The 144,179-nt window shown below is 32.3% G+C and overlaps 1 protein-coding gene across 2 annotated transcripts; it reads right to left on the reverse strand.

Moving 5' to 3' along the window:
- Window positions 1-24,807: 24,807 nt before the first annotated feature.
- Window positions 24,808-62,739, reverse strand: LOC116772342 (zinc finger homeobox protein 3). 2 transcript variants are annotated; one of them, XM_032664496.2, is made up of 4 exons: window positions 62,549-62,739; window positions 36,653-39,407; window positions 30,625-33,329; window positions 24,808-29,733 (listed from the first exon to the last, which is right to left on the reverse strand). In XM_032664496.2, exons 2-4 carry the CDS (start codon window positions 39,369-39,371, stop codon window positions 26,887-26,889), a joined length of 8,271 nt encoding a protein of 2,756 aa, XP_032520387.2. In that variant the 5' UTR covers window positions 39,372-39,407; window positions 62,549-62,739; the 3' UTR covers window positions 24,808-26,886. The 2 variants fall into 2 exon arrangements, with proteins under 2 accessions (XP_032520387.2, XP_032520388.1); XM_032664497.2 differs by having other exon boundaries at window positions 30,613-33,329.
- Between the last annotated feature and the right edge of the window lie 81,440 nt (window positions 62,740-144,179).

The following is a 144,179-nucleotide window of genomic DNA, read 5'->3' on the forward strand; positions in this document are numbered from 1 at the left end:
GTTAATCATAATTTATTTTTAAATTAACGATCACCAACCCTAATTCGACATATCGCCGGCTGCGCAGTTTGCATTCAGCGAAGCTGGGTAGACAATGCGCAACAAAGCATACGCAGGTAGATTCTCCACTACCAATTTATATTCAACACATCATTAATTTGTACAAGTTCAAATATAGTCTCAAAAGCCTCTGGTATTGAGTCCTTTTTATACGTCCTTCTCTACATTTATGTCATTTAAATTTTGCTAAGGTGTACTCGTATTTTTTTCGGTTTTCATTAGCTAAGTTCGCGCTTTATGGATCACGATCGAGGGTTCGGACGTGGCTTATTGTTTCGTCAAATACATGAGAAACTTTGTCAATAAAACTGGGTGGTATTGTTTTTTTTTGCTATATCTTTCTTTATCTAATTTTTGCTTCTAAACTTTTGGGGTTTATATTTCTCTAGCAATTTCATGTTCTTATTTAAAATCATACGAAGTTTTAGTATTTATTTTATTTTAAAATCCATTACACTTAAAGGAATATTTTTGTGAATGTACCTACGGCTCATAATTTTATAAGAAATAAAATATTATAAATAGAAAAGACTGGATTTTCAAATCTCTAATCGGTGATACTGTGAACAAGCAACGATAGAATCCTTTCGTATGCTTGTCCTTTATATATTTTTAGTTTAATTATAACCAGTTATTTTGTGAATAGCCACCTCTTTTGCATTCTTGTATTGACCAGTGTGCAACGAAATGTACGTCCCTAGTCTTTGTCGGCACACAAAAGTCCGCCGACTCGTATGGTTGCTTTAACAAATTATCGCTAATTATTTCTTGGCCTCGGCAAATCCGCCTCTACAGAACTTTACATAAGAATAATTTCCAAAAAATATACCTGAAATTAGAAAGTTAATAGGCTTATAAATATTAAGTTTCATGTACGGTTTAATAATTACGTACCTAATAAGTATATAGATAAGACGAAACTCATTTTCTCAATAATTCTCTCAACAATACCCTACCAATTGTTCTTTACGTTCATTATTTGCGGAGATTAATTACCTAGCCATAAGATATCTTTACGGACGATCGATATAGCATAAATCAATTTAGTCTAATTAAAGGCATTACAAGTCTTTTTTCTGTTCGACAACGAAACAAGACTAACTATTAGAAGATGAATCGATGAGATTATTCCGAGGTACGGGTCACCGATGGTATCTCCACACAACGTCAAACCGTCCATCCAATGTCGAGTTCTACAAATTATTTATACAGTCTAATTTAATTTAAGCCCCCTGACCTTTAGATGTTGCACTTGGCTCTGGAAAAAACCTCTCGAAGCGTTCCACGTGACTCATGCAACATTCATATCCCTTATTGTATTACCAGAACGTTTCGGATCGTACTAAGCGCGACGTTACGTGGATGATTCTAACATTTGGTATACAAATGACTTCTAGAAATGTATTGCAAATGAAATCCAGGCGGTTCCGAATCGAATCGGTAATTTTTATTGTTCCACATTGACTTTTATACTGATAGCACTCTTTATTAATTATGTTTTATATATTTTTCAAACAGTCGGTACTTCTTCATTTAATGCTTCTATGTTATCTAAGTATTATTAAAGTGAATGTTCGGCCTTGCAGCACGTCTCGCCACGCAGTCTACGGCGGAAGTTTATGGCCGCCAGCCACTTTTATTGGCTACCTCATATCGAAGCCTCCGCAGCCTCCCATTGACTAAAGAAATATACTTTTTTATTGCTCTGTCACTTGGGTAATTTATTGATAATGAACGCACGTGCACATTTCTATTAATATTTTAAGTCGCATAAGTTTTTGTTCCCTACTTCGTTGCATTTTTAATCCCAACGGAGGACTGTTTTACATCCATTACACTAGTCAATTTAATCAATTCTAGTCAAATTTATCAAGGATATATACGTTCCTACACAAAACAATAAATATTTATACCTCGCTCTCAACGTAGCAGGGAATATTTGACCCTGAACATAACAAAAACAATTAAATTAACTTGTGTTGTAGGTACTTATTATAGAAAAAGATATAATATATGCCGTTTGATCTACTGTGGCTTTATTTGGTATCAACTAATTATCACTACCGTACTACAAAATGTTTTTGCTCAAAAATGTCCATCTAATTATAGTTTTTAATGTAAATGGAATGATCTTCCGACTGACAGCACCACATAAAACATACTGGTCGCCATAAAAGTCGTGTGCGGTTTTTCATCGTCTGACGTTTGCCTCTCAAATATATATTCCTATAAATGATAATTTCTGCTGTAAAAGCAACTAAATTGAAGTAATTTATTTTAGTGCTGAATTATTAAATCGTAATCGAAACAAAAACAATAAATTGAAATTTTAATATCATCATCCCCATTTACCTACTAGTGTCTCAAATTCAAATAACCAAATTTTTAGTTTTCAGATAATTAAACTTACATCTTATTTGACAATATTTTTTTATAACGCAATAAAGATAGTATTTTATGTGAATAAGTAAAACCATCGGTCAGCCACGCACTCGTAAATAATCCAAGACAGTACTGGAAACACCACAGAGTGTGCTATATAATTAACCTTTATAGCTGTTATGGGCACTAACTCAGGAGCTCTGGAACAATGCGCCTGATGTTTGACACCTAATGGCCGCGTTGATGCGCCCGCGCAATAATGTTGCATGTTGTCGACCACTTCGAAACCAATTTGTATTTATTGCATAATGCGTATTCATTTCGGCGTTTTATGTATACACATATTTTTATCCATTATGTATATATCAAGACAATAAATCAAATTAAAAAATTGTACCTTCTAATAATTTGACATGATGCTATTCCGTTACGACCACTTACCTGAAAAAGAAAACAAGAGTTTAGTGGTTAAATCCAAACACAATAAAACAAATAAATAAAGACGCACTCGTCGAGTGCACCGAACTAGACACATCTAAGAATACCGGTAATAGTAGTTCTAATGGCAACACAGAATACCTTACGTACAATACGTTATAGCTCGGAAATCTCTATTAGACACGATTAGTCCATCGGTATGTAGAACCGACACGCGCGGAAGACATTCCGAGAGTTTTTTAATAAATACCTTAGCTCGGAAAGCAAAAGCTTATTAATGGTCTTGTAACAGCGTATGTTGCAGATGTATTACATGATATGAACGTGTCTTAATATTTTTTGTTACCAAGAGCTTAAGAATTATTATAGAACTGTATACTGTGTCACACAGTTGTGATTGACATTCTTATATTTTGTGAGTATGGCATTGATGATATCGATAAAACTAATTAGGTGTATAATTAAAACGATAGAATTTTTTTAAGCTTTTAAATTCAGGGAGTTAGTGTATTCAAGCATGGGAACGGTTTAACAAGGCAAACCGATTAAGAGCCAACCGTAGAGAAATATCTCACGACTTTGCCTTGTTACAAATTATAGACGCATTCTTGTTTCAGTCTTCCTTAAGCTAAGGCCAGACTATCGGTTACAAATTCCGTTACTGTAATCATTTTAAATTGTAAGTTAATCCAATAAAAATATATACGAAATTAAAATTAATCGTTGCGCTGTATGTTCATATTTCTGTGAAGATAAAACATTAACGGGTTGCAATAAATGACTTTTATTTTAATGTTTTAATTACATATTCCTCTTAGTATATTACTTTTTATTGGATAATGAACATCAGCAATTATAATGTAACATAATGATGTTCCATCAAAAAAATTAAGTCGTATTACACTTAATTTTTGTCATTATTCGTCTGCGCTCGCCCTTAGAGTGACCGCAATTAAAATAAGATAATATAACTTTGCAAAAAATAAAGCGGAATAAATGAGAAATTGTCTTCGACAAAAAACATTGTCGAGAATAAATATTGTTGGGTTCTAGGGGACATGATATTTTATATCTAATTTCAATCTTTAAATGTGATTTTTTTATTCAGTTTGCATTATTAAAATCAGATAAAGAGATCAAATAAATAATTTTGTTATTAACTGAAACAGTTTAAGAGTAAATGGAGGATTTTTAGTTAGCAAGAATATATATAGTTTAGGTTTCAGAATGATTTTCTCAAGTATCCGTTTTAACGAGGCTAAATCTGTTTATCGGTGATATCATTCTAATATAAGAATTAACAATCAATCCACTCGCATCGTCCGCTGAGAGTACGTGGTTGACAAGATGTGGCATCTCAAAACATCTTTTGTACTATGACCACCCGATAAGAATAGAAACAGAAATTCCATGCGCTCGCGCCGATTACATTCGTAGGTGAAAATAAAAGATTGTTTATAAAGCCAAAGAAAACGACATGACAATAGAACAGTGATGGCTTAGACTCTGACATTCACCGTCATTGTAATTCGAACTAAATTCGTATTTACCTCCAATGATTTAGAGTTCATTAATTTAAAGACATTCCGAGACATGTGGCTTTAAGGAGATGATTATGAAAAGTGGGGGCGTGATGTGCGAGTGAGAGGAGATGATGGGATGGAATGAGAGGGAACGCCGCGAGGGTCACAGGCGTGATGTCAGGTCAGCCACTTTTGCACCTCGCCATAACAACGCGTCTCAAATTATTATGGACGTTTGATAAGTGTAGCCCGAATGTTGCATCTTGGTACTTTACATAGGTAATTAAATGCTCAACTCAGCTAATTCTTGTTGACTATAGTTAGAAACGTCAGATTCGTTTGTTTTCTTGATCATCAGTCATGCTCCCTTTTACCCATCGAGTGATAGAAAAACAAAACTACCATTCGATGTCCAAATTATAAATCAATGTCTCTAATTGAAAGCAACACTCGATGCGATGATTACTTCATCTTAACAGCACGAACGTATTATAAGATTTTATTACATATTTTTTTTACGAATTTCTAACATTTATGATAATATAAGCGTAATAATTTACAGTAATAAAAACAGTTATGACGTCAATAATAAAATTTACGTTTTGAAATAACAAGATTAAGAGTGAAAGATCGGTGCTATATGAACGGTGAAGTCGATTCTTAATGCGGCTTAATGTGTATTTTATGATTGTTACACAAGACGCGAACAGTTCAACGTTTGGTCTAAGCGATCTCTATCTAAAGTTATTAAATCCTGTGATGTACCAAACATCAAATTATGAATGTGAAATAAATCAGCGGGGTCGATCGTAAAACGCTTTATGTTATGTTTTGTCTGTTATTAAGATTACTCTTTTAAATTGGCCCGGATCTGGTACCGTGCAAATATACCATGATAATTTTGTTGCCTTCGATTAGTCATAAAAATGTCTATTTTAACAAGTTACTAAGTGTAAGGCGCCTTGAGATCGAGTCTGGAAAAGTTTTATGAGCTCACTCAAACTTTATTAAGGCAGATGTAATTCAAATGTAATAGGTAAATTTAAATAAAACATCTTAAAGTCTGCGATACAAATCTGTTATTCAATAAATATATTTAATGATCTATTAAATTTAAATCAAATAGTCTTTGAAATTATTGAATTGTTGAAAATAAAAATTGAAAAAATGTCGGAAGTATGTACATAATGATATTGTAAAAGGATGTACATATAAAGTCAATTTGATTGAAAGTAAATTTATTTTGCTAATGCACCTTCGCCTTTGCCCTAGATCACGTATCGTCAAAGCTCTACCATTTAATGAATATTATAAAACGTCAGTATTAATGTGGGGTGCAGCCGTCGATATGATAAATGTTTCCACAGTGACTGGCGCGTCCCGGCTTCTATTCCCGTTTATCGTGATATTTAAAATTAGTGTTTTATTTTGATATCTAAAGTAAATTCCGGTGAATTATGTCTTGTTGAATGATCGTCTGAATTTTATGTTTTACATTGATCCTTATATTAAATACATGTAGCTTTTTGATTTATATTAAAATATTTGTTTCGTTTCATCTCTTGTTAAGGTTAAAAAAATGGTTAAGTTTAAAAGTTAAGGTTAAATGTTTAAGTACTTGTTAAGGTTAAAAAAGTGGATAAGCTGGAAATGACTAACTGATTTGGTAATGTAACTCAAGAATAACACAAAAGTAAAAATAAGGTTTAATCGTTGTAGTATGTTCCTAGTAGTAAAGATGTGCAACATTTTACTAGTTTTAGTCGAGTCATCAATCAATCAATTTCTAAAATTGTTTAGGTTCACTCATAAGATAAAATAAATGATCTCGAAAACCTATTTATATTTTTGTTAATCTAAATGTCTTTTACTACTTGAGGATTAAAACGAGTTCGACAGTTTCCTAAAAACATACAAACAATTGGACGCTCTGATAAAAAACGTGATCAAAACCTGAACGTATACAATGACAACTGCATGGTAAATCAATCACAAAAAATGGAATCCGAACAAAAACAACAATTAAAAACTGAACATCGGCTGCCCAAAGAAATATTTAGAATACTCTGCGGCCATCATTTTATTTTTTATTCATAAAAAAACCCTACACGTGTCTAAGGACGTCGTCATTATTGGTTTAGTCCAATTAATGACCTCTAATGTAGTTAATTCTCAGAACGGACCAAACGTCATAAATTATTAGATACTTCGGGCCATTTTTGATATGAGAAATAAAATTAAGTTTTATCCGAAAACAACTTAATATTCAGCACCAAAACAAATTTTGGTGATTCATAAATTCTTATTTGCGAATCCTGATGAAATAAAGCCTGAGTGAGTGAGGCTGGCTGTTTTCTTGTATTGACGATGCATTCTATGTAAAATATGAAAGAGTCGAGTCGCTCCCGGCAAGATGGCCGATAGCTGTTAGATGGATGCGGTACTTGAACCAGTGCATAAACACTTGAAGCTTGTGTCATGTCCAACATAAATTGTTAAAGATATGCTTTTAAGTTTACAATCTCATTAGAATCGATTTATGGTCGTTTCGTTTTACAAAGTTAAGTACATTATAAAACATGAAGCGATTATCATTTAGAATAACCTACAAAATATTTTATAGTGCTCCAATATATATGATGATAATGACAAGTTAGGACTTGTTGAATAAACTCAAACTAAGGCTAGAAGAGTAAAACAAAATGAAAAAACGATTTAGAAGGTTAAGTTTTTTGTATATTTTTATACAGTCATATCCACAGCAGTGGCATCCTCTTTATTCTGACCACTGTATTGATTGAATTATGGTTGTACTATAACTGATTAATGTGACATCGAATGACGGCTATTGTCCGCTGAATCTGCATCTATTAAGAGGAATCGCTAACCGGAATATATCCAGATTTGTACAAAGTTATTATCTTTTTTTGAAATCCTCGTTTGAGTGATATAAAGTAAAACAGGCCGTGTCTTAATATGCGGAATTTAAATTCAACGAATGCACTACTTATTAAAAAATATACAATATTAAAATACTCTTAATGTTGGAAATTTAACCTTTTATGTCTATCGTTCATTTAAATATCTTCTGAATTGTTTTTTTGGCATGTTATTGCGCTTTGTACTTTATTCCTATAGCGAGATATTGTTACTGCCTCTACGAACGCCAAAATAACCATTACATAAAATAGAAATTGTTTTATTTGTAAAATAACTAGTGAGGGTCTGAATAACAATAGTATACATTACAGTTTTATAGTACTTAGTGTGGTCATCTTTTAAGATAATAAGCGATGTATTTTATTATTGTTTGAATACAATGTTGAATTGAATGATTTTGTAGTCAACTGATCTGACTAGAGCTTCTTGTTTACAGAGATAATATTAACGCTATTTTATACTATTACTTTATGTAATTGTTTATTGTTTCGACAAAAAATTATAATTTGGATATTATTGTGTAGGGACATCATAAAAAGTTTTGTTTTCCACTTAAGGCTTAATAAAAATAACTGAATCAATAAAACAGGTTCGTTTACCTAAATTTGAAGCGGTTTTCCTTAAACAAACGAAAATAAATGAATTTTCAAAGGCCAAAAATATAAGAAGATAAGAGGATTAGGTGGAACGGAGATGACATTGGAAATTAAGGCTGTTTTCTTTTGTAATTCTCCTCCTTCACCCTCGGACGGAGGACGTTAAAAATGTATGTTTCTGAGGCGTTTTAGGGGAGGTTTTGCCGGAGTGATCTTTCTCTATGTAGACATTCGCACTTTTCGAGGGTTAAGATTAAGTATCAACAGTCTGGTGTGAAAAGTTATTACGTATCAATTTGTAAACTATTCCTTATTACATTAAACTTTTTGAAAAATTTGTTCCATAAAATTTAAATTCCAAGTTTCGTACAGTCACTAAATATATTACTTTATTCCTTTATCACTGTAATTTTCTCAAAAGATTTAAACCGTAACACAAGAATATCAGGTAATTAAGTTCTTAAACACTAAAACCTTTTTCCTCTAAGTTTTGTGTGAACGGATTCACATACCGAAATAACTTGGCGACGCGTTCCTGAGTCCACGAGGTAATTAAAGCGATACGCAAGCAAAAACTCGCTCGAGGATCGCGGGTTCCTCGCTTAACCATCGGCTTTTTGTGTCAACTCACAATCGAAGAATCAACATAGCGGTTTGGTATCCATAAACGATTATGTTCCTAAAAACAATCCATATTTATTCTAAGCGTTCAATGAATGGCACACATCCCGAAGTTTTATCAGTTGCTGAGCTGTTATCCCGCTGCATGGGGGCGGTCTGGATATGGAAAAAAGCGAGTGGCGATCTCCGCCATAAATTAGGAAGAGCGGCGAAAGCAGACACCACTCAATACTCGAAGTTAAATAAAAACATTAAGAACTGGTTGAAATAATCAGAGGGAAAAAGTGATATTGGTCCGATTTGGTGGCGACAATAGCACGGGGACTTAAAAGTTTTAAATTTTGTACCGCTCGAAGAAGGATAAGGAAATAAATCTGATTCAGTCTTCAGGATTTTATTTTCGTCGAATATTTATGATGTATTAAAAAATAGCACTCCATTCGGTTTGTCAGACTACATCGATCTGAAAGTCTGTCTTATCTTGTTCCCAGGTTTAAGTAGTTGACAGGAATGTTTTTTATAAAATTGATTGTTGTTTATAATACAAAACTGCACTTATTTAAGAGAATTTCATCACGTCGTTACAAGGGACTCGCCATGTGCACCAAAATTCAAAAAATTTTACATATTCGGTATTACGACATTTTGCATCGAAACATACAAATACCGTAAATCATTGACGACAATTTCATTATACTATACACATATTATATGTAGATACTATCAGATCCTCTTATCGCAAAGGTGCTAGATATTTATTGGTTGTATTAGAAAAACAAATTATAAATTGTATTGTATAATTTTGAAACTATTTTCGTTTTGGACTCACTGTATATTAAAACACATTTCATTATACATCAAATGTTGATGTCAACGTTGAATAAAAAGTAAACCCTTTTTAAAATAATCGATTGCTCTTTTGTAAATTGAGTCCACTTCCAAAATGAATTAAAGATGCAACCGCAAAACTGGGGACCAGACACAAAAGGAACGTGACAGACCAAGGATGACATACGTAACAGAATGGTGGAATTAGTATTCGAAAATGCAATTTCAGTGCAGTATTTCAGATGGTACGGGGGCGGTCCGAAAGGGGTGGCTGAGTACATATTCATCTTGTTAGGTATGCGCTTGGATGCGCCGGCTTCGGCAAACACAATAAGAGCCTTCCTTACCCCTCTTACCCCACACTCCCCCACTCCCCCTATGTCCTTCCACCTACAGTCCCCCTACGCTTATGGAAAACTTATTAGAGCACGGCCCGTCGGGGAATCCTTTTTCCTTCGGTAAATATTTGAGAGAGAAATTAAAATTTGACAGCGAACGTTCTTACCGAGGACGGTCTATTCTATATGCTCGTACGTGATACTTGAGGCGTAAAATGAAATTTAGATTGAGTTTGGACAACTAAGCGTCGTAGCTTTTGTTGAAAAAGGAATTCTTATTCGGCGCGAGAATACTTTAGCATGCGCGCACTATATTAGGGCATAGCGAAACATAATGGTCTGTTTTAAATATTAATAGGGTCGTTTAGAGAACTCACATTCTCAATATATGTTTTCATTACCGAGTTACGAAACATCTTGTACATTAAGTTATTTAAAGCGATGTATTTGTAATTGAAAATATTTCTTAAGCCACAATGTATTTTATTTGTATCTACCTATTTACACAACTGTCCACACCTATTTAAGTATATGTAAAAGATAAAAATAGAAATCGTAAGTAATTTAGAAGGTAATACATGTCAATTGCAACATAATATTAACGCATACTGTCGTACGAATTATTTAAGTATTTTTTGTAACAATATATAACCAAAATAAGCTATCTTTAAATAAAGCTATGAACCATTAAGTGTAACATAAAAAGTAAATAATGAAAGAACACCACCCCCAAATATTTAGGAAGGAGAGAGCAACAAACAATAATTCACACATAAGACCAATGTAGTGAAAAATGAGAAAGCTACGAACGTGCTCCGCATAGCTACTCCAGGGTAACAAATGAGTGTGTTCCTACTTGCCTATGACTAACCCTAACCCGTTAGTTTGGAACAAAGTAATAAAAAAATAATACACTGTTTCTAATGTAGCGGAACCAAAATAAGCGAATAAATCGTTTTAGTTTTGATTCGCGAGATTATTCATTACGTGAAAAAAATAATGAATCAACCAAATATGTATATAATTTCTTTTACCTAATACTAACGATGGTTTCATAAGTTTTCAAAATGTTCTATGTAGGTTACATGATCTCCCAGAGTAAAGGCTTTTTATATAAGGTACTAAGGGTAATGTCTTGGCAGTAATTAAATGGCCGGGGGTGCGGAGGCTGTAGGGCGTGGCCGGCGCATGCGTGCTGAGTTTTAATTACACGAAACAAACATCCATCGACGCCTGGCCTTCATTAGAGGATTCTGATAGGTCGTGGAAATTGGGGTGTGATTTTTCCATAGTAGGTATCACTTCGTAATAGATACATAGTTGCAGCTTTAGGTATTTGGAATTACATCTTAATTAATATATATATATATATTAATTAAGACTATTAACTTTATATATATATATAGTTTGTTGTAATAATAATAAAGTTAAATACAATACATTACACCCAAAAACAGTTCTTAACTTTCTGTTTGAAGTAACCTGAATGAGGATAATTTGTGGATGGCTGTAGATGCCAAATGTATAGAACATTCAAATGTAATGGCGTCGAAATAGATAAGAAGCTTATAAGCGAAATACGTTAGCAAGCTTCCGAGCTTTAAGGCCGTACTGTGAGATGAGATGGTAATTTTTAGGTGTTATCGATACCAAAAAGTGTTGGATATTATTTGATTTATATATGTGTATATTTATATATATAAACGTGAGCATATTTTAAACAAGATTTTGGATCCACAACGAGAATAATAGATTGTGTCCAAACCTCTCTAAATAAAGATATAACGTTAGATTTTATAATAGTTATATTAATTGTAACTTAAACAAGATTTTAAATGAATTATTTTCATATCAGATATGAAAGTTTTTTTTGAGAATGTCGTTAAGAGAAATTCCTAGCTACATCTAACAGTGGGATTTAAATAAATCGTAGGCTGTGTTCATGTAAATTGTAACTTCAAAAGCACGTCACGTAACCATAGGGTGCATATATTTTTGATTTGTACGTAGGAACTTTTTGCTGATTCACATTTTTGTTTTAATAAAGCCTTTTGGGGTTTGAATTTGAATGCGTTGACGGAAGCCAATTCCATGATTTTTCATGCGGATTTGAAACACGAGGAAATCGAAACACAGTGTGTGATAATCAAGAAAGAAGGTTGTATTTTTAATAATAATAAGAAACTATCAAAACTCAATAACAAACGCTTCCTATACTTAATAGCTAAACAGTTTCCTTCTCAAGGGGGAGCCGGGGGTGGTGACCGATATAAAGCTCTCATTTATCTACATGTCGCAACCCAAATTATTCTACAGATTTCGATCTAAGAAACGTATTGGTTTTATTTTGTTTTCAAATACCTATTCCAATTTCGACTTCGACGTTTTGATATAAAAGGTCTGTTAATTTTTACAACTTCATTTTATACTAGCTGTGTTTTACTAGATTAAAATTATAAGCACGATTAAATAAAAATCAAAATGAAACTCTTATAAACAAATACAACTCAATGTATTCTTATATAAGAAAAAGGAGTAATAATTTCATCTTCCATATATAAATAAATTCGTAACAAGTCTCTTATAGAACATTGATATTATATCAATGATTAATCTTAATACCCACAGGAATTAGATTTCCCGAAGGTTCAGGTTATACGTTATTTTATAGATGAATTGGCAATTTACTGTAAAATGATATTAGGTTGAGGAATATATGATTTATTGATAGTGATATAATTTTAATTTCTTGTATATACAATGAATATTAATATAGTAAATTAAAACATTTGCAAAATTTATTAAAATGTAAAATGCAAATGTATACTCCCTATACTGGAAGTTCTTTAAAAAACTGTTTAATGGAAGAAAATATATCAGGATTAAAATAAAATAAAGAAACATAATTGGAAAGCATTTTATAATACAACTGTGGATAATACGTCCCGCGATGCGATAACCATTCAACTTAAAAAGCTGCATTGTGCTCTGACGTAGGAAAATAAGTAGGACTCACAATGAAATTAATAACATGTTTCCTTTAGAATTATTTATGAGTTCGAATAAGCAATAAATGTATACCGATAACATGTACTTGCTTACGGTCGTTAAGACCGTGGATTTATCTAAAAAGAACAAAAATATCCCGGGTTAACCCTGCCCGACGTCGTAAAAGACCCAGTCAGTACTACAGGCAGAGCGACAACAAAAATACTTTATTTATATGCTAATGTAATTTATATGACGCTTAATGTCTCGTGGCTGGTAACGCACGATTCCGTTCCATTCTTTAAGACGGGGCTGTGTTTGGATTTTGGGCTGTATGGTGTTAAAATTAAGGTGGTGTTTAGATCGGATGTGTTGTGTGTGTCGATACGATTATGAATGCGCGGTAGGAGGCAGCTCCCTGCCCAGCTTCCTTGGAGGCGGTGGGAGGAAGCCCGTTCTGGGAGAATCAATAAAAATACGCGAGGAAAGCGTTGATTATACAACGGGAATTCGTACGAAACAGCTCTTTCAATAACACTGACTTAAGCATACATAGAAAATAAATTGCTTATTGCGTAACAAGACACCATTGGTGGGAATACCATCTTAGGATGATATTAAAAGTAAACTCATTTATATAGATTTATATATTAATGTACGATACAAGGGAGATTGTGAAATCGTTGCATTAATGTGTTATTGTATTTTACCATTACTATAAGTTCTTAAACAAATTATAAACCGATAAGGAATCGATAGATTAATATAATCCAGTCTTAATGTATACTCTGATATGCTAAGCCAATTGGATCGCTGTTTCTGAATTCATTTCATAAATGTTTTGCAATGATGTAATACTGTCTCATGTGTATTACTTATCATAGCGAAAACTATAATGTGTTTATATTAGAGATTCAAATTAGACGAAAACAATCCTACCAGTGACGGACATTCAATCTTGGATCGTATGAGATTTGCATAAAAATCCGAGGGCCCGAGCGGTCGCAACGCTTTTAATGCAGATCAAGGATATCACCATCACATCTATATAGAATACATCTGGGATTCTTGAATCAGGTTTGATGTTCTCAACTTGCATATGTATTAAAATAAATTACTAAATTTTATTTATCTTATCTATACATGCACAACAGATTTTGATTGTAGTAGTAGGCACTTTGAAATTGTCTATTCAGCATTTTAAGACATAAAAAATATATTAGCTTTTACAGGTATATAAATTTTCTATCCTTAAGGTGACGAACAATGTAGCTGAGATTTTTGTGGGTATATTAAATTCAGATTGCATTTGAATAATTTTATTTCAGAAAGCCTCAGAGATACGTGTACATAGAGCCAAACAGACAAAATTGCATTTTCGAAAATCTAATAAACAGAACCAAAATTCACGATGGAGATGAGGGCGGAAGTTATGTAGAAGTGTAGCATAATGCAATTTATAGCTTATTTTGCTAACTTTCGAAGCCGATCACAAAACATGAAAAAATACTTATGTATGTGTCTTCATGTAATGAATATTATACTGCCCCAATCAATTGCCATTAATAGATGCAATACGATTGGCTCTGAAAAGAAATCCAGCACTGGTAAGGATACCTGATTTTTTATATTCGCAGGTTTAAGTACTAATATATATTTGTCATTAGTATAATAATAAAGGCGAAGTGTCGAGGGGACAGGATGCTACATAGTCTTTTGTTCCAGTGTTCGTAAGTCGCATACCAATGATTATAAACTACCTACTTTTTTTTTAAACCGCAGTATTATCAAGATTTTAACGACACATCTATTTTGTAGCTAGATCTGAATTAAATATTCCGTCTCCCGCATTTATTTATTCGTTAATGTACGAGCGTGGCAGGCTCGAGGAATATTAAGTAATTTCTTATAAAAGTTTTCCTTGGACGTCTGTTATTTTAATGAACCTGATTGATTTGTTGATAGTTTAAAATAAAAACCTTAGTTTTGGCATCGAATTTACATGTTTGAGAGAATCTGATTTGACTAGTGAATAAGGCAATACTGTAAATATATTTATTTTACAGTAACTCTCGAACATTATCACATTAAGCATTTCCAAGCGTCATAAAGAACGTACGGTAATCTAACAGCTGTCATTATACATACTCCTAGATGAAGAACAAAAAGCTCGCAAAATGTCAGAAAATATGCAGCGTTAGGCAGCTTGACGAATCGTAATGACAGCCGGGGAAAGTCTTGCCGCTTCTGATTTATTGATGCGTTTGATCACTTATTTGATTACTTTATGATGGCGAAAAGTGGCAGAAAGCTCATAAGGCACGCTGATGCAAATCGCGAATGAAGGCTCTCATAACGGATGCATGTTACATGTGCGTGACAAAACGATGAGGCTGCTGTGTCTTTATAACGGTAAAGAAATCATCACAATAAGGAACTTTACTAAATTATAGTGTTCAAGTTAAATATTAATTTAAAGAAACTATATATAAATATACATATAAATTTAGAAAATTGTAAGTAATTTTTGCATTATATAATATAAATGGATATGTTTAGTCAAATTATTTGCGTATTAATAGATTTCTATACATTTAAGTTTGGAGCCAATGTCACGTTTATAATAAGAATAAGTTAATTTAAATAAAATAACCGAATTAGTATGCAACTAAGCGCTCAAATCTTTCCATTGTTTTCGCTAAATGACATCAAAGTTGTGGCGGCGATGTGTATTTAGCATGTGAAATAAAAATTGTTTGCAGTTCTTAGAAACAAGGACTCACCAGGTGCGTGGCCACTTCAAATCATCAGTATGCGTTTTATACACTAAATTTTTACAAGATAAACTCATGTTGAATAAAAAAACATCGTGTATTAATTAAAAGTTGTAGAATATTATAAAACACGAAGATTTTTAATAAAACGTAGACCTAAAACTACTTTTGAAACATGCTCTGTCTTAATAATCTATGATCAGATGAAAGTATGATTATGAATATGATCCAAATTTCGAGAATAAAGAAAAATTACTGAAAATATACCAGCAGATCTATTACGGCAAATATATATAGCTACTGAAAATTCAATCGATTGAATAATGATAGATGTTAATTCCATCTAGAACTATACTGAGTTATATTTCCATTCTAGATCATGATGATTTGTTCATTCGTTTCTAGACTACATTTTACACACATCTAGTGTCAAAGATTATTACGATTTTAATTTGGTAATAAGCAATAGAAAATCCCTTAAAAATCATATACTATATTGTAAATTTATATAGTATCTATTATCAAGCAATGGTATATGTTGTTTTATTTTCAGCTTGGTAAATATGCGTATGATGAATATTTATTAATTGCTAATTAGATATGCAACTCACAGCCTTAGTGTTGAGGGATAAGCATCGATCTATTCGAAATAGACCCTTAGCCCAGTTAACATGGAAGGTCGATATTTAAGTGTCGTAAATGAAATGTAAAAAATAAATAAACATGAATACCTCTTTATACTAAATGTTCATCATTGGTAGGGTACATGAAACAAAAAAGAGAAATTTAAATATATTTGATGGTTATTTTAAAAATCTATTTTATATAATGTCTTTATTATTGTAAATATGCAGTGATCGAGCGTGTATAGACTTTTTGTACAAAAATTGTAAAAAAAAATACCATTTTGATATTGAAATTCTTAAATTTTTTTTTTAATACTTAAACTATTTCAAAGTTATTGTATATTAATCAAGATAAAGTTTCGTAACAATGCAATATGTAAAAAACTTATTTATCTGTAACTTTATAAAAAAATTTAACTCATTTAGGATGGATTAAGATTTTTGTATCAGTATTATGAAGGCTTACGCTACAGTGCGTTAGTTGAGCTAATATATACGAATTTAATCTACGTCACCGAAGGTTACATAAAGGTATGGGTGAAGAATAAATAATAATCAAGTGATTACTGTTTATCGAGGTCATGAAATATTACGAGGACGTCACGTCAACAGCAAAAAGAAAAAAAAAATTAAAGATGGAAGAAAAAATTCAGGGTGATGAAAATAACGAGATATACCAACTGGACGCCGTTGGGGCAGGAGTCACGTTTTCTATAATGACGAATCCGCGGCCATTGTTATTGTTGTCTATGGATTTTGTCGTCCAAGGTTCTCGTTTTGATTAACAATGCGGGCGTGTCAATAACACATTTAAGAAGTAATTAGTGAAGAAAAAAATTGGAATTGCAGTGTATTTGTTCCGCTCAAACTTATTTATTGTTACCGCTGTTTGAAGTCAAACTTTATGTATCACGCTGCAGTGATAAGATGAACTTGTCCGAGTTAGTTCATGAACATTTTTTTTTATGTATTTGAAATATATTCTGTAAGGATTTATAAGAAACAGTTCTCTCAAAAACTATGCTCCGATCATAGAACGATTCTTAAATAAAAGGTTAGAAATGAAAATTTGTACTTCATACAATATTAAATTGCACAAGAAATCGCGCTGTTGTATTAATTACAGTAACACAGCGATCCATTATATACCTATTTCATTAAATGATGGCTGTGTTAACAATAAGTGATAGGGGAATCACGCACGTTGACTTGCACTAGACCGTGGTCTTATATTTTGTTTACTATCCATTTGTAAAGTGAAACATACATAAATGTGCAATTAATTGTAATTATACCCACAAGTGCAATTTAATTACAGCTCAAAGGTACGATGATTCAAAATTGTATAATTAAAATGCGTTCACTTTATACCGGCTTCTTATTGTACTGAAAAATGTTGAATAGGTAAAATCAAGCACAAACTGAGACGGTGAGCAGTATTTTTCGGGTTATATAGTAACAATCATGTTTAATTAATATAAAAGTTAAGACTATTCATTGACTGGATTTTAAGAGGTCATGAATAAAGAAGTTCATAGGGGGGAAGTTTTGATTTGATACACTTATTGAATGTGCCGTTGCTTAAGCAAAATAAAAGGAATTAAATAAAGGAACCGGTTCTTAGAAGACAAAGAACCCTTATAATGAGGCCGGAGTATTGTAAAGAGCCATTGAAATTGAGGACGATATTGCGTCGCAAATATGTTTTTTTTTTTTATAATGGGAGACTTTGAGATGTTAACTAGTTTTCGTTTCATTTCATACGAACGTACCCGCATTGTTGTCCATACGAGGGTCCGTTCCAAGCAATCAAGTACGCGAAATGATTATTGAATCTTGTGTTAATGTTCATCGGAATTGAATTCGTCAACTCATATGTTATATTAAAAATTTGTGTTCGAAGCAATTTAAAATTTTATTTTATTCTATTTTATTATAATCGTGTATTACTGTAAGATATAAGGAGTATACAAAAGTAATTTTTATTATACTTTCACATAGAGTGGTTATTATCATTAAAAACTCTATTCTATTTACCTACATTGTAAATGGTAATGTAACTGTAATTTTTACTCTCGTTAGCAAAACTAAGTTACGGGCCTTTATGAAGTAATGCGGCGTAATTTTATAAAAAAAATTTTGGCATATGGTAACCTAGCAACGCTTTACTTCCGTATGCTGTTAGATGAATCAGTCTGAGGCTGTTTTTGTATACAATTATTAAAGATACACATGCCAGTTTCAAAGCCCAGTGATTGTTTATAAATGTCTATTTCTATCAATGTCACTCTATTATTTAAATTAAGAAAATCAAGTGACTACAATACAATAATATTCAATATCCTTTATCAGACAGGACTTCCTTATTGTGTTCGATCTGAAATCGTTCAGATAACGATCCGTCGGGCCTAATCTGGACTATTTAGCGCGTTGGACTCAATTAGGACGGATATGCGGGCCCCTTGCTATAGATGGCGGCTAAAATGTCGCCGCTAATGCCCCTTTTAAACACAAATATAATTTGTAAACGATTTATAAAAGGTTTTTTAAACATTCTCAAAATCCAGATTAAAAATAATAAGTGAAGTAGAATACGTAATAATTTCTTATATTTGGTTTTTAAGAGACATCTTTAAAAAAAGGAATGTTTGAGTTCTTATGTGTTAGTAAAATAATGAAGCGATGCAACATTTTAGTGGCGAACACCGCACTCTGATTCCCGCTCTTATTAGTGAGTGATTTCAACAGTTACATTAAAGAACCGTTAAAACTCTGCTCGTGATTTATTTGTCTGTTAGACGATGGCCATTTTGAAGATCGTAATGTTTTCGACTTTCAACAATTGTTAAGGAATAATATAGTTTGTATTTCTTCTTAACTCGAAACGTACAATTACTTAAAGCTTTAGCGTTTGTTATACATCACACGATGACTTGTAAATGAACGGAACATTTTAGAAATTTTAGTGTTATGATACGAAGATCAACTACTAACGAGAGGAAAATATAAATAATTCATTAAAATAGCTGAATCATGAAGTAATATGAGTTTCAAGAACACGAAGGGAGTCTGAAATCTTCCACTATGAATTAACCAATAATAACATTTTGCTCGCGCCGACCCGTCATAAATATATTTCACAGTCAAATCTTAAGGTAATTTGTGATGATTTTGTAGCTCATTTAATATCCGAGGAATATAAAGTACAGGCCGAATCTATTATAATGCAGCTGCAAATCAAGACAATCTGACTATCAAAGCGACGGCCATATTTGTGTAAGTCAATTGTTATTCCCTATTATATTAGTGTATGATATGTATTTGATAAATGACTAGTAATTGATAGTCCCTCGTTGTCTGGCTCCTGGGTTTAAGTAGATTCATGTTTTGTTAGTTTCTAGCAAAATTTACGCTACGGAAATTTCGTTATAAACTTTTTTGATGATGATTAGTTAGTTTTAATTAGAATTTTTTAATTGTGAAACAATTTTAATATATGCACTAACTGTTTTTTAATAAAAAAATATTTATAATTAAAAAAAATATAAAGTAAACATTCTTTTGTCATTTATTTAGTAAATGTTATTTATATCAAATAATTTAGTTATATACTTTTCCATAACTTGAAGAACGGATACGAACATGTAAACGGGTAAATTTTTGGGTTTAATTCAAAAGATTTATTCAAATAATAATATTATTAAAGTTGGAGTTGGTTATAGTTATTATAAAAAAAAAAATTGAATAATACTTTCATTTTTCGTAACAAACCATGTCTTTCCAATGTTAAATTCATAAGAATTGTTTCGCATTTTTTTTCTATCCTAAATCGGTTCAAAGAATTTGAGGTGAATAGCAATAAAATCTTCAACCAGATTCGCGAAATGTTATGTGTAAAGGGAAAATATTTGTGAGGGAACAATGCACACTTAAAGAGTTAACGTCACTTTGCCGGATACCATGAAACGTAATTAAGTTGCAACCTCAATGGGTAGTCAATGTGAAGATTTCTTCATCCCCGGTATTTATGGTGGTAATGTAAATATCGAGACGCGGTTTACAAAGATTTTGACACTTTGTAACGATTTTCTAATTCATTACAGATTCGTTATTTTTTACTCTCGCTTCGCTTATAGCCACCATTGTTATTTAATACTAAGTAATATCAAACATTTAATGAGAACCGGTTGTAAATGTTCGTTTGTTGTAAAAAGTTTTAATTGGGTGATGAATGTATCCAAATATTGTTCCAAATATTAAATAAAATAATTTCGCAACACAAAATCGTTACACACAGTCTCTGGGTCATATTAATTATTACTGACTTCGAACTCGCGATGCTATTTTCCAGTTTCTAGCAGAAATCCCATGTCACGACGTGATACAACGAGCGAACTAGTAACAAATTCGTGTTCTTTATGTACTAAGGGTTAGGGAATTTCGAGTAAATAATTTGTGAGAGAGTGTACAGTTAGGATAATTACCGCTAATCTCAACAGCTATTTCTCTTTGTTAGTGAAACGATTAAAATAATAATCACGACTTTAATACCCTGTAATGAGACGTTCTCTGTTTATAAGCCTAATAGGGCGAATACAGACATCAGACATTCAATTAAGACGCCGCCTTATTTTATTACCTGCCTTACGTATATTCCTGTTATTTATTTGATGAAAGTCATTTTGAAATTTTAAATTGGATCAACAATTTACAGTTCTATATATAAAAGTTTTTCTGTATTAAATGTTAATGGTTTTAATAAGATACGAAGTATATGTATTTTTAATGAATGAACATAAAATAAAACATTAGAATATTGCTATTTACTTGTATATATTTTCTATATATACGTATGGTTTTGGTGTATTATAGATTTCTTGCATCCGCATGTCGCATTACTAATATCGATAAAAAATAATACCGAACAGAAGTGAACTTTAGTAGCGGATGACTGGATACAGCTCAAATGATCGTTAGTAAATTGAAAGTGTGTATTAATGACGATACAATATGGTAGTCGCGTGCGATTCGCGTGTAATCACCCTTAGTAATAACTAGGTGTCTAGCCCAGCTTGTTGCTTTGTCAACCTGTTATTTAGTAAATAAATGAGTCTTCATGCGGAAGTACCGGTAATGAATGTTCTATAAACTTTGAAGTCCAATGCAATTACTTCGTGTAATAAAATAATTCAAGCAGTAAGAGTTAGAAGGTTGTACCTGATGTTACTTAAAGTACTCATGGTCGTATCTACAAAACTTTCTTCTTAATCTCTCATAAGTACGTTGTAGGTTCTTTGACATTTTCAAATATATAGAAATTAACGAGTCGAGTCAGCCAATAAACGTTTGAACGCTGAGAGCTCAAGACGTTCACACCACAAATCAATTTTACAAATTGAAACATGAGCATCAAGCAGTTTTTATTCTGACCCTACGGTGATTGAACTGAGAATTGCCAGTGCTCATTACGCTAAACAGTTGACTGTGAATCTGTGTTATTTACTGTTGAGAATACTTTACTTTCTTCACTTCGTTGTTTCGCTAACAGACATGTTGTGGAGTAAAATTATTATATTTGAATGCCGTTGGGGGTAATTTTAATTTTATAAACGTTTCTGTTGGTTAATTTTAAATTTTGATTTTACGGTTTTAAAGATTCTGTACGTTGATTTCTTACGATTTTGTGTAATTGTGACCATAATTTTATGAACTTTTAAAATACGTCACTGCTGTTAGCGTGTCAGCTATAATTTAAGAAGAACGTGTTGATTTCTACAATGCGTGAGCGCAGTTTATCACCTAATGTTTAAAAAACCGCTTCAAATTACCATCTTTTAAGTAAAATTGACACTTGGCCATTACCGTCTAGTGGATGAGCGTGGAGTCAACGCCCTCGAACCATCCGGATCTAATTACATTGTGTCATTAACATAGCGAGGACGGCACGTCCGCCTAGGAAATGGAATCGAATCATTAGTAGTTTGATTACAAAAAAAGGCTTAATAGAAATATAATAACGGAGAAGAAATTGTAAAAAGATTGTGGAGCAATTCAATAATTGGCGTTATTTGTCGATACGGTTTGGAGCGAGTAATGGTTGAGACCCGACGTGACCAGCTCGCCTCGCCCTCGCATTATTACACTTTAGGTAAATTCGCCTTGACGTACTAAAATTTAAATAGTGTGCGAACTTAGTGTGGAATGTTTAATGTTTGTATCAATGAAACGTCGGACGACTATGACTTTCTAATAGTATAAAGAGCGCGTTTGAATAATATTTATTAGACGATACCGCAACTAACACAAATATTCCATTGATAAAGATTTTTGATTATAACTTACTCACAAGTCTAAATAATTAAACTCTCATACCCGCTAGATTGTATGTGATTCTCATCAATAAGAAATTCTATCCCAGTATAAATAATATGGAATTACACTATAAATTGTACCAGCATTAAAAATTTAAAGGTAACTTACTGCGGGATGGAGCTTTGGATGTGGGGCAGTGAATTATTGTTTTGTTGTTGATCTATTAGACTTAATGTTTTATTTACTGTTTTCAGAACCAATACATGGGACTATACTGTTAACACGTAATTTTTTTGATATTCAATACAGTTAGTATGCGAACTATGTCACTGTTTAAAAATAACCATATTATAATATATTCACTGCTGTTGTAATTAATTACATGTAATTTGTGCATATATTTGAAATTAAAATAGATTTTATCTATAACATAGTTCTTTTTACGTTTTTCTGCAAAACGTGTTGTTTCTGTTAAATGGTCCTACTTTTTATCTAAATTTTTATATTCTCTGATTTATTCAATGAGAAAGATTGTGTTTATACTCAATTAAATAAAAAACTACCAAACTAACTTAGATGAGATTTTGTATTTTTTATATTGAGGAACTATCAGTGGTTAAAAAGTCAATTTTATAAAAAAAATGTTTAAAAATATCTGGAGTATATCAATGTGTGGTTTTAAATGGAAGATATAGAATATTGGAATTTTATCACCCCATCTTTATTTTATGGACTTTACTTGTTTGTGCGTAAACTAAAGGCATTGAGGACATGATACACTAGTAGAAAGTTTAATTAACAAAATAACTAGGTAGTAGTAGGAAGTTAGGTATTAGGTACAAGGTAGGTAGTCAGTAAGTTTGTGTACCTAACAAACTTACTGACGACGTAGCAGTTACCATACTAGGGTGAACTAAGGGATAGGTTCGATCCCCTGTTGAGTTTTGTTAATTACATAAATATACTTTAGTTTAGATATGAGGAAAAATCATTACATTTAAGGTTATATTATAAAGTATATAACTAACTTTTCTCATTATGCTGCACAGCAAAAATAACCTGGTGGATTAATTTCCAAGCCTTTCGCATTCCTGAACCTCTGAGAAGAGCTTTTTTATAATAGGACAACTTTCTTTAATGGTTTCTATCATAAAAATTTTACATTTATTCCGCACATATCTCGGTTTTCATACTGAAGCAGCGTTTGGATTTATCATTTTCAGGATAAAGTATGACTTGGAATAAAATAAATATTTCTTGAATAACTATTAGCGAAGAGAAATTGTACGGTAGTGATAAATGATTTGAAGAGCTATATTATTCTGAAACTAATACTCTAAAAATGATCGCTCAATTGATATACGTTAATGTCATGATACCAGTACGGATCGTAGTAAAAAAACCTTTTGTTGTTTCACAAAAAGAGTTGTTTTCAAGCACGTCTCACATTATCGTGTTCAATGAAATAATTAGGTGGTTCGGTAACGGGACTTATTCTTAAATTCGCTTTATTTCTTTGTTGGTTGTGTAATTTAATATTTTTTTTTGTAATAAATTTTGTGTGGGTGGTTAAAAAAATATGGCTTTTTGTTGAAATTTCAATGATAGAACGCATTAACATCGCTTAAACCTTTTGTTGCCCGACAGAAAAGTAAATCTATGAGGTTCAATTTTACGACTGATTGAGTTGTGTATATAATATCTTATAGAATATTTGAATAATATTTTGTGTGACTAAACTAAACTTGTCGATAATTAGCCAGTTCAAACAATGTCTAGAAATTGCGACGTGGGTTATAATATTCTTTTTCGTAAATACTGAGTCAGTGGAAGTAACTACGTATATTATACAAACATTACATTAGAGTTTATGCTTTACATTATGGGTACCGCTTATTTGTTCATATAATATTTATATTATCTCCTATATTTCATAAAATATAAATTGGTTACCTCTGAGGGCACTATTATTATTTTTCAATACCTACCTACCAACACTAGCCTCAATACATTAAAAATAATACAAGTTTAAGTTACTTTTATAGAATAGAAATCTATTTTGAAAATGATTTTAAAGTATTAAAACAATAACAGCCACCCATGGGGGCTTAGAGTAAACAACTTTTTCGTATAGAATTTGTATAATTACGTTTAAGGAACAACTTTGTCTTTGTTTTAAAGTGTCAGGTATTTCTTAAATATAAAGAACTGCACTCGTCACATCTACCTTTTCTGGTTTTACCTTTCTAATGCTTAGCTGGATATCGCCTTAAATGAAACCTAAAAAACAAGACTCTGTCGAGCCTTTGTGTAAATAATAATATAAATAAAAACTCAGGATAAAGGAACCAAGGAAACAAAAAAGAAAAAAAAAACATAAATCAATAATATAAATATTGCATTTATTTCAACGAATTCGGCAAAATATAATAACTGTAGATAATTATAATAATACTATTCAGTTTACAAGATTTTTTCCATCTCTATAGTAAACAACGATAATTTTTATCGTTTACTAAAGATATTTTTCACTGGCTGGCACAAGACTTCACTTTTAAAACTATTCGAAAAATATCATCTGAATAACAGTAAATGCAGATTGCATATAATTAGGTAAACTTAAATAATACAAATTAATATAAAGTTATTGGAAGTCGCATTGGAGGCAATTTCAATGTCAGGGCAGTCTACTCACTGACATACCTTGTACATATAAACTAAACGAAACAAATAAAAATAAAAAATAAAAAACTAAAGAACAAAAATAAATACAAACATAACAAAAAGGATAAATAAAAAAATAATACAGCGATATGCAAATAAATCAGTACCTGTAAATAGTGCGTGGATCAAATGTTAAATATATTGTTATCAAAGTGCAATATGTATTTGCATTTGAAAGCGTAATACGAAAGTATCTTGGCACGTAAGACGGGAGGTAGGTTTTCACATAATAAATAGAAATAGAACGGCGTCACCCGCAGCGCGTGCGCGGTTGTTTGATACCGGAGGCGGCGCACGAGCTCTATGTGCGGAACATTTAAATTTCAAGAAAATATTTGCATATCGCCCAAGTCCCCAATTTTCAACCACTCTTATGTAAATGTTGTAGATTATCAAAAAATGCAGCTTGCGACCCCACAGACGAATTCATTATTATGTAAAACGCGACAGGGTCTCTATGTTATGTCTGTATTCATTTTGTTCCCTTTCCAGAAAATTTGTGTAGTAAACTAATTAGATACAGTTATATCACAAGTTTTAAGATGCCTCTATCAAACGAACAATATATTTATTAAATCTATCTATCTATAGTGCATACTACTCATCGTAGAACGCAGAGCGAACAGGCCACGGTTCGAGATAAATTTTACACCGAAGTAACATTAAACGCTAATAGTATACTTTTACATGATGAAGTATTTATTTACAGTGGAGTTGTGGGAAATAATTTACAAAACACTTGGATCCTACAAGGCACCTTATTTAAATAGTAATAAAGACTTCAGGCTTCGCTTTGACTTTACATAATAACTAAATGTTTTAAATTCTCTACAATATATAATTTGGTTTTCATTACAATCCTACAACAAACGACAAGTCTCTAAAACCTAATAGGAGTTTTAAATATGAACAACTAGGAAGAATAATATTATGCAACAGATTACTAGATCGTCAGTCGTATTACTATGTGATGTTTAATTTCAATACGTCGAATTAATGAATTTATTAGAAGTAATGAGAATAAAGAAACAATTGTCATCAAGAATTTCCAAGAAAGTCTTTTGATTGGCGTCATTTAAATAATTGATTATTCATGTGGAGAGAATGCATGTGCGCCAGATCGGTCTCATTAGATATACGACGTCCTTCACGCGTCCTAACTCCTACCATTGTTGTGTTCGTTTGCATTTAAATAGCGGCAACTAAGAGAGGGACGTCCACCGGCCCACCGCCGACCGACACGCCTCCCGCGCTCCTCACCAACACTCGCGATCACTCCAACAGTAAAAACAAAGACCGAATACATATTAACTACTAAGATGACAAGACAGTATTATTTAAACGTATGTTACAAATAATAACCTCCGTTATTATGCTTTGTCACTCGAATAGTGAAATATTATTTCGTTAAACATTCATAACAAACGCGACATTACTTCAACAAATTCACATAGCAAAGCCACAAATATTGAAAATTAACATCACATAATAATTACGTAGCGATATCGTAACACCTAAAATTATTTACAAAAAGGACTCACTAGTAGGAAAATAGATCAACGACTGTAACGACACTATACGAACTTTACACCGTGGTTGGTTTGGTTCTACAAGTGAAGAACTATAAACATTAAACAGGTATTCTAAAGTACGCGAGGCTCGCTGTTGCGATGCTCTAACATAGGGATGTCCGATGTCGTGTAGTGTTGTTACACACTAGACGACGTCGACCACGGTCAAGTTGTACACTCACCGTTGCCGGCGAGTTGTGGCCGCAGAAATGCGTTATGCAGCTCGCCCCCAAGGCCGCTCTCCAGTCGCGCCGCCATCTGCATTAACGCAAGCGTGCTGTCCTCTCCGCTGCCTGCGCTGCTCTCTAATCGAGCGCGCACCGCAGCGATGTGCCCTCGTGTGAACACGTGGTCCTGTACCGAATACTTATGACTGTATTTAAAGTCACATACTCGACATTCTTCTGGTGGTTGCGCATCAGATACTTCAGCTAATCCTGCTGCAAGACGCGCTTTCTTCTCCTTGGCTCTAGCATTTTGGAACCATACTTGAACTACTCGCTTTGGTAAGCCGATTTCTCGACCAAGTGCTTCGCACTCGGCCATTGTAGGAGTTTTATAGTCGCTAAATAATGATTTCATTATTTTGACTTGAACTGAAGACATTTGAGTACGAAATCGTTTACCAGGAGGTCTCGGCGTATGCTGTTGACCGGCTATAGGTGACGTAGGTTCATCTTCCTCATAAAACTCCATAGTTTCGGATGCGGTATCAGATCGTTCATCAGCATCTGATCCTGGACGTGATAAGTCGACGGGTTTACTTAGATCTAGTGGTATTTCCGATTTTCCATGTTCACGTTGCTCAGAGATTTCATTACTATTACCATTCTGTTGAGCTGCTGCGTGTGCTTGAAGCTCACTGACATATCGTTTCATTGATTCTTCACTGTACTGTTTGATAAACTTCTCCATGTCTGAGTGAAAAGGTGGAAAAATAGGGGGCAACATGGGAGCCCCCGCTTGGGAAAAATTTTGCTGTCTATCACTTTGTTGCGAACCAAAACTTGGTGTTGACTCTGTACTAAGTTCTTCGTCCGGTAGAGCGTCAACGTTGATTTCCCCTCGTGCGCACTGGTCGGCGTGTTTAGTGCTTAAATGGCTTTCTAAAGCACTCTTAACTTTGAATAGAGCCGGACAAAATGGACAACGCTTATTTATTACTTGTGCATGAGCCCGAAATTGCCCTTTTCTTTCTCTTGCTCGCGTATTTTGGAACCAAACTTGTACCACTCTTTTTTTTAATCCAACTTCACGAGCAATATTTTCTAACATTTTTCGTGATGGATTGGATTCTATTTGGTACTTCTGATAGAGATAATCCAATTGTTCAGGTAGTATGGTGGTCCTAAGTCGCTTATCTTTTGGTTGTTCACCAGTTTCAGATTCTTCAAATTCATCAAATTTTCTCTTCGCTACTTGTTGGTTGAGTGCTGCTACCAGAGGATGGCGTGATTCATCATTCGTGAGTGAAGCATTGAGTTGTTGTAGCTGAGCATGTTGTTGTAAGATTCCAAAAGGGGAATCTGGTGGATAGGAAGGAAATAAATTAGGGTTCATAATATGAACTAATTGATGTTCCCGCCAAAGATCGAATCGTGGGAAGACTAAGTTACATTTATCACACTGAAAATTTCCATCTTTTTCTTCTCTCGGTTGGTGAGTGAGAGGAGTGACAGGTGTGTGAGGAGTTGTAGGGGCCGGGGATACTGGATAATTTGGGGCTGCAGGCGTAGGAGTTCGAGGTGGTGCCGGTGATACTGGCACATGCGGAACGTGGTGTTCTACGGTACTTGAATTAGAGTCTTCGCTGCTAAGGGTAGCAGCCACTTGAGCAGCAGCCGCCTGCGCCTGCGCTGATCGTTTCGCATCCTCTTCCTTAAAACAATGAGTCTTTTGATGTCTTATTAGTTCATAATATCTCTGAAATACAAGTTGGCACTTCTTACATTGGTAGTTCAAGCCAGGTGTTCTTTGAAATCTATTAGCGTCATCCATTGATCCAGCTGGTGGATCGGCTGCGGGCTGGTTTTCGTATACCTTTCTAGCTTTTTGACGTGCGTTTTGAAACCATACTACGATTACCCTAGGACTTAATCCTAGTAGTTTTGACAGGTATTCTAGGTCATCATCCTTTGGGTATGCGTTATTTTCAAAAAATTCTTGTAAAACTTTGATTTGGTAGTCAGTAAATCTAGTTCTGTTGGCGCGTTTGCCAGAAGACCCCGAGCTGTTGGATCCATTCGAGTTGCCCCCGGAAAGTCCGAAATCGGCCGGAACCCTGCCAGGGCTTAGGCTGCGATTTGGGGTCAAAGGTAGGACGTTCGGGGGCGCGGAGTTTGGGGACGTGAAATTCGGATTCAACTTCGGTGGTAGCATAGATGGATGAGGTGGCTGGGGTATGCTTGTTGCCGGTATAGAGTCAAGTTGCGATTGAATCAAAGAATTCAATGATATATGTGTAGGTGTCTGCGGTCGTGACATATTTTGTACAACTTCAGCTGTACTTAATGCTGGGCTCTGAGGAACTTGAGGAAAATTAAAACTTCTATCTTCTTGATGGCGATCATCATATGAGTTGTATTTCTCTTCCATAGTAGGTTCATCATTTGGTTCGGATTTTACTTCATGTTGATGACTCATGTTCAAAGCAGTCATGTCTTCAGTTTTTGCTTTTTTTTCAGGCGGTGGTTTTCCTTCATCAGAGCTGGCCGAGGAATCTAAAGGAGTCACTTTAGCTTCCCCAGTCTTTTCATATTCTTCTAGATTAAGTGTCGTTGACGGTGGATTATTGAAGTTGTATGGTGAATCTTTATTACGTTGACGTTCTTTAAACAGAGTGTTTCTGAACCAATGCTTGATAACCTTAGTAGCAAGTCCAGATTGTTTGGCCATTTTAGCAATAGCTTCATCACTTGGTGAGTTGTTGATGTCAAAGTGAGAGCGTAAAATTTTCAATTGCTCGTCAGTAATACGAGTACGAGCGCGTTTTTGACCAGCTGCAGCATTTGCCTGTAAAATACATATTATTTAATATCTAGGCACACTAAACATCATTTTGAAAAAAAAGTGAGTTTAAAAAAAATAATTATCAAACTAAATAGTGCAACATGACCTAGTAGCTTGCTATGCTATTTCAGGTAATGAGAAGTAACGAGCACACTATGTATTATGAAATAATAATACTTCGCCCCTAAGAAAGTTAACAATGAACCCTCTGTAGCTCTGTACAAACAGATAACTGACGCTTATCTAACAATGTAGATTATACTCCTTGCCTTCGATTGAATTTACTGGGCAATGCTCTAATAGTGTTTGAAATTATGCTTCTGTTTTTACGAGCTCTAAATAAGTACACGTTTTTTGAAAGTTAATTTTAATGTATGATATATTTAACTGGCAAGCAAGGAAATTCTATGAAAAGATACTACTTTAGTATTTAAATATTACTTAATTTTTAAAAAAATTATACAGTAGTTACAAATTGAAATTGTTTTGAAAATGAATCTGTACTGAAAGTATTTTTTGGTCGCTAATATAAGTAGCTTTTATTAAAATGTATAGCTAGACTGAATTTAAATTGTAAAGTAAGCCTCTTGAGTAGGTGTCATTGTTTAATGTTGTTGTAAATTAAAAAAAAATAAAAACATAATGGAATACCATAACACGATATCTATTTTTGTAAGTTTAAATAAATTGAACTAAACTCAATTCATTTTATTTTCAAGGCTATTGACTATTAACTAATTTAAGCTATTACTGATGTATTCATATTAATAATTAATTCAACGTTTAAAATATACTTTAGACAAGCAACCTATGAATTGAGATTAGTATTTAAATTAATTTCTATTTATAAATATAATAAAAGTTTTAATTTGTTTTGCTTACATCATCACTAACCTGCTGCTGTTGCTGCAACAGCTGCTGTTGTTTTAATTGAGCATCGTGTGAAAAAGGCATGGCGTCGAAGGGTGGCGGAGGAAGCATCAGGGAAACCAGTGGAGGCTGCAGGTTCATAGCAGCCAAAGCACTCATGTTCAAGCCCAGTGGAAGACCCAGGGATAACATTTGAGCCATCATAGGATGAAGTTGACCGAGTTGCTGTAGCTGTATCATATTTAAGGCAGCCTGCATTTCTTGCATTTGAGCTGCCAATAAGGCACCGGCTTGAGCCTCACCCTGACCATTAGCACTATCGTTGAAGTTGCTACTGTTATCACCGCGAGGTGATGGTGACCGGTCGCCTTGAGGTGCTGGGGAGGCAGCACGTGGTGAGTTCGGTGCACCAGATTTCCTTTCATATTCTGATTTAAACTGTTCTGCGAACTGTTCTAGAAATTCAAGTGGTACTTTGTCCTTATGCACTTCTTCACAATGAGTCTTTAAAACAAACACACTAGAAAACTCCTTGTTACAATGTTGACACGTCGATTTTATCTCTCCATCGGGAGGTTTCTCTTCCGGAGGGGGAGGGGGAGGACTAGGTACACGTGCCATTTCACGTTCCTCTTGCAATTTGCGCCGCTGATTTTCATTATACTGCATCACGAGGTCGAATCCAAATGTTTCTAAGAGTTGCTTATACATTTGTGAGTTTCGTTTGGGCGGATTGCCCTTGGCTACCATCTCGTCTAAAGCGGCTGCCTCTGCGTCACCGAGCGGCGAATGAGCCCGCGCATCTCCAAACGGGCATGAGGTTGCACGGTGTGCGTCGAGTAACTCCCCAGTTGGGAATGACGCGTGGCAACGCTCGCACGAGGCGCTACCTGTGCGAGGGGATCGCGGACTACCTGGGCGTGCGGGGGGTGAAGAGCGAGGCCCCCCGCTGCTAGTAGATGAAGGGGATGTATTTTTTGGCGACAAAACGTCTTGTAAAATTTTAGCGGGGTCGTTTCTGTCCGGTTGTTCTACTAAGGGCCGAGATAAGTCCACGTGACCAGCGGCTGCTAACTCTTGTAGTTTGCCAGCTCGAGTTTGATGTAATACCGATCTCATGTGTATATCTAGGGTGCTGCCTTGGGTGTATGCAACTTTGCATATGTTACATTTATATCGTTTACGATCGTCTTCTTCGCTGGAGGTACTTTTAGGTGTTAAAGTTAAATTCGAGGGCGCTGTACCTGCGCTTGGCGAAACTGGAGGATTATTATTATTTTGTTGCTCTTGCATAGCGCGCTTGAGTTTATGCAAATGGCTCACACTGTTATAATGAACAAGTAATATATTTTTCTGAGTAAAAGATTCTTTACATACGTCACATTTAAAGGGTCTGTTAGGGTCAAGATATTTCTCCATAGGGTAGGTTAATTTTTCGCCTTTTCTATGCAGAAGGGTCTTATTATGAGCAGTCAAATAGGATTGTCGAGTAAAAGCAACTTTGCAGCGATGACATTTATATTTTCTGTTAGGATCATTATAAGAATCTTCAGCCATCGCTTGAGAATTAAGGTAGTCTTCAAGAAATTGTTGGTCTTTATAAATAATTGAATCATCTGAGTTTTCGGCGTCATTGTGGCCAGATTCATCAGCAGCAGTAGCACTTGAATCCCTGTCTTCGATTTCACCAAGCTCATCTTCTGGGGTTCTGAGTGACTCCTTACGTAACAAATCTACAGTGGTGGCGTCTAAAGCAACTCCTTGGTTACTTTGTAATAATGGATTTGAAGCTAGACTACGCTTGAAAGCATTTAATTCCTCCTCTGAAAGTTCAGGGTGCGAAGTCTCAACATGTTTTTGAAGAGCTAAAATGGATCTAAAACTCCGCCCACACAAAACACATTTAGTAGCATCACGAATGACATGGTACTGGGAATGTAATTGCAGCTTTTCTACCGTTTTAAAGGCCAAGCTACACTGATTGCAGCGATATTTATATACATGTTTTTCCGATACTGACATGTTTGCAATTGAATTACGTGCATGAGCTTCTCTAAAGTGATTTTGTAATGCATGAGCAGAATCAAAATATCTGTTGCATCCCTTTTTCCAACATACATATCCCGGACCTTGGGGAGTTTGTTTCAATTCTAGGTGGCCAGATTCGTTCTGATGTTGACACAATTCATCGACGTTGCGGAATGTGCGATTACATGTTAAACATCGTTCAGTTTCTCCGTCTACGCTCCCTTCAGAGCGAGGCGATGAAATTTCTCTTTCATTTTCTTCATTCTGTCGCGATTCGTCTCTCTGTGGTTGCGTTCCACCATTAAGCCAATGACTTTGGTCAACCAGTAATAGAAGACGTTGTAATCCTTCCGAGTTTACAGAGTGGATTTGCATTACATGCCTCTCGAGAGATGGTCTGTCTTTAAATGCATCTTGACACAGTGGGCAAATAAAATGACGTGCAGTATCACCATGTACAGAATTAACATGGACAGTTAGTTTACTTTCGCTTCCACAGCTAAAATTGCAGTAAGGACAGGTATGTTGACCTGAAACATCTTGTTCTTCTTCTTTATCGATAACAGTCTGTTGAGATTGTTGTTGTATAGGCTGTGTTTGTTGCTGCTGCAGGTGCTGCTGTTGTTGGTGTTGTTCTAAAAATCGCATCATTTTCTGTTCTTGTGTCAGTTCCGGCTTTTGGTCAACTGGCTCCTTAACATCTGTTAACAATGAAAAGGCAGTTTGTATTAAAGTGTAAAAACAATAAAATAAGTACCTAAATATTTTAACAATACAATATATTATGAACATTTGACGAACATCATATTACAAAATCTTAATCAGAATGGATAACCATCAGTAAAGTGTATTAATATATTAGTTACATACAATAACTACCTACGTGTACGTGAGATTTATCTGCAAAAAAGATTATTTCTATAAATGAAGCTAACTATTGTTCGGCTCAAGCATTTGTTACATTCTGAATTTAAAAATAAAATTCTTCTCCTTTATATTATTAGACTCGTTTTGTTTGCAGCATCTCGGCAAGACAAAGGTGAAGTTCTATCCATCCCGTACACTCACACATTCATAGATGTATTAATGGTAACATAACAAGTATATTGTAATTTTGCACACAAAGGAGATACAGGACGAGCAAACAATCATTGTTCATTATTACAAAAGGTTTCGAATATTTCGCTTCGCATCGGATCAAATGCATTTGACTGATCGACATACGTGACGATGAGTGTGAGCGAGAGAACTATAGGTAGTTAAAAGATGTGTGTGTGTGCAATTATTATTTGACCAGGGACATGTCCGCTTTGGCGTGTGAAAAAAGTTGGCCCGCATTGTTTACGCTCAAATAAGGAAAGTAAAAGAAACAACTGGTGCAAGAAGCTTAAGATTAACTAAAGTAACGTTACAATTATATATATTTTTTTCGGAATATTATTTATTTCTTTGTTAGTAAATGCAATTCCTTTATCAAAATTTTCATTTCAAGGAATAGTAAGGAGCTACCTTCTTTTAAAAATATAATAAAGCAGATTTAGTTAGCAATTTTTAACTGAAAGACAACATTTTATTTAAAGATTGATAAGGTTTATACAACAAGGAACAGATATAGAAAAAGTAAAATATGTATTCGAATAATTTGCGTGGTAAATACTTCGTAATGGGGAAGTCTTGGAGAAACTTAATTTTCTAATAATAAACATCTTGTACAGGGAGTTTGAGAATACGCATTAGGTTTTACACTAATTAAAAGTTAAAAATTATCTCACAGTCGGTCACAGCTGAAACCAGTCTGTCCCCTGCTGTGAAACCTGTTTCTTAGTTTTAAGCAGTTAAAACCGTTACAACTAATGAAGGGGAGAGGGATAAGTAAATCCCATCATAATAATAATCAAAGTACTGACCCCATATGAACAAAACTGACCAGGGAACATATAATTACGTTGGCAGACCATGATTCTTCCTGTCGTCTAAGTATGACTTGTATATTATGTTGTATAAAAATATATTGAAAATAGAGATTTGTTAAATATATAAGTTTGCTTACACAATGAAATCAATCCATTTGATCGCCAAATAAAATACGATATGCAACCATTCTAAAATTATAAATTGTCACTAACATGTATAACTGTCAAATAGCCGTCCCTAAGTCTGGTAGGAGCGTAGAACAATAACCAGGTAGATGGACTACGAATACCATCTACAAAGCTTTTTGTCAATGAACAAAGGGTCTTTTCTAAGGAAACACCACATCGTTATAGTGTCGTAAAGTAAGTATTGTGCAGTGAAATTCCTTTAGGAGATTTAGGTCAAAAATTTACAATGTGGCGTTAGCAAAAGAATAAGATATTTTAATTTATTCTATTGTCTAACGCTTACGACATAATGCAAGGGGGTGTGATATCTGACGGCTTTGGATTATTTTTTTGTTTATATTTTGCAATTGTGAAACAAAATTTACTTGAAAATTTTATCATTTCGTAAAATACATCTTGACAGTTAAGGTATTAGCATAAAGAATAGTAATTAATGTTTTATTGCTGCTTTTGTATAAAGTATTTTTGTTGAACTTCCTTAAGTAATTTATAAATATCGCGAGGGAACATTTTCTTTGTCGTTACTTTTAACATAACTTCGTTAACTGCAAGGGATTTCTGGATTAAAACATGTTACTCGTCATAAATTTATTACTTTCATATTTAATTTAATTTTCTTTTAAATGTTTAGGTGGAAGGGCATTCCAGTCGGAATTTATAACATGGGTTTTAAGTAAATTTTCAATGGACATAAGATGATAAATTATAAGCATAATGGTGTTAGAGCTTGAGCATTATGGTGTTCTCCGTTGACACATTCACCTCGCTACGAAGAAGTATCGGTCAATACTAACGGTGACATTGTGTGATGATGCGGCAGCCTCATCACAAGGGGGCAATCATCCTTAATGCTCGAAGTCCACATACGTAATACGAGTCATTGTCCCGCGTGCGGTACTTATGGAAAATTCGCGTTCTCAATTCAAATCTTCTTTCCGTCTCCGTCGCTCGTGGGGCGGAGTCGCCTCCAACCAATGACTGAGTTTTACTGTGGCGACACCGTGTAAGGCGTACGTTATTAAAGAAACCTGTTCTAATGTTGCGCGCATTAAATTAAATTTTGGTCTGTGTGTAATTATCTCATTATTGTGATTACGAATTCCTTGCTAAGTGCTCATCTCTTTAAATGGAGATTGCCTTTCGAATGACATACACGCCAGACATGAAGAGACATGTTAACTTATCTACAGTTCAAAAAATTGTTAAATTATAATATAAATTGAACAGAAACAATTATTTATGGAACTTTAAAAAGTGGCTCTGTATGAATATGAAAGTAATAATATTACAGTAGAACTTGGAATATATACCTATATTTTTATAGGTATATATACACCAATATTGTTCAATTTAATTAAATTAATTCTTAAAATATTATTAGAATCCTTTATATATAGCAATATACCATCCTGTATAAAGATAACAGTTTTTTCGAAGAAGCGCACGCGCCTCCTATAGTAACTTCGTACCTACATATATCGCCTTAATATCAACCGTAAATTCCCTACATTCTCATATTTTTTTTATTTACGACTAAATAAATGGAGTTAAGTTAAAAAATAACTTTTGATTATAAGAATTAAACCATAAATAATTCTATTCTAATTTCAACATTGTAACGATAGTACCTATACCATTTTATTTTTTGCAGATATAATTTTTTGCTCCTATCTTAGATGTAATTAGCACTTCAACCTATCAAATGAAGGAGACAATGCTTCGAGGAAGTTAAATCACAATGATTATAACAATAGACGAGTCACGGTTGGAAAAGCATTAGGTGCAAACACGAGTGCTTATTTCCTTATTACAAATTTAGTATACAGAAAAAAGCGTAAACCGAACTTGTGTTGTAAAAATCATGAAGGTAAGTTAAATGATGAAGATTAATGGTAATTGTCAATCAATAAATATATGCTTACCATTATCTTGTTGATCGTAGGGCAGCTCTGGAGGTTGAGGAATAACTTGGAAGAGTTCAGCTACATCAGGAGTTGGATCTTTGCCCTCGGAGCGACGTTGAAGTTGATGAATTTGTTCCATTTGTAAATGTTTCACAGAACGCACGTGTTGTAGAAGTGGTAGTCTGTGGGGAGCATTGAACCCACAAAGTGCACAACGATATACACGAGGACGTTCACGGGGTATTCTTGAAGCGCATTCTCTAAGATGACGTAATAACAATGCAGCTGCTTCGTGTCTAGCTCCAGCGGCATGTAATTGTAATTTATGAGCAGAATTTGTGTAATAATCACAAGCACAACATCTGACTTGAACACCACCTACTCCAGCTCCTCCAGTACCGACTCCACCACAAAACTTCAGTTTCCATTCATTTCGGGGTCCACCTTCTTTCACATGGTTCACATGCTGTAGCCTTTGAAGATGCTTGTCTGTCTTGCAATGCAATTGGAAGTTTGCTTTCAAATTAGTTTTGTATGTGCATAATTTACATACGTAATGTCCAGCAACTAGGGCCAATATTTCTTGTTCTCTGATTTTTGTGCGATCTTGAGCTAAATGATGGCCCAGGGCTTCTAAAGAATCGGTTGAAAAACAATTGCAAATACAACAGTGAAATGTTCTTTCAGGTTCTGGATCTGCCGGCTCTGGTGGAGGTTCCATGGCCTCTGGATTCAACCCAACGTCAAGATGGGCACCTAATTCTGGGGGCGAAGGCCCAGGTCCACCAGTCATTAGTTGAATCATAAGGGCTTGATTGTATGCCATATCAGCTAAAGCTGCCTCAGGATTTGGTGGAGGCGCATCACCGCCATGAAAATGTAACAAGTTCTCCAGCTGTTGCTGACTCTGTTGCCTGTGATGTAAAGCAGATAGCGTTTGCATGTGTTTTACATTTTGTTGTAGTACAAGCATGTTATGTGTATGCTTTTCGGATGTCATATGTATTCTTAAATTTCGTGCAACGTTTGTTTCATAGTTACATACGTCACACCTAAATGTCGGTTTTGGTTTTTGTCCCAATGGCGAATGATGTGGCAGTGGAGGCTTATGGGCACCTGGTGGTGTATGTTGGGCTGGTGGTAAATTTCCTTCTCCAGGGTTGCCTCCATTTTGTAACTCTTGCATATTATTTAAATGTTTATCTGATTGCATATGTATGCTCAGGTTTCCTTTTGTAGTAGTAGAGTAGTTACAGACTTCACATCTGTATGGTTTGTATCCACATGTATAAGTTTCTCCCCGTGCTAATCGTGGATGAGGCTGACCAGCAATACAATAAATACAGCTTGTTTCTGCTTCTGGATGTTTTTCTTTCATATGTATTTCTAGCGTTTCTTGATACTTGTAATGCCAGTTACATTTTGGACATTTTAGGGTTTTACAAGAATTTCTGCTATGCATTCCTGCTAATGGACCACCTAACCTTCCAGAATTTAAGATAAGCTCACATTTTGGACAATCTGCACCAGATGGTCGTCCTCCTAGATGGTCAGGACATACTCCTATCGTTGTTCCAGACAGAAAAGCTGGGGGTGCAGCTTGAAAAGGTGGCGAAGAGTTAGGGCTAGCACGTGATTGTATTGAAGCGTTTATAGTATGTGGATGAGCAACTGAGATCATGGAATGTTGTGGCATCAATGATTCAGCCAATGATCTTGGCGGCCTCCAGGTAGGTGGACTTGGCCGTCTGTCATCACACGAGCCATTGGGTAACGATAAATCATTTTCTCTTTCTGTAGTCATGTTATCTTGTAACTTGTCAATAGAAGGACTTGATAATTCAGATATATTTGCAGGGCTCCCAGAAACAGAAGCTCGTGGCGCAGCCGAACCTAGAGGTTCTAAAAATGATACCAAAGCTTCTTTGTCTTTTCCTACACACTGGATAATCGCTGAAGCGTTTTCTCTTGATAAAGCGTCTCTTTCGGAATCAAGCAGTGATAAACTGTGATCCGATTGGGCATGTGCCACAAAAGATTTGGCATAACCAAAACTCAATTTACATATAAAACACATAAGAATCGGTTTAACCGGCACACTAACAGGGCATTCTGGCACTGGAGATGAAGATCTAGGAGCGTCTTTTCCTCCACGAAAACTGAACACTCTGTAACTATGCATAACCGGAGCATCCGGCCTTGCGCGCGCTCTTTCAGCTGCTAATCTTCCGTACAAAGCACCGTACAAGGAAGGATTTCTGGACACGTAGAATGCACTTGCAATTTGTGGAAACTCAAGCTGCCTCTCTGTGATATTGCTTTCTCTGCTATCCACTATGCAACCGGGTTCTATTTTAGGTAAGTCAGGAAGACTCGTTTCACCTTCTGATATTTCTGGGTCCTCGATAATGTATGCAGATCCATCAGGATTGTAAACGATTTTACCATCAAAATGTTCTACATCAGACGATAGTGGTGGTGAATCTCGACGTGAAGTAAGATCAACTGCGTCTGGTGCGGCAGGAGGTGATGTAGGTGCAGGCGCAGACGATGGCGCGGGTGTGGGTGCTGCAGGAGCAGCGGGAGTATTGCGCGGCTCTTCCTCAGGGCTCATTTCGCCGTCGTCTTCGTCAGGTTCAAGGGCGGCGGAACTTTGTGGGTCGTCGCGTTTGCGGCGCCGCTTACGCTCCGGAGGCGGGCCGCTAGCGGGGCCGCCGGGCTGCAGCGGCGTAGGCATGGCGCCGGGCGTCAAAGGCCGGCATCACATGCTCTCCTATAAGAAAAAATACATTAGAATATTTTAATAAAATTTTTAATTTTAACAAATTAAACAAACATGATATAGTCATACTGTTAACTGTTGCACGAGTTTTGTTGTAATAAAAACGGTCTTCTCACGGATAGTTTCAATAGAATATAAATAAAAGTAACTATTCAATACGAGAATTGTATGCTGCAATGCTATGCAATGCAAAACGGAAACGAATGTTCTTGATACGTTAAGTATCTAGTTTTTTTTATAATCATATCAAGACGATTTTTTTCTAAGATTAATTTTAAACTAGCCGTTGATTTCCGAAAAAACGTTCGTTGGCTTGAAACTTATGAAATGTATTGCCTCTCCAAATTAAAATGGTTGATAATAGACACTTATCTAACTTTGTATTTGCGCAAACAACTGTGATCAATTTATCCGAATGACAGGTTGTCATCGCTGTCAGAAGTGACATTTTTACAATTAAGCAACCAATATTATACGAACCCCACAAATTTAGCTTTCAGTAATCTTATTTTTGATAACATTCGAATTTCTTCCTTAAAGTCGATATCATTAGAATTATGAGTGTTAAATACATATACATTGATAACTTGGTTCGTAATCTAGAATAGAAATTTGTTAAAAATACGAGATTAAGCCGTCATCTCTGTTATCAATATTTATCGGATACACATCAGTATAACGTGTCCTAAAAATATTTATTGTACCTACTTAAAAATAATACCATAGTTATATTAGTCATTGATGAAATCATATTTTTTATATTTTGAGGTCAAAATTTTTCGCGAGTATTCATTGAGATTAAACAAATATATTTTGGATTCACTACGCGGTTATAATTAATTTTAACTCCCAGCGTTTCGTTCACTTTAGCATAATTATAAACGTGTTCGAAAACCGAAAAATATTAGTTTTATTTCACGTTCTATATTTATAACAAACTCATCTTTAACTTACATTCTCTATTCACTCACTTCTATTATTTGCATACACTTCATTGTTATGACACACAAGAACTGTTAAATATTAATGAACATGTTTAAAAAATTATCAGTCTTATTATCTGTATGAAATTACATTATATTATAGTCGAGGATTAATTTCATGTTAAATAATTGACTAATAAATGTATCATATTTTCTAATGACCGAATAACAAACGAATGACAGGATGTAAAGATAAATACTCATGTATTACATAATATTCGTGTAAAACGGATGTCCAGGACATAGATATATGTATATTTTGGCGTATCAGTATTTATTTAACAATTAAGAAAACCTTGAATTATACACTAATTCCCAGACAGGGAACCGCGCCCAATTACTTGTTTACAATCCTAACGGTCGAGAACGGCCCTTGAAAATTATAAACGATATATTATATTACACCAGAATTTGATAACAGAGTAAATATTTATACAGACGACAGTTATTTTATATGAAAGGAATGCCTTGTGTAAAACTTATTTATTTTTCGTCACTAAATGACAACTCGCACTGGTTCATTTTGTGTACTGGCGTTGGCGTTTAATGCCACATTGAAAAGGGTTTAATTACCTTTGTAATTATTATGTTCTTTCTTGCAACAGTAATTTGTAGATCACTTCAGTGTGCTAATGTGAATGGAAATTATGCAAAGAACGAGTAATTACATATAGACTAATTTTCGAGATATATTTTTTCTTTAAACATTCATTTCATTTCACTTGTAAGAATTCTAATAAGAAATTTGTATGCTTATAAGAATAAAAATTTCAATATTATTTTTCACATCGTTTTATTTCATCTTTTGTCATTTGTATAAAATTACTTAGTAATATCAAGTTAATTAAATAACTGATATATAATTGCTCCATAATTCCTTAACATTTTTATTCATATTGGCGCCGATTATATTAAAACTTTAATGTTGCCACACGTGCAGTGATTCCCATCAACATTTTTACAATTTCAGCCAATGCCTGATGTTTGCAGCGTTACTAATTCTTGATAAACACAAACACACATACAAAGGATTCCGTATGTGGTGGTGCACATTTCCGCTCATTACGTACGAGTGTGAGAAGGATGTAAGATGTGACGTGTGCAATTAATACAATGTTAATGTGTGTGTATTTAGGTGTGTGCATCGTGGTATCGAACATACGTACGCGCACACAGAAAATGCCCGCATCGGATTAGTCTCCACAATAGTAATCAGATTCGATAATGAAGATGTGCACTATTCAATTCATTAATGAGGTTCCCACAACATCATTGATAGAATGAATGAGCACTGTGCTGATGCTGTACAATAATAATTGTTTGTTGACACATAAATCTTATTTATGTAGCATTTACACTACAACAAAATGTGAAAAATGTGAATTTTAAAAGTTTAAAAATAATAAAATCGTTTGTTACATTTACCGGAATACTGATTCACGACAATCTCTTTTCTATTCAATACAATAGTGGTACAAAATTTATAATATAAAAGATTTCCGAAGCAGACAGTAATAAGAAAAGTAACGAGACATACGGTAAGCTACATCAATAATCGTCGGTTATAATACAGATCCTCATTTAGTTCAGAATGAGAGAAAACCGCAGAATGATTCTAAATAATTACCTTAAAACCTGATTCTTTCACAAAAAAACATCGTAAAAGTATATTATAGTAAAATATTAAGGTCGAAATATCCCGAGTATATCAAAAGCAAAGGGAAATTTTCGCAATGCAAAATTGCTATTGATTGATTAAACGGCTGTTTATAAAATGTGTATCTTGTTACACGTGGGAAAATATATGATACGGCATGTAACTTACTTTAACGTCTATTAACTCTTGATATCTTCGTTTAAAGTAAATCATGGGAAGATAGGAACACTGACTAGATGTGTTAGGATCGTATGTTGGAAATCATAACATAGATTTGTATAAAAGAAAAAATGTACGATTTTATACCGTAAACGACTCGCACGTAGCTGTATTAGAAAACATCACTTCTAGATACGTTTTGTGCGATTATATATATATAATAAGAACACTTAATGGACGTACGGAATCAAACTGGAGATTAAATAGATATTACACAAATAAGTCATAATGAAACAATAATCTTTAGCAGTTCTAATGACAGTAAATTATTTGCAAATACTTTCAATTGCCTCACTTCATATGAGACATGCGACAGGAGAAAGCTATAATTAAAACGTCTTTACATATAAAAACAGTGACACTGCAAATTCGTAAAGTTACTCGAATGTGAAATAATTACAAAGCAGTAATGTGAATAGCGCTAATCATGTATGACGATTAGTCAAGTCTCATTTAACTTTCCCATTAATTTAGCGTCTAATTTTACTTTATACAGCCTTACGTTCATTTGATGTATTTAATTATTTAATTTACTTGAGAAGACAATAATTTCATTTCAATCGGTTTTTAATAGTATTGTTTTGTATGTATCTGCAGGTAATATGGCAGGCGCCACACGACCAATATGCTCTTAGGAACCTTCAATTTGCGTCTGTAATTATTGCAGACCCTTCGATACTTATTTCTATTTTTTACAAGCTTAATTGTTACCACAGATGACTTTTTGTCGAACCACCTCAAAGAGAGCGGAAAGGCATCAAACGGAGCGTCGAATTTGGAAATAATTATACATAAATAGTCCCTTGAGCGACCGATTAAGACAATTTCCGAGGTAAATTGCCGCAGACGAGTATAATAGCACACGCTCAGCTCCGTCATAAATAAATCTGGATTACGTTTCTGTACAAGATTAAGATTGATTCGTTCTCGATGCTTTCTGCTATTAATGGCTCCGTTGGATAATGCCTCGATCGTGTTAAAATTGTAAATCATTATATTCAGTTTTTGTTAGTCCGATTTGTGATATAATTACGACCGACAAATTGCCGGGCGTCATTAAAAGATAACGGGTATCAGTCGGACCGTCGTCCATAATTAATGATCGATACATGTGAAATAATTAATTAGTGGCCGGGGTTATATCGAATCCTAAGGCGCCCGGGGCCGTAACACAAAAAACAATGACATGCGGTTTTCGGTTGCGCCGGCGCCGCTGAAGATGAGGAGACATCCGCCATACTGGACAACTATAATTTAGAAGACCACGAATTACTAAAGAACTATTAACGAAGAATTATTGGCTACAATGTGTCATTAATGATAATTAGAATGATTCATAGATTTCATTTCATATAATTATTCATAATGGTTTCCAAGTAATAAAAACAATTAACTAGTAATATCGCAAATTAAATATTTTTTATAACTTCCACGGCGTTATCAGAAATCGAATATTGAAAAAAAATTTTAAGACGCATGATAACTAACTCATCAAGAATATCCTTATCTCTCGACGTATCTTCACTTATCGTGAAGTATTTGTCGAAAAAATTGATAGCATATAAAAATTCCCACGATTTCAACGATACTGCTGGTCCTGTAATCAATGAGCTCTAACTTGCTATCGAGATGCGTGTGCGCAATTAAAACGAAACCCACAATCAGCCGCCATGTTTGTACACGGCCGATGTTAATAGCCTCCTGTACCTAATTACATACCAGTATCATGCTAACGTTGCTTCTCGGAAGGCTGATCAAATTAATAGAACCTATTTAGATAAACCATTGTTATAGTAACATTGAGAAAATTTAGGCCACTACGGATATAAGGGCACCTGAATTCGATAAATATTTTAAAAGAAATATACTGTAAAAATTATATATAATATAGAAATATTTTTCCCCATTGTAAACAAAACAGAAATTTAGATTTTTATAAAATTTCATGTCGCAGTAATAAAGTGATGTCTACGTAATATATGTAGTGATGCGAGAAAACGTCACGATGTCTCAAGATATTGCACCCCAGTCTATATTGTGAGCGGAACTAGCCGTCCCACCTCCCTGTCGTTATATACGGGAAAAGAATATCCAAATTCAATTACAAAAAGGCTTCTCCGAGGTGTGCCACTGCACCCGCGCCTCCTCCGAAGGGTGTATAACAACTCAATTTCTCCATATTATTAAGAAAGGGCGCGGGTAAGTTAGGGTGGTGTGGAGCACAAAAAGAATGCTAATTTAAAATTCTTATTGCTGTGTTGGTATGCGCGCGCGCTTTATGTATCATTTGAGTAACAAAGGGCGAAGAGACAGCCACTGTACGTAATTTCAATCTAATATTCAATTTGAGATGTATCGTGTTGCTTTATTCGCTATCTTTTATTTATTTAGTCAAAACTCAGCTTTCCATAAATTTACGTCAAAGATCCCAGGTAACATTTTTCAGAAGTACTACTCGTGGTTGAAATTTTTTTTTGTAATCAAAAAATTTTGTTTTATATGCACTATAAAAGTTTGTGATAATAATTTATGAAATTTATATTATCAAATATATTGCACAATATTTGCAATAGCTTTTTATACCTTCAATAAGGTTAAGTGATATTTTAATTTTATTGTTCAAAATTTTTAAAGTCGAGGATATCGATAAGTCTTCAATTTGAACTTGTCACGATCACGAATTAAATTGTCGTGATAAACGAAATAGTGTAAGGTCGTCGTTCTAGACCTTTAAAGATCTAGTCAAGGCTTAGACCCAAATATTTAGTCTCTATCGTTACCATCGCCAAACTCGTCAATTCCTTTCTTCTTGGCTGGTTTTGCTGGTACTAAATCTTATATGAATTGTTTTATGTATTTAGAAATAAAATATAATAACATTGGAACATTTAAATTGTCAACATGTGGGCTCTATCGCCACCAGCATGTAAGTAATGGATGTATGAATTATATTGATAGGCGATAAATGATGGCACATTGTGGATATACAGCCTACATAAATGTAATATTACCATAAAACTATTAAAATTAGGTAAACTTCTCGAAACAATTGATAGTTTAAAACATTTTCTTCCTTGTAGACTAAAACATTTAGTTTTCATATTTGTTTTAAGAATATTTGCATTACGACGGGAGAAATATATGAAATATTTATATTATTTAAGTTGTAAAAAAAAAATATTAAAAAAAATGTTTAAATATCGTAGAGGTCAAACCGTTTGAGGATGTTCCATGGTACATAATCAAAGCAGGTTTCATAATTATGTAGCAGGTAATGTATGCGGACTATCACTAAGTTACTGCTAAGTATTATTTTTAGTCTTTACCGTGTTCAGAAAGCGTGCTCGGGCGTTTTCCGATAATTTGCTTGGTGACGTGTCTGCCGCGTTTGCCCACTTACCGTAACACCTCATTCATTTGTGTTTCTAAATATTATTAAAGCCTTTGTAATAATAAATTGTAATTTTTGATAAAAAGTGCGATAGCTTCAAAAAAGTTGTACGATGCGATATTAACTTTTAAATAACAAAAAGAGTAATGCTATTGTTAGCGAGGCTTCAAGTTGTACGTAATTCATCAGGCACCCACTCAAGAGTACAACATTATAAATAACTAAAAGGGAACAGATAAAAGCGACAATGTCGCATGATAAATGATCAGATTTAAATTTAGGACCAAAACTTAAGGTTCGTGCACCTTATAACGAACGCGACGAGCCCCGTTTATAATTATAATTAATATTCTTACAGAATTAAAGTGGTCGGGACAGGAAAAAACGAGATTTGACGCGAGAATTAATAACAAACAAATGGGCTACCTGGCGCGTTTTTTGTGAACCCCACAGGTAGAGCTGTGATGATGAAAGAAATCATGTGCGGCTGTCTCAAGTTTTAAGTCATACATATATTGTTTTTTTAGTATATATGATTCGATTTTGACACGGTTGTTACTTTTTTATAGCAAACAGAGGTTTCATTCATAGGTAGCTAGCAGCTTGGCAAGTAAACATTAAAGCGTGTGTGCTAAATCCACTACTTGACGACAGATGGCGACGTCATCACATGTATTGTCCAAAGACTCTAATCAAACATGAGACTCAAGTTGCGAGCTTATTTAAAAGGGTCATATTTCTTAACCAATGTGAACAAGTATGACTTATCAAAAAAGAAAACAAAAACTAAAGCTGCATTGGTAACAAGAAACCAAAGATTCGAAATTCGGAACAAAGGAGAGGAACTCTAAACACCATAATGACAAAACAGAAATATGATTTCGATTAAATGGTGCAAGAGGGAGGATTTGATTGGCTGTTTCTCGGGTGTGAAAGAGATAGAACACTAGTTAATAATAAAAATAATTTATTTGTATAGTGGGGAAAACACCCCCGCTGTGGGCTGTTTGGGCAGCATGGCATCCATCATCATTATATTAACCGATTTAACACTTTTAAACAGATTCCTATGTCGGTTGGCGGTAAATTTATATTGGGGACAAAAGTTCACAGATGAAAAATGCATTACGATGAACAATGTGCTTAGATTAGATCACTAGATATCACGAGAAATTGGTGTTTAATGTGTGAGGAAATATAGCTAAAAGCAATGTTATATATTAAGCCAACTTAAGCTCTGCTTTACTTTGTAACGGTATAAATGTTAGTTAATGTTAATTGAAACGGTATGTTTCATATACGGTGCGCTTGATAACTTCATTCGGTTTTCCATGCCAATTATTTTCTTGTACTCGTAATTGACAGTTAAAGAGTAAACATGGAGTTGTTGTGAATCTATGTATCAGAAAAATAGTTACTGGTGCCAGGAAATGTAATTAAGTAAATGATGCATGTTATATTTAGTATTGATATGTAAAGTTGGTTCCGATTGTTGACGATCCCTGACTCTCCCATGCTGTTGTTCACAAATTTTATTCACTAATCAATACGATTTAGCCCTGAATCCAATCATAATTCAACAGTAACAATGATTTGCTTTCAATAGATTCTTTTGTTTACTGATTCTATTACTATTCTGACCATTCCATGTTTTTTTGTACCATTTTTGGATTATATACAATGACTTTGTAAGGATTACTACGTTCATAAACAAAATTGGATCACATGAAAGAAAAATCAGATTATTATTGCCAATAATTTGTGAACATTCTCTTATAAACCGATAATTAAAGTCGGTGATTAAATGTCGGGATAAGGCTCATTCCATTAATTACTCCCTAAAGCTACGAGTTCGCAGGCTCTGGTTTTTGCATCGACATAATTTAATAAGCATATTAAACGGACCGATCCTATAGATAAGTAAAGCGCTTAAGGCGGTAAATATATTTTAAGGTTGATTATATTCGCAAAATACTCGAATCGGCGACAATTTCTCATACAGTGCGGTCAAAGAGGAATGACCATTTAAATGCCTAATGAAAGCCAGAAGACACTTCTGAGTAGAATCATAGTTGTTGAAAACCCATTCACATTACAATCAATTTAAGCCTCTCATCGTACAGACAACGACGCTACGTCTGTGAGTTCTCATCGCGTGTGGCGACGACCTATCAGGTTTTTTCTTAATAAGGGGTATATATGATGTTGAGAGAATTTGCCTTTGTAAATTGCTAATAATTCACCGTGACTACCGAACTATACTAGATAAATAAAGTTTTATTAAAGAATCTATAGGTTTGTTCAATCAGACGTATAAATGTTACAAAATTAAATACGTCAACTGGTTTTAAAATTAACAAGGAAAGACTATTGTCATTTAGATTAGGATATTGATGGTAAATTTTTGACTCAACCATAAAAGAATGTATTAAAGATTCCTAGGACTAATTAGATGTCCAAGAATCGGGCGGTCGCCCACGTTAACTCGCTTCCGTCTGCGGCAATCAAATTAGAAGCTAGCTGGCAAACAATGAGACCGACTCGACCGTGCCACCCTACGACAGAACGTTTTCTCGCAATCTTCGATCACCGGATTAAGGGCAAGTTTCGGATCGCACGTTTTATCTCCGATTGTCCGCACTTAACGCGTACTTTACGCCGAGTGCCCCTCGAGAGGAAATTGAAAGCGATCGCTTTCCCCACTATCTTATCAATCGTGTTACACTAATTAATCGATGTAGAGAAAAGAAGGTTGTTAGAGGTAAATAATGTCTACATTGAAGAGTTCGTGATATAGCGATGTTCGTAGACAAAAGTGTCACGAGTGGAGCGGGTTGGGACAATGCGGTGGAATGTCGTCGCGAGTTGATGGTTCGGCGCGCTCGTGCGACTTGTGAATGCAGATTATTAATAACTCGCTCTTCGAACCAACGCTCCGGCTTGAGCGACTCCCAGCCCACTTCTCGCCTTAGGCGTCCACTCCACCTGTGCCATATGGCCGCTCTTTAATTTATTTACAGGAATAATTGTATAATGCGTTTACCATCATGCAATTTCATAACATTCATCACTCGACTATAGTCTAAAATTTTTATATAATGGCGAATATTATCAATCAATTGGATATCCTAAATAATAATTCTTTTCTCTTTCCCCTCATCTATGATCCCTACTCCGATGACTTAACAATGCATAACAAAGGCGTCGGCACGGATTATAACAAATTCCCCAAATTGTGTGGGTTCATATTTTCGTTTGACAATAAGACAATACCGATAGTGTCACATGTGTATACATTTTACCGCATTTGGAACTAATTGCGACATTTCATAATGCTTCGATTATTGTAAGTACCATCTGCGTCCTGGCTTGGCTGAATGATTCGAAAATTTTGTTTGTGATATTTTATAATACCTATACATATACGGTTTCTCGTATTATTAAAATATTACTAATACTGACAACACTGGTAAGGGCTACCTATTTGTGAATGCGTGTCAAACAGAAAACGCAGTATGAAATTACCTTTCACGATTTGATGATACGGTAAAACTAAATGAGATCGGTTTTTGTTCAATGCCTATTTAAGGGCCAGTGTCACGTTATGTTGAAATTAAATTGTACCACATTTTACACCGGTACACAGATAAAGAAATTCCTATTGATTTCAATTTTTTTGCTGTGTTTCATGGGTGCTTACAAAGCCAGATCAAATTTTTTGTATTTTTAATAATTTTATAGTAAAAAATTACCGATACATAAATGTGATATTTAAAAGAAATCTCATTCAAGTTACAGTTGTTGAACGTTAAAAAACTTACACTAGCAAACAAACAGTTTGAGATTGGCAATTTCTGTCACTGTAGTAAAAATTACAAATCTTTATAATTTGTTAACTATACATTTTGAACTTTTTTTTGGTTTCAATGTGTTTCTTTATGAACATAAAAAAAATGTATATTTGAATCTTTATGAACATAAAAGTCGTGAGCGTCTTGATTCGATACTAACTCCGTAATTAGATTTACCGTTATTGCTTTGCTTACTTTACTTTGGTTATAATTTAGCTATGTAATGATTATGGAGGCTACTAACTAGGTGTCGTGACAGAGGTTTTATAGCGTTCATAACTTTCTTATCCATAGAAATATAGATTATAATTATTTTTAATATTATTAAGCTAAAGTTATAGCTTATAAATTAAAATTATAAACATAACAGTTACGTTTCAAATAAACAGTTATTAGCTTCGTGAATTGTAAATTTGTATTAATAACATTTTCAAACGATAATTGTCTGTCACTACAAAGTAAAGTCAACATCCCATGTAACTCTTATTAAGTGAAAACATGCCATTTCACCGAAATTTAATTAACAACATTAGAATGTCGTGTCCAAAAAACGCTAAACATTCTACCAATTTATGCCATTGTTTGCAAATTATCAACAATTTTCTAAATTTCTATTTTCTAAAAAGAAACTACATTACAGTTTCATGTCGGCTTATAATTGATCACAAGATGGCAAGCATCAAGAAAGTATGACAATAATAGCTTGAACACGAATAACTATGACATTGTACTTCAGTTGGACGTCAAAAATGACCGATGATCAATCTTCTATGAATGAATGTATTCGAAGAGGACACAATTGATATAATAAAATGTTAAAAGAGTATTAGTGATGTGACTAATGTGTTTAATTTTTTTTTTTACATTTAAAGAAAAATAAATGTCTAATTTAAATTTATTCCACGTTTAGTATATTTATAAGTCCTGTGTTTGAGAATATACGATTCGTGATTGTTGCATTAACATTCTGTCAACCAATAAGATTGTCCTGTAAACTGCTAGTCTTAATAATAAAAACGAACAAACAAATTAACAATGCCCTACTAATTCGTACTCTATTACTTGAAGTTTAAAGTTTATATTTGGATGTTTAAAACGTTAAGATAGACGTACGTCAGCTAATAAGTCAAATAGCTTTTACCAGGTGTCCGATAAATGGAAAACTACTAATTAAAGTACTTTACTCCGTCGAGACTTAAATGGAATAACGTACAGTTGATCGTAAGAAGTTTAATTAATCTGCTTCTGACGCAACGAACAGATCGTTTTCTTCCTATTAGTGCCCGAATGCAGTTTGTTCAATTGATTCGCTATGTAGCAATAAACAGCTAGACCCTTATTTGTGTTAAGAATTTGAAGATTCAACATGTCTATTGATCAAAGCGACTTGTGATTAGCAGATTGTACATATTCTTATGTAAGTGTGTAATGACGTAAGAAATTGTATATAATTATGTATGTCATATGTAACTTTTAACGTTACATGAGTAATGTCTACATACACATATTTTTAGTTTAGTAAAGGGTAAAATTAAAAATCCTAACTATGGGAAACGGTCATTACATAATTTTGAAGGTTTTGAACATTAAAATCATTTGGAGACAATGTGCATTTAATGAATGTGAGGGAGGAATCGTTCACGGTAGACAGAGTTCCAAGTACACGGGTACAAATATACATAAAAGATGTAATGATGCAAAGTGAATGGACAGCAATAATTACAGAGAGCAGTGGTGCTTTAGTGCGTATCCTCGCCACATTTATTCTCAAACAATAATTTATAATAAAATGTCTCAAATCACATTCCAAAGACGCCATATATTATCGACGTTAAATAAAATTTGTTCTGATACAATAATAGGTCCGATACATATCCAGTTTTGTGTCGTTTCTATTGTAATAAAGAAGGCGATATTTCTAAGACATTAAAGTTCTTGGGTCGTAATAATTACAGACGACACATTCGACCATTAAGACACCCACGTATTCTATGTTGTGGCTTTAAACTTGTATAATTTGTGTTAATGCCGTAATATATGAAGCATGAGGTCCCTCTCGGCGTGCCATGCGTTCGATCGTTAATAAAATTATCAAAATCTAAACAGGTTTTATGACCAACGCTCGCGACTCATAAAGAGTCCGTATTCCTTATGGACTTATGAATGGTAATGGATTTTGATATTTCTAAGTGTTTTTGAGGTCGTAAATAATATATCTCTGCGTGATATTTCCGTCGGACGAATTTAAATGTTTGAATTGATGGCCGATGCGACTTGATAGCTACCGGACTTTTAATCCGAATCTGCATAATAAATAGCAGTATATTTTGATTGAATACTATATTATAAATAATTTAAATTAGATCGACTGTTTTATAATATTAAATTTATATTGAGTACGTTTTTTGGTATTCCCATTGCTTCGTAATGTACAGGATGTTTAAAAAATAAACAATTAAGCCCATCCGGAGCGAAATATAATTGTCTTTCAAAACTAATAATCTATGTATATGCGTACGTGACTCTATTGCTTATGAGTATTTGACGAAATATTCACACTTATAATCGAAAATTAGTTTTGGGTATATTCAAATTAATGTTAATAAATAGACACATGGTTTTTTTTTCTTACTCAGGTTTGTTACGTAATTGGTCATGATACAGTCATGTCAATGTCTTGGTGTGGTACACCTATATAAATTATTCAAAAGAAACGTGGCTATTCTTTACTGCTTGTGAAAAACACACCCTTTATAAAAGGCTAACGACTTTAATGGCATATCATAAATAGAACCGAATAATATTGAGCTCTGCTCCAGTTAAAAAATAATTCAACATTTAAAATTCTAAATAAATTTTATGAATCTAAAATCAATAAAAATAAATATTGCAAGGTGGGTTAGGGTAATTTGTTTGATTTTATTTACTTGTATTTTAAAAGTGTTTTGACACGAGGACTTCGTGTTTTGATAAAGATGGTTTGGGTGTAAAACCGGTAGCCGGAGCCACCAACGACGACGGATAATCTACATTGGCTCATACGACCCATTACTCAAAACTAGCCTTTAGCTTTATTCATATAGAGAACAATTCACTACACCGCAAATAGGCTTTCATGATACATTCCAAATTGATAACTATTTGTTATCTAAACAATTTATTAATTAAATTAATGTTTAGTTAAGTATTCTTTTTAAATCTTAATAGACTTGTTACGAACTGAGTCATTCCAATAAGTCAATATATTAATAACGAGGACAAGTTACTAAATAAAATCATCGTTTATATAAAACACAGATAATATACAATCAACATACCTCAATTATCATATTTTTTTAAGACGAATTACTGAAAAGTATAAAAAAGACAGAAGTTTTTACCATGAACAAATATCATTTAACAATTAACAATGCCAGTAGAATATAATTTAAGTAAGCGCTCATTAACACAAAGTTTTTATTTATCTTTTTTGGAACATCGACCGACGTTATACGGTTTAGGTAATGTTTAAAAAAAAACTCTTGCGTAAATCACGTATTAATTGCTGTAATGCAAACATAATGAGATCATACATCAAGTTTAGTTGGTTATAAGACAAAAACAACTTCTGTAGTACCTTTAAAATATTCTTAAAAATATACGTTTGTTTAACTATTCAATGAACATGATGTTTAATGACAAAAAATTTACGTCATAATTGAAATTAAATGCGCTGTAATATTCTTTGAACCCAATATATAAATTGCAGAGAGGTAACACTTTCCATATATTAATTATACTTGCACCATATCGGGACTATTCCTATACTGGAATGAGGCTTCGATAAGTGATTGTAGCACCTTGATGAGAAATTCATTGTGTAAAACCGGTAGTGGCAACTATCTTGGATGCAGCAGACATTATACAATACATTATTAGCAAAAAAACATATTTTTTTTTCTATATTCACAGAGTATTCTTAATCTATCATCAGCGAGGCAAGATTCTTCGATCCGAAAATATATTACTATACATATGTGGTCAAAAACTAGTGTATAAAATTATTGATTCTTATGAAAATTGGTAATAAAACTGTAATAATATTAAAAAAATGTTAGCATGTATTTATTGTTTTTTTTTTTTTGTATAATGTCTGCATCATTCTCACTATAACTCAGATCAGTGTTTGTGGCAACGTTATTAATAATAAACATTTTATAATTAATTTCTTACAATGCTGTATCACTTATTAATATTAGAAGTGAAATTTTATTTTTAATATGTAATCAGTTTCTTTTTTCATCTTTAATTACTTGTTTAAGAATATCAGTAAGTACTGTTGTTGACGATTACTTTTACTTCGCGGTATTGAAATAATTTCATAGCTAATATTAAATTAATTTAAAACATCTAACAAGTAACGATTGATATATGCTACGATATACATACATTGTATGATTCAATAAAAATAAATAAATACCCCACTATTAGCAAATCTTCGGGATGTAATTAGTGATTTTATAAAATAAATAATAATCGAAATAACATTGAATTTATCTGAATAGCTTATATCATCGCGTTACTTTTAAGTGAAGCCGGTTTCAAACCAACTAATTAATAAACATCTTATTATAGAACCTTGAACTTTTGATTACTCAGAAGTGGACAATGGAGGTAGTTATTTATATCTACAATTCAAACAGTAACAATCACACCAACGGACGTATCTAAATAATTAATCGTTACTTATGATTGATTAAACACATTAAAACCGAACACGATTCCATTTAAATAAATCTATTAGACGGGTGACATAATACTTTAATATTTTTGACTGATGCATAAATACTGTATCAGTTATATTATGTGTTTAGAAATATATGTATTATATTATTTATTTCTTTTATAAAAAATATATATGTACCTACAATCAACGCCTCGAGTGTAGCTTAGAAAATAAAGAAAAGGTATGCATATGGCAGATGAACTTGTGCTTGAGAATGTTTGCTATCGTAACAAGGTAAACGAGGATATTTATCGATGTTTTGAGTACAACCCTTTACAGCTCCCGTGTACTAACAAACGCGCTAGTGATGCGTAACGCAAACTCCGTGTCGATATTTACTCGGCGACTGCAAACACTGGCGCTCGATATTTGTACAACTCGTGAACTAATGGCGTAGCGTTTCACATTCACGCGTTTGTACTGCAATTAAACTGAGAATCCAAAAATAAAAAAAAAATACAAATCATGATATCGTGTAAATAAAAAGCTATTATAAACGGATAAACGTGACTGACTTTATATATGTATAATGATATAAAGGGTAGAGAGAAAAAAGGAAGGTTAGGTCATAACTCGATGTTGAATTCCGTTCGTTCCCGTCTCACTCGGAACAGCGGGGGGCGACTTCGTTCTCACCTCACGGGTAGTAGCCCGCCTTTAATAACTATTGAAATATGAACACATATAAATATTTTCGATACTTATCCTTATTCCATATAATCTCGCCTCAAACGATACTGTTTTGGTTACCGCAAACTTGAATTTTTTCATAGCAAATTAATCAAAAGTTAACGCTAATTTATTCTCGTTGCATAAAATTTTAATGGGGTCGATTAATTGCGACATTATTTATGGTAATATTTATAGATTTGAATTGCTTAATAAGAAACCATATCTTAAACAATCTAAGTTTTGAACGAAAAGAAAAAAAACGAGCGCATTTCAATTTCTGTATTAAAATTTAAAATAGATTGCTCGATAGAGTTGGCATTGGACAGCACTAATTAATCTTTGATACATTCAGTTGACCGAGTTTCGATATAATTATGGTACAGTGAAGTATATAAATAACAGTTGATATAGCTTTATGAAAAACATTTACAATGAATATTAAACCATAAAACATTAAAACCCTTATCTCTAACAGTGAAGAAAATTATATCAAAATTAAACGTCGCAAGTATGGTTGATGACTATTAATGTAAAGCTCTGTTTATACGATACAATCTGACGGATAAACGTGGGACATCAAATTATATATTTTCAACACCAATTACGTAACGCCTAAATGTGACGGAAGACGAAATCGTTGTACAGGCATTAGTGAGTTGTATTTGTATGGACATACCAATTAAGTGTATTATTAAATGTTATACATGTATAAAAGAAATACACTTACTGTGTGTCACAATTTCCTTGCTTAATATATAATATATAATTATATTAATTATCTTACTGAGCTCCAACCAACATATGTTCCAGTGAACAGTGTTTTATTTATAACATGACTAATGTAATATTAAAAAAAATGTTATTCCTTAGATACAAATACGAAGTGAAATGATATCCGAGTTCTCTTAGGACGGTAATCACAAAGTGATTGTCGCATTCCAAAAAACTCACTTAATTGAGGTCGGTGTTGATGATATAAACAGTAATTACTTGCGACCAAAAATGTTATTAAAATACGCTTAACCGACACGCTCCGGGTATTCAGTCCACCAGAATTTATTATTGGTGATGAAAATTAATAACTTTTGATGAGAATTTCTTTGGTTTACTTGTCTATTATGACGTTATTTCTGTACTTATGTTGTTGCATTGACGGATCACACATGATTTATACATTTGCAGTAAGGTTCAATCTACACAGATGTTACTAGATTAATCTAGAAATGTATTGAAAACGTGAAACGCCCATTAAAACCACACCTGTTCAGCCAAAAATTAAAGGCTGCGAAATAATAACTATGTATGTTCAGCCTAAGGGAGTCCAGAATTATCTTAAGTAATTTTTGTGGATCAAGAACAATGGGAGCCGCGGGTTAGATTTGGGGGACATGGTTACTTTTACTTTTGGTATTATACACACGACCCTTCGCTTAAATATAATTAAAAAAAAAAATAAAAATAGATTTGTTTCTTTAAATGAAATATTTATGTCGTCATTTCTGTAGCCCACAATCTGCTTCGGAGCGTTTCAGGTCTCACGGCCAACATTTATTAGTTTAAATATGGCGCCGTATTTAATTTTACACCTTTACGTCGATACATAACGAGGTATTATTAATGTAATTAAACCATAAACTAAGATAAAGATTACAAAACGCCGAAGCTAACGATAATCCTATGTAATTTACAATTAATATAATTATCTATCGACCATTAATTGCCGCCATTATTAATTATCTATAAAAATGATAATTTGTTTATTAATTGCGCTATAAAATATTACAGCCTGCTTTATTTTTTATAACTCCGTGTGACGTTCAACAATAAATATGTGCGGTTTATAAAATCGGACCCCACTTCTAAGTTTACGCGAACGACAGCAACGCTTCAGCGAAGCCAATAACGCTGCATCATAGTTATTTCCAACCTAACAATGCACTATTATAAAAACTCAACCGCATCTGCTAACAAAACTTAATTAAACTGACACTTCAAATGAATAATAAAATTATTCTCGCGCAATCGAAATGCACAACACGCGCACAATGCCATACGTTTAATTCTCTTGCATCGCAAAACATAGAAACGACTGAAAGCTAGATAACATCCCACATCTGGGAAAATGCATGTCCAAATATAGTAAGATCCAAGCGAACTACCTCGTGATACTTTCCTTCAATAAAGTCGTTATGTATTTAATATATGTTATTTTTTTTCGAGGTAATGTCCACTCCTAGTTCGAGCATCAACCAGTCTTATAAAGACAATCGTAGCATAAACAGTAAAATGAGGATTTTTTTTTCTCAATATACTTTAAACGGGTGCTTGGTTACTGTCCTGTCTATTTTGGACTCTGCATCTTTCGTGTTATTTATTACTTCTTTTAGAGAAAAACCGTTTAGTATCGATGCTATCAATTGCTGTCACTTTTTTGTTAAATGGTGTCAATAAAAATAATTCCACCATTAAAAAATTCAATTTCATTTTATTTGTCTACTATTTATTGCACTAGTTTTCTTTAACATAACATTGATTAATCATAAGGTATCATCTTTCAATCACATCACGCAAAATAGATTTTCGTATGTTTGTTGGTAAAATCACAAAATCGTTTCACTCTCAACTTATCTGCAACAGTGTATATCCAATGGTTAGACATGTCATAGTTATGACCGCTTATCAATAGTATGGTATCGATTATTTAATAGCAAACATTGATAAAGTTTTGGGAAGTTATCGAATATCGCTAATTATATTGGAGATAACCGGCTATAGCCGCATGAAGTGGCTTGACAATGTGCCCACTTGGCTAATCTGCTGTTACTTATAGCTTACATAGTTTTCCAACATCGTACTTATTTTTTATTTACAACTTATTTTCGTCTTTCTTTTACTTTCGATTTGTATTTCGTAGGTTTTTATTTGAATAATGCTAATCAATATAATAATATAAACACTGATATTTATCAAAAGTTATAAAAAACGGATTACATATATTTTATCTTGAACTAATTTGATATCTGACATATGGAGAGAAACGTTATATTAGAGTCCCTGTGATTAATCATTTTAAAAATGAAAAATTTAAATACTATCCAAACTTAATATGGAATCAAAAATGGTTACAAGAAGTGTCACATCCGCAATACAAATATGCGTGGATCTCCCCGAACGCCTCAAATCCGCCTCAGGGTTTTTTTCAATGGCCTAACTGTCATTATTCAAAGTTCGCACAGCCGTTTCTGAATCATAAATTTATTTTATGCCACCTAAATCGAGCTCGCCTATATATTGCTAATAGTTCGGGATCATTTTAGATTTATGATCATCTCGTTCCTACTTTCGGGTTTAATAGCGACTATATAATATTGTTATTTTTGTAACGCTACTGGATGCGTGCAACTAATTGATTTCTGGTTAGCTAACAGACCTGTTACTTTTGTAAAGTCGTAAGTTTGTCCGTCAAATGTTCGTTGGAATCGATCTCGGAGCCACGTTCGTAAGTTCGATGTCTGGCCTTGATGAAACCAGTTTCTCGTCCGAAACACCTCGCGGCAATTATTTAATAAAACAAAAGCATCTCCCCGCATTTACGTCACGGAGAAATTTTGTCAGATTAATTTCACTTAATTAGGGAATTGTTCACACATATTTTTTTTTTAGAATAATGGTTTACATAATTCGATTCCTGCATTTAAAAACGTTTTTTCTAAAACATAATCAAAAGCAAGCAAAAGCAAAAATTTAAATTGACTAGAATTATATTTTAAAATTTATACATTTACAAGAATATAATATTAAATTCAAAGAAAACTCATTTATCTTTTTATTATGGCATATTAAATATGGAGAGAATTTTAACAGTTTCATTTATTTAATTTATCAGCCATAATTTAGTTTAAAGTATATATTAAGTCAATAGAGCGATAAGCTGTAAAAGAGAGTTATCAATAGCCAGAAAGTAGAGTCGGATGGTACCATACAAACGAAGGCTTCATTCTACGGACACGTGTGTCACGAAAAGTGCCCCATTATCACACGTCCCACAAAAGAAACCTACCCAAAGCACGCGGCTGAAAAATAAACCAAGAAATTTGATATGGCATAGGGTATTAACTGCCGAGACGCCTCTCCGGCCATTGTGAGTACTAGGCGCGAGCCATACGAAATATTTCAAATGCAAATCGTGCTAACGCCATGAATGTAATAGTTTGTCGTGGCATGCGCACGCGCCGCTTACACCGGAAACAAATTATCATACCCATATAAGTACAGACGAAAACGAAAAAACTTATTGATGTCACCGGTCTCAGATAAATTGCGCTAAACGAGAAAATGGAACCAGAAAGCGGACACCGCAACAACATGACTACACAGCCGTTGGCCCGGACAATATTAATAATAAATTGGTTATTCCGTTAAAAGCAGTGTAAGAATTATTATCTCCTTACAAATTTACTTCGATGTGAATTGAATAAATACACAAACCGTATATAATTTTAATATTAAATAATACTATATGAAATATATTGTAACCGTTTAATAAATTTATTCAAAAATTCGTAACAGTCGCTACCAGAAAGCGGCGTTTAAATTTCGGTAATCGATTTGTACGACAGCGCCATGTTTGTTGACATTTGCGTAGCGGTCGGAGCGGAAATTTATGATCTTGGGTTTGAATTTGAAAAAAGTAACAGAACATTCGTGTTAGGTAAATAGTTCAGGTCACACGTGCTAATTGTAACGGTCGGCGGTCATATTACAACAGCAATTTCAATTCTGTATCAAAATTTGACAGTTTAGTCTGTTTGTAGCATTCGTCCTAATCAGTCATATAAGCTCTTTTGTGATGAATTTTGGATTGTCGTATATGAGATCTATTGTTCCGTAATGATATGTATCTGGGTGATGTCGTCGCACCCGGGTATGTATAAACGGTTCAAATAGATTCCGCGTGTTGAATACATTATGTACGAACATCTAAATGTGAATTGGATGAACGAAAATTGTATTTCTATGTGTAAACTAAAACTTATGTCCTTACATTAAAGTTCGTCATTTTTTAAAGACTGATCTGAATATAATGAAAGGTTGAGTACCTAATTTTGTAAAGGTAAATAAAAGCCACGCCACTTCAAGGAAGCGGATGTCAATAGTAACATTTCGTTTAAAAAAAGTGGATGTATTTTGTTTTACATGCTTTAGTTTTCCAGAGTATTATGGAAACACTACGAAAATACCGCAGTATTTAAAAAAAATATTCACATTATTCAATCACTAGACAAAATATCAAGTTTTATGTAGTTAAATAAAATTGTTATCTACCTATCTGTAGTACATCTCAAGCGGTCACGATGGCCCTTATCTCTGAAGTGTCTTTCTCAGGGCGATAAGTAGTTCGTCTATCGCCCGCGAGGTGGCGCTAGATATTGCCGACGACTTGAGATAAATTTAAATTTATTTTTAACTAAACATTAAAATCTAGTTTATTTATCAATCATATCGTAAAGTGTTTACATTTTGTTAATTAAAATACAATTTAATTTCTGTATTGTAATTTAATATATTATTACATGAAAAAGGACTTCTCATTGATTTTGAAGCATTTCGCAACGTTTTATCGAAGCAAATTTAAATTTCAAGGCTTATCGATAAATGAGTTTCATTTTTATTTTAGCTCATAAATAGGTTTACATAAGAAATTTGATGTGAAAATAAATAAAAAAATACTTGGTACATTTTACAACAAACAAAACAGTAAAATTACTATCTAAGCTTGTTTTCAATGGCAAATAAAATATGCATACTTTACAACAATAGGACTCCCACTTGTCGAACCATGTTTTTATTATATTATGTAAGCTATTGATCTCTTTTACAATTGTCTATATAATAATGTGCATGTATAATAATGATATATGGAATTATGTTTTGCATACCGTCGGTGGCGCCATTGTAATTCGCACGGCTATGCGCCTACGCATCAAATGTATAGTGAAATTAAATATTGATCGTTGATATAGATCTTGGTCGTTTTGATTAATGACTGTATCTGACGAATATCATCTGACCGGTATAGATGTGATCTCGCAAGATGGCCGCCCCGTTGTGAGGGAATGCGCGAGCGCTTTGTTTGTTTTTATATGAAATTTGAATGTTTATTCTAAGAGGAAAATCCTACAACGTTGAGTCTAATTACTCCCTAACTATATGTGCTATAAAGACTTTGTTAATTTATATCAATTTCTTATAAGGATATTTAAATAACAACGTCGAATAATACTCATATATTGTCCGTTTCATAGAGAAATATCTTATGCATCATATAAAATACAATATTATAAGTGAAATATTATCAACATAATTTTATAAAAGAGTTTGAATAATAAAATATTTTAAAATATTCTAAATGTGATTATTATTTCAAATTAACAAAAACTCTGTAATAGTAATAAATATGATTTTTGATATTATTTTTAATTCACTTAAAACAAACATAATAATGTTCATGGAAATTTTTTAATAGAGACGAAACGATAAATAAAAAATTATCTTATTCGTACATCTTATTAGTTTTCACATATATTTTTTTAATTTTTACAAAAAACTACACATATAGTTACGGTTTTTTGTTATATTTTTGTAAAAAGACAATACTTTTCTTATTTTTTACATATTTTTTGTATAGACAGATTAAGAAATTAATTTGAGTGTGAAATCGAAACATTAAATGTGATAATTTCTTTCTGTGTTAAAAATTAAAAAAATATGTCAGCAATTATATTCATTTAAATAAATCCTTTTTTCGGTTTTATTATTCTATGTGGCATTTTACAATAATTGTTGATAAAACTGCATATATATATATTTTTTACCAAGGCGCTATTCATTTAAACAGTCTTTATGTTATCATCCTATTGATCAGTTAGTAAGAATTTTTGTTTTTCATCAGTGTTATGTGAATTTTATGACCGATTCTAATAGGACATCAAACTAGGAGAAAACACTGTTTTTCAAGAACACGCTTGAGGCACTGATTAAACCCGGTTTTATTTATCATGTCCAAAATAAATTTAAATTGGCGACAGCCTCAGCAGTCTGTTAGAAATCTTAAACAAACGACACGAACACACAAAGGTTACTTTTACTTGCCGCAAAAACAATTGACCTTATTTTTTTGCCAATCAATATTTGAGTGAGTTTTGTTATGTTTTTTCGTTAGCGATTTTGTAACTTGGAACGAACAACGTAATAACTGAATATTTTTGACAGAAAACTTTTTTCGCACTTGCCTCTATAGATGTTCCCAGATTCTTCAAAAATTTTTTCATATTTTTTTTTGGTGTAAGTTAAAATTCTTGAAAAACGACAATTAAAAGAATTTTCTCGTAATTATTTCCACTTATAAGACCTAAGTGTAATTGGGATATACAATTTCCAATAAGCAACACATCGCGGCGAATACGAAAGGTATAGTATATAGATTATTAAAATATTACTTTTATAGTAAAAGAGATCAATATCCATTCAAAACAAACCTAATACCAACGAGAAGTGAGATATTCGGCATATTATAATGAACATGCAAAATAACCTGTGAGCATCGCCCGCTGAACGACGCTAAACACCAATTCGTTGCATATCACGCAGTCACAAAACACTTGTCCGTTTCAAAAAAAATAATAAAAACTCAACACTCGAGTCAAAACACAGGCACGAAAACACACAAATAGAGGTACTGTTTCCCTGAGCTTGGTACGACGTGACACTGTCGACGTTCGCCGGCACACTGCGCGCCGGTGATACCCGCGCGTCTCACCCCTCGCCTCTAAAGGGGCGGGACAGAGGCGAGGCGAGCTTAATTACGCTGAGCGGGGTAAGCGAGGCAAGCGGGGTAAGCGAGGCAAGCGGGACGGCGATAGTGGGCGCGAGCTATTAGCGCGGAGAGCGGGACGTAGAGTCTTAAGCATTTTGTATAAGTAATGAGGGAAGAGCGGGCTCCGGCGGGGGACAGCGCTATGAGGAGGTGAGGGGGGTCCAGCGGTGGAGACGCATCTCCCGCCAATCTTTAATGTTGATTACGTCCGCCGCCGCCTCTGAGTCTCATTAGCGCGGCCACGCCTCGGCGTTAATTACGCGAGGTAATTGCGGATCAACGTCTTATACAATTGCTTTTTAGCCGGTCTATGTGATTCGTTATTTTTATGTAAATTATTACATTCTAATTGGATGCAGATGCATTTCAAGATTTATATCGACGGTTTGTAACCTATACAAACACTTTATAGTCACAAATATGAGAGTTATATCAGAAATACATACCCAAGTCACTAGTATTTTTATTATTTACTACTAACACACACGTACATGTTACTTATCTCCTAGCTAGTGTGTGATCATAAAAAATTCTAAACCTACAATCGACATTCTTTTATTATTTAAATTCATTCTAGTAATCAGATTTTATATTCAATTAATGATAACGTTCCTATAATGATTTTTCAATAATGTAATTCATTTTTATTTCATTTGCTATAAAACATACAAAATTTACTCATCTCAAAGAATCGTATGTTTTTAAAGGAAATAAGATGCGTTCTTTGGAATTTATAAGTTTTTAATAAAGATAAAATTGTTTTTAAATAATCACCCACATGTCACATAGAAAATAAAATAAGTGTACTGAATTCTAACATGAAATAAACAGAAAATATAAGGTGATTTAATATTCGAAACCTATTTAAAAATAAATTAACATGCTGTTTATAAATAAAAAGATGTTTGTCTTTTTATTTAAATTTGTATACAGGGTGATTATTCTATAAAAATATAAATATATGTATAGATTATTAATATTATGATTATAATTTTAGCATATGCATTAATTTTATATACTTATGTATTGGAGTGTTAAAATTTTTAAAACAGCAATTTGTAGGTATATTATTTAAAAATTTAAGCAATTTTGATTACGATATTATTTTGGATTCCGTTTTACTAACTATATATAACATTAAATATTAAAAATATTTTTATGAAAAAAATATTTATCAAAATCATTATATACCTAGATATGTTTATTATATGAATATATGAATAAATCATACACGTGTTTGTTTTACAGAAAATCATTTACATTTTTAAGATGGCTTAATATAATAGCCTTTATAAGCCTTCGTGTTGGAATTTCTTTAACGCAAAGAAAAAAATACTCTTAATCTTATAAGACTTTTCTTATTTATTTCCATGTCCAAACTTAAATAATACATATTAAAAAAATATTATTAGACAAGATTTAAGGCTATTTTAAGTTTGTTCTCCTTGCTCACAATATTTAGAACGAGTGATTAGATTTTTTAAACCTAATTTTAAATAATTAACTATTACATTAAAACAAATTTGTTTGGATCAAAATGTAGAAAATATTTCAATAGGTACATATTTATATATATATATTCAATGTAGATTTAGTATGATAAGGTCTGAGAGACCAATTTAATATTTATTTGCACGAAATAACTCTCACGCTTTTAATTTTTAACCAGTGAGTATTTCTATTTATACCAAACGTATTTCATTGAAATATAGAATAAAAAAAAATGGGGTATGAAATTGATATTTTATATAACATATTTAAATAAAGTACCTAATTATATTATAATAATATTTTAAATGTTTGCCTGCTTGATATAAGTAATGCATTGGTATTGAAATTTAAGGACACTAAATATAATTAAGTATTATTAAATATGTGAGATCTATATATTTTTATGCAAGCTAAATATGTTGTATAATAAATTTTAATTTATAAAATTGCACACGAGTCTCCGTTCTAATTAAACTCAAAAAAGTTATGAATGTTTCTCCCTTGAAATATTCCTATCCAAATACCTATTCGAAATGATTAAAAAAATAAATAAATCTAAGCGTGAATAATTTGCACAATAAATAATGGACTTGGTATTAAGAGCGCATTGCGTTAATTCCTCGTGCGATTTTTTTATTTACCTTGACTAATATAAAACGGTTTACGAAAAAACTGCAACATTATATAATATCAAAATGAATTTTATGTAAAATCATTATAACGATTCTGTTGTAAGCCTAAAACGTCTAGCTAGACGTTTGTAGACCGCGACTTCGTCCGGAAGGGCTAGATATTTTTTTATTAATTTTATACATTGTTTTAAATCAAACATATTTTACGTCACTTATCACATAAAATATCTGCCATTGAAAATTCTCTCGAAATCGGCCGAGCCGTTCAAGATATAAGCCGCAATAATCAGATTGAAAAAAATTTTAATAACCTCATTTTTGTATATGTATTTAAAAAGAGAGTATTTTTTTATTACAAAGAGAGACTCGTCGATTTTATTTATATTTCAATACCTTTAATATTAACCCTTATATATAAAGTTTCTTTATTTCGTTACTAAAAATATGTTTCAAAACAGATGTTATGCTGATATTACGTTAAGTTATTTCATCAATTATATGAAGACTATTTATAGAATACATAAGCATTTAAAATCTATTCAGTAACTCCTTATATATATGAGATATATATTAGCCATTTTTAATTTTGTCGCGTTCGATAAAAATATTATATACGCCTTATATAATATCAAGTACGTTGTTTAAATATAATTATATTTATATATATATTTTTATTCTATTTTTATATAAAGCGATTTGGATTTCAGAGCCTTTATTTTCTATTTGGGTCCCCGATTTTCGATTGGTTTTTGTTTTCGCCTAAAGCTGAATATGCAGTTAAAATATAGCCAAATAAATTAAGTACTTTGTACAATAACTTGTAAATATATAATATTAAATTTATCGAGTTTGAAAGTTTTTTTTTGTATGAATATCATTTTAATATTTATATATCATATAAATGAAATAAGATTTGTTTAAAAAAAGAGGTTTTATATTTTTTATTTTAATTTAAATTATACGAGTTCACGTTGACCTGTGCCTATTCACGGCCATTGACCCAAGCAACCCCTGACCTTGGCGTATCGTAAACTGTAGCGAGTGATGTAACCGTGTACTAGCATCGGTACCATAACGTAAATATGACCTTAAGTTAATAAAACAAACCTCCGGAACAAAGTTAATAAGGAAAAACAAATTAAACAAATGCTATGCGACCAAATCCACAAGGTCGTTGAAGATTGAAAAATTTCATAGTTTATTAAAGCGAGGTTAAATCTTTTATCATATTATAATTGAATACAAACATGTCATAAAAACGGGTTTAATATGTGGTTAGAGGTCAACATAATTGTGACATCGGCATTGCTTACATCTCTAAAAGATCTTTAGAAAAATCTGAAATTAGATTTAGAAAAATTATACATGTTTGTCTCTCTGAAGCCACTTAATGGTTTATATTTGTTATTTTAAAAGTTAATCAAAGCATAAAATCAGGTCATAAAAATAAACGCATGTTTATACAGACAAGTGTCTCTCCTTTTGAAAGCCTCTTGTACCGCCCCCTCTACGATAATTGCAAAACTATTATCCCCAGTAATGAACATCTTCAACAAAAGGAAAACTTGAGAAAACTCCCCCTAGGAACGTATGTGAAATGAAAATAAACTTAGACACGAACCTCTTGATAACATGTGCTGCCATCTCTTAGCGAATAGACGAGTTGCTTTTATTCCTTATTTTTATGAGTGAATCGTTACATTATACCAGTTATTGCTATGATCATCTACTTTAAGCGGTGTCGTAGCGATGGTATCTTATTTTCAATCGCTTTACTTGAACGTTTGATGAATTTACCTGTAACAGAAAAATACAATGTTTAAGTAACAAGTTGTCTTTTTTTCCTATTATATATAATCAATCTACATAGCAAGGACTCGTTGCTTAGATAGTAATGTACATAAGACTCAGTGTATATTAAATTTGTTATGATTTTTCATAAACTAATAAATATGACTTTGATGTATGTCAAAAAACGCAATTTAAAATATTCTGGAAAGGGTGACGGAGCTCGCATTTGCGAGCGATATTCGATATCGTTTGGGTGACATTTTCGCAAAATCGATAGCACCCCTCATTGGTAGCGAAATGATTGAACATCCTTATCGCGACATTTTTCTAATGGCGCTCGTGTTTGAGACCCTTTTTCTCTTTTAGGGAGATTACACAATCGTGTCATATGTCGCACATTTACATAGTGAGATCTTATACATATACCGTCAACTTGTATACCCTACATTTTTCCATCCAATGTACGCCTACTGATTCCAGAAATTGGTTTTCAAATTATAAATAGGAATCTATGTGGGTAGAAACAGTCCTATTTAATATAAGGACGTAAGCACAAAACACAATCAAATTTCAATATTATTATAATGTTTGGTACCGTTCCATATTATAGTGTGTAATCACCCTAAGACCCCTTTTCTTTTTACATGTCGCAAGCTAACGACAATACGAAATCAATACCAACACCATCGATGCGAAAATCGTGAATAGCGATTGACGCACACATGTGTAATACTTGTTGGTGTGTGAGCACAAATAATATGCAAGCTTCGATGTGAGGCAAAGACTTTTGTAGGGAGTCCATGCGTTATGGGCCCGTAGGTCATAAATTTTGACTTATGTTGACATTAATATTCTGTATGTATAATTTTAAACGCTCTCTCTTTCAAATATCCTCTTTTGTGTCAAAATTAAATTTAGAAAAAGGTTTTCTACAAATCAACTGTACCAAATTTTACAAGACACTATTTTGTTTATATATTAACAATTACTAAGGATGACTAAGTTTAGAACCCACAATATTAGACACCATAAAGACATAGAAAAGAAAAGGGCTAACGGTATACAATTGTTGTATTTTGTAAATAGACCAAATTCCCAAATTTTACCATAGCATTGTCACCCTAAAATTGGTAAAAAGAAAACGCATTAACACATATAGATGAGACACACACAAGCATCCTATACGCACACACGCGTACACTCACCCATCTTCCTCCTTTAAAACCTCCCCTCCCAAGAGGCTTTTGATAAGGAAATGCAGACATTTCAAGAAAAGCTAAGTATCGAATAAGCATTCAGACGTAGAGTGGTGGTATTTAGGATAGGATGTTATAATCTACGCGTGGGCTCGTTCGAGTTTTATTCAACTGGGCCTCGAAATCTTTTATTCGGTCGCGTTATCCGGAGATGAATTTAATATTAGTCGATATATTTATAGTATTTGAATATTTAAAATATTTCTATATAAATGGTATGAAATGCTAAAATGTTAGAAATTTTTAGTATTTTATTGATTAATGATGTTTCATAGTATAATAAAATCAAAGCTTAAAATGAATCTCTTAAATATAAAGTGAAGAACACGAGCTCCCCTAATTTCGAAGTGGTTTACATTCCACTGGAAAGCTGTAAACTCGGTGAGATTTGCTAATAATCAACTTCCCCTACTAATTAAAAGCCGCTTTTAATTGCTTGAAAGCTCCACCTGTTGCTTGCTTTTGTCTCGCTTCGATGTCACCCTTCCTTTTCACTCGGAGGCTGTGGAACGTCCCGTATCCGGATACCAGGGTATAATTGTCAGAAAATTCAATTTTGAAACGGCCTAATTGAAGCCAAATGAAATTCTCGCCAACGCCCCCGTTTCTTTGTTCAAAATATACAGCCCGTGCCATAATTGCTTGATGAAATAATGAATTAATTATATTTACATTTGAAAAAGATACAGAATTTTCATTTTTATTTTAGAATCGATGTCGCTTTGATAACTTTTTCCCAAAAAAAAAAAAAATTCAATTTCGTACGACCGTACAACGCCGTCGGTCAAACAGAAAGATGAATATATATAATTTATTTTTAATTATGTGAGTTAGCGTGTATGGTATTAAAATTGTAGCAATCTATCACAATGTTCCAGGCATCGACGTAATCAAAACACCACTTATGCTTATAATAGCACAAAATTGCTCTCAACCATCGCCGGAACGGAATTATCGGCCCATTATCAAATGGAACCCCTTTCTTTAATTACAAACACATAATGTTTGTTTGTCCGTCATTACAGTAATAACAGCTAGCCTCAATTTGAGATACAGAAATGATTAAAGTTGATTTGTTGTAATTTAATATCATATAGTACGATTAATTACAACACTTGTCTTCCTGGTACGTCTCATGGCCCAATGAAGAACATTATAAAATGTAACTTCATTATACAATCATTTCACTAATTTGCTTGATATCAATTGGGTATTTTCCATACTAAATACATAAAATTTATCTGTTAATGAAGTCCTATAAAATGGAAGTCAGAATTACATTGTCTCTGTTAATTAATTATTGATTTAGTATAGAGCGGAGTCGGACCGGTCCTGCTGCGTCCATCGAAAATTAAAGATTAACATAAAAATTTTAATTGCCTCATCGTCTTTATGAAAATCAACCAGCTGATAGTTTTGTCATAATTTAGTCTCTATGTGGATACGAATAGGGTCATGCGACATCGCAACAATGTTGCGAGTGACCAGTATTCAAATATTAATTATTTTATTTATTACCAAAGCGAGAATTAAAGTTTGATTAGTTTTAAATTCTAAATTGTTTTATTGATATTTGCATTGTAAATAATGATTTGAGTCATAAAAAAAACAAGATGTTGTAATAAGAAGAACAAACAGGCGGATTCTTAGGAACTATATTTAATTCCTAGCACTGGTTAGTCTTCATTGAGGTATTTTAAATATCGTTTGCTACGGATACTTCGCAGAAATGTAAACATTTTATAGTTGCAGATGTATGTTTGTACGTCAATAATATAGAAGATAATTATGATTATTAATTAATTTTTAACAGGTTTGGAGTGGCAAATTAAATTTGACCTACGCCACCCAACTAGGAGTGCCGGAGTATCCCGTATCTCAATAATTTATTGTCATTAAGTAATTATAATAAAATATGCTAATACTAATTTATAAAATACTGAAATCCATTATATATGTTGATCTATTCAAATTCAATTCAATACATTTACATTCGATACGGCATCATTAATTGTTATTAACAAAAGAATTAATATAAACTTGTGACAATCTTATCGTATTGTAATCAAAATTTTTGACTATATATTATATAATGTATGAACAAACAATTGCATAGTTCTGTAACGAGACGTTTATTCTCTGACGATTCGCTCGAATAATATCAAGACGCAAAATTACACGCATGAGATGACACACTACTCATTTTTTTACACCACTTAATAGCAATTGAACAGGAAAATGGCTGTAATTGATACTGTAAATAATGCGTTTACATACCTTTTGAAAGTTGATGATATTAGAGAAATATAGGCTGTTGAATTTAATAATACATTCCGTTTAAGGTGAGCGTACCTGTCAGTTAGGAAATTACGAACGGGTTTCTTGTGTACATAATGAAGTTCTAATAGTTATGTGTAGTGCATAATCAATTGTACAATAATACATAACTTTACTGCAGCGTCAACTTTTTACGAGTAAGGTGTTGATTTCAAAGAATGTTTTGTATTCTATATGATCCGGTATTTTTTTCTCGTCTGTTTATTGATATGCGAAAACCAGCAGCTGCATCCGATAATCCTTTATCTAAGGCGATGTTTATGTTTATTTACGTCTCGTTATACCATCACAAATAAAATAAAGCGTTTATTAGAATTCGCGTTTTGGTTAGCCTGCGGATTGGCCATTGTTTCTGTGCTGCTATCAATCACCTATAGTTCGGGAATGGGCTCAGACGACAGGGGCTCCGGCGGGGGTCAGCGGGGCTCGGGGGTCGGGGGGCAGGGGATGGGACTTAAGAATAACGGTTATTGAAATGAGACGGCTCCCGCTTTTTTCCCGAATTTAAATTTTGATAAGGCAAGTCAATGTTTTGCTCTAACTCTGGTTTGGGATCGGTTTGTGAAGTTCCTTTTTTCGTTTCACCGTCTGTTCCCCGTGATGAAGCTAGATTTATTTTCTTCAAGTGGTCAGATAAATGATTATTCATTATGGCCTTTTAACGCCTTGAATTATTTTGGTTTTTGATATGGTAAAACATTGCTGTGGAGTTGGAAATTGAAAAATAAATAATATAACTAAAAATCAGACCTTTATAGTTCAGATCCTAGATATAGATTAATACGGTCTGTTTGTATTTTGTTTTGCCGTTATCTTATTTTAATTCACTTTACACCGGTAAAAGCGTCTCAACACAATTTCAAATATTCGGTTATTCCGTTTTTGCCGTGGACCGACAACGCCGCTTGAATACGTTATACGAACTTGAATAAAAACTGTATTAACATGCATCCAAAATACAGAAACGTCGTTTTTTTTTTGTTATGTAAAATTTTAAATTCGGTCCTTAAATTGTTGCTCAGATATGTACGGGACACTCATTGACACCTACGCTTATATTCGGTGTTCAAATATCCTATTATTCCGAGCGTCTCATCGATATTCATGGATCGAGAGAGTTGTAAAATGTAATAAAACACCATTTTTATATCTCGTGTTTAGACAGTGCTCGAGAGGTGATAAGAAAACCTGTAGTCGATACTGGGGGACCGGATATCGGTCGCCATTCACAAAAAATTACACACTCACATAGACAGCGGTCTGTGTGTGTGCGTGTGTGAGTGTATATGAACACTCGCTCCGGTCACCTCGACTCATTCATAAAGTTTAGCTTTTACAAAGAAATGTGGAGTAACATAGATTAAGTTGCACTTCATAGTCTACCAGAGCCGCATATTTTTTAATTTATTTTCATTAGCCTTATATAAATTATGACTCGTTTCTTATGTATTATTAAAATTAAATGTGTGTCTCTAATAATTTTTAAAGTTGTAAATTAAAGGAATGTTTAATTTAGTATTTTATGTTTATATAATGCAGGATTCGGTATTAATATAATTTATAAATAATTTATTACAATCGTTAAAATGCAATGTTTCTTTTTATCTCACGCCAATTTTATTAAGAGACAATAAAAATGGGTGAGTTTTAGTCGAAGATTTTAGTTGAACGAATAAGTGGCACAGTTACCTGTTTAATGGCTGAGATCAGGTTGCTTTTTTAAAATCGCGATAATCTCATTTTCGTTTTATGGCATACACCGAGCCAAATGCACCATCTTTTCACCAGAATTCAAGTCATTGAAATCTCAGTCTTTCTCCTCAGCGTTAAAGAATGTAACATCATGTACACTTTCATTTATAATAATGTGGATGCACAAACAATTTTGATGTCAAATGATGTCATTTTAAGCCGGCCGTAAAATTTCGCTGTAAAATGTTATGTCCCTCGATTTCTTTTACTCATATCTTTGTAACTGTAAATTTGTTTCATTCATATTTGCACTTAGCCTAAAATACCAGAACCATGTTGGTACCACACCCATACAGAATACTTTATAAAGATACAGTGACTCACTGAAGATTAATCTAGTGTCATAAAACGTCTGTGTTGTCTTTATAGTTCCGTTCTATTTCATCGATATCGAGACTTGTTCTTTAAAACGTCACGCAAGTGTTAATTAATTCGTATGTAGGCGTGATACGCCATTATCGATAGAATTATGTGGTAGCCCATCACTTTATTGCCGCTGTTTGACTTGTCACAAATATGATGGAAAAGGATTGTTCGAAAATCTCCGTTAGACTTAAAACGTGTTTCATGTGTTAAGCCATAGAGTTCAAAATCAAATAGCTGTATAACTAATTTAATATTGATATTAACACGATATAGCATATATTTAATGTAAATTTAAAAATGGTTACATAAAACAGCAGCAAAGCTTTCTCCGTGGATATGCTACAAGGTTGCTTAAAATAAAATTAATCATTAAAATCAAGGTGACATTACGACGACTAAATTGTCGCATTCCCTTAAGACACTAAACTTTTACGGGTAGTAAATGTTTCATTTAGCTGAGTTACGAAGGTAAACCTTTCGTTGATATATAAACAACTTCCACTGTTGTCGACAGATATTTGTTTCATTGTTTTTAACGTTAAACAATGTATGAAATTGTTACATGAATTTTTGTTATGTGATTGTGACTCTGTACACAATAAACGAATTACATACACAAGTCATTACAAACATGAAAATGATACAAACCTAATTTATGTAATTTTTTATCTAACGTAGTTTATTCATTACGTAAAATTTTCTTAAATTTCTTGATTTGTTTGTTATAAACGAATGCTAAACAAACAGTGAGGACTACCATAAAGTTGTTCGATGTCAGTATGCCCCGAGCATTGTGCTTATTACTTATAATAACACAAATATAGGCAGATATCCCAATATTCTATAAATATCTATTTACTTTGGAACCTAAGTCTTTCGCGAGTATACATTTAAATAAACTAATATTTTCGGATTACTACGCGTAATTTGTTATAAAAAAAAATAAATTCATTTAATTTGAAACCTGATTCTGTATATCACAGTCGAATGCTGTTTGTACCCAAAAAATTCAATCTTTGTCATTTATTTTAATTTAAATTTGTGTATACTTTTTTGCAATTTTATTTTAGTATGCAATTGAAAAAATCGTTATAGAAAGTAATAGTTTTTTTAGTTAAGACATTGAGATTAAGACATTAAAGCAATGTTCTGAGCAAATCGTCGGTATAAGACAAAGTTGTAAACACTCTTAACAAGAAACCGTTCTGCTAGAAAATAAATAAATATAACAGCGAGTAAGTTAAAAATTATAAAAATAATTAAACTAAAATGTATTTTATTACACATTTCTAGATCAAACACCTAACAATATAACATTCTATTTCTTGTAATTTATGATCGAAAAACAAGTTTAAAGGAATTCTTTATTTTATATACAGTACGTATGTTTTTGCTACTTCTGTATCCTTATCTATAAACGTTCAAATAATAAGTATATTTTGTTTAAGCTAAGATATATTCATCGCAGAATCGCCCTGTAGACATGCGCTAGCGATCTACAAATTACAATCAACACGACGGACATGTTCGCACGTGAACCAAGCTATCAATTTAAACTATATATAAATAAATGTTTATTTTATATGCAAGTAATTTCTCTATTAAACACCCACACAGTCCAAATACATTATCGGTTCTCAATTTACACAGCACAGGAATGTCTTATTACGGTTCTGATTTATATATCGGTTACATTATGTCTTTATAAATAGTTATATTAAAATGAACAACATAATGTATATTATTTTGAATGAAATTCGATAATTTTGAACGGAACGTAAGAAAAATAAATTTTATTTAAGGATCACCATAAAAATCTCGTTTCGTTTATTAAATTAGGTTTATTGTTATATTTTTTCATATGGAAATAAGTAGGCGAGTTGAACGACCTTACGTATTATCATACCCATGAAGATGGTTATTACCAATCACGGTGAGGTGAGATCACTTTATTTACAAACGCAATGATATTATTTTACACCTTTTTATAAGTTATTTGTTTTATTTTTATGCAAAATGTCCTATTAATTTATGAGTCTTTGGTTGAGAAAATAATACCGAGATATTTATGTATATTTGATATTTGGTGCGTGATGTCAACGATCCTTGTTTATCAATGGCCAGAGTAAAAAAAATATACATGTTTTAAATAAAAATGCTAAAAAAAGACATTTTTATTTGTCTCGTTTTAATATGAATAATAATTTTGTTAAACCATATCATCAATTAAAAGAGGCTAGTATTAAAAAAAATACATTTCTAGATATGAGAATAGCTATAAAAACTTTATATAAACTATTATTTCTATATAATCAGAATAAAAGCAGGACAATTTTATTTGTTCATAATGAAATATTACAGAGCACATCAGGAATGGGACACAATGAATGCATCAGAGGTGTCCACTGGAACAAGACCGTGTCCAGACATCGCTCAACCTTACGGCTATTCTAATATCTTCACTATTTTACTGCTTGAAGCGATTTTTCCGCTAATATATTCAATTATCCAACTCGATTGCTTGATAATTTACTTAAGCGGTATGCTAATTCTAAAAACGGGCTGAAGCTGCTAGAATTTCACTGGATCATGATGAATGGCGGTGGTATCTTTAATCTTATTTAATAAGCGATCGTTTTTTTATTATCTTCCTAGACAGTTTTTGTTATGATAAGTTTTTATAATGAGAATCTTTCAGATAAGATTTACATACTGAAGCACTACAGCGCTAGAATTCCAGAGGTATAACAGCTGATTTACAATCGAGATCGGTCTGTCGATCCGTGGCTGCGCCTACGCACATCGCTATTATAGTTAGCACTACACGTATTATTTATGGTAAGAAGCTTTATGGATTATGGAGATCGAGTGTCAACAATGATCATATTTTAAGGATTTAGAAGCACTTTTATTTTTGTTTTGTTATTAAAATATATGAACTTGATTGTTGTTAATGTAAACTTTTTGATTGTGAACTTATTTTCATTATATAATCTACTGTTGTGTAATCTTGTTTGTATTCATTGTGGGGAATATCAAATGGATATGAAAACTTTAATAATGTTATGTGAATGTATCTAAACAACGTTATTTCTTCGTTGTAACTTTTCTGCAAACAGATGGCTAAATCTTTGATTACATTTGCTTCTTTGCTTATGAATACCGTAACGTACTGATTATAATTGCGCGGACAAGACGATCTGATTTGCGTGACCAATGAAGACTGTAATGATGCGTCCACTACTACCTACAACTGGTAATGAAATTAAATGCATGCATACATCAAAAAGTGAATAGCACATTGCACGTTATGCATAACGTGGGGCAAGTCAATGCCATAGCGATCGTTCGATGAAATATGAACCGCTCTTTACATTTTGTTGTTGGTACAAGCTGTATTGGATGTACACTTTCGCACTTAATCGAGAAATATGGCTTGTGCCTTTATGCTTTTATTTATTGCATTCGGCTATACAGCAAGGGATTAAGAAGTGAGATTCGTATTACACTCATTAGTATCTCATTGATTACGAATAACGTTGTCGCGAGTATCAAAATATATGATAAAAAAATATTTAATTATTTTGTGAATAATACAATCTACTACATTAATAGGAAGGCGAACGTTTCCTGGTAAAGGATTAAGTTGTTTGCATGAAAATAAAGTGTCCCAAATAGTGTAGACGGGCAAACACCGACCGGAACAGACATGGGAATGAAAAACTTTGCGTGATCCACAACATGCTTCATTAAATTAATTACCCATGTTAGTTTTAGATTATACAACACCCCCTACAAACAATACAGGCATATTTAAAAGATAAGCCAGTCACGATTTATTGCGTGCATTTCTTTTGTCAGCTTTGAAATTGTATTCGCATAAGTTAACCGAGATTAAAGTAATCGAACTTATAAATTTTGTCGTTTCACCTTTATAAGGCCAACGACGGTGTGTCGACGAGGACTTTGTTCAAATTAATGGGCCACATTATCAGATGGAGCCTTGTACATGGCGTTTATACGAAGATAATTTTGTGTGCGGATTTTTTTAATTCTTTCACGCTTCGTGTAAGCAAGCTCGAGCAATGCGGCGTAGGCGCTAATATCACTCTTCAGGTCGAGAAAATCCTATTACTTCTTTATTTTTAAAACTCTTACGTTTCAAAACAACATTTGTGGTTACGACATGGCTTAACGGAATACTTATAAAATATATATATCATAGAAGTCTCATTGTATGTTTTAAAACGTTCGGACACTAATTAAGAGACTAAACAACCTTCAACAACCATGGAATTCCTTATACGACCGGTAGATAAACCAATTTAAGGCACTCTAAACAGTGGCGGGCAAGTTACCTTAGTAATTTTTAGACAAATAAAACCAACTTGTCCACTGACGACTTACTTATTTCAAAATATAACCCTACAAAGCAATCCAGTTTATTTTATTGAAAAAAAAAGATGTAATGAATGAATTTTGAATTGTCCCTTAAATGTTGAAAATGAATAATTAAGTAAGTTATCTGTAATCTAGAGGCTTTTGTCTTAATTATTACACCATTATAAAGAACAGCCACTCCCCTCGACCCTTGAGCAATGATATCGACTAATGTAAGGGGCAAAAAACTTGCAAGACAAGGCGAAGTATTAATTAATTGTAGTCAACAGCGGAGGTTTATTAAACGTTTTATTCCCATTTTAAGGATTTTATTTTGCACGGCTTAGGGTGCGTGCAAAATATAAGTAAATATTATTATAACAATATAAAATTGTTATAGATGATTTCGTTTTCAGTAAAAGACAAATTTTCGTTACAACAATCTCTACATTATAAATATATCTTAATTTTCTTAGTGTAAACAATCTGTACTTTAACTCAAACCCTCCAAAAATTGTGCCTTCTTGCTAGATAAACCTGAAAAACTGTATACAATTGAAAATTTTGTACAAATCTTTCATTTTTTTTGTACTCACCCTAAGACTTTTTATTCAATGTACAAAAGAAAAGCTGGGGAATGCAAATGTTTTTCTCGCGGTTTCATTTGAATTAATTAACGAATTTAATGACGTAAAACTTTTTCATCGCCAACTCCGTCCGGTGGTTTTGTAACAATGTTTGTGGTAAATAAAACTTGTCAAGGAAATGTTTTTCACAAGCTGTTTTATATTTTTTTATTCTTAATTCGTTCGTTTTGTTTGAACGGAGTTGGACCGCGTATTGTTTGGATTTATTCGCGTAATTAACGAAGTTTGTCCGCTTCCGACTACTCAATTTTAGCATATTTTGAATCTTTTTTATTTTAAGAATAAAATCAAGGTAAACTAATAAGTATTTAATGAGAATTTGTTATATATTTACGTTTGCGGAGAATATTAAACTTTTAAGACATAAAAAAAGCTGAAGTTGAATTAACTGCTCATTTGGCTTCTTTTAGTAAAATTGTATTTAACAAAGGCGTGGTAGAAGAATATTAATGGTAAATCCTGTCTAAGACCACCCTCATTTAACAGCAAACAAATTCAAATATAGCTTTTTTCAAAGAAAAATTCCCCGGCTACCGATAAATTACTATATCAAGGAAGGGTTAAGAATAAAAAATGAGATACCGCTTGTCCTATAATAATTTAACCCGTTTAGCGCAGTCGTCGAGTAATAAAGATTAAAAAGTTTACTTTTAACACTTTCCGTGCTAATGAGGGGGCGTTGGAAACAATTTGAAGGATTACCTTCTAAAAGCTTCCGTCAGGTTTTTAATTGAGACTTTTTGTGGGCCGAAAGGCTTTTAGCCCCTTTGCGGCTCGCGCCTTAGCTTTTGTGCTCGCTCACCGGTAATCTATTAATGAACGAAAATATTGTTCCATTTCGACTCTAGCTAATGACAAGCCACCATTGGCAAACATCATCACTTTAAATAATTCATGATCATTATACAAATCATTCTATAACACTGTTATTAATTCAAGTCATATTAAAATTCTTATTTGTTTAAAATATTAAGCTATATATAATTACTCGTATTATAATAACTTTCTTAATTGTCATTATCACCCATCAAATTATTCCTAACTAATTCCTAACTATACTCAATAATTCTATTTTGTTTCAACCTTATAAATATTTGTGCAGGCCGGGCACATAAAAGCATAACTCTAATCTCAAGTAAGACATTACGAGAATACCAATGCATACGAAAAATCGATCGCACCGTCTTAAATTCCTCACCCTTTTCGAGGGGGCTCCCCCAAAAAAACGTAAGAATAAAAGAGGGAAAAAATCTAAATCGTCTCATATCTCCCCCGCCTCCCCCGGACACCTCCGTGTAGCCCTCCTTATTTCGTATGCGAGTTCCTCCGGCAATCATTATAAGGATATCGATTAGACCCACGTCTAACCTGCTCATATCTTTTTGGAACACTTGTGTTTACATAGGATTCCAAAGTTGATTCGTTTTTTATGTTATTTATCGTCTACTAATATATAAAATGACTTTATAGGTATTATTTAAAAAAATACCAATTGTTGTAAAAGCCGTTTAAAAAACCAAATATTAATTATAGATTCATTTGATATCCTTAAATTTACAATTTGGTTCGCAAAAGAAGGGTATAGTTAACAACCAAGGACGGACCGTGCATAAGTATATGCAAATTGGAACCGTTAAACTATTTCGGAGGTAAACAAGGAGGGGACGGAAGGGCCCACGTGTTCTACCAACGAGATTAAAAATGCTGGATGGCAGGTCAAGATATAAGAGTTTTGTGGAAAACCTCTTTGGGATTATGTAAATATATACATTGTTTGACTTAAGAAGATATGTACGAGATATTGCGATCGAGTTTGATAGACAGATACAAATAGAATTAATTCTGTATGATAGGAACGATGTGCGAATTTCGATCATTTTATAATTTAATTATTAGACTAAACTTATTTTACATATTCATCTTAAAAATAAGTGTTTTTTCCGTTGAACGTAATTCTAAGAACTTTCGTCAATAATTATTAAGAAATGCAAATTATTTCAAATCGAATACATTATTTCGTTTGGAGTACCTAAAATATCTTTTACATGATATGATGATGATAAAAGTTGTAACGAAAAATATTCATATCCACAAGATGGCTAATTCCGTTTGGTTGAATCTAATAAATCCGACCGCTGAGCGGAATATCTTAAAGCTGTCTCATTACTCGGGCTTAGACGGCGGCGTGGCCACGCAAATCTTGGCGTCCCTTCCTGGCTAAGAACCCCCAATTTCTTTCATTACTTACCTCAGTCCGAGACAATGGCAAGAAGACGACAAGAAAAAATAATAATTTCAAGTGGAATAACGCTGAAAATCTTTTCACGGGGAGAAGAATTATTGTTGTTTTGCAAGCGAGCTCTCAGGGACAAAATGCACCATCCTTATTACGCCATTGTTCGGTGTTACGAGCTTTATTCATTTTTACTTGGCTCAACTTGAATGCTTATTAATTTAAGACCGTGATAAGCCCGAATTCTTTTGAATAAAGCAAGGAAATGTCTACCCATTGTTGGTTATTTTACATCCTATTGAGTCGCTCTATATGTCGCTGTCCTAAGTCGAAAAAGATAAAAAGGCACCTGAGAAGACGATTCCTTAATTTATGATGATGAGGTCTGAAGCAATGTTTCTCTGATCAACTAAAATGAACAAAGACAATATATACGTCATAAGTTAGGTTTATAAATATAAAAATCCCCCAGTCAAAAGATAACTGTGCTTGAATAAGTTATAGGGTTGTAAGATTTGAAAACAATAAATGCACATACCGTACACCACATCGAGCGCTTTATGGTAATCGAAATATTCCCAAATATGTTGTTAAGAGGCCAGAAAACTACCAGCGAACATGCGAGGATGAGCTTTCATATTTTGTTGGTTACCGTAACGAAGCTACAAAACTTTTGAAGTAGCGTGCATGTAAAATTTTTAAGGCGTCTATAAACATTCCTATAAGGTTGTCGCGCGACTCATGACTCGTAATAAAGTCATTTTTGTAATGTAAAAGCGACCTACAACATTTGAAGTTTCCTAAATCACGATTCCGCTGCACAAACAGACTGAAGACGTCCCCCTGTGGGGCGAGTCAAGAGTGATTACGAATTTTAATTATTTTTTTAAGCCGGTGGCGAAGAGGTGATGTTTCCCCAGCGTCGGCTTATGCAAACAATCGACTCGCACTTGGAATTAATCCGACTCCGTTTTTTCCTTCGCGACAAGGAATTAACAAGCAAAGAAGTCATTAAGTCGGAAGATATTCGAGAATTCCTTTTAATTGCGGCTTCCTTGACGTCCGGCTCTCTAATTGGTTCGTGTCGGCGAATTGGACAAATTGAATTTTGTAAAACATTTTTAAGACGATTTGTAATTTGTTTCTGTCGGGTATTAAAATTGTTTTGAGATGATTAAAATTAAAAGCTCTTTAATAAATTCATAGATAAAGAGCAAAGAATGTTTACAATTAATATTATGTGTAATTAAACATTGGATTTGTTAGTTATTAAGAACAAAGTAAAACTTAACGAACACTAGAAACAATTGGAATTGTAAACCACAGTACCATATTTTCTAAAAATTTCATGATGTACATGAAAGTTTCCATTTTTTATCACTTACGTATCAAGCGCAACTACTTGTCATTTAAGTTTATAACCTGTCCATTATCCAATTATTTCTAACCTTTCAGTTGCTTCAGTTCAGTAATTACTTCAAGTTTAAACGTCCCACATGACAGTCAAAGTGATTTTACAATGGCTGACGTTGTATAAATTAATTATTTATGCTTTGCGTGCAGTGGGACTTTAATTGTCAAGTGGTATTTTATAACGGCGCCAGATTTTGAATTGTAAGCTGATTTTGCCTTAATTCCTGATTAGTTAATCTCTTTCTTATATTACTTGCATTCAACTTTTATTTCGCAATATCTATACTACCTGATACAAATGTATATTTACACAATTTGCAACTGATTCCTTTCGATTATTTTTTAGCAACAATCGGCTTGATTGAGTTGAGTAAATTATTTTATATTAATGACCACACTCATCAATACTAATTCTCTTGATTTGGATCATTCCAAGAGGTACCTTCGCTAATTGAAATTGAAATCTGATTTGCTCCCACCCTAACCATTGAATTTAGCCCTAGTGATTAAAAGTATTCGAAAAAAATACAAATAATAAAATTACAATATCGCTAACGACGCTCGTCGTCTCCCCAGAATCCTTTTATATTTTTGAGAATAAATTAAGGCCTAGGAAGGGAAAGAAAGCCATCGGCCCGCAAACAACGACTAACGATTTCACGTTGTTAAGCTTCGTCTTTCACTAACCTTACGACCATTATTATGAGTTGTAAAATTCACTTCAATTTTTAACACGAACGACTAAAACTGCAAATAACTTGCAAGTCAAAGTAATTAAGTACTTGTGTAAGAGACCCGAGGGAAATAGGGTATAAAAGATGTTTATATAAAGCGTAGGTAGGAAGTGTTTTTTACAACCATTACGTCCATATAAGACGGGTAGTCGAATGAAAAATTGCCCTATTTTGAGGATGGATGACGCAAATTAAGAAAGCAATTACTCATCGAAAACGCACGGAGGAGGAATGCTAATAAGACAAGACTATGAGCTGTTTTTCTGAGACTCTCAATGGACACCAATGAATTCATAATTAAGATGAAGAATGTCGGGATGAACTTTCAAAATGATTGGCATTTCAGATATCTCAGTTTGTGCTGTACAGAATAAATGAGAAAATTGTATGAGTTTAAACGCCGTTTCAATTATATTAATAAAACTTCCAATAAAGCAATAACGTAAATTTAAGGGCACGAGTCAATAAAGTGTGCCGATGACACATTACACTTAGCCTCGATCCGGACTATAATTAAGCCGCTACGTGTTAATTACCTCGACACACCTTCACGATCCGTTTTATTCGAAGCGTCTTTATTTGATTTCCTTATTAAAACAATCTGAAATCCTTAATCAAAGTGATTTTCATAAATTGAGATTTTCGAACACCTTTTCCTATGTCAATAATAATTATTTGTTTTTACGCTCACATTAATTATTGTTACAATAAATCCTGTTTGATCCAAACAGCGAAGAAACATTAAAGGCGCCAGCCAAATTAAGGTAAGTAAAGTTAGAAACTCTTAGAAACAAAACTCTCATAATCTTATTAGACCGCAGACGCAGCGTCTAATCCTACCCATCAGCTAATTAATCCCGCCAAGTTGATTTTCTCAAAAAGTTTCAACTTAGTCGGAAGTAATTTCACGCCAGTATTAGGGGCCGAACTTCACACTCAGCTCCTTGGTAAACACTCATGACGTTTCCTAATTAACGGACGCAATTAGCGGTTGGGCTCGATGGACTGGCTGGGAGTGATAAGTGGTCTGATGTGAAGAAAATTTGGGAGCTTACAAGAGAGACGTGCCCGATCTACGGTGTTCCTCGTGCTCTGTTAACAATAACTGACTGACTATTTGCTCTTGCGGTGTACTGGTGAAAATTAAAAATAAAATTGTATACAAAATTGAGATCTATTTAAAATTCTATATAGATGTATTTACAGTTTTAGATTAAAATGTGACACAGCTCAGTGTATCCATGATCTACGTTAAAATATTGATAAATAGGTTATAGTGTATAAAGCGAAGCCAACGATGTGCTTTTACAGGTTTTTTATAAATATATTTATCTATATAAATGACAACGAAATAAAAATGTCTACGATAAATAGAGAAAAAATAAGTAATGTTGCAATATTTGCTGCCTAAGATTGTTTTGTTATGACAGCGCGAGTTGGCAACGCGGGTTCGGCGACCCCACTCCGGATTTTAATGATAAAAAAATGCGTGCGAGGGGAGGCGGGTAAGTGCCATCGGAGGGAAAAAAACTACGGAGGAAAATATTTGGCGCGACAGGTTGCCCCCTCCGCAGGGCCTTGATAAAAATTAAATCTTAACGGCGGAAATTTAAAGATGACGCTCGAGCGATCAAGAAGAGTGCGCATCTGAGACCGGGGGCCCTTTAATTGGGCCGAGGACCTCCTGGGCCTCGAGGACGCGTCTTTACAATTTTTGTTGATCAATATTATCTATATTATGGTGCATTGCATATAAAGAACAAACTAAATCTTTAATTGGATCATATAAATATATTATTCCTCCTTCAGATAGGTTTTGTACTATATGTACATAGTTTTAGAATTGTATGTAGTAGATGTTAGTAATAGAAGATTTCTAAAACTTATTTTGTTTCTGCTTTTTAATTCTTCTTATTAAAATTTAAATATTATTTCAATAGAAATGGAAATTTTAATGTGAAATAAATATAAGATAGCGGCAAACAATACATCGTCTCAAATCAACCGAATTGAAATTCAAATCTCTTTGCATCTGCAGAAGATTTGCATCGGCAGCATCGACTATTGATTTTCCTACATCTTAGGGGCTACCATGGCATTACTTGTTTAAACTTTTTATTTCACTCTTAACGTTTTTTGTTTCAGCCACTCTCCCTCGCTCAGCACTCCCTCTTGCATAAAAAAGCGTCTAATCGATAATTTGTGTGGGGGTGCATTAAGCATATCGCTAGAAATGTGCCCGAATGTTTTTCTCGACGCTTTAGAGATTTCACCCTCGCGACCATTCATGTTTGCTGGCCATCTTGTAATTGAAAAGAAAACTCAATGCGAACCGTACCTATTTATATGTGTTCAGTCAACATAAGGCAAATGTAAATAATTGTCCGATAAAGTAATCTCATTTCGGAATTTCTTATTGTGTTCTAACTTTAGCTGCAATTGCATAATGTTATTATATAAAGTGTATCATGAATATGTAAACGTATTAATTTTATGCCATTTTTACCGTTACAAGACGTCCTTTTTGTAATTGTAGATATAAAGTAATAAAACCATACATTTTTTTTAATGCGTGACATGTATGGGATTAGTTTAAATGAGGATAAGAAGTAGTTAAACATTAGACTCTATAAGCAGCTAATCTTCGAAAACCAATAAAATAAAGTTATTAAATATGTTCATACTATATTTCCCTGATAAATACAGACACATAAATGTCGGTACCACCGCATGCAATAATCAATTTTAGTAATATATTTAACGAATTCTATTTTAATTGACATTTTCACAACACGAGAGCTATTAACTTTAAATGAAATGGAGCCATAAAACCTAAGTCACAAATCGATACTCTAACGACTTTACAATTGAAAGCGACCATAATGGGATGGAAGATCTATCTCAATACAACGAATTATGAATTCCGACTCCACTTTTCCATATCTAATTATGACCAGACAAAATAAACTAAACGGCTATATACAAATAAATGTTTAACATTGAAATTTTCCTATATATTTCATCTTCGTAATGAGAGCTCGTATTTATTTTATTTACTATCGGAATATCCTTCAATATTACCGTCAGATGTAATCAGCAAAGATGCATGGATGCTACTAACTGCCAATATCTGATGCATCAGATCGGCCATTGTATTTGTTCTTTATGTTTTTTACGGAGGGATAAAACGATAATGTTTTTATGGCCGAGGGTTCTTTAATCAGGGTTCGGTGTGATTAAACATTGTCCTAAGTTCTACGACACCCGAGTGTTTAATGCTTAAAATGAAATGACTGTTAGCCACAAAACAATGTTTTTGACGTCCTCCCAGTTTCTGGAATCAACGGACATAAACATGAACAGTATTAAATTATTAAAGCTATATGTAATAATTAAGAAATATCCGTTTTACGAAGAACGTGTTTCTTGTCGTCAGAAAAACATGCCATCTTCACAGACAAATACTGACTCAAATAGGCGGTTTAACGCAAAGTTTTTCATAAAACGTGGAATATGAGTCAAGAACATCGGAGTCATAAACACACCACCCCACGCATTCACCCCTTGCTCGAAAAAGTCACCCCCGCACGTAACACAAAAAAAGGGCACTAAGGGACGTTACGCATCCCAAGTAAGCGAACTCATTGGGGTCTGCAGATGTCTTTAATGGCTTTAAATTATATGTAGAGAGAACTAACTGCTCCTCGTAGGTGATAGATTGGAGTGGATATTGCCTTTTCTCTGTTCTTGAGTCGTTAGTGAACTTTAATTGTCTTGGATTATCTCTTATATCGGTGAGATGAAGTTTATGGGTAACCTAAAAAATGTATATAAAAACTGTATGTATTTACAAAGCCTTTGTAAAAGTGTAGAAAAAAAATTCGTTATAGTTCGTTTACTTCACGTCCATATATCACAAATATGAAGATACAAATTTGTGAGATAAAACAGAAAAAACTGGTTCGCATTGCGTTAAATTAACATAGGCAATCGGTGCACAGGCGGCTGGGCACGATTTCATTATGCAGGAAGAAAAAAAACACGAAGAAATTGTAAAATAATGTCAATTACTGCACAAGTTGTAACTAACGATCGTCATTACGCATTGTGATTGCGCAAATAGAGGCCATTTTACAAAGAAGTGAGGCGGGGCAGGTAAAGTTTTCCGCGTTGACGTTTGAGCTTGTTAATATTATTGTGCCTTTATTTCTAGTTAAAGAGGTCTTGATAGGCAATAATTCATTAAGGTCTTAAACTATTATTTATTTAATATAAGTTATGATTTTATGCAGACTTCAAATAATAGCAAAATTTAGAATGTATGAATGTAATAATTTTTTTGGTAAAATCGTAAATACCTAATGGGATATTGAACAAGTTCAATTGTTTTAAACAACAATGACGCGGATGTATTGAGCACGGTTGATTGGTCGAGGCACTGTATATTTGATTGTCATGGGGCTGATGTGGAAAACAAAGAAATGCTTCCTGTGACACAAATTTAGACAACTCGAGTATGGTATGGTTGTATTTGTAAATGTAACTGACTTTTGCAATGTTCTTTAATGAAAAATATTATCATAATATAAAGGGTATATATTATATACTCATTATAAATAATTGAGTAACAAAGTTGAATTATATGTTTTAAAAAATAACGAATAACAAAACGTGAAGCGTAGAGGCGAAGTAGTTTTTCTATTTTGTAAAATTACCCCAGTTTTATAATAATTGTGTCTATTTTATTCTTAAATTCATAATACTTCACCTATTTGAAACACTTACGTATCGCATTCATGGGATTTAGCAGACGCTCTAATAAGCAGTATTGTGAACTCACCTTCTGTAACAAAGGAAATAGATTTTTATTAATATCCAATAAACCAGAAATTATTCTTTTATTTTTAGGAAAAAAAATGCATAGAAATCTTTTGAATTTCATCAATAATGGATTCCCTGTTTCACATTGATTCAAAAGTTCATCTTTAAGGGAGATATTTTAAAATATGTGTGACAATTATCGGTACACACGTTAATAGCGACTTACATTGTGTAAGACTCCCAAGTAACAAAAAAAGCCCCCTTACTTAGGAAGATTTATTCGCAAATTACTTATAAATTTTGAACTTCTTTGGTACTGTGATACTTCAGAATATTTTTATACGATAGCCCTTATTTCAATGTATATAAAGAATCGTGGTAACTTCTGCGTTGCCGGGTGTACATGAGCTCGCTTATAAAAATGTATTTAAAACGTCGCCGTGGAAAATGATTTATTATGTACGGGGCGTCGTAAATTTGTCCACTTAGACTATGGGGAGCAATAAATATTGGCAACATTGTCCGTGCTTCATTCCCTATAATATTGGTATTATTTTTGGTTACTTTTGACTTTTAAGTTTTCACTTAATGTGAATAATAATCTTTCTAATCGCTTGCAAAAACTTAAATCAAAAATAAAATACAATAATAGAAATAGTTTAAGAAACAGCGATTGAAAGTGCATAAATAATATTTCAATAGATGTAAGGTTGAAATTATTAATAAAAACACCAACAGTACACAAAAGATAATATACATGGGAATATTCATAATGTACATCTGTTAATTTATGCAAGACGATACTCTACATCTTTTTAAATACAAAAGCCTTCAAAAAATCGCAATCTCGAATGACACCCAACACTTTCGAAGGGCCCGACAACCCCAACCTGACGTGTCAGTCATTGTACTTATTTTTGTCAGAGATTTTTTTCTTTAATTCAAAACTACGAACAAAAACTGTCTAATTGTAACAGTTTTTTTTGCTCTAGAATTTTAAGGTCGATTATTTTTCTTTTGTATTATTAAAAAATAAAACGCTTTTAAGCTCAATATAAACCGTTAGATGGATTGACATTCGAGACTGGATTTTTGTTTGGATGTCAACTGATACGCTGTGTAATAATAAAAGGTTTTTTTTGCAATTTGGTTAAGTATAACAAATATTGTCTATGTGTCTTTCATTTGTACATAAAGATGTATTCATACTGGTATCTCCTTAAAATTTCCTTACTTTTTATGCTACATTTCGTTACAAATTCAATTTATGTCTATTAAAACTAGATCTAAATAAGAAGTTTTAATTTGTAGTTTGCTATGATGAGAAAAAAAAATGTACAAATAGAAAGACATATCACTGTACATGCATATAAATCTACATTAATTGTTAATAGAATAATTAAACAAGAAGTAACGTTGAAGTCAGTACAAAATTTCCTTGCATGTTAAGACGGACTTTATTTAAAGTGTTACTTGCACCTGTGACGGAACACGAGGTGAAAAATCCACGGCATGTTATTAAACTTAAACCAAACTGATCGATTGGAAAGGGTTCCATTCACCAAGGAACTTATAATAATTGAACACAAAAGAGATCCGGTCCAATCCGGATTTCTATTATTTATAGTTTCCGATCGAAGTTTGAATACGCCTTAATTATCGGCTGTAGTGTCGCAGCTTCAAATGTTTTCTTTAAAAACTTTCACGGTCCTTAGAAAGTTTCACGCGGTATACATGTATAAGGGGTGCTCTAATTATAAAATAATAAAGTGAATGTCAAATAATATGAGTAAACAGCGGTTAACTATTTGAACATTTAAAAAAATAACGTAAAAGTGCCAATGGTGAGAAATAATTTGTAACGTATAATAATACTCGCGTCTTTATGGTCCTGTACAGAATAATAATAAAAACAAATGTACAAATATTGACCGAGGTATACCGTTAAGGAACATCTTGAATAACGGATTAATAACAAAACATTGACGCATACGTTATACACCAAAATTAAAGCACTATCCAAACGATATTGATACGTTTACTTTACATTATAAGATGCATAATTGTGCACATTGATTTCTATACGGAATGTTTTTTTGTCGGGATACAAGGTGGTTTTAATAAACTGAAAGTGTTTTGAACGGTGCTCGCTAAGCGTAAAAATTTTGCGAGGATTATGTTGGGTGATCATCAATACATAAAACGCATGTGCTTCTCAAACTTGAGAATGTTTATTAACTTGTCTATTATAACAAAATATTTTTTTCTATATAAGTCTTAAAGAAACTTGCTGTTGTATTTATATATATATATAAAGAAACTTAAAAAAAACATTTAGTAATCATTTAATATGTCATAGGCTTTTAAAATTTCAAAAAATAAAAAAATAAAATGTTTAAATATATTTTCAAGATATTTTTATAACAGTTTGAGAACCAATAAAACAAATCAAGCAACGTCATTCATTTGTACCACAAAGGACCCCGGAGTTATAGTAAACTGATATATTTATATTTTTTTTCTAACCCCCCCGTATGTAATAGTATTTTTAATCTCCACACAAAGTCATACCTTTAGGGAAGAATTAAGCAGCTTCTTTAAATAATAATTAAACTAAATTTTATTTCTTAAAGTAAATATAAAAATAGTTATCAACTAAAAAGGTCGCTTACCTCAATCGGTTAAGTATTTATTATATTAAAATATTTTATATTTAAATGCCTTTAGTAATCTGAATATTATGAAATCTTTATCATAAAATAGCAATTCGTAATAGTTTTACATATGAAAAACGATAAAGATAAGTCTGAGTAGATATTAGACATCTTTTAGTAAGCATAAAAAATAACGCTTCTTATTACTTTGCTTTTTCTTTACATAGAGAATTCAAAATGTTATGACAGAAGAATCTGAACCTTTATTAAGGGACCGTAAAATAACCATTTCTTCCATATACGACCTATAAAAGATACATCTGATAGATGTACGGGTTAAATCGATAAATAAATGTGTATTAAAAGCATAAAGCGCAAACTAGTCGAGTGGAAACCGTAAAAAAATCAAGCTCCATAGAGTTTATAAGGTACAGAAGATGTTAGGCAATACATGAGAATATTTTTACGAAAGCCATAAAGATACGATAAATATCTCATGATAATTGAAATAAATATTAATACAAACATTTAAGAAGCAATAAATATGTAGTACAGTAAAAAATAAATAAATGAAGCCCTATCTATTTGTTTGTAAGTCCTTCCGTTCTATAAAGTACCGCAAATCTGTTGCATCCCAGGTAGCAACGGGATAAGCATGTGAAAATTGTGTGTTCAACATACAAAAACCCATAAATAAGACATTAGCAGCTCGTATAAGTTGCTTTATTTCATTGCTCGAGTGTCATTGTCAAATATAGTTTATTTTATGGGACAGGAATTATTTATGATTTGTCCTCCATTTCGGTTACAATGTACCAAAATATAAAGCATATTGAATGATCTTTGTTAATAAGAACTAGTCGCAAATGTAACCGTCTCTAGGTCAATCAAGTTGAAAGAATTGCGAAATTTATTTGCTTTCATTCTAAAGATAAATGCCTCGCAAAAATGCTGTTTGCAGTTTACTATCATAAAGATGTACAAAGATGTGAATTATTTTAGCTTAATAAGTTTGTAACGTATATACATTACATATTTTAATACATTAACTGCTTGGATGACTTTAAAACAATAGAAAGTTTTTTAAACAAAATAATCAAATTTAACAAAAAAATACATACATGTATCAAATATAAAATAATAAATAAAATGAAATTAACAAAGTACTTGATATTTTGATAGCGAATAATTTGACGTTTTAGGGTGATCTATCATAATTATAGAAATACAAAAATTACATAGATAAAGCGGTCATTATAATAGGAACATGTGTCGATCTTTATCTTTGGTCAAGTGTCAGAAAGCGCGTGAAATGAACAGAGATGTCAGATAACAAAACCACCTGCGAACTAGCGTTTACTAAGTAAATATTACGGCCTTTACTCGTACTTTATAATATCATACTAATAAACAATTTCCAGCGCTTCATCGATTTTGTATCATGTACATTTGTACATGTTGAATTGTTACAAAAAATTACCTCTAACTCTGTTTAGTTAATCCGATTATTTTTATTCGCATATACTTTAAAATGTATGTCACATTTTTAATATACTCTTCAGATATAGTTATTCATCAATAGTTTTAGTTAATAATTTTAAAAAAGATTCAATATTAAAATTTTGTTTGTTTTGTGTACTGTAAAGTATGACGTTGGATTCTTTTTACACATGTCTAGGTATATTTTTACAGGCTTAAAACAGAAGACCTGTTCCATTGATTAGTTGGGTGTGAAGCGTTTATTTATTTATCTACTTACTATAGTCACATCCTATTAATGTAATTGGTGCAGTGACCGTATTAAAATGTCAAACGAAGTGTGACGTATAATGCAAGGAATGCGCTACTTTGAGTGGATGTGTAGGCTTAAGATGTCACGTGTTTTTGCGTAATCGATATTTCTTACGCATGGTATTGTGACGATGATGCTCAGCTTCTAATTAAGATGATACTAAATAATAACGGGGTATATCATACCCAGGCAATTAGCAGTTACGAGAAAAAACAACAAATTAATGAGGTCATAAAAATAGTTAGATTCAATCGGGATTAAAAAAATGATATTTCTTACATAGTCAGTTGTTTTTTTAATGTGATACAATAATAATTTATAGACTAACAGAATTAACATAATTTAAAATATGTTAAATATTAATAGCTTGTAAATAGTCATAAATAAAATATTTAGGTAATAAAAAAGAAGAATAATATGAATTGTTTCGTCTATCACCTTGTACACACACCCACGTAAAGATTTACGTAGGCATAATTTTAAAACCAGCACAGTCTTAAACTGCAGTGTCGGGTTGCTTCGGATAGTAATAAATTTGACGGAAGTAAGTCTTAAGTTTCGCTTTAATTCCCATTTCTGCTGATATATCTGATTAAATAGAATAGATACAGTTAAAATAAAGCTATTTTATAATTAATAAATATCATGACCCATTTCATTAGTTTCAAAAGTTTGAAATTTAATTACAATATACAAATAGATATACCAATGTTGTGGCCATTATCCAAAAATTCAATGCAACAATGATAGGTACAAACCAATGGACGTGGGTCGGACAAGCGGAAGCCAACTGACAGACTGACGCCGGACCCAAATATTCATTATAAAGATCAATAGTATCTTAGTTAATTAACTATGAAATCACTTAGTTATATAAAATTATATTAAATTTATAACAATTTGAGGCATTGAAGATTTACCACCACTGTACGAACGAGATTATTACGTGTAGATTTTATATTTTTCCGATATTGTAAATAGTCTTATAAAAATATGTTATTATTTTTCTATTATTGTCATTAAGTCCTATTCAAACGATTGTCACATTCCAAAGACAAAGAACTATCCATAGTAATATGAAGTTATTAAATAGTTAATTTATTATTTACGACTTTTTTAATCTGTGGTGACGTTAATAGCGGATATCGTTTGCTATTGGCAGTTTATATGACTTAGTGTTATGTCAATTAGTGGATCAAACCATATATATTATTATATTAAACAAGTTCTTAAAATAGTTTTCTATTAATTAAAATGTTAATCACAGTTTCGGAGTGTTTAATGGCGTTTGACGAGTATAACATAAAACATTCCTATGTTTATTTTTACATACAAAGTAGTACTAAATCTTAGTGTGAGTGCACAAAGGTATAATAGGGTTAATGCTTGTTACGACTTCCTCAATACAACAGAGGGAAAAATATTTTCTACTGAGTACTATGTTGATCTATTCGACATATAGTGTTGGATTCAATATTGATTGCATTAAGTAATTATAGTGTATTTAATTACTGGGCTAGGTAATTTGCGAAGCCCTATATTTTCCTGCAACATCGATAGGGTTTCCAGACCTCGCTCATTTACACTTGCAACTCGTTTATTTTACTTATTATTATATATAGAGCTTTGAAGTGTTTAGAGTGGACTAATGTTTGAATGCGGTTTTAAAATGTGCTTGCAGCGAAGGTGATACGTTTTTGCATGTGATATGTACTTGTATGATAAAACATAATAACTTTATTTTAAAAGCAAAACTGCTACAATGTAAATATCAGTGACATATGAGATTCTCCAAATTTGTGTGAATGCAGCAGTAAAGGTGATGAACTAGAAAATTCCACGCCTGCCGTAGTTTTTTGGTCTTTAAGTTATAACCCCGTACATACGGATATAAACTTTAGCATACATGACTATGCACGATATTTATGTCTTTTTGTTTCAACTTTACGCCATCACGCGGTCTGTAGTGTTTCAATGAAGTTTCTTAAATAACGAATTTTACTAACTACCAACAATTAAATTAAATATTTACCTTTTGAGTATGTTAGTTTATTCATTCTGTTGCAATAAGTTATCTAACACTAGCATTTTAATAACAATTTTTGAAAAAATAAATAAAAGGATTTGAGGATTTTTTTTGAATGTTAACTGTTAATATGTAAACTCATTTAACCGTTCGTCATCTTTGTATATAATAGATAGTACATATGTATAGTAGTGTTGCCTGTGTGTTGAATAATAATGTTTAATTCATTCAACTAAAGAATAACCTGTCAATGAAATGTAAATATAACTCAAATGTATCCATGTAAATAGTTTTGCATAATATATTTGATAGCATTCATTGGTCTCGTGTTCATATAAAAACTTTTTGATCATTAACATAACACGGTATACATTCTTTGGGTATGCAAATTCAAATTATATGCGTAGGGTACATCAAAAATGTCAAATATTTAATATATTCTGTTACATGGTGTCTATTTATCGGTACATTACATACTTTATAAGGCTAAGGATATGTAAATTGGTATGGACCTCGCACGCGTCTAATGAATGCAAAGTTGAGGTACCTTAAGATGCATTGATATATTCTTCTTCATATGATAATATGATGTGGGAATTATAACGATTATGTAACATAGCACGCGTTATAGCACAAGATGACACGCGCGCATATTTTATCTTTATTCGGGTTACTAACCTTATATATTCAATTAAATTATATCAACGTCTCACAATATATGAACGACATTGTACAACATTTCTTTTATTAAGTATTTAATAAAACATCTTCCTACTTATAACTTGAAACAATTGTATCACAAGGTTTATTGTACTGAAAAGAACAAAAGCCTTTTAGAAATATGGCGAGCGCCGTCGGGAAACTGTGACGTGTTTTCACGCAATGTTTTCAACGTATGCCACAATTAGGTTTCACTACGCTGCGACGTGAGTATAGTTTACCCGACTGCAACTCTCATACAATGACTGACGATTGTCTTCGCAGTTAACTTTGCTAGGATTTCAATAGTGAAGGAATATTAAAATATAATTTTGATAGACATGCAAATCAAGAATGAAATTGACACATCTCGTCTGCCCGTGATCACGTTGCTGAAACTTCGGGATTATGTACTTAAAATAATAAAAGTCACGTAGTAAATCCGAAAAATATTAGTTTTATTTTAAATAATGAAATTCGTTTATTTAGCATCACAAATTCCATTGTTCCCAAATTATGAGAACCGTAACGGATCGAACGAATGATTTTGAAAAGTCTATTTAAATATTTATTCAATCAATAACTGATATATGCAAATGCAAGTCTAAAGACATTGATTCATAGACGTGACAAAGCGACGACCGTTATTGCAACAACTAGAAATTTCATCAAAGGTGCGCCAGAATAATAATTGATCGAACACTATTGTCGCAAATGATACACGGTCGGACCCCTTCGATATAGAGAGGTTGGGAGAATCCAAAAATTAACCAACTATAGGTCCAAATTTAATTTTACGATCGGATACCTGCCCTTAGCCGACAAAAGTTTCAAGTAATCAAATTATGCAACCGATGGCACTTTTGTTACCCACATGCATAAATTTAAGGCATTTCATTGTACACAGATCAAAGGGTTAAGAGGAAGTTCCCGATAATAGACGAGAAGTATCGAGATCACTATTGAATCCAATGTTAGTGTGGGAAGAAGGGTAAATGTGATGATACTTATCAAATAATTGTTACGAATTACAGCATCTGCAGATTAGTTGCTTTATGATATCCTTGAACATTATTAATAATTTATTATATAAAAATCTGTAGCTGAAGATTTGAGACCAAGGCCAATATGCATTTAGTTTTATGGTCACGAAATTCGAAATGCAAACTATGATCATTAATTTATTTTTTATATAAAATTTTGCACGTTCGTTACTACAAGAAACCGTTACTATTACCAAGGGGCATGACAATGTGGAGGGTGATCCAATTTTAGTGAATTTTGCGAGTAATGATATGGAGCACGGGCGTTGCATACTTTAGCGAGAGAAAAGAAATTTCGGAGACGGTTTGAATATTGATATGTAAATGAGATGGCACAGGTAGAAGGGTGTTATTGAAATTAGAGATGTACACATATGACATTCGTGAAAACCGGAGCGACGAGAAAAGTACTCGGGTGAGAGAGTCATGGGCGTAGGTGGGACGGAAATATTTTATAGAAATACGAGTATATTTGAGTTGATATTTTTGGATTTTTACATATTATTTCTTTTATATTATTCAAATGTATAACCTGATAAGCGAAAATTTTCCAGTGCTATGTTCAGAAATAGAATCACTAATTACAAAATGCCTATTCCAGGAGAATTGGTATACATTTGAATATTTGTTTTTTTAATTGCCTTTGTGTAGGGAAATAGATTCCTGGCTTATTTTGCATAAGAAGAGGCCACGTGCTCACTGACTTCCCGTATTGAAATCAACTATCATCTAAGACGACACATTAGCATACATTATATGTCCCTATAACGGCACGGGCCACGAATTTATACTTTATTTAATGCAAGTACGTGTCATGTGTTGCATGAAATTTGCATAAGTCCGGCACGAGGCTAATATTTTTGCATATCCAGATAATACTTCCCCGAATGTGGTTGACATTGAAGTATTAAGACGAGCTTGGCTTTTGATTAGTTAAAGTATATGGAAATTAAAGGAAATAAACTGTAAATGGATATTAGTAAAAAGCTTTAAAGCGGGTGGAAGTTACTTTTCGGTGAGTTATTATAGAAAAAGTAAAACGGGGTTGCAGTTACAAATCGCCTGACACGTCGACACTATTTAGGCGGTATCCGTTAAAAAAAAACTTATTTATCGCGACTGCGCTGCACTCGTTCTAAATTCAAAAATTAAAAAAGAAACTGTAGCAATTTGTCAGTGTTCAGTATTTGGTAGAGTTCAGTCAATAATAACATTTTTCTGGCACTTTTTTCTCGTTTTAATGCAATACAAAGCACGCGAAGCTTCGTGGACTAGGCCTGCAGGCACCGATGGTATGAATTTCGTTATACGGGCGAGACATAAACAAACTTGTTGTTTGAAAGTACATACTTTGAATTTATTAACTTGAAGTAATGTGTATCATCACAGGATGTAAGGAACTCGCATGATGCTTTTAAAAATTAGATGGACTTTTATTCAATTAAATACTTTCTTTCGTTATAACAACATGTAATATATATTACAAAAAATGATTTATTATCATTTTACTATGATGTATAGAATACGTCCTCGCTTTCATCCTGCAGGAGGTTTAAAACTGAACATCTAAATATTCTACATAAAGCTTGACATAGAATAGAATTGACTTTGAGTGCGCCATTCGAAGCGATTTGCCAAGAGCTTGGGAACGACTTCCGATAGACGAATACTACAAATACTTTCCTCATTTTGGTGGAAGGCTTGTTTTGATTACTTCATATCGAATAAAAAGTTTAATTATTGTGTTTTTGTTTACTATTTAGTTTAAAAATACAATCAAAAAACAAAGTTGCTAGTAGGTACATAGGTATTAAGATATTTAATTTATTTATTAAATGCTCACGAAGATGAGTAACTGCCAAATGTCAGATTGGAATATACCACTTTTATGAATATATCTAACAAGGCCGTTTCTTCCAGCTAGAATTAATCAAATCAAGTAACCCCAACCTACTACTTTCCGATATAATTAACGCATACATGTATGCGTGCTGGACAATACGTGATCTTCGCATGTGTGCGATAATGAACGATTATAGGAGACCTAACTTTATTTAAGAACGGCTTAAATATTTCCACGTCATTTCAATTAGAACCTTTCACCTCGCTGTTAAGGTTTATAATTTCAGTGTATAAATGGTTTGTAATGCGTTATGCGTATGGACAATAGTCCGTGTTAGTTGTTTCTCGGTGTGGGTTGATGAGTCACATTTTTTTTGTTTTGTGGGTAAGGCGAGAGGGTGTATGCGTGGGGTGGCGTACCCTTTGCAACCCCATCTTATTAATCAGTGAAGTACGGGCGGTCTCTTCACATGTCTATACGAAAACGTACGTCTTGTTTGATATCAGACGTCGGATATATCGTCCGTCTTTAATTACAGTCCACGTGTCATTTATAAATGAATTTTACAGCTAACTAGACAGTTTAATTATAACGTGTTGTACCAGTTTGCGTTATAAGATCTCGTCTATAAATAGAAATTCCGAAGATTCCAAGCGTTATTACCAATGAGATTAGTTGAAGACTTAAAAGATATGACAGATCCAAATAGGTTTATAAAAATTCTTTCTACTACAATAGTGGATTCACTGGAAGGGTGAGATATGGGTTCATTAACTTATAAGATTTTTTCTATTTCAATAAACTACAATAATTATTCCACTAACCTACGACCAATAAGATCGATATCAAACGTTAGATAAGTTAATAGTACATTTGTATAAAAAACACTATGGTAAATTAAAACTTAATAGGACTCGTAACTGTCGAAACTTCGTCGTGTTCAAATGAATAATTATACAAAATTATAACCGTCCCTTTATAGACGCCATTAATGTGTCAAGCGAGGTGTCCGTAACTGTTAGCCTGTTAGCCCCTATAATTAAAGAACGACCAACGTATCGACTAAACAATCAATAGCATCATACAGAAAACACAAAAGCTCAAGTATACAACATTCCCTCCCCCTGCCCTCGGCCCCTCATTAATAATATCAAACCCCCCTTTTCACTAATTACGTGTTGCGAATGCACACACACGTAAGCCAGGACATCAGCTTAACGGAAAAAAATACAATCAATAATAGATATGTACATTAAAGGGATTTACATTTCTTTGTTTCGTGATTCGATCGCGTGCTTCTCGGCTGTTGTGATTTCTGAAATGTTAATCGGTACGGGAGATTTTATTAAGGGTGACTTAAATTCTTCCAATTTAAAGGAATGTTTGCTGAAGGATTAGCGCGAAAATCGTGAGTGGATTTTGATTCGTTAAACTCCTTAGTCTTTTATTGTTGTAGTGGTTATCTGTTAGTGGGTTAGTAAGAAATAATCAAGTTCTAATTCCACATACTTGTAAATGTTTTATTTTGAATCTAATAGTATCCCGTACAGTACAGTACATTTCATATAAAAGGAACTAGGTTTGGCCATCTCTCTTGACAGTACTTATGTCTACTATTACCTTATGTAAACACTGATAGAAATAGTATAATATGAAAAATCCAATAAGAAGACTGATATCATCGTAGATTAAATACAGCTTGTAAGATATTTGCAGCATAAAATTTCATAATCTAATAATCTTTTCATACTTCCAATCCGATATCCATATAGACACGTTGTGACGTCACAGTATCGTTTTCGCTGTGTGCTACATCGCGTGCGTAACGCGCGTGTGTGAGTGTCGTGGGCAAGGTCAGGGTTGTGCTATCTGATCAATGGTCAACCTCATTCGCGAAACGGACGTTCAAAATCGATTCTAGTCGTTCTGTATTTGACGAACCGGAGTATTTAAGTAATCGATTATTTCAATTTAAATTCAGTATAATTTGTTAGATTATTTTTTAAATTTGAATTATCAAAAGGGAGATAGCACAAAATATTGTTTTTTTTTTATTTACAGTAGCAACGGGTGGTATAAATATAACGAACAAGGCGAATGTAATCTATATCTGTATATAAAATACGTTATTAATCACATGATTAATCAGTGTGACGAATAAAACGCTTTAATGATTCGTTTCCTATCGCCGTGACGTCATCAATAATTAATAACATGTCGTTTTTTTAACGTAAAATAATCCCCTTTTACAATTTAGTTTGCATTCTCGCTTTAAATTGTGTATTTCTGTATATTAATAACAATGAATGTAGGAGAATTTGTTTATAATGTAGTCATATTTAATTATGTTCGAATTAGTAAAACTTTAATAGAAATATTAAATAAATAATTATCACTCATTTTATCTTAAATTACTTATTTAAGAACTTTAGCATATTATTATGAGAATTATGTGCTATGATCCAAGTGAGCTATAATTTTAAATGATAAATTAACATGATCATTAAAATATTTTTCTCGGTATCGTTGACGAACTGATTGCAAACCTTCAATAGAAAACTTGAAATAATTTTGACAGAAGAGTAATAAGTACGGCTTAGTATTTATAATACACTGTATCGGTTTCCAATACCGTTAAAACAGTCCCTGTTAAAATCGATATCCCGCCAAACTATAAAGGAGAGGGTGGCGTCAGATTCTCGTGGGGCAAAAAAAAAGTGAAAAGCAATCAGTGTGGCATAATTAGTGAGTTGTAAGTATGGGGCGCGTTGCCATGGCGACGGCGTCCATGTCGATACCCGTTGCTTACCAGCTTTGACTTATAACAGAATTAATCGATTCGATTGCCATCGATTTGTAAATATTGCATATCACTTTTAACAAATGAGGTTCTATTGCTTTAAAAGTAACAGGGTTACCGCAAAAAGAAATATATTAAACATAATGTATAAGATTAAAAATCATGACAATAATCAATTCATATCAAACGAATTCTATATGGTTTGTTATCCATTATAATATATTATATTGATGAGAGCTTGCCACTATTAAGTTTAACCATAATTAAGGGCATATCTTAACTACCTACTGTATACAAAAATTCGATAATTTATTGCCGAAATAATATAATTACGGTCTGACGGATTGGCTGAGACCGGAAACTCCAAATTACTGGAGAAATTAAAGCGGAAACATTTGGCCACCGCCGCTAGCAAGATGGCGCGACCGATTATGTTGTCTGTTCGATTTATGAATAATAATTACTGTCCCATCTAATTATTATTTGTTTACTTTCTAAGCCTCAGTTACGTTACTTGAGTTGACATATATAATATACATTTAGTTATAATAGTAAAAAAATATATAAATCTATGTTTTTCCTCTTAGCAGAGAATAGTTAACAATAAGTGCATTTCTGTGTAATTCAATCAACTAATAAGAAGGAGAAGATATAAGATATCGCGTGCATTGAATCTAATAGTAGTAAGTGATTGGCTGAGCAATTTTTTTTATTTCCAACCTCTCTTGGTATTACCGAAGCAATTAACTTTGAAGATATGTTTACTTTGAAATAAAAATAAGTCTGAAGATAGGGTATGCTACGAATTCACACAGTGTGTACAGAATTAATGCATGTTATATGTGAGTAGAATGAGTAGAAATGTCTCATTGATTTCATAGTGTTCTTACCTGATACAGAAAACCGTTAGCACATCCATAGTAGACCATTCCTCTCCTCACTTTGAAGTCATATAGCACTTATGTCCAGAACACTAAACAGTTCTAACAAATTAACTATCTCCTTACAAAAGATAATTCTGATTTTAAATTAATTAAAAAAAAAAACTTTTATCCATCCTGTACAGAAAAGTTTTAATATTAATCGTTTAAAAAACAAACAATACGAAAATACAAAAAAAAAAACAAGTTGAACAAGATTCCAATGAACGCACGACTGGAAGGTATAATAAATAATATAAAAATAAATCACTCATAAGGACGTGAAATACTTTCTCTAAACAAAAGGGACTGTGCATGCAAAAATGCATTCCATTTTTATTTCAATCCAACCTTGCTATAGGACGTATGGATGCATTTATCGGTCGTGTTCCTTAATCACGATTTGGAAATATATATATTTTATTTTATTTTATATTATATTCAATTATAATACATCAAAATGATTGTTTAACTAACCCTCATGCAGCATCTTTAGTGTAATGTGTATTCAAATAAACCGTAAGACAGCTACAAAGGAATACTAATGTTATATGTTCGGTGCCAAAAGTTTTCGTGTCTTGATTTGTATGTAGGCTACTGATTTCATATACCCTGTTAGCATTCTAACTAATACTTCAATATTCGCATAATTTTAAACAACCGATGATAATTTCAAAAACCGAAATTTTTTGTTTTGTTTTAGTTAGTAAGAAAATATTAAAGTGTAATGAAAAATTAAAGTACATGATTATTTTTTTTTTTAGTAAGACACGCAATGAAAAAGTTATCATAAAATTAACGACGATAAAAAAAAACATAATTTATTTCATCGGTTTTATTACCATATAAACTCGACCTGTAATTGCGGTATTAAATACATAGCAACACTTGTTAATAAAAAAATAAAGGAAACCCGCTTCTAAAACACAATCATCAATTTCATCGTTTCAACTTTTGTTAAACATAAAGATTTACGTCTTTTGTGTGATGACTTATAAATCATACGGGGGCTAATTAAATCCCTTCGAAAAACTCATCGTATAGAAGTCGCTAACCCGCGAACCTAATTTACGATATCTCGACCGTCATTCGCACATAAACTTTCTAATTTGCAGTTCGGTTCTTTAGAATATGTCGATGCTATAATAAAAACAACACCTCGGTAACTATAAAAATATATTGCTAACTGTCAATGTTAAAATTTTTGTGACCACACCCGAAAATTCGCCTCTACCAGGCCTTTAATGTCTGTCAAAGAAGCAATTAAAGTTGTTTGATGTTGCAATAAAAAGAGTGATTAATTTCATCGTAGTATGAATTTGCATTTTCGCACCTCGCGTGTGTGCCCTTCCGACGTGCGTTTTTTATGCCGTCAAATGAACTTAACTTCAAAATAAAAGGAGTGAATATTATAATTGCATCCATAAGCTCTGAGCTTTAATATTAAAGCATTCATATTTATTTTGAAAATAAATTTTGATTCATAAAACCGTATACCACATTAAAACACAACATAAAGTGTACGGAATTAGTGTTTATACATAAAATACCAAATTATCGTCGTCGCTTTGGTCATAATTTTGATAAGATAACACAATGAAGTAATTTAAGCGATTTATTTACCGTCGCTGCACTAATCGGAAATAAAATATTCACCCGCGAACTCTTGGAAATTGCGATTTTGCCCGTCCGAGGCAAGTAATTTATTTTTAAAGCTCGTAAAATCTCACTCTTTAAGTAATAAAAGTAACATTTTAGCAAAGTTAGCAATACGAGCCACGATTATAGCGTTCGTTAACTTAAGGCCTTTGCATTTAGAAATCACTTGTAAACATTGTGACACTAAGAACTGACGTCAGCTTCGCGCTTAATACGTTGATAGCGCTGAAATAGGTGTATTTACATATATTAAAACGAAACCTGTCACGCTTGCGTTCCAAAATAAACATTTAGCGCACGCGAATAATTTCTAGATCGCATTTTTGCATATCACACGCGAGAGTATTTCACATAATAGCTAGCTATTAGCGTTAACAACGTAACAAAAACTAAGGGAACGAGATGAGAAAAGTTACTTCAAGAATATACGGAAGTTAATTAGAAGTGGAACGAAAAACAACCGTAACTGGTGGCGAAGTTAGCCGTTCTAGTGCGGCCAATGGTACAAGGTACACACACAGACTCAGCCCTCACCACTGTTGCCAGCATTTGCATACCGCCCGCCCAGGCGCGCGCCGACGCCCAGCCTGAGCGACAGGGACGGAATACAAAACCGACGGCTTTGACATTGAATTCCAAATTTAAATCTATTTATTTTTTAATGCATCCGAGAGGCTCGCCCTTCGTTTGGTTTCTAAATTTAAAGAACGGCATGGGTGTAACGATTTTATTTTTTATTTTTTTAATATATTGATGTATGCAAATTAGACTGCGCCGCGCAAGGAAAAGGATGAAAACAAATTTATCGCCCTCGCCGCGGAAGCGGTGCCATGTGATAAGTTTAGGAGACAATTCGCATGGAGAGCATGAATGAGCTTAGATGTGACCGCAGTGACGGTGTTCGCGTGATTGATAGTGACGTAAGGACGTTTTTCATACAGAAGATGGATATTTTATGCATAAGTTTAAAAATCCTGTCACTTTATGGAATATTTTTTTTACTATTCATAGATTAACTGAGCCAATAATTTGTTTATATAAAATTAATTATTATTTGATGAGAATATTTAAGTTAAACTTAAAACAAAAAGTACAATCACGGTCATAGGTAATATTTCACTAACTATTTCACTACACCTCTTTTCTCACGACACTAAAACAGTAGGATGTATTAACACTTAATTTCTAGATTTTTTTTTTGTGTAAGGTATAATGCTGTTATCCCTGCGGCTTTAACAGCGTCACCAGAAATTATATATTTTTTTACTATTAACACTAATAATATTTAGACACGTAGTACTCAATAATAGAATAATGTAAGCCTCTAAAACTATTGTATAACAAGTTTGTACTTAGACAAGCCAGCTAGCTTGATGAAAAAATTAAAATTTCTTCGCTATCAAAATATTATTATTAAGAATTAATTTAAGTAGTCTCAATTTAATTATTTAATATATCCAAGAATCGAGTCGGTGAAATTTTTGTTAACACTATCATTATTAAATATGTACGTCCCATTCTGAACCTATAAGGAAACACCTGGGAAATCTTTAAAAGTTATTCAGTCCAGATAAATCAAAGGAAACAAAATTTATTGTATTTTTCATACTGACATTCAAAAGGCCTATAAAGCTTCAGTATCACTACGACTAGATGTTCACAGATACTTTCATAAGAAAATAACCAAAGGTAATGAAAACACACAACAGAAAAGAACATTGTAATTACGAGGACTACAAGATTTATTGCATGAGGATAGGAAACCAACCACAAGTGACCCGAGACAACATACAAAGCAAATATAAAAAAATAATGTAATCAAAAGTGTATCTTATTATGATCGGTATTAACATCAATATCCCTGAATACCAGACCAACTTGGGATCTTTGTACGTGTTTGTGCATATGCACTGCATGGACGATGTGTGGGAGCACGAAAGCGGAACATGTAGTAGTTAATTTTTGCGCAAAGCTGGTGGAAGCGAGAGGTGAGCTCATTTACAAATAGTTCCCCTAAGTGCGATAGAGATGAAGATATTGGGGGTTAATTAATGAACGTGGAAGCTTGTGCTCTTTATTGCTTTCGTGGCTGGACGCTAAGACGTCTACGCTTAAGGATTTTCCATCGTGGAAACAGGGACATAGAATATTTTGTGCTTTTTCAAATTTATCATAATGACTCAAAAGGAGATTTCATTATCTTCAAAGTTTAATGACGTTTGTGTGCCATCATTCAACAGGGTCGTATCGATTGTTCTGACCTCTTAATATCCATGATAATCATCGTCACTTTCAGAATGAACTGAGACAACATAACGGAAATATGTAAAACGCTTGAAAAATCCCAAAACGAAACCTGAACACAACTACAAAAACACACAAAACACACACATTAAAGAAAAACCATCGTCCGACAATATATCACTCCACACATCAACACAGAGAACACTTAATGCGGTGAATGTTTTCTTAATTTCATCTCGCTGCGTGAGTGCGGCTGTTAAGAAATTAAGAAAATGCCGACGTCTGCAAACCACTTAAGCCGTTTGTATTGTCTTCGTAGATAGTTTTTGTTCTAATAAAACCCTTAAGGTTTGTTAATGAACCTAATAACATGTCTTTATCTTGAGTCTTAATAAAACTTTAGCTGAAGTAACAAGGGCCAAGTTTGTTTGACCAAAATGTATTATTAACTGAATATATCACCTTAACTAACATGGATATTGATTGGTAACATCATTGAAGGAATTATATTTATATTGTTTATAATTATTGTTAGTTAGGGTGGTATTCTTGATTAGAATTTAATTGAAATTAAGTTTATTTTAAGTCTGATGGAATGCAATTAATACTCGGAAGGAGCACACGTTGTGTCTTCGTTCATTCAAATATTTGTATGTATGTACACTAACATAGGGTTGAACGCATCATTTTGCCTTTTACTTCATAATTTCGCTAGCACCAAAATAACATGTTAACAAAGTTGATTTATTTATCTCATATCTTATTTATTATGATTTGGGTTAAATAAGTAGACGTTTACTTACAACTGACATTTAAAATATAAGGGTTGGTGCTGCATGATTTCCAATTTGATGCAATACAGATGTTTTAGTTTTCAATTTAACACTGAAATAAATGAAAGTTTCAAAACAATTTTTGTAAAAATAACAAAATGTAGAATAGAATACGATACCACGTATTTAATATAATAAGGAACTTAGCGCTTGAAGGGTGTCAACCCTATCGCTAACTTTGGTGTTACCGGACATCACCCCTAAGGATTAGTGGCGTGACTATAGGATTACCACATTGGCCACAAATGAAGAATTACTGATTATAGTGTATAAGTTCACAATTTGACAATAAAAATAAACATTTTCGTTCAATTGCTCATCGAACTATTAAAACAGACTTATTGACCCATGCTCAAAAACATTTATTCTCATTTGCATTGTCAAAAAAAGCAAGTAAGAACTGGCCATTACTATTAATGATAATCGGTTACATGCATGACTCACAATTGCTCACATTTTACTCCGCACACAAATTTGCGCGATAAAGTCGAAACATGAGAACATATTTAATCGTTCATGACGACGTTTATGAAAGCTACCTCATAACTTAATGTGTTCTATACGGAGTAACAGCACATTACTTACTCATTAAAAATAATCCAAACAAACGTTCTGCGACACTTTGCGGTGCAATTAATTTTACATATTCAAGTTCATAACTCACGTAACTCCCGCATCGCACGTCGTAAATAACGTCTAAATAAATTTCAAACTGTAAGAGTCAACTTTTGTTTACATTCCAGAAACGAAACGTCACATGTATCTCAGTTTTGACAGATGATCATAAAGAACGAACGAACGGTCGAACACAGACGCTGTCACATTTACATTCGAGCAAGTACCAAACAGGATCGGTATGATAGTGCGTTCCGGAATAATCCTTTATGTTTTTGCAAGTTTTTGCGTTCCGTTTTCAGCTCGTTTTTCGTGTGTCCGTCACACAGTTTGCGTTAGTACTGACCACAGCTTAGGGCGCCGGCCACGCGGCGATGTGTGCGTGTGTGAACTTTCTGCACGCGATCTCTTCAGCCTTAAACGAGTGGGGAGTGCGTTAGTGTGCGTATAAAGTTTACTTGTACAAGTAGGAGGCTAGACTCATTGACTGCGGCCCTTATTGTATGAATGTGGAAAAATTATAGCGTCCACCAATGTTTTGCCTGAAAGTGCGATGCGCATTGTTCATAACACCATATTGTAGGAGCACTTAAGACTTCCAATTTGCTCGGAACGTTAATGTCCTCTCACATTGTCTCCGACGTTACTTCTCACGAAGCACGGTAATTAAAAATAAAATATATATTTGCCGAATGCGACAACCTTTATATGAAGAGTAATATTAAAAGAAATATTACATTTATTTATTTATTTAGAGTTTCGGTATCTTGAGACGATTTTATTAAAATGTAAATATGCTTATAAAGAATGGACGATACATATAAACATTTGGCGTCCTTATTATGAAGATAACGAAACAATTGACACTTTATCGCAACAGTATAAATACATACATCATGCGAAGTCAAAACTTTTGTTGCGTTCTCAAAGTTAAAATTGAACATTTATCTTGGACGAGCATGCGCGGGTCCATTAAGAGATTTTTCTGAAACATAAATCTCACTTCGCTTCATCTCGTCTCGATACAGATATGAGTAAACACTCTGAGCTGATAAATGTCGTAGAGGTTTTACTTGCAAATAAAATTGCTAGTCCTTTATCAGGCACAGATGGCTTTTATTTAGTTCTTTGCTGGTAAATATTTGTATCATTATGATAGGATATTACTTTGCTTCATTGTAAAAAATACATAAAAATTTTCAAAGATTTATTAATTCACACATTAATGAGCTCAATATATAACTATAAAAATATGTAACGAAAATTATAACTGTAAGTTATAAATGTTCACTCATCCACACTTTAACCACTAAATCCTATATAATCTTTACATTTAACGTTCAAACAAAAAAACATTCATATATGACGCATTATGCTCGGTAATTATAAGTTAGCTCATTTAATTATTCGTTCAGTTTTGTACTAACAACACCGATCCCCGCCCAGTATTCAGTTTTAAGTACTACCGGCCATTTAACCTGTCTTTAAACTTTAAGTCGGATAAAAGACCTTTTGTTTATGAACGTATGTGAACGAACTAATGAATGAGTGAATGAATGTGTTTTCTCGGCCTGTTTAAATGATCGACGTAATTAAATAATGCCAAAGGTTTTTAAGCAATACATTATGGAGAAGAAAAAAATATAGAGGGAGTTTCGACTTAAATATTTATGGAACGATTTCGAAAGTACCTTACGTTCGATAGAATTTTCTGTTGAATAAGTCCATTTTTTAAGACTTCTTGAAGGTATTAATAAATCATAATTTTTATTAACTTTATTTTTGTCTCAAGGAATGAATAGTCGATACATAATTTAATATTAAACTGGGTCGTTTCTTATGTTACATATTGAATGAAAAGCATAAAAGAATAAAAGTATAATAGCCTTTTAAACTTTGAACCAGTTTTTTTGGAATTCTGATTTATAATATAAGTAATAATATTACCCCAATATCAGGTGTCCACACGTTATACTAGTTAAATTAAGTATTGCCATATGGACCGGAAGTACGTATCGGCTGTCAGCCTTTTTAATATTGTAATGAGATGTTCTTGACCATTACAAAGCAGATAATAAGAGACAGATTTTACGAGGACGTAATATCAGGCGATAATTTTATTCTATGTCTGGACCGAATAATGTATCCGTTATTTCTTTTTGAGCTAAAAGAATATTATTAAATACTAACTTGGTAGCAAGGTTGTGTATGAAACATTATTAATATATAAGAGTTTTATAAAATAAAATATTAACCATTTTGTACCAATCACATTAATTAGTAAAAAAAATATTTGAAGCTATTACACATATAGCAACAATTTTAAGAATTTTTTTATATTAGATCCCCGACGGCAAATTTGTACCTTGAAGATTATTATTTTGTTGGGATTAGTCAACAAAATACCCTGTCTGATGTTAGAGAAACTCTAAAATACTTTAATAATGTTCCGAAATGCATGAAAATGATTATATGTCACTAATATTTACTATAACTAAAGCCATATTAGATTATGAATAATATATTAGTGGTAAGAATGGGACGTTTTACTGCGTAACACGGACAATCGAGTTTTATTACAGGAGCCGTTAAAGAGGTTCGACTTAAGTTGGCCACTTCTTACATGCGTAACTCTGTAATATTGATAATTTAAACGGCAAAAAGTGTTTTATCATTTTAGGGTTTAGACTTATTTGATTTGATATTTTTCCTATTATATCTATTGATTTAATATTCAACTTTGTACGATTTACTTATTTCATAAACAGTTTCTTGTGTATGTACTAAGAAATGTGAGCAATACAATCTTACAAAAATATTGTATGACTATTTATCTGACAATTTGATTTTGTCGCGTAAATTTGTTTTATTACACATGGGTCTAAAGACAGCCCACCTTTAAAATTGAAAGTGACGTAAGTACTGTTTTAGTGCGCAATCGGCGGGCGAGAGTCGTAAATCAAAGTTTTAGTGTCGAAATGTTGGGATGCTCAGGCCACTGGGGTGGCCACTTTAAACATTTTTTCTTTAAAAAACGAGCCAAGAAACAATATAACAATGTCCAGTTGTTCAAAACATTTTGGTATTGTTCACCGACTCACGAGGATGATAAAAAATATTTTAGCGTTGACATTGTTTTGTCGTATTATGTATGTTCTTAAAGTTGACACTGAGTTTTATTGTCACTGAATACCATTTACTTATTGAGAAATGAAAATGTTACTGTTTAAGCTATTTTCACATTGTGAGCATTTGTATGAGGTTGTACCATTCGTTCTGTAGCTTCTGGTGGATTCATTTTCCGAGGTATTAGAGATGCTTATCAAATAATGTTATTTGGCTTGTAATAGGTTTTTGTTTTAGCTATGACTTGAAATTAAAGGTTATTTATAATTTAATATCTTTTTAGTAGTTCTTTTAAAAGAATATCTTATTCCGTATATCTGACTGTATTGTAGGTGACTGGTCATGTGATACGTTTTCCTCTGATGGTTTTATTGTTAGAGAAATTTTTTATACTAACACAATATATATATTTTCTATCTATGCCCTTAAGAAAGCATATAGATGTAGATGTAGATACAAGGCTACTATATGTAAGTATGCATTAATTACATTATTTCTTAATAATAAAAAACTTCTTAATTTAGTGCTTGATAAATGTTTAATAATATTGGTTAATGATTCTTTATTACCTTTGCAGGATCTTTAATATTAGATATTTGTTGTTGTTTGTTTTCAAATATTTTAAGTAAAGAGTAAGTTTTAATGCACTTTTTTTTACGAGATGCGTTATGTGGTATACATATAACAAAGAGATATCTACGATTCATTAGATTGTTCGTGACTTTTCTTTGTCTTCCTTAGTCGTTTGAAATTTGAATGAATCGAATCTATTTTGTTTATTTTAAAGACAAAATAAGACAAAAGATAATATTATCTTTGGTATTTTCATTCTGGATTTGGAGATCATGATTAATATATCTATATAATTTAGTTGGTTCTTTGTAAATTAAAATAAATATAAAAGTAAACTGCAACGTCAACATGGACACGTAATGAATGAGGATACACAACAAAAGGTAATATTATAATATTTGTAAGGTCTGCAGCATTTATGTTTACTGTATGTATGTATATATATATTTTTAATTTGTTTTAGCCAACAACAAAGTAAAAAATTAATAATAAGTTATGTTTTAAATTTTATCATTTTGAGATAGTGTGGAATATCCCAAAAGACGTTATGAATGACCACAAAGAGATTCGAATTGACATGTTTTCCAGTATAATTAAAATTAATAACATTGAGATTATGTTATAAATACTTTAAGAAGCATCTTATTGAAGTTTTTTCAAAAGGCTTTAAATTGCAATTGTTGTTAAGTTTACAACAAAACGAAATAAATGTAAATTCAGAGCAATATTCACTCTGTATTTCTTAAAATTTTTTTGTTTGTCTATCTGTACCATCATAATATTGTATTGCAATTCATTTAGCCTGCGGTTACTTAACGCCTCGGTTCATTCGCTCGGTGATATTCAACGGGCTTTCATAATTAAAATTGCCTTTACATTTGTGATGGCTTGAGGTGATGAAATGGTTGCTTTAATTAAACTGAGGTTACAGTACTTCACTCTTGTGTCCTGTACAAAGAACATACATGTACTGACGTGTTTATTAAGATTTTAAATTATTCATATAGTTACATACCTACTACTTCTGTAGAGGTTATCATACAAATAAATAAAGTGATAAAAATAGGCTCACTCGGCTTTTATTCTTTATGCAATTACGAGTAGGTGGCTAAAGTCATGTTATAAAGTCTTATCAAGTCGTAAGAAGCAACAATAGATCTTACTATATGAAATCTTAAATCTTCATACTAAACTTTTTGCTTTCCTTAGGCCGGAGCTATAACGACACAATAAACGTATTTTAAAAGCGCTCACACTCAACATTTATATCGCCTTATAAGTAGATCGAGAAATAATAAAACTAAGGAGAGCGAACATCAAGAAAGCTATAACATCATTATCATAGCCCGTCCGCCATCTCTTTCCGATAGGTTTCACCCTCTCTCGGCTCCGCCTACCGCGTATCGCCTGTGTCACCTGTATATCTCGAAACATTACACATATGCAAAACTTTCGCGCTCGCATCTCGCAAGCACACACGCACAGCCTCCGCGCACACAGACTCAGATGCAGCTTGCATTACGATGTGTGTACCTCGTATAAATCTGCAAGATAAAAATTGTGCTATATTGCGTCCCAGTGTACTGCACAGAGGTGGTTTTCTTTTTTGTCGAGATTGTAGCCTGTAGGCGTGCCTAGTGAGTTGTTTGCACCTCGCACAGTGGTCGATATATCACAATGCGGTGTCATCGACACGACGTCTCAACTAAAATATAGACGGTGCGAGGGTTATCTCTGTGGAATGCTAACTTTTCTCTTCTATCTATATCCGATTATACGATAAATATATTCGTTGGGCTCCCCTTCGGATTTTAGTTCTTAAATTGTATACACCAAAATCATATAAATTTACACTCGATCTGAACATGAGCTATACTAAAATGAGAGTATAACATTTTCACAGACAGTTTATGTCGGGGAAGTCATTAATGACAAATATTGAACAAAAGCCAACAAACCGAATAACATTTTCTAATAATCATAGCATCTAACACCGGTCAAACCAGCCTCAGTTGATATTTTGTTCGCTATATTTTGAATAGCAATTATTATTATTTCAGTCACGGGGGCAACTGCAATAATTATTCACATTGTAAATAGTAACTGCACTATAATTACACAACGCTCTGATTCAAACTATTGTTCAAATGTCAAAGCGTGATATTTCAATGAGAAAATGTTTTTTTTTTTTTTTTTTGCGACAATAATATAAATCGCTGGCAATTAATTCTATCAAGGTCTCTGAATCGTTTTAAATGAGCGATGACTATTGTGTATATTATTTTACTTTAATATTTTCAACGAACGCAACATGCCAGACAAAAACCTTATGTTTCAGTGGACATGAAAGGTGCTCTCAGGTGTATTGAGTGTTCATAAAAAGAACCATTCTTTTAGTTCTCAGTAAATTTGGATTTTATATATTATTATATAGTATATACATGTGCAGTTAAAGAATGTTCATCATATTGAAATGTATTATAGCGCAGCAGTTTCAAACATATGAATAATGTACAATTGAGTTTATTCTTTTCTGTTGACAGTATAATGATGACTAAGATGAAATATAATTGTACTAATAAAATTACTGACCACAGTTCCCAGGTTATTATAACTAAACGCTATAAAACATCCAATCCATCCGACCTTCGGATTTAATATTTGACTGTTAATTACTTTTGTAATCGCTACTTATGTATAATTTCATCTTGTAATAACTATGTTCCTAACAAACTGTACCGCACACAGTGATTACGTCCGCTTACCGTTCCTATAATTAAACATTTTAATAACTTCTATGTTTAAGCTTTGTTTTCCTGTGTTATTATTTTAATGTTTCTACCTATTTGTGTTATATAAAGGATTTCTATTAAAATATTTTTGTGTCTTCGTTAACTTCCTCGCGTTGCACTGATGTATATCTTTTAGACGTATAAATTACTGTTCGATTTCTTTTGATGTGATAGGAAATAGAATGTATTTTTTTATAAGAGTACGGTAAGTTGACGGGAAACGCAGCTTAATTTAAATTTCAACGAACTTTAAGTGTCACGCTTGCTTCAAATGAGCAAACACTGCACTAATTACTGTGGATTGCCGCGACAATTTATTTCTCATTAGTGTTGTGGCCTTCTACGGATTTCGGTCGCCCACCTCACTGTTATGACGATTATTTTAATTTCGCTAATAACACTTTAATTATAAACCACATTGAGGTCACTTGTATTGTGCGGGGTTGTATAAAATTAAAAAAAAAAATGTTGCTAATTGGCTATCCGAATAATTTGTTTAACATAATAATATTACAGTATCTGTGGCCTCCTTATTGATATAAAAAATCTCGATGTACGTGAATTATATAAAAAAATATGTAGCGATGAGATTATATAGGAATTATCTGAGTAGACGGATGATTAATCAACGTTTAGACAAGCAGGAATTTGAGACGTGATTTAGTCATTTACTCCCACGAAACAATGCTTATAGAGTGACGTCACTGGTCTATATTTTTGTTAGTCGTTTACCTTGAATTATATTTTAAATTATATTGTAGAACATTATTCTTTTTAATAAAAATCTACATTTATTATACACGAACGTGTCCCAAATTTTACAGCGTTGTCTACTTATAATTATGTAACAAGATACATATATGAATTTATGAAATTTATATGTATAACGTTTAGTATTTTAACATCAGCAATTTATCTAGTAAACCGTCCTATCTTTACGTCCGATTTACAAGAACCTTTTGACCGTCCGTTTCGTTCATTCCCCACGATTGGCTTTGTCTAAGCCGAGTTTCAATTCGTTCGTCCATTGTGTCGCTATGAGATGAGTGGAGGTCGTTAGTGAGATTTCCGCAAGTGAGATAAGGTACAAAAGATCGGTGTAATCTCTATGCGGTTACATTTAGCGGCTTTTGTGCGAGTGTGATGTCATTTTTGGACATTTCATTACGGTTCAGAGATTGAGAGGCAAATTAATTGTGACGTGATTTTAAGGTTCACGTACCTAATCGTGATATGGTTATATGTTAATGACAAAAAATTTGAATAGTATTACTTTTATAGAACTAATCTAAACAATTTATATTTAATTAATTAATTAACACATTTTACATATTATAATGAAGTTTCATGTCATAAACAACAAATTTTAGACTGATATGGCCTTACTGGCCTTACTGACTAAATGTGCGCTATGAAGTTACCCAATATACACATGTCCTAATCGGATATGTTCTGTAATTGTGTCTAAATCGAATATTAGCTCTTGATAAGTTTCAGAGACATTCGTCGGAGACATCCATTACGCACACTACCGCAGTGTCGCTATGATAAATATTGTATGACTTAGACAATGCGAATGACAACGCTTTAATGGAAGTGGCATTCACATTACACATTTTTAATGACAAGAGAGACGGTCGACAAAAAAGTTCATCTGAGACTAGGTGTTAGCTGTTGTAATTGTGGCTTTAGATATATTTTAATGATAATTAGGATTTATATAGATAGAAAAAAAGTTACACTAGAGATAACATCGTTGCTACGTTCCTGAAGTTGGTGAGCTTGAATCAAGCAATTTTATGTCAGTTATGTTACTGTCCGTTACATCAATGTAATTTTTTACAGCGTGTTACTCGCCTATTAAGCCAGTCTATATACATGATGCAGTACAAATGTCTTTATATTTTACAATCATTTATACCAAAATACGATGCAGCAGCTTCAAATGCAAAATAAAACAAAATTATATCATTTTCTTATGAAAGTTTTCAATCATTACTTGTTGAGGTCATTATTATAGGCTAACTGCAAAATAAATTTTAATGCAATGGGACATTTCATATACGTATTTATGATAAAAAATATATATTTTTTTAATTATTTGTTCCGTTATTACTCTCATGATACAATTGTTTACTTTTTTATGGACTTTTATGAGATTTTATGACATAAAGATATCTAATATAATACCCCAAAATAGATGCAAAATTCTCAAATTCATGTTTTGTATATAATAATGCTAAAAAAAATACTGACAAGATAATATAATTCATAAAAATAAAAATTTATAAGATATAATTTCATATCGCTTCCAGTAAATCGTATTGCAAGGTCCATATCTCCGTTAGTACGTACGTCATACTTCAAGGGCGTAATCAAGCAATATTCTTCTTAATCAACCCCACCCACTGCGGCTCGATTCTACCAACAAAGGAATTGATTAAGTAACTATGATATTACCCAGTATTATTCCACTGTAATAAAGAGGGCTCGGTAACCGTCGTACTTAATGAGACAAAATTTTATTAGAACATATATTAATGTTGTAATTGAAGTAAAGTTCGTATATTACAATGTAACTTATTTGTAAGTCCTGCAGTTATTGTATATAGTATAACATTAAACTATTATTTTTTTAATTTAATAATTCGTTTAATTACAAACATTTGTAGTTGTAGTATCTTACTTGAGTGGAGCTATCCTTTTGATACACTTGTGTGTATTTCCTTTGAGTGTTTCGAACCGAGGGACCTTGACCGACATACGGTGACCATTTGATGAGAACAGTTCATCGACCGCTCTTCATATATAGGTCTGTACCCGGATTTATTTAAGCAACACATTACAATTCAAATTCCTTTCATAATTTTCATAAATATTATTTATAATAAGTATTTAGTAAATATTATATAACTCTATATATCTTAAATTAATGCACACGGTTTATTAATTATTAATGATGCTTAAGAACGCTACAGCTGTGTAAACATTGGATTCAATTAAAAGTTTACTGTCTTCATAATGTACACCTGCCCCAAGAACGCGTCACAGAATGAAAGAACTTTGCTAATTATATTAATATACTAAGTTCTGCTCGAGAAGATAAAAACCAGTGCTTTGTTACTTATAACTAAGTTAATTGTGTCATTTAAAATATTATAGTTCCTATATCATTGTGTATGTACGTCTGTTAATCATTCGAAAAAAATACTCAACGTATTTTTATAAACATTTACAACTTTGTAACGATAACGGTATACATGAATCAACTGTTGAAAACACTCGATTTGAAAAATTTCGTAATTTGAACTCTAAATACATTACCTAAAACTCTATATACATTAATTGATTATATTAAATTTAGAGTATTTTAAAATAAGTAATGATTAAAATTATTACTACATCCGGTACCAGTAGAAATTGTAAGTCACTGACGAAAATTTTTTTCTTCTATAGTAATACATATAATTCGATTAATTGGATTAAAATTAAAGTCTTCTCTCACATAGTTAAGACGCATTAAGCTCTAAGTAACCCAAGTTGGAGCTGCGGACTGAAAGTTACTTTATCTAAATGAGAGCATCTTGTTATATAACCTAACTTAATTAAGAACTAGCAGATGAGAATCGGCGCCGGGAGGGAGGAAGAGTATTGGTACGTACATGTCTAATATATACAGAATATAAATAAAATTATATATTGTACAAAGTACTAAAGGTAATATGTGTTAAATTAAAATTATGTAGGAATTTTGAGAGTCTTTTGATTTTATTTTTATGATAGATTTTGGTTCAGCAGATAAATAAACTTAATAAAAATTTATTACACAATTGTACTTTGTCACTTCTATCAGTATATATGAAAATTAGATATTGTTTGAAGTCATGTGTAATTTTCCTGTTGACAACACATTTGTTATAAAATAAATGTAATATTTCTATTACAGATGCGTTCACCCTCTTTTCATACATACGTTAACACTACCAGCTCCTAAACTAAATGCCGGTATCTATGTGTGCAGCCTGTACGTAAAAATACGTTTTCTATGTGTGCGTAATGTGTGCAATGGATTAGTTTTATAATAAAAGTTTTTGCAACAGATGTCAGATATTAAACACTGCTTCGTATTAATGGCCGCGAGTCGAGGAAAATATATAAAAAGTTAGCAGATTAGTCGCGGTTGGTATAATTTGTTTTCTTGGTTAATGTTGCTTATTTAACTTGCCCGTTTCCTACGACGGTGTGTGCTATTATTTATATAATGAATCCCATTGATTTTGTATTAATATTTGTTCAACCTAACTCTGGCAAAATTGAGAATTTAGATCGGAGAAACATTTAAAAATAAAAAAAATATCTTCTTTCGTTTGAATTATAAAAGACAATGTTTAATTTATATTTTAATACTTACATGTTTTAGTATAAGATAGTTATAGACATGCTACGCCGTAGCTCCGTAGCACGTAGATAAACTTCCAATAAAGTAAATCGTAGTAATATGTCAATAACATCGGCTAATTACTTATGTAAACCTCCATCCCTCTTGTAGACGGACGGATAAATAATTTGCCAACAAACATTAATAAGATACATATCAATTTTGGTTGGATATCTTTATTTTTATTTTTAAAACATGATAGTATTAAAGAAATCTATAAAATATTGTGGCACTTATTTGAAAGTAATTTTATTTGTGTTATATTTCATATCTTGAAAAATAAGAATTCGTTTTCCATTCTGAATATCGTGTATTATTTCATTTAAAATTTTAAATATTCAATAGTATATTTTAAATTTGAATATTAATTTTCTATACACATTACATATTTCTCTACGTTTTTTACATATGTACTAAGTACTAACTGGGTCATCAGTAACAAGTGTCATCAAAGCCACTTTGCTTCCCACAGCTCGTTGAAAGCCAGATGTCGTTAAAGGGTAACATTTCTTATAATAACACGAAACCCTATCATTTTAAGCTTATTATGTCACATTGAAGACAATTGAGGAACTTTGATATTTTATTACTCTTTCACAATGCTCGCTTTATTATAATGTAAGGAAAACAAACGTATCAAGTCTACTGTAGCAAGACATTTTGTATCAATCATCATTACTCTTCATACAAATTGTATTTCAAATGTAATTCTAATTGAATTAATCTAGACAAAATATATAAAAAAATCACGTTTGTTACTAACGTATGAAAAAATTACAACACTTCGCTAGGCGTGTGAACCAACACGTGCTAGGCGTGAACAAAGAGAGTAACGTGTCAATTAAATCTACTTACCTTTTTTTTCCTCTGTAACGAAGCGTAATGCAATTATTCGTAATAACAGGATGAATGTGACAGTACGGTCGGCAACTGGCGGGGGATATACAATTATTTTAATAACTCTTATGCCGTTGTCATAAAGACGCGGTAACCGAAGGAAGTGCGCCAGACTGTACCGGCCTCGAGTAATCACACAGACAATTAAAATGTCATTACTTCGCCAGTTTTTACACCTAACCGAGGCTCCTTTAATTATGTCGGGATAAAAACCGAGTAAAAAGACGTCGAAATTAATGTGGACGCGATGTTGAAAAAAAATAACTGCCTCCGAAATAAGCCTGCGTGACTGACACTTATTTTGATAATTTCTATTATAACAGTATATCTGATTACTGTCACATTAAACATTATTAAAGTATTAACAAACTATATATATCTGTCGTTACAAAATTAATAAATAGAAAAAAAATATCAAGATTTGCAACAGCTATTATTTCTTAACCATAACTAACGCTTGTCCTATCATTATAAATGGGAAAAATAATGTACATTATGGTCAATTAAAAATTTACCGTAGACGATTGGTGTGTTCTGTATGTGCTGTGCTTTACTATTAGTGACTATATATGGTTTATAAAATTATCTATTATCGTGAGTACATTTCAATAATCATCGTATTAAAAAAAAAACACCGAAACGAACGGTACAAGTCTATTGTCAGCAAAAAAGAAATTTAATCATGAGAAACAATAATAACGTCTTAGAAATTAGTCCGGTGTAAGTACGGGAGCCACGCAACTTAAGTTTGGTTGTTACTTTTTGAATACCTCCAAACTTTATCATTCGAAATTGATTTTTAATGTGTTGTAATAATGTTTAATTTGGTATGTTTATTATGATAGTTTCACTATTGTTAAGGCTGTATGACTATCAATTATGTCCATAGAGTATGAGAGAGTGCATTGTGATTGAACAGTAGCTTTACGGTCATTCCGATTGAAAATTAAAGAACTGATATAATTTGAGATCGATAGTGATGTGAAAGCGTCGAAGCATCAAAACAATTTGTAATTGATTTTTAATAGATTGTCGAGATGATTCAGCATTATCAAATTTTTTTTTTTTTATGAGATGATGCAAGAAACAATCAAGTCGTTGAATTTGATTCCATCCATGTAGATTTTTAAATAACAAATATTATTTATACTCAAAGTTGAATATTTTTTTTTATTTAGTTTGATTTATCACATCAATTAGTAGATTCTATAATATTATTGTAAGATATTTCCAATATATTCACATCACTAGCCGACATTAACACGTCACTTGTGGAGATAATGGCTGAGCCGTGCCCCATTTAATTGCTTTAATAACTTCCTGTGTCAAAATAACAAAAGAACGCTGCGGTTATAATGAGTGCCAGTGGCAGAGGTCGTGCATCTTTTCAACTGTAGATGTTTTAGTTACTCGTTTTAATGTATCATCTTCATTAAATGATATACGGAATTTGATTTTGTCTATTCTGTTGGGACTTTTTTTAAGGCTTCACAGGTTCTATTCGTTATATAATACAATTTTAATGTTGAAGGCTTATAAAATATATATAACCTTTGTAGCCAGGAGGAGGATAAATAAATTTTTATAGACGTACAAAAATATTGATATGGATTTAGTTCAACTAAAAGGTTAAATTATAATTTTAAATGAATAATGGGACCCCGTAAATTTGTTCTTATTGTACTTTACACGTATTTTTGTTACAAAAACCGGCAGTTTAATTTATAAAAGTATTGTCTCAATTTATTTTTCTGTGTCGATATATCACAATGGAGCCCTTGTCTTAAATATCTAAAAAAAAATTTCGTTTTCAATCAAGGACATTTATTATATATATATATATATATATATATATATATATAAATTGTGGAAATTTTGACGTGGCAACTTCGCAATCAAAACCTTGGTTAACCATTTCAAAGAAAGTTTACAAGCGAATTAACATCAATAACGTGAATAGATAATTTGTGTGAAAAAAAACGTCAAAGTAACGGTAGCCACTGAGAGCGGGGATATATCGTGTCTCTTAAGTAAAATCGCCGTAACGTCATTTAAAGTACATTCCTAAATTATTTAAAGTCTTACACGATAATGATCAATATTTATATTTTGGGCTAAGGCTCAAAAACTATGTATGGCGATTAAAAAAATATATTATTTCCCAAGACTGTGTAGAGATAGAAGTGAGTACAACTGTGTATAATATTTGGCTTTTATTATGCAGGCTAAATATAAAACAAAATATGAATATCAGTCTACCGTTGTAGGAGAGTAATATTTCTAAATACTTTATTATAAAACAATTTTGAAATATGTGAATAATTATCTACTATCAAACACAAAATTTTAGGTTATTTTCAAGGATTTGGATGTTGTCAAAGGGGCATTACGACCATCAAGAAAATAAACAAGCAAAACCGAGTTAAAATTATAGTGACATGAACAAATATTTTTTATTATAATGGTTCTTAAGAAGCTTCATTCAGTTTTAACTGCGTAGAAACATTAACCTACATTGTGAGATAAATAATCAATGAATAGATGAATAAAACGTGTTCCAAAAAGAAAACCCTTTTATGTGACACGTGTGTGACCTTGAATTTACAAAGAATTTAATTACCTTTGTTTCGTTAGCACGTGTTCAAAATAAAATACATAAATTGAAAAATACTATGTCAATTTTAAGGATCGACCTGCTATGTTTTTTGAGAATAACGTTATAATTACATAAAAATAAAAATAATTTATGTAAATTCAGGGAAATGTGAATGAAAATGTTTTTGATAGTCGGATCCAAAAAATATTTTTCATCAACATAAGCTTAACGTTCGTTATTTAGTTAGAAGGCGAAGGGGGACAAACAGGATTGTAACCAAATTCAGTAACGAAATAAAAATAATATAATCAAGGTGAGATATTTTTTTCGTACAATAAAGAAAATGCAAATGATTATTTTGGTATTTGACTGTTAATTACATTCCGTTATTATATTAATTGGGCACTTTGTCGGGGCGCAGTGGACCCCGATGTGAAATTACAATCCATACAATGCTAATTGCGTATACAATAAAACTTGTACGGATACTATCTACTTATGTTTCATTATAACTTAACAGACACTTAACGCCAATTAAATAAAACAAGAACATATTTTCATAAACATTAAAAAATACATGCGATTACCGATTCTATGTAGTGTAAATAAGAACTACACTTTCTGTAGTCCGTTGTAGACCCGCATAAACAATTTTGTTAAGATCACAAAAAGGGGAAGGTGCGTTTCTAGATAAATTACAATAGAATTTTAATGTTCTAAACGATTTGATAATGTTTTTATAATTTGTTTGTTTTATTGTCTACTTCACATTTTATTGTATTTAATTAGAGTGTTTCAAACTCGAGTGCTTTCCCCTAAATTTTTGAGTAATTGGTTGAATTCTATTTTATTTATTCATGCAATCTTGTTCTTATTGATAACAGCAGTTTCTGTTTATAAGTAATATTAAATAACTATTTCCCTTTATTATTTTCTTTTATAAATTGTTACGCTTAAGTTTTTATGTCAGACTTCCTATAGCTACTAGATCTTAGATTTAAAGCATAGTGATTAAGCCCTTTCAGCCCACAACTGTGTCGTTTATTTTATTCTTAATTTATTTTAAATATTTACTATTATCAACTAAGATTTATTATCAACTGAGATTAGATATTTGCAAAAAAGAAAAACTGAGTCAGTTTCGTAAGCGAAATTCATTATTTAATATAAATTTGAAATGTTTAAGCACATTTTATGAATAAGAATGAATGAATAAGTAATCCCTTATTAACGTCTATATAGTTGGCACTATAACAACCTGCAAGAAGGTTTAATTGAGGCCTTAAATTGGCTACAAAACGACTAATTGTAGCTGCAAGTGTGTATTGTGCGCTGTATTTACATGGACGTAGTAATGTGAGAAGCGGCACTGTTCGGATAAAAAACCAGTAATTACAACAAGTAGTATTTATTCTTTTATATAAGAGTAAATTTTCGCTAATAAGAGTATAACACTCTGTATGAAGGCCCTTGAATTCTATATTATTGTAAATAATTGGATAATTATGTAATCTACACCTTGTACAAATATGTGTAAAATATATTTTTTTATTTTTGCAAGTTGAGCCAGTGAATTGGACAGAAATTTAAGTGTCTGTTACCCACCATTACACATTTTAGTAACGTTGTGGGTTAAGGTTCTAGCTTCTTCTAAATCATTTTCATATTTGTTTATGAAGCTGATGCCCAGCTGTTGGACTGTGGACATGATATTAGTTTACTTAACTTATTCATTTTCAAATCAAAGTTGAAATTATTAAAAAATAATCACTACGAAGCTCCACCACTAGCGTTTCTCCTCAAATCCTTAAAAAGTAGCATTTTCATTAACCACATTTCCTTCCTTTAAATTTTTTATTTTAACACAAAAAATAAACAGTTCTTTAACAAGTATCGAATTAATCTCCAATTACCGATTCCTTTTTGTTATAATACAAAAGATATACTTATTACTTTGCGGTAGTAATTGTATTGTATTTTTAATTAGAGTTATTATATATATGTGGTTTTAAAACACGGGCGGTGACTGTACCTTTGTTAAAATACAATAATATGATTTTTTTTAAAATAACAACATTTGGCATGAGAAACTGAACTGCTTAGTATGGAATGTAATTTTCTCCGGCGCATTAAGTGAAGTTAATTTCGCTCTATAACTTAACGTATTACACATATATATTTTTTGTCTCATTTTATTCTAAATCTTAGGCGGGAAAGCTTAAATATTTTTTACAGTTTTCAACTCAATCGTTTCGAAATTTCAGTTTGTAAATTTTATTGAACCTATCGACGATTTAGACAAATTATCTCAACAAAATAGCAGTTGTTATAATATGTATTTAATTTATTTATATAGTGAAGCCTTACCAAAAAAATTGTAGTTCATAAAAATATTAACAAGAAAATTTTTATTCATCATTCAAATTTCTTGAGCTGATCTATCTATAGTTTGGGTTTCAGGCGATAAATAGACATCACCTTTGGCACCCCGTCATTAAACAGAATAAACATTCATATCTTACCCTCAATCGCGGAGGCGGGGCTTTAATGACTGCTAATGAGAGTTTTTATTATTTTACAGTTGTAAAATTATTTCTTATGCTCTTTATACCTAGATAAACATCGAAACTCGCTTCACACCTCGATCTGATAATCGAATTAATGCTCTTGTACCATTTCACGCCGTTTTATTGCTTTTTGTGAGCTTAATACGGGGTTTTGGGCCGTAATTTCGGGTTATCAGTGCATCTGATTGGTGATCTGGATTTTGGACAATTGTTGTATGTAACGAAGTGATGCGGAAGTGTATCGCGATTAAGGACTTCACTGAAGTTATTGAAATTATCATTTAAATAAATTACTTTTGTAATTATATTTTATTTATGTTGTTCAAGATTTTTTGGTTTACATTTCATACATAAGACAAAATTTTGATCATGTTAGGGATCCGATATATTATTTTTATGAATTTATAATCAGGAATGAGGATCAAGGCAAAGTTATTTTAATCATATATACAAATATTATATACAAATTTAATTCGATACTTATGAAAACGAAGCAATCGTATCCAACGATCGAGATATTTAATCGTGATAAGTCACCCTAAGTCCATATAACGCATGTATTAAGTAAAATATAATATAATGGGAGTCCTTATTTCGGCCACTTTCCCTTTTCCCTCCAGGTGTTGTTACTAATAATATACTATTATCATTCCTTAACATACAAAACAGGTTCAGCATTTATTCAATAAATATTACTAAAGGAAGTCTGAATTAGAAAAAAACGCTATCTATGTTCTAGTTTCCTATTATGAGATTTTTAGTTAGATCAATCCAATGTTTAGAAAAAGCTCTTACCTGATTCTTGTTACTCAGTTTGCATTAGTTTCAATAGTTTCTGATGTTTATGTCATTATAATACATTTCATTTCTTCGCTATGATGTTTTAAAATGTTGAAGGGATTTTGTATTAAACCTATTGTGATAGTTATTATGAGAAATATATTTATTTAATAAAAATTAATTTCCCTAAATACAATATACAAATATGTATTTAACGATCGTGGAATACCACTAGCGATTCATACCGTATTAGAATAACAATTGTCAGATATATTCTATATAAAAGTGACAGATAAAAGACGTGGAAAATCTCGCACGCACCACTCGCCGAAATCTAAATTTAAATAGTATTTACATTGGGCTATCGAGAGCGCGTAATTAATACAATCTTTGTTAGAGGGTAATTTGCCAGAGCTGATGCCGGCGTGTGTAATCTTCAAAGGGGATTTAGAAACACGCGTTCTATTCTATTTTAGTCTTGTTCTGAAACAGAGAAATATTTACAATCTGTGTGGAACACTTCGGCGCATCCGACGGTCGTTATGCGCGAACGCATCGATTCTGTGAGTCAGTCCAGATTTGATTGGATCCTACCGGGATGAGATGCATTCATTAGCGTTGATGGTGATTTGCATTCTCGAATTAATACGCAAATTCAGTGATGTTATTCATTTTATACAATAATTTTACGTTAGATAAACTGACCCAATTTGAATGATAGTAATGTAAATAGATTTGTTAAATGATACCATATCACAAAATAAGTTCTGCTTATAGAATTTACAATCCAATTTAAAATATTTATTATTATATTAGTCCATGATGATCGCTTTATTGGGTTTATATGAGGTGATATTGGCACCGAATTGGTCTAGTCAATTTGTCATATAACCAGCTCCATTGCCACTAAAACAAATTTAAATAGATTTCATTATAACATTTCAAAAATTATTCTAGGTCGAATGCTTTTTGTCATTTCCAACTGCCTACGCATGAAGTAATTAAAAACGAAAATAAACAGAGCGCTTCGAATCGTAAAAAAGAATATCTAAGTCGTCTATAAATGAGTACAGATGAACGTAGGGGCAATAAAACTGATTCGAGTCACAGAAATAAATCTTATGGGTACGAAAGTATAGGTGAGGAGATTCGGACATTTTTATTGTATTGCTGTGACGTAATGCTGTTCAGGAATGCCATAAACCGAAAATTTAGCATAACACCATGCAATATTAAATTATTGAGCCATTATATAATACCTATAATAAATAATAGATAGATATAAACTTTTTGGTATTTGTAATAAATAACCGACTAACTTATGGAGAAATAAACATAGCACATTTAATAGTTTTATAGGAAGATTACTAAGTAGATTTAGAGGGGAATAAATTTGCTTAGAATATTGCATTAGATTACTCTAGACAACAAATGAAGCAATTGCTTCGTAAATAGGATCTCATCTAGATTTTAGAGATAGAGAATTGAGCTGTAGATTGTTTTTTACATCTTATCAATAGCTTATTTGTGTAACAAAATTACCTCGTCTTTTTTATACTAAAAGTTACCTAACAGTTAATTATTTTTAATATGCTTTTTTATATTTACATTTTCTATTGGACTGTAACTCTCCATCTAAAGGGTGGCAGGTAGTATAATTTTCGAAATCGTACAATAAAAATTGGTCCAGATTCCATATCAAAAATAAGACATTTTTTGGTCGTTTGCCAAGTTCATTATGAGCGTTCATGAAATTTCACATTTGAATTATTTTACTGTCTGACTTATGGCCGTTACTTAAATATTTGGTAAACAGGAAAAATATAGCTCAGATCGATCAAATTTAATGTGTTGCGTTGAAAAAGCAATCTATAAGTAGATCACATTTCTTTTAATACTTAAATTTTTTTGGGTTACGATATCGTAAAAAGAGCATTCTTTGCGTTTTGTAAGCGGTTAGCTAACTTACTCCTAATTACTATTCGCGGTTTATTTCGTACTCGATAATTCATTTGACGTTTCATAACTTCATCGTGCCATATGCGATCTAACAATAGAATTGAATATTAGGTATGAATCATCTCTGGCTAATACGTGCATTGAAGATTATCGAACTAGTGCACTAATACTTGCAGGATGCATTAAAATCCATGAGATCGTAATTCACGCTTGCAAAATCACATAAAACACAGGTAATACTAAATATGTTCTGTGAGATAAAGTACCAGTACAATTTCATATTAAAACATATAGCATGTGTATTAAAAGCGTATGTCTAGATTTAAACTTTAAATTCTCATTTAATTAAAATAATAAAATTAACCTGTTTGTGATTGGATAGAATTTTGTTAGCAGTTTTAATAAGCTGGATAAAATCAGACACATTGTTGCAGTTGTAACAAACAGATTGACGTTTGTTTACGCGTTCGCAATTAGATCGTCCATTGATGTATTGGTGATGCTTTACGTCGGTGTGCAATGCGTCCGATTGAGAAGTAACGCGAGGGATCTGGTACTGATTAGCGAGTGTGGATGTATGTGTGATGTAGGAACAAACGTGCGTATGTGTTGTCGAGCATTAAGTATGCTTTAGATTTTATTATTTAATGATTCATCTTAGGGATGTGGAAATAGTAAGGAATGCTTGCGCCGTTCGTGTTGAAAAGCCAGTAATAATAGAATATTGGCACATCTGCCCCACTGTATAAGTTTTAATGTTATTACTCTTCTGCTATATGATATTTCGTTCCAGGTTTATTTTAAGAGTGTTTTATGTTTTTAATTGCGATCTGCGGATTATTTTTCGACTGCGAGCTAAAATTTTTACAGCTGTTTTATAACGACCATCTTTCCGATGACAGAATTAAGTTTGTTTATGAAATATATTCAAACGAATTGTGAGATAAATTTTAGTTGCGGTTCGGATACACGATGTGATTCATTGTCAACATTATGAAGACTGAATGCGTATAAAAATATCATATTTGTTGATTTGCTACGTAATAAAATAAAATAACTGACATAATAGAAAAAAATATTAATATTTAAAACTTCCGTTGACACTATTATAGGATCCTTTAAAATTATTGAGTCCATCACACATTCGAAATGTAAAACAAAATAAGTAAAATCTTTATATCTGTTTGATGTTTTGATTGTCATCAAATTTTACTATAATCGACAAATATGAAATTAAGTTGTCCATTATAGCATGATCTTTAGTGTGTTAAAATGTTTTGAGGAAGGTATTAATTCGATCAGACCTTGGAGACCAGTTTTAGTTGGTAGCGCATAATACCATCAATGTGATTGATTTGGTAATAAAGTAAACAAAATCAGGAATTTTTTTTTGACTTTGCAAAGTAACATTTAAGAGATTTTTAGTTACATAGAAAGATAACAAATATTTAATTTATTGTTTGATTTAAAAAAATTCAAAGATTTTTATTTTTCCGAAATTTATTAGTTCATTTGTTTATAATATTCCATTATATTATATTTAAACAAAAATTATATATATGGCATACAACTAAAACCATCTCATTATTTTACGTTAAAGTTTTCTAAAAACTAAATTCATTATATTATTTATATACATTGTATTGGTTCTTTATAATTAGAAAAAATGTTTACAATCTAATATTTATTTAACTAAACAAGACACCGTTTATTGTAATTGCTGACTTCTAAATCATCTGATAAAATCGGAAACGACGCGACAGTGTGTCATGAATTATGAAAATGTTCATTAAAGTTTTGTTGACGCTAAAAAATATATTATTTTTTAGATAGTAAGAATTATATTCCATTGGATATCGAAGAAATATATAGTAAAATAATAGCAGAATGTATTTAAATTGATAGGTTTTTTATTTATAAATGTTGTTGTCATGTCCATCTTCTAGCATATTTCTAACTAAAAATATATGTTTTTTTATTATTATGTGTTTAATGCTCAATCAAAAAATATATTTTAGCGAGGAGCTAAAATTGAGTGTGCCCTGGTGTGTAACCCGTGGTAAAATTTAGTTTTCTCTAAGAAAATCACTGTATCTGAATTTAAAGGATCTTGTGAAGGAGGATCTGGGTTTTGTAAAGCTTTTACAAGGTCCCACTGAGTATATTTCTGTTTAAAATAGCACAATAATTATAAAAGTTTATTTCAAATATAATAACAGTCCGCGTCATTAGCCATGCTTAATCCGTTTTCGACTTAATATTATCAGATTTCGTCACACTTTTGGTAATTTCAGTTACTCCCTAATGAGTTTCTGTAACGCAATGAAGGCTTTTACTATTATTATTATTAGTATATGGGTCATTAGGGTTCATGTAACGAATTATACCTGAACCGTGTTAACTATAAATATAAAAATAGTCAAGAAATGTAATGCAAGTTGTTAAATGTTTAATTCTCAATTTTTTTGTCATCATAAATTAGTAACAACACTATGATGTAACATATATACATACATACTATCACCAGCTAAGTTACTCACTCGTATTTGCTTGTCTTATATTATTTTGCGTCTTTTTTTTTTTAATTTTTGATAGTTTAATTAAGATAAATACGTATATATTAACGTTTGATAACAATATTTCACTTACAGGTAATACGGAAGTAGCTGAACTAAATTCAGACGGTACTCCTAAATGTAAATTATATTTATATGTAAGTAATTATTTAGGGTGAGTAGCTAAAACTTTCGCAAAGGACAAAAAAATAACATAGTTTTTCTTGTACATGTAATTTTACTTAGTGTTAGTATACTACGCACTGACTGTAAGTAACAACGAGATGAATATAGAGTATCAATAAAAATAACAAGTCTGAGTCAACTATATGCTTCTTCCCTTATTAAAATAGCAAATGGCCCGTCATTTAAATATCCGACAACACGGAAACACTTACAACTATTTATTACAAATCAAACAGAATTTATAGATTTGCTTTCACATGTTTATTTAAATAATTTAATTATTTATTTAAAAAATTATTATTACATTTTATCAAAAAAATTATTGTTGTTTTTAAAATTGCCAAGAACTCTTTAAAAATATATTGTGTAGCTAAAAGCTGTGGCAAAAAACAATATTTTTTATATCACTTACGTACAGTGAAAAAGGATGCAACTTTTTATATCTCTAAATACATTGAGACATTCATATCTTATGAAAAAATAATCTAGCCAAAAACAGCAACCAGTCAATTATTCTTAATTCAAAATGTACGTCGTTGAATAATCTACTACTATTGAAATAAATCCTTACATTGTTAGAACAGTAATATATTAATGCTAACAATGTTTGAAAGGATACTATGAAATTAAATCAAAACTAAGAAGACAGAGTGATAATTGTTTTCACTTAAAACGAAAACATTGCGTGAATAAATTGCGATCCGTTTATCATTCATACTTCCGACAAGACAGACGCAGTCTACCATTCATTAGTGGCGTGGACTTGTCCGCTAAGGATACTTACACACTATCGACAAAACTCATCTGATCTAAATTAGTACTATTATAATGTTGTCATTGCATTCCTCAAAACTATTAGCAAACATTATATGTTGGTCTGATATTAGTTTAAAATTTAATGAACTAGGACTGTGTCAGTGTATAAAAGTATTTTCAGGTAAGTGTTTATATTTTGTTAAACCTATTTTAACTATATTAATCCATTTAATTACGTCATATCTGTTACTAATTTTGATCATTAAGTGTTAGTTGATGGCTACTGTTAATTAGGCTATTTACAGTTCTTAGAAGCTTTGCATCATTTGTTATTGTATCGGAAGCTTTATCTTCCCCACGTATTGCAGATAACTCTCCATCAGTGATAATTTATTAATTTCTCTTCTCCTTTGTTTGTTCCCCAATGATCAATGTACGCTTTCCCTCGGATGATAAGAGTTTTGTTTTCGTGATTGCTCTTTGTTAATCATACTTTCTTAATTAAGGAAAAGTTGGGAGTTCTTAGTTAATTTGTGGCGATCGGACGATAAGCAACGTAGTTAATGAGTTCAGAACAATTTGTTGCTTTACATGCTTGGTTTGTGTTGCTTTATTAAAGACTAATTTAAAACTGTCACCTTGAAGTAATGTAAAGAAATCCTACGTTATTCTTATTTGCATGAAAATTATTTCCATTTGAAAAGAATCTTCAATTCGAGATATCCGACTTTTTTATTTAATTTGTGGACCAGTTACAACGGCATGCATTATCTTCAGTTTGTATAAAGATCGGTTAGAGTTTTTTTAATGCGACTTCATAACCGGGCACGCTTTCACAATGCTATCCAAAACCCGAGTAGCCAAGGGGCTATTCTCCTATCAATCTTGAGGATGATAACCGGCTTCAAGATAGCAAAGATGCATAATGCTCGGCTCAGATAGCTGTCTCAAGCACGAAGCCTCGAAGCTTCGCAATTTATTGTTTCACGATCTCAAGCTCGCTCATTATTAAAACGGTTTGATACGTAGAGGTGTTGCTGATGCCTCAGGGTCTGCGCCAATTACTCCCAACTGTTCTAGTGTACTTGTTTGTCTTTAAACATGATGGGGATATTTGATTTTTAGTGGCACTGCTACTTGGATATGGTATTTGCAACTTCGAGAGAACCTATTTATTAAGGATCTCATATATTATTATAAGTTATAGATAAACATTCATTATAATAAAAGGGTTTACATTAAGTCATTGTTATGAATAAACACAAATAATATAATTGTACCTTTTTTACCTTTAATGTTACTTTTATTTCATTCCATTAATAATAAACAATTGATGATAAATTCTTCAAATTACTTCTAATTTCTCGACAAACTTAATAACCACGAAACTCACGTGAAAAATTCCAAACTGTTTCAATAAAAACAGAGGGCGTATTTCTAATTATGAAATCAATTGTCCTAACAATAATTATCTAGCACACGATCCAATTCTAACGATGGAAAATCCATTAGTCGAAAAAACTGCTGCGATTAAACGCCGAACTAAAACAATTTTCTTCAACTTCAACAAACAAAATCGATTGGGCTTAATTGCAGTCTGATCAATAACTAATTGTGTTCCCCACACGTACAGACGATGAAGAATAATTACTGGCTGCCGGCCAAATAAATCGATCCACATCAAAACGCGAGGTTAATCCATCATTTAGATATTACAACGCGATTGAAGCTTACTGTTTTTAATTTCCAAAATTACACCAGCAAAGTCGGTCGAAGGCGCCTAAACGCGTACACATAATTACTGTGTCGTAAATTGCCTAACATCGAGGACTCATGTTGGGCTCGAGTCACACTGACCTGTCGTGTTACTCTTGTAATCATTTTCATTCTATATAACACGACATTAATTAAAATTTAGTTTCAGGCCATTAGTTACAATCGCGTTTCCTCAAGTTTCTTTTTTCCATGCTTGTAATTACAGAGTGCGGGTGCGAGGCTAAATGGGCAGGGTAGTGACAAATAACATTGTATCGAAGGCAGCCATGAATTTTGTATTCAAATTAATGCTACTAATAGGTTTTAAGTGTGGATTTTCTGTCGCAATGCGCCCGTATTAATGACTAAGTAATTTCCTTGGGCACATTGACGTCCGAAGTGTGTGCGCATAGCACAGTTCGTTAGCAACATCTATAGAAATCCATTACCGTGTGATTAGAAATCAAGAGCCAAAACTGAGAACTGGTTTAAGTCGGTTAAGACTCGTGACTTGTGATATTTTACTGGTAATAAGGTTGTGTATACAGTGCTCGGCGAGTTATTAATTAACAGGTCGACAGCAAACAGAGAGCGGCTACCGGACTGCGCTCAGTACACAAACTTATTTGTCCAACGAGACCTGAAGTGAGCGGTGCGGCGTGTAGAATCTCATTACCGTGATTCTGGGAATATTGGAAGTGAGAAATGAACTTAAAAAGATAATACCAGTGTGTTGATGTTGCTTTTTTGTTCCCTTGTTATCACAAGACCGAAGTATTAGATCTTCTTGGAAGGGTTAACTTTAACCTTTTTTGTTAGAATTATTTTATCTATTTTAATATGCAGTTACCATCTACTTATTACCTTTATATTTTATTACTAGTGTTAAATTGTTTCATGTAACATATAACAAGTGTATCTATTACAGAGTGTATTATATCAAGTAGGCAATGAAATGTTTATTGTTTTCAATATTTTAAATCAACTTACCTGAACACAAAGATGCTCCTTTGTTATTGAATCTGGTAAAAAACGTGATTGACTTATTGACAAGTCAAATATTTGCTCCCATACAGACGAATGGCCCTCACTCTAGCATATTTACACAACACAGAACAATCACAGTTCTGATATATATTTACACAATTAAAATAACATGTGACATATCGTATTCGTTGGGCGGGCGGTGTCGAGGCGTGCGCAAACGCCGGCTTCTGATCGGTATTGGCGTCGCATCTCGCATCTCAATACACGCAAAGTTTGTGTTTCTGATATAAGCATCGCTGTCAATGGACCGAGCCACTTTACGGTTTGAACATTCCACGTTAAATGAATAAGTATGATTTAAGGGGACGTAAACCTATTGAGTTCTACTATAAGCAGAGCATTTTAGGAACATTATTGATTTAAAATATGTATTTAATAGCATAGCTATTATTTACATATAAAATTTCAAAATTTTTTTAGGGTGATGTCGTTCTGTGATACGTACATTTTATTAATAATGTTATGATTTAAATTAATATAGATGGGAGCACTTAATAACGTTAGTTTAAAAATTAATTCCAATTTCACAAAATATCGTAAACATCGTTAGAGCTGTTTTAAAAATAATGTCACTAATGCGAAAACATTTCCTACATAAAATTATATGATTCCCGTCTCGGTTCCACGCAATCGGAACTGATGACTCCATTCTTATTTTTTATCGGGACGAGAAAAGTTATAATGAGATACGAGTTATTTTGGACTCCACTTGGTTTAAGAATACGCTTGATATTGGCCGCTTTATTCAAATCTGACCTTGGAGTTTAATTGAAAGTGTTGACATAGATCGATGATTTATTTGTATTCTACTGAGAGGTCAAATTTTACAGGAACACTACGAGTCAGAGTGGATTTTACTTTTTATTACAACAATCATAAATCATAAGTTACTGATGGATTTCTAAACATTATATTAAAACAAAAAACTGAAACTGAAAAACATACGTCCTGTGTAACGCATTTACATCTGTAAAATAATATTTATAAAAGAAAAAAAGTCTTATAATTGAACGAATAGGGTTAAATAGTTAAGAAATCGGTGAACATGAAGCTCGTTAATAGTAAAAGCGTAATAATTAACGAAGAAGCCGTTTGTGGTACTTATTAGACGTTATTATAATTGGGAGAGTTAATTAGAGCGTTCTAATTAAACGGGATAGCACTAATTAACCTAATTAGAGCTGGCGACACCGGGTCAGTCATTCATTATGACAATTGTTGCATCGCCAAATCTGAGTATGACATTAATTGATGTCACTCATCAATCTGTAACAATGTTATATGTTTATATATAATACAATGAAAGTATAATGTCATGATACCATGATGGTATTATGTAGAAGCATCCATCACAACTGGTGTGCAACATCAAAGAAATATATTCGTGTAGAGTGAACATTCGTATAAACATACTATTGCTTTGTTTTATAAAGTATGATCGGTCTCATTAATATTGAATAAAGATAATAAACATAGATATACATTTTTAAGAAATAAATATTTCTCGAATTCTCTGCTTATGTTAGATCTATTTTTATTTTATTTCTTAACTCGTAAAAATCCTCGTTTTAAATCAATTTAAATATTATTTTTTGCATCTACATATGTTTGCTTCCCTTATACTTAAAGCGGATTCATTAATATTTTTTTTAACATTTTTATTTAGTGTCGCATAAATCATTACTTAAGACAAACATTTATATCGCTTCCGTTATAAAAACAAATTAAATGTGGCAAGAGACAGTAAATTGTGATTTAGTGGGGGTCAATTAGAGTTTTAATCACGACAATGGTGTGCGATATAATGTGTTAAGTATTGTCAGACGCGGCCAAATACTGCGGAGAGCTCAAAATGTTTAGACATGACACTTTATTCAACCATAGTTCATACTAGGTTTAAAAATTATTTAAGTAGATTCTGGCGTGTTCAGATTCCATCCTCGACTGCAATTAGTGTAAGACATAACAGTTACCCACCTATTTGTATATAATACATATGTTATACCTAAACATGTAAGTCCATCGAGGACGGAATATTTGATTGGAACAGTATTTATATTTTTCATGGCAGCACATGAATTTTTTTACAAATAATAATAATAATTGGTTGAAGTAATATCAAATCCGGTACCATCATCGCTCTACAACAGCAAATGCGGGCTATCTAATTGTTGTGAATTAATTGTTACATCAATTTAAAACCACGACCATTGTGTTCACACAATTGTCGCCTTCATCCACTGATTGGAGCTGTAATTCCTCTCATTGAATCAACTTGCACTTAATTGCGTGTATGGGTTCGTCAATCCAAAAAAAAAAGAAATTTTTTTTGGCTACTTTACATAAAAAAGTTTTTATCGCCAGACCATAAATATGTTTAACAACAGGTAGATCATGAGATATATATTTTTTTTATTCATGATAGAAGATCATGTTTCTGTAAATGTTTAAAATATTATGCAACTAAGAGTGATACTTTCAAATGATATGTATACTTTCAGTATACATATTCTAGTCTTCAACATTGTAGCTCATGTAAGAAAATAAGAGATGTTTGTGAATGCCACACATTGCAATAATGTGGAGTGGATAGTTCCGTCCCTAAGAACTGATTTCAACAACAAATCACTTTCTTTATTTCACAATATTATCAGCAATATGCATATGACTTCATATAAATCTTATAACAAGCCAATCATTATCTTAAACTTTGTGAAATCTAGTTATTTCTGTATCATTTGATAATGTGTGAATAAAACACATCAAAAGAAACAAACTTTTCTCTGACTGTTAACTTGTTTTATGGCGAATATCTCGTAAATAAGATTAGAGAGATCGTACGTCCCCATTCCGTGTCTCATTTAGCAATCGTTACATTTTTCGAGAGCATTTATCATTTAAACGTTACCGGCCCCGGATGGCCAACGAACAGAGAGAGTCATTAATTATTAATTTTAATATTAAAAACCGTAATATCGTTGGACACGTCGTAAATTATATATTTTTTATATACCATCGGTGATCTTATAGAACTAGTTCAGTGAAGGAATTTAAAAAAATCTCTACATTCTCTGATGTTTTCATTATACCATATCTCTAGATTTAGTCGTTGCGCCTGCGTCACGTCAGCAGAAGTGTGAAAACGCGAAATAAAAGCAATTCTTTCTAATTAACTCCGTCTGAGATTGAGCCGTGAACTGAAATAGAAACATCTGATTTACGCACACCGACTGTTTCAGAGGCCGAATAATTAACTCTCGGTATTTATATTATTGTTTTGAATGGCTAAGCGATGCTAATGGAGAAAAAAAAATAATTTATGTGTTATTTTTATATTTACTTATATTTTTTATAGTAGATTGTAAAATAAAATATATATCACTTAATTTTTTTATTTTAAAAAATTTGATTAAAGAAACTATAAATATTATTTTCGTATAGGGTTTATTTAAAAAGATTTTATTGAAAAGCTATGATTAAAGTAGATGTAGGTTTTAAATTAATGTCAAATATTAATTTTTATGTATACATTAATAAGTTATTGTTAACAAAAAGTGTAATACATTTCCCAATAGTATTTTTTGATTCATTTTATTATTCATCTAACATTCGTGCAAGTTAATTTCAAAGCTGAAACTTCTTATTTCAATTAAATATTTCATGTTGACTCACTGGGTGACATGTTTAGATTACTTGGTACATTGGATAATATGTAAAATAAGCAAATCCAGCCGCTTGATTAGTCGGGCTAAGAACAAATCGTCTAGCACAAACTATGTTTATCATTAATTGACGGTTTTGTAGTTCTTATATTTCATTTGTATGCACTTCTAATTCGAGCTTCGAACATGAATACCGCGTTCAGCACTGACCAGAATTAATCGTCCTTAATTAGATTCATATTAATGTCACATTCCATTACCCGTTACCTTAAGGAATTTGTATGACTCATCATAGAATTGTTTAATTTCTAAATCAATCTACATATTTTATAAATTCGATCTTTTTGTTTTCAGGATTATATTTATAATCATCTATTGTAAACGGGGTCACATGACAGTGAAATCTATTTGTCAAACTGGTGATCGCTTTGACGTCAAGTTTACTTAAGAATTTATGTGGTTATAATTTCAGCTCTAATTACCCACTTTTACAATTGACATTTATAGTAACAGCATCATATAAGCCCAGTTTATCATCATCTTATATGAATCGTTTGTATAATTTGTATAATATATATTTTTATATTCATAAGCTTCAATACATCTTCAAAACAACAATAAAATATTTAATACGTGGTCTTAATCCTGTAATTTAAATAAAATAATAGTATAGGCATTATTCAAATTAGTTAATATTTAAATGGATAACAGCACTGTGTATTAATTTATTATTTATATCACGTGTAGCTTTCGAGAAAAGTCGTAAACTTTTAGTAATGAAGACATAATTTACGTGTTTTTTTAAATATATCAACTATTTAGAAAATTCGCCAAATAGAGTCCACAATATAAGATGACGTCTCTAATGACATGTCCGCTTTATTCTAATGATCTTCACATTTAAATATTAAGTATATTATAGTATTAATACTGAATTATTATTGTTGTAATTTAATTGTAATACAGATATTTTTCATTATTATTATAACGGTGTGACATTCAGCCTACGACGGTACACAGAGAGAGTTTAACCTTAAAATGTGGCAAAACAAGTTCCGTTTATAATGGAGAAGTAGACATTAAAGTCAATGGGACATGAATATTTGAGCCATCCTATAATTTAAATAAATACCATAATCATATAATTTGTAACCATACAGATAGATTCTATCAGTAATATCCAACACCTCGTAAATTCGGGTAACCTGAGTTTGCCTAAAATATTTAACACCAACGTGACATGTTCGTCAATAAAACTAATTTTTATTATATGTGTGTACAAGCTTTAAAATATAGTTGTATATCGAATTACTAATTGAACGATACTCGTGTTTCATTGCTTCACTTTTAATATATATGAATTATTTAATATCAGATACAAATTGTTAGATGTATTTTATGAAAACTGTTGTAGCTAATAATAAATAGGCAATGATTTTAATCATTATACTATCTCTCCAAACAAAATGTCGTGTGTGGCGGCTTTTGAAACCGTCGATTTGCATAATCTAATTTAATTTGGATAGTGTGTAACGAATTAATCGAACGGATTTTTTAACCTCAGATTCTTTTGCTTGAACCCAACTGATTGAATTCATATACACCGAGTTCATTTACATTAATAGACAATTAAACAAAGGCTGCTTTGGAATTTCGAGTTTTAATAGAGTTTTGAGGTTTGGAACATAATTTATAGCTCTTACGTGTATAGGCACTAATTAGTTTCTAGATTCGAATGACTGAAAATGTCAAACTTATAAATCAATGGTTTGATTACAAATGCCACATGCATGCAATACAACTGTGGTAAAAGAGGTAATACACAGATCTCCAACTAAATGACACATGTGTCTTTCAAGGTAAAAACTTTGATCTGTTGCGGACAAAGTTCTATTCATTACTTCAAATGCTTGAATTCTCTTTGTTATCTTCTATGTGATTGATTTATCCATAGTCCTCGGACGAAAATAAACTGGTTTTAAGCCAAAAAGTATTAAACTCATACAAAAACTTTTTCAATTTCTTTTTCTATTAGGACTAGTAGTATCGACAGTGGTAGACTGATAACTGTATGCCTTTAAAAAACCCGAACGAAGTATCAATTATAGCTGCTGCTCTTTCAATTAAAATCAAGAGTTCCGAATGCTCTAAGGTTTCTGCTCTATTCTAGATCCATTGATCCTCTTCGTCCTTTAAACAAGTAATCACCATAAATATAAGATCTAGAAAGATGACTGCGGACTTCAGTGTCAGTTTAGGCGTAATTAAATTGATTGTCAAGTCTGATAGATAAATGGATAATGTTGACTATTTACTTGTTTCTCGCCTTCAAACGTAGACAAAGATAAAAGTAACATTATTAATCTTTATACCAGTATTCCAACTATACAGATACTAATTATAGGTATCGGTATTGATAAAATAACAATTAAAGCATCTTTAATGGTACAATGGAGTCGAAAGCGGCGGGGCTGATTAATGAGTCTTCTCCCCGGCGTGTATTTGATTTATAATATCTTAAAAAGAATTGTTTATTCAAACTTAATCGATACGAAAGATCGCTTGGCATCTTGGACCCTAATTGAGAATGCCTTTGATTGTTTTGTTATGGTTTGTTTTTTTGTTGATATAAACGAAGGATCTTGTCACTTCTCGGTCGCTATAAGAATTTATCCTCATCGATATTAAAGAGGAATAGTTTTCATTAATTTGTAAGATGCTCTACCTTTATGATTTTCAATTTCTTTACGCGTTAAAACAACTAAATAAGTTACAGAATAAAAATTTTAACACTTCGATATGAATTATAATCGTATCAAAAATTCTCTAATATCAATACTTCCTTACCAGATTTTTATTATAACGCTCATAAAATTATCTAAATAAAAATAATATAAATACAAGATCCTTAAAACCTCGGCTATCTTCATAAGTTAGTGAGATATATATTTTTTTAATATATAAAAATCGTCCTGTAATGTAAAAAAGGGTACAGGCTCAATTTTACGATCATCGTTAATGCCACATAAAGAAGGATAAAGTGTTTTAATTTCTCGCCTCGAATGAGACGGCGTTAATTTTAACTTGATCCCCGATATGCCACACTAATTCTTTGTCATTATAAGAATTTTATATGTTTTTACTGGATAGTTCATAAATTTTGACTGGTTATGTTTGTTGATTTAACAGCTTTTATTATAGAATCCTATGAATCGTACAGATTGCGTTCGCATATGTGTTATTTATATATTAATTTAAAACAAACAATTGTTATGGCTTAAATTAAACACAATAAGAAATTATAATTCATTTCATATTAAATTTTTATAAGATCCGAGAATTTCAGTCGAACACATCGGAGTTTAATTCCGTGTCGTTATTTTTAATGTGTGTGGACAAAGTGACATTTTACGGTTTTATTTAGTTACACATATATGTTTTGATTTCAAAGTGCCCATACTCTGTTATCGTCCGAGAAATAAATATTCCAATAAAGATAAATGTTGAAATGACCCTTAATTATTGACAAATTGGTTGCTTTCGGATATATATGGACGGAATTTTAGTTTAACGATTATTTAAAAATGTTTATATTTAATATTGTTGTTGGTATTTTTTTTAAATCTGAATTTGGATAACCGTAAACTTATAGAAGGAAAGAAAAGTATTTAAAATAACTAAATGTTACATACAACCAACTACTCATTAGTTGTCATTTAAGGAGTATACTGTTATGCATGACGCACTTAATATAGTAATCAATCGTCAAAAGATCCTTATATCGTTTAGGAAAACAGCCGAGATTCCACCACTGCTAGAGTGATATTAACCGAACCTAGCTCAGAACCACCGCATACAAAAAAGTCTTGACAATGATAAGAACTACTAAAAAAATATAAACTATACTTAGCTTTTAAAGAAGTAAAACACGTAATATGCATATAAAATAAAGTCGCTTCTTTAATAAAAAACACCCATAGGAACAGAATTACTTGCGTAAGAAGTTATTTACGGCTTACATATTTTTTAATTCACTGCGTTACAAATCACTGAGTCAATAAATTAATGTCAATTATAGCTTTTTGGCAACGGAATAAATGAGCAAGTAGAGTGCACAAACTGATTATAGATTTATTAAAATAAAAAATTATTATTCAACGTTTATTCTCATACATATGCATGGAATTTTTTTTTCATTTACGAACGCTAATTCAATTTTTATTGATTGGGTTTGAATATTTCTTTAGCTACGTAATATAAAATGTGTACATAAGACCGTCGTGACCCGACCGTGTCGTACTCATATATTCACTTTATCTTGTTCAATACACTTAAATACAAATTAATACAACCGAAGGACCGGCTCTTAATGGCGGCACGGACTGTTTATTTTACACCTCGGATGGGACATGCAGCCTTTATTTTTTTATATTGGGTCCACTCAGAATGCGTTAGCGCAGACATAAGACGATCACTAAAATTTAAGTTATTCTTTATTAGTTTTTGACCTAATTTTTATTATATTCGATCTTAATGTAATATTTATAGGCATATATATTTCTTTTAATACTGTATGTTAAGAAATAATATATATTTTTTTATGTTAAGGATTTATTTGTAATAAAAATTAAAAAGGTGTGAATAATGAAATATAGTAAAATTTTGTTTAGGCATCTATAAATCGAGCGATTGTTTTGTCGCTCGTTGTTATAATCCAGGCCTTGCAACGTTGCTTTTAGCGCCTTCTTAGAGACGTAACTAACATATTTCTTGGAATTAACTGCTAATAGTTTTTGAATATATAAACTATCCACGAATGTTTGTAGAAATTTAATATTAAATTATTGAATATTCCAGGATAATTTTATTAACGGTTAATATTATGGGCAATTAATTAATGTAAAGTGACTCATCACGTTGCCCAAGATGCTTATCGAACGAATTTTATCTTAGCAAGTTATTTTAATACGAGTTTATCTTTGTAGATCTTTAAATTATATTATACATAAACATGGACTTAAAAAAAACAAATACAAATTGCAATTTATCATTTTCAAATTAAATTTTAATCTTAAGCTACATCTTTCGGTTTATGAAATATTAGAGCAAGTAACCAGCTAGAAAAATATGCATAAATTTATATTGATTGTCAATAAAATATTGACGTTAATATTTAAAAAATATTATCAAAGCGCCTCTGCTCGATAAGAATGTCAGGCCACACGCAGCAGGTCATTAGACACCTCCCCGAGGAAAATAAATTAAAGTAAACGAGATATCTCTACCTATAAAGTGATTTCAAAATATCAACCATCACTCGTTCGATAATTCCGATTGGTTAGGGTACTATTGCTTATTATTATTCGAACGTTTATAGATCGTTTTGAACGCACAGCGCAATGTATGTCTTTCGTGGATTTACATTCAAAAGCAATCGTGTAATAAGAAAATCCGGATCAATTAAATGCTATTCGATCCAAGTGCAGTATGGTAGGGAAATCCAAGAAGTAATGACTTTGGTCTCTAGTTTATGACGAAAGAGCTGGGTGTCTTGTTATATCCTCTTTATATGTGTACTACGGATTAATTTGATTTCCATATAACATTTAATTTATATTTTATAACAAAAAAAAAAGAAACGCGTTAAGATTATAATAATTCTTTGATTTATAATACTTATTGGACTACTAACTTACCAATAAAATAGTACAGAAGTCCTATATGGTTTTAAATTTATTGTTGGTTGTAAACCGACTCTAACCTCTCAAAGATAGGTAAATACGAGTAATAAAACGTTTATACATCAATTTTACTGACCAAGGATTCCTAGAATAACAATGATCGTACCACCGGACACAGATAACAATTAAAAATCTCTTCAGTATGCACGTAACGTTTAATTCACTTGAAGTTTTTGTTACCAATAAAATCAGTTTGTAACAACCAAGCGCAAATATTCGGATGCAAGTCAGGACGAGAAATAAATATATTGTAGCAAAACTAGACCGTTAAATTGGAAGGAATGTTTTATTTGCAAAGTGTTGTGTGATTACTAAGAAAACGATTTGACTATTTTAAACGATAATTTTAATTTGCAAAACGTATAAATGAAATGAGTCTTAATATTCGTTAATGGTGAGTTTATTTAGAAAGTTAGTTAGTATAATTTTCAATTGTAATGATTCAGGACTCGCTTGGATGACATAAAAAAAAGGTTGAACCTGACAAGGGAACTCCAAAACAAACTTACCCAACTCCGAATATCAAATGATAACAAAGGTTCTCACTTGACGACGCTTGTCACGCAACTATAAATAAAGATGAATTACAGTGATTGTTTCTTGATTTTATCCTGAATTCATTACACTGTACGAAGTCGCGCCGTCGCCTTATCCAGTGAAAATTGGGTCGAGTGCAACATTTCACTGCTGGATAATTTGTTATTTAAATTATTGCCTAATATTAAATTATGAGAAAAAAATTTGGAACGAAGACATTTTAAGGAAACTACATTTACACAAACGTAGTGAAGATATGATAACTGAAAATTATTTGTTTCTTGACGTCTATTACTGAACAAAGTCAATCAAAGTACAAAAATGTATTAAAAGTTTAAAAGTTTTATGTTACTCTATTACTAAAGTAGGTTTCGCCCACAGTGAAGGGCTCTAATTTATTTTTTCCGTTACTTTTAGAATACCTAGGTTTTAACATGCCATTGATTGGATGAGACTAACATTTCACACATTCCATTGAGACATTTTTCTATTTTCATTTGACTATAATATAGATTTAAATGAAACTAGTATTTTTGGATGAACTACGCGTGATTTATTTTTGTAAAAAACTACACTGTATCTATGATGATGATAAATGATAAATAACAAGGACCAACTGACAGACATTCACATCTCGTCTGCCCGTGATCACGGTTGCTGAAAAGTAACCGAAACGTCGGGAGTATGTAGTTTTTTACAAAAATAAATCACGGGTAGTTCATCCGAAATATACTAGTTTCATTTAAATGAATACTCGCGAAAATCTTAGATCTCATTATAATATAGATTCCCAAAAAAATTACAAAGTCAACTTACGTTCACATTCTCAATATCAGAAGGAATTGAAAAAAGAAATTAATATAGAAACATTGTTTCAGAAAAAGCGTTCCTAATAAATTATTCTGGTCTTTTGATTAATGAATTCAAAGGACGTATATAATCAACTTATTAAAGGAAGCCAAAGAAGTAAGTAGAGTAATTTTGCTTGTATATTTACGCTATTTTAATGTACAGAACGGATTTAACTGTTTTATTATGAGTATAAATTTAAACGATTAACATATCTAATATGTTCGAGCATTTGATTCATATTTAGTATATTATAAATTATCATCAGCCCACGCATGGGTGTCATTATTGCTATTCCAATGTTCTGTCGATTTTTCCGAAAGTGGTATTGGAATTTATATTAATTATGTCCTATTGTGATATGAATTTCCGGTATGGGTGGCTATAATTTTACCTTTTTATGTATCTTATTACACAAGCACATATGGTTGTTTACTAGATCTTAGATTTTACTAGATATGACAGCGTTTTTTTATAATAGTTAATAACCCAAAAAATAACACTGTAATATATTATAGCAGTGTATTTCGATATATATGAATATGTGCCGTGCCTGAACATGTTTCGCAGCTCATCCGACTGAACAATACAATCAACATTTATAAAATGAGGCCTCGATATAAAGATTAGAAAGCTAATAATGCCCCGGTTTGAACAGGCCTTATTAATTATTCCGAAGTGTCGTTAACCGACTGATTTGAATAGCCCATTGCTGTAAACAACGGTCTTGATATTCTGAGAACAATACAATTGGGAACTACTAATGAATCAGGATGTGTCGCAATGTCTACCTGTCACTGGTTTAATTTATAAAAACAGAAGAACGGTAACAGTCCAAGTAATTTTCAATACAGCTTTGATTTTTCCCTATTTAATATCGTGCAAATCAAGCCACTGCCAGTCAAATCTAACTCAATTGATTTCAGTTAAAAATAATCTTTAATCATTGAATGGTCATGTCAATTTAAGATTAATTACAGTACATGTCAGATTATTGCTACCGTTGACACTCGACCACGACAAAAGATTAACTGACTTAAATACTAGTAGTTTAATCCTGCCTCTATATTGATACTCCATACACTCCGAAATTAATCGCATTGTATTTTGTCACGATTTTTAAACAAAGTAAATGTACTGACCGTATTATCACAGCATTCCTTAAAAGGAAAATGGAATATACTTAAACATAAACTTGCGAATATTTCTAATCTTACGTCACCTCGATAAAGGTTCGTGTTTTACCGCTAACAAACATACATTAATATGTGAAGCTCGCCACTGCCAATGTGCCAGCAAACGCTGCCCCCACAAAGATGGCTATTGTCTTTCAAAAACGTGACTCTAAATGTTAATTGGACGATTAAAAGCCGAATGCGGGTCATTTCGACCATTACCAGTGGAACCCTTTTGAATATGTATAATAAAATTATTAGATAAAGTGAGCTCTCAATTTGTGTTAGGTTTCTAATGAGGTTATGTGCTTTCTTGTCACAAATTGTGATCACGGTATGAATGCGCAAGCGCATAGCCGGATACGCGAAATGGTATT

Source organism: Danaus plexippus, chromosome 12 (genome assembly GCF_018135715.1).
Source record: "Danaus plexippus chromosome 12, MEX_DaPlex, whole genome shotgun sequence".
Lineage (NCBI taxonomy): Eukaryota > Metazoa > Arthropoda > Insecta > Lepidoptera > Nymphalidae > Danaus > Danaus plexippus.

Excerpts from the sequence above, each read along its gene's own strand:
- LOC116772342 (XM_032664497.2), bottom strand. The coding sequence starts at position 39,371 with ATGCCTACGCCGCTGCAGCCCGGCGGCCCCGCTAGCGGCCCGCCTCCG. Across the intron at positions 33,330-36,652 it reads CTACGATCAACAAGATAATG|ATGTTAAGGAGCCAGTTGAC; the intron begins GTAAGCATATAT and ends CATTGTTAACAG. Across the intron at positions 29,734-30,612 it reads AGCAGCAGGTTAGTGATGAT|GCAAATGCTGCAGCTGGTCA; the intron begins GTAAGCAAAACA and ends TGTATTTTACAG.